Source organism: Microchirus variegatus, assembly GCF_963457635.1.
Source record: "Microchirus variegatus genome assembly, chromosome: 5".
Classification (NCBI taxonomy): Eukaryota; Metazoa; Chordata; class Actinopteri; order Pleuronectiformes; family Soleidae; genus Microchirus; species Microchirus variegatus.
Genome location: NC_139806.1, coordinates 21,563,737 through 21,695,636, shown reverse-complemented (window position 1 = coordinate 21,695,636; position 131,900 = coordinate 21,563,737). Strand labels below are relative to the sequence as shown.

Sequence of the window (131,900 nt, the reverse complement as noted above, 5' to 3'; positions counted from 1 at the left end):
TTCTACTTGTAACAATTCTGCTAATAAAAGCACATTTGTAATTTGGTAGAGCATATGCATTAAACAGTTTAGTCTGTATGGTATATAGTGGTTTCTAATCAAGGGGATTGGGCCTTTCCAGTGAGTAACAAAATTAACCTGTTTACTTTTTATTTTGGCACATTTTTTGATTTTAAAACCATCAGAGAAGATTAAATAACAAATGTCTTTAACTCACAGGCACATGAAATATAAGAAGGCTTAGATCCACTTGTTTAAAAGTCCATTTCATGTTTTCAATGTCATATATTAACTGTGGAAAAAAAACAAAAAAAACAGAGCAATTTCATCAAGTTAAAAATATGAAACAAATATACACACACACATTAAACACAACAACAGAGTCTGCTTGACTTTGATGATCACAGGCAGACCTCACAAAGCCTCAATGGGCTCCATGGCGTGGATTTACAGCCTTTATTTCTCATGATTAGATTTACACCAGTCTAATCTCCATGTGCTCACTGGGGTGCAAGAAACTCATTGTGCTGCAGTATTCCCCTCACTCACTAAATCTGCTGTGTCATGTCCCATAAAGAAGAGCATTCATTTATCAAAAAAGAGCTAATAAAGAAAGGAAATACTTGTATTTACTGCTTTAGTATAAATTGCACAATATAAACTGATATCTGTGACTCTATCTGTGAAGAATTTTGCTTTAATTTCCTTGACAAAGTCGTCTGTACACAAGGCAGCCTCCAAAATCCACCTTTGTCTGTGTTAACTCTGGTAAATCATGGTGGGGATGATCGCTATGGCTACAGGGCGTGCGGCTCCGTGATTCACCATCATGAGAGATGAAACAAAGGATGCTTTTTTTGCTGTCCAGCGCCTGCAGTGTCGAAGTGATGACACCCAGAAACAAGACTGAACTGATGTGTTGCTCTGTCCCTTTAAAGGTTGACTGACTCTAACTAATGTGGACTCTTATTTGATTCTTGTTCAACAGTGCTTTTAATTAGCTCTCCTGCGGTGACGTCGCTCCGACGAAATGTGAGCCTCAGCAGCAAACATGAAAAAACTAACAAACTATAAATTCCAAACTTTGCCAAGAATGGGAACTATTTGGCCCAAACTGTGGCCCTGGCAAAAACTGGGCTACAAACAATAATTGCGGCCTACTGTCTGCATTCTGTTGCTGCAGTTGGGTGACAGATCAGCAATACACAATCCCTACTCTGTGTGTGACAATCCCGGCCTCCTCTGTCTGTCTCTGGCTGAGCAACCTCATAATGGGCCTGGGAGCAGGAATTTTGCAGCCCCCGCCCCTGCCTGCAAGTGAATGTTGATCATGTGAATTTCTATTGCTGGCTTTACTAATGGGGTTCCACTGTTTACTCATACTGTGGCCCGTGTGTTCCTTGTTGTAGCTGTTGTGCTTGTGTATGTCTTAGTTTATTTTTGTAAAATGAATTTTACTAAAAGAGAACAACTTTTACTCGAGCACTGCAGTTAAAAGTATTACTATTCAAGATAGCTCACCATTTTGGTCAGCTTATCGAATAAACCGTCTCTGCTGCAACTTCCTGGCCAAATCACTTTTTTTTAAATTTAGACTAAGGAAGGATATATTCTCTGATACTACACATTGTGGTTTGTTAGTTTTCTCCCACTCTCTTCCTGTAAAGTACACTATATTACTGGTGGTAATAAACATGTGTCTCTTAACATTCCAATCAAGAGTGACCACAGATATGATCATAAAATAAGATGTTATCATAGTAATAATAATCAAGTTTTGCATAATGAGGACTGCTGTTTATAATTACAGAAGTAACTGCCATGTTATTATACATATTCAACACAGGACTTTGCCTTTAGTGTAGTATTTGTATTCTATGACAAGGAAAAACAATCTTGAGGTAGGGAATGAAAATAACATCAGTTGTTTAGTGTGTTGACTACTGAGGATAAAGACGGTGACCAAAACCCTTTACTTATCCTTGTGTGTTGCTAGGCTATAATCCAAGGCACTAATTTCTGCAGGTTAATACTTCCTAGTGAGCAGGCCAGCTCTCTGAGTCTCTGCTCAGTCACATCTCAAGGGCAACATGCCAACATCAAATCACTGCACCCACCCTCACCCACAATGTGAAAAACCTCTGTGAAAAGAGTATTTGTGCATCCAGACATCCTGTGACATGGTCGGAAAACATCACTAAGGCAAACCAGACCTTCTCTGGTGACTGCTTTTTTTTGTTTTTCTGGGGTTTTTTTCCACACCCAGCAGCACCAGTGCAGTGTTTGTGAGGTGTAGTGTCACTGACTCAGCTCTGCTGTCCTGTGTCTTCCTGTAGAATCAGTGAATCTCAGCAGGTCGAGCAACACTGCTGCATCAACACTTCTGCATACAGTGAGGAAGAACACACACACAGGATTATTCCTTATATGTTTTTTTTACTAATAAACATGATATATGTTTATTATATGCAGTCAAGGAAGGTATAACAAAGGGGAAACCCAGTATTGGATGTCTTAACACCTGTCTGTTTGTGTGTGTGTGTGTGTGTGTGTGTGTGTGTGTGTGCGTGCGTGTGTGCGTGCGTGTGTGTTCTTGTATTTGTTGCTTTGTGACAACCAAAAAATATATAAAACATAAGGGTGAGGACATTTTGGGAACGTGAGGACATTCTGTCCTCTCCTTATATCTTTAAAGGGCCTTTTTCAAGGTTAAGACCTGGTTTTAGGGTTATGGTTAGAATTGGGGTTAGGCTAGGTTTAGGATCATACATTTAGTTGTAGGATTAGTGTGTGTGTGTGTGTGTGTGTGTGTGTGTGTGTGTGTGTGTGTGTGTGTGTGTGTGTGTGTGTGTGTGTGTGTGTGTTGTGTGTGTGTGTGTGTGTGTGTGTGTGTGTGTGTGTGTGCAGGTACTTGTGTTTGTTACCACTTTAGGACCTTGTCCTGAACAGTAGTCCTCATGGCGACCCAAACCTCGTCGTAATGATGCAGTTTCTGAGGAACTAGTTTAAGTTTAGTGATGAGATTTGAATTGTGGTTAGGTTAAGTTTAGGGTTAGGGCATTAACTGGTTATGGTTAAGGTCAGGGATATGGATTTGTTTAGGCTCAGCAAATGAATGGAAGTCAATGGAATTTCCAAAAATATTTTTAGACAAAACTGTGTGTGCGTTGCATCTTGCCTGGAACCTGAATGCAAAGCTGCTGACTTGCACATACTTCCATGTACGCCATGATAACCATGAACTGCACACACACAATACACTGCAGTTGACACACATTCATGATGAACCTGCCCACATACTCCAGTGGACATAAAACCATGAGCATGGATGGATGGATGCATGGATCATGACTTGTGACAAAATGACTAATAAAATTGATTGAAAATGCTTCGGAGAACAATGCATGTGATGTGTGTTTCCAGAGCAACAAGAGAAGAAATAAATACATCGATAAAATGATTGGAACGAAAAAGAAGAAGGAATTCTAATAATTGCCTTGGGTCAAAATGTTAATATGAGGACGAAAATCTGCTGACAAGGACAAAGTCATGACAAATGGACCTTGTCCATGAGGCTATATTTACGTGTCAGCGTTTCACCTACATTTGACAAAAATAAGACAGCCCCAACGTCTAAAATCTTGTTATATTTTGCTTGCCAATATATGTTGAGCTTAAATAGTTCTGTGAAATTCAACTTCATGTCTTACTTGTCCATTGTTTTCTATCACAGGAGTCCTGGAGTGATCTTTTAATCACTAGAAATAGCTCAGTCTACCACAAACTGACACTCGTGTGCTGTTGGTCTTTCAGGAAAATATGTGTTCTTTTTTTTCAAAAAAGGAAAAAAAGCCTTTTTTGAAAAGCATTTTTCAGTGTGTTTGTAATTTCTTTGTGGAAATATACCCTATAAACTAATTACATTTTAAATTTGAATGTAACGCTAACGACTGGACCTTTAAACACCTCTGTCGCCTGACTCTTGGCCTGAGCTGTAATAATAACTCAGGGTGTGTTTCTTTAGACCTGATCATGACAAATGTGTTTGTGTTTCCACTTGTGATTGGATCCTCAGCGTGTCAGTCAACTCACACTGAGTCATTTACATAAGGAGGAGACTATAAGTGAGTAACAGTGGAGTGAACGCCCTCCCAGGCGCAGTCTGCTGATGCAGTTTGGAGACAAGCACAAGACTGACCATCTTCTCTGTCTGAATACCTAAAAGCAAGATGTCCTACACAACACCTCGAAGTTCTTCTTATAGGAAGATGTTTGGAGGGGACAAAATCGCGGTCAGGAGTTACTCCGGCCGCCAGTTCTCCGGCCCGACTGTGCGCTCCTCCTCCCGGGTATCCTTCGGTCTCTCCTCCGCACCGACCGTTTACGCAGCGAAAACCCAAAGGCTCAGGAGCAGCGCGGCCATGCCCCGGCTGTCCTCCGACAACCTGGACTTCGCCCTGTCCGACGCCATCAACAGCGAGTTCATGACGAACCGCACCAACGAGAAGGCGCAGATGCAGTCGCTCAACGACCGCTTCGCCAACTACATCGACAAGGTGCGCTTCTTGGAGCAGCAGAACAAGATCCTGCTGGCGGAGCTGGAGCAGCTGCGGGGCAAAGGCGCGTCCCGCGTGGCGGATCTGTACGAGGACGAGATGCGGGAGCTGCGGATGCAGGTGGACCAGCTCACCAACGAGAGGGCCCGCGTGGAAGTTCACCGGGACAACCTAGCAGACGACCTCGACCGGCTGAGAGAGAAGTAGGAGGCGTGACGCTTCATCTCCATCCTCCACTGTGTGATGTTAAAACAACTCCAGACAGTTTCATTTTAGATTTGTCAATCAGAGGAGCTGTGCTCGATCATATTTAAAGTTATTATAATAGACACACATAAAGAAAGTGCGTAAAACCTGCAGCTTTGTGTTTAAATTAGGGCATTAAGGCAATAATAATTTAAATTGCGATACAATATTCATCAATATCAATAATGTTTATGCACCGTGCAAACGCCTTTTGTCTCAGAATTGTGTCCCCCCATAACATCAATTATCAGGTGTCCTGAGCTTGAATTTAATCAGAATTTAATAGTTAATGATTGGACATTTTTATATTCATCATATCGATATCGAGTGATTTGAAACTTTTTTTTATTCGTGATAATATTGTTGACCACATCACAGTTCTATCCCAAGTGTCATGTGAAAAAGAAAATGTGGCAGGGAAGTCAATTTGAGAATCCCAATCATAAATACTTTATTAATCCCCAAATGGGAAAATGGCTATGGTATGAAAATGGGTAAGCCTGCAGATAAAATAAGTCGTGCCAGCGTTTTATGATAAATAATAATAATAAAATGTCTGCTTTTTTCTGTCCTTACAGGTTGCAGGACGAGATATCCCAACGTGAAGACGCCGAGTCAAACATGCAGAGCTTCAGACAGGTATTCTATCACTGTAATAAACCATTTCCCATCAGAAACCTTCACTGTTGTCAGAGTTTAAACCAGTAACTTGTTGGCAGGTGGTGTCCCGAGATTAGATAAATCTTAATTAGAACCAGGTGTTTCACTTTGAGCAGTCACTATCCCTCTTTTCTTGCAACTATTCTTCCTATATCTGTTTACTGCTGTTGAGCTGAAAAAGACAGGAATGTTCACGTCTGATGGCGCAACTGTATTTTGTAGCCATGATACAAAATAACTGTAGCGCAGAAAAGACCCAGGTCGGGTTCAAAAGGCCAAGTTGATACTGTTGAGTTAAACCGGGCCTGTAGAGAAAGGAGATCTTTTTAAGTCTGACTGGTCAGACTGAATGAGCTGGACACCAGCACACAACAATAATGTTGACCCAGTGTGGTTATCAGAGCGAAAAGACAAGCCACCATGTGACCCAGCTGTCTCATTCTGGGAGAGCATCAACAGAATAAATATCTCACTCACTATGCTTCCTTGTTATTGTCCCTTATCACAAAATCAATAATTTATCAGGGCAAATGTTAAAGTGATGTCAAATTGATACACATACGAGTCATGCTTAAAACATGGCTAAAAGTTTAAATGTGCTACACAAAATGTGATAGTTTGTGTGGCTAATAGCTACGTTTAAAGTATCTTCTCACAGTAATCACATGTTTTTCAATGCATGCAGTAAATTATCAAATTATCCTATACATTACAACACCATGACCTTGAATCTCCATATGAATGGCAGGAACGAAGTCCCTGTGGCCCTGCTGCTGCTGCTGCTGCCACCATGGCACACAAACAACAATGCAGGGCCAGTGGGCTCTCACTCACTCAGTCAGGCAGACAGTCACTCCTCCAGCCGCAGGCCCATTTGGGAAAACCCTGCTGAATAGCTCACTTTGTTAGTGGCATTATACAGCAGGGGCAAAGCTGCTTAATTTTCTGATACCTCAGTAACCAGCCTGCCAACACTCTGACAAAACACCGCAGTGTGGGGTTTGCACACTCAGTGTGTAACACAGGAGACTTAGGAATCAAATACCTCAGTATTAGTGATATTTTATAATGTTTTATGCAACATCCAAAATGTTTTGTGTGACTGTTTGTTTTCACCATGGGTGAAGATTTGCCCCATGGTTAATCCAGGACAGTTTATTTTTAGTTAATCTTCATTTAGTCAGACAGACTCACTGAGATCCACAACTGTTCTCAAAGAGAGAATGAGAACACTGATGGGTTTAATAATTGTCATTTGCAAAAAGCACAGTGCTGGAATTAATTAACTAATTATTTTCATAATCAATTAATCCGTAGATTCTCTATTAATCGAAAAAAATAAATATTGATCTACATTTCCCAAATCTCAAAATGATGATATTCTCCAATATCTTGTTTTGCCCCCAAACCAAAATGATTCAGTTTTAATTATATATTTGTAATACAATACAAAGAACTACCACCCGTTGGTGTAGTGGTTAGCGCTCTAGCCTTTGCAGCAAGAAGACCTCCCCGTTCTCCCCGTGTGTGTGTGGGTTTTCTCCAGGTTCTCTGGCTTCCTCCCACAGTTCAAACTTGCAATATGGGGATTAGGTCAATTGGACACTGAACATAGGTGTGAGAGTGAGAGTGAGGGGAGAATGCGTACAGTGAATAATGGGTAATTTATGCGCTTTGGGTGTATATAGAAAAGTCCTATACAATGAATAATAATAATTACATACATGAAAGGTGACTGCAAAACCATGTCACAGTTAAGATTTGTAAATGGGATTAATATTCTCTTGGATTATGCTGTAATCCAACTGTCCTTTCAGTCAAACACAGGACATGGGAACAATTTCACACATTTTTACACAAACTTTTCCAAAGAGATACAGTTTTTAGTTATAAAGTTTGATTTGCTTTTACCATCAGTGATTCAATACATTTAAATAATAAAAAAACTCATGTTAGTACTTAATGAAGTGTTAGGTAGTTTATAATAATCATCTTGATCATACTTTATGAGATTACTGTATGTTTTGCACATATTATTTCCTGAAGGAATGAAGAGGAGTAAAAGCAAATTATTTCTCTTTGAAGTAATTATAATAATACATTTTAATTAGGCAGCTTTCAAAGCTCTCGGGGTACCTCAGTGTAGGGCAGAGTTTTAAGAAATATAAAAGTAAAACAGTAAATATTGCATTAAAAATAATTATAGACAAAAGGGTTGAAGACAGAAGTGAGATGGTGTTGAAGTTGCAGTAAAAATACTGGCAACATTCTTGCGATAAACGCCTCAGTGTTTGTCACAAACATCTCGTCATGTGTCCCCAGTTGCTGTTCATTGTATTCATGCGTTTGTGACCTGGTCACACAACACACTGCTGTGTAAGTGAGTGTCGTGTGTTAGCGTCCATGTTCTTCACAGCATGTGGAAGAGCATTCTTCTTCTTTCCTCTGTGTCAGCAAACACATGAATGCATTATTCATGTCACCTTCAAAAGTCACCGTATTAAAAGTCAGTGTCATTGCACAGGATGTGGACAATGCTGCCCTCGCCAGACTGGACCTGGAGCGGAAAGTGGAGTCACTCCAAGAGGAAATCAACTTCCTTAAAAAGCTGCATGATGAGGTAAGCTTCCTTTTTTGGTGACTGCAGCTTCGTCAGTCGACTGTGGAAACTAACTTCAAATGCCTTCAATCCAAAATATCTGGTATTCCAGAAATGTATACAAAAGGTCAAGTAGTATAGTGTTTGTGCATTGACACTCTATTGTTTCTGTTGCAGGAAATCCTGGAGCTGCAGAACCAGATCCAGCAGCAGCATGTGCAGGTGGACATGGACTTAGCTAAGCCTGACTTGACAGCTGCTCTGAGGGATGTCCGTCTGCAGTATGAGAACCTGGCATCCAAAAACATCCAGGAGTCTGAGGACTGGTACAAATCCAAGGTATCATTTATAGATAAATGACATTAAAGCTGATATAATCAATGTTTTAAGTGGATCACACGACCACTTGTATGTAAAAGCTTTGTTGTGATGAATTATCTCAGCAGTTCCCCTCAGATCTAATGAGTATTTTAGCATTTCACCGTTTGACAAGTGTAGCAAAAGGCAGCAGTTTTAGTGAATGCAACACTTCCTCAAAAAAACGATCTTAAACAAGCTTAAACCCTGCATGTCTATGTTCTGACACCCTTCTTAAATATTTACACACTTCATGCTATCTGCCATATTCACTCTCCATCAGCCACTGACTCATAATTTATTGAACAGTTGGTTTCTCACATATATTTCCCTCTCACCGTCTCTCTGTTTGTCACTGGTATTGACAGTTTACTGACCTCACCGAAGCTTCTGCCAGGAATACCGAGGCTTTGAGAGCGGCCAAGCAAGAGGCCAACGACTACAGGCGCCAACTTCAGACAATTACTTGTGAAGTGGATGCCCTTAAAGGAACTGTAAGTGTGCAACTTAAAACAGACACAAACTGGCCACAAAAAGTTCACAAAGTAAGCAACTTGAGTCTGTAAAATTATATAACAAAAAGCAAAAACATACAGGGAGTTTATTTTCACCTAGCCTAGCACAAATTATGCATCAATGGCAATAGTTCATAGTCATTTAAAGGCCACTTTTGCTGATGATAGATAAAAAAAACAATAGTTTCTCAATGACACAAAAGCACAGAGCACTGCTGGATCCACGAAAAACCCAGCACATACAATTGTGAGCAATGAGGGGTCCACAGATGTCGAGCTCAGAGCTGCATTCAGTGAACATTGTACATTTCATTACATGCACTATACAAACCAAACACCTAGTACTAAAGCTTTATGGACCTTTGTAAATGTCACTTCTGCAGTCAACTGAACAAAATGCTTGCTGCTGCCACCTTGTGGTAATAGATGCTGTAATTAGGTCTTTATAGAGCTATGCTATCGTCTTTCACAGTGGTTCTCAAACAAAGTACCACCTGAGAAAATATTGACCTCTCAAAGTAACAACGTTATCGCCAACGTTAAAATACAGTGGTGTAAATAAGTCGAGCAAAGTCAGCTACAGACTTTTCACAGGATGCAGATTTATTCCCAATACGATCATTTGCTCTCTCAGCATCCTCCTCTTTCTCACATATACTTCACACACTGGTGTAGTGACATTAGATTTAGATGGAGCAAGAGATTAACAATTATTTTCATAATAATTATTATTATTTAATTTATTTGTTAAATTTTTCTATGCACCAGTCAAATTTCCTTAGCTCCATTCTGATCACATACCCTGGTATATACAGTAGAACTGTATTTCAGATTTTCCTCTAACTACCACCAGAGGAAGCTCACGTACCACTGGTGGTACACATACCATAGTTTGAGAATCATGGATCTATAGAATATAATTCAGTTTTTAATCTTTCAAATGGCATAAAATGACAATTCTTTCCGAGCCATCTGCTATTGCAATTCTACTGGCCTTTATCAGTATCCTCTATCACTCAGCATCAAAAACAGCAAGCTTGCTTATTTATCTATTTTATCACTAATTTCCACTTACTGAGTGACATATTGTCACCTCTTATCTGCCAACGCAGAACGAGTCCATGGATCGTCAGATGAGAGAAATGGAGGAGACCTTCTCCCTGGAGACAAACGGTTACCATGACACCATCGGCCGTCTGGAGGAGGACATTCACAACATGAAGGACGAGATGGCCCGTCACCTCCGGGAGTATCAGGACCTCCTGAATGTCAAGATGGCCCTGGACATCGAGATTGCCACCTACAGGAAGCTGCTGGAGGGAGAGGAGAGCAGGTGACGGATGTAGAGATTTTTGAAAAGTTTATATTTCCAGCACCCTGCTGATGGATATGCAAATGAAGATTCTATACGTATGTTAATTTGTGCACTCTAATTTTGCTTAATTTTCAGAATCTCCACTCCTCTGCCTAACTTCTCATCTCTGAACCTGAGAGGTACTTTTATTTTCTGCATGTTGATTTCACTGCATGGATGTTAGTATAACATATTACTGTATGTTACCAATTGATTACTATTTCATCACTATTTTTCTCTCTTAGATGCAATGATTGATTCCAAACCCCATGTTGAAACCACAACAACTAAGAAGGTTCTCATCAAGACCATCGAGACCAGGGATGGTCAGGTAGAGTCCACTTGAAGTGATTTTCAATCATACAGGCAATTTGCTGATTTCCTGTCATTTGAGCTCAAATGCTTGTCTTGTGAACATCACTGTCCTCTACGTCCTTTTCCAGGTGATCAACGAGTCAACCCAGAACCACGATGACATGGAGTGACCGTGTCTTTGTCTCTGCAAAACAACCAACAGAAGCAATACGAAGAAACACACAGTTCCCTGTAGCCACAAGCAAGCCACCAAAACCACAACACAGTAAAAGCAAACAGCTTCAAAAAAAGTGCCTTTATATGTCATGATCCAGTGGGCCTGCTAGTTCACACAGACTGTATTTTTGCTTCCTCCTCTGCTGCAAGTGTTTTGTCACATTTGTTAAGACACAATAATCGAACCAGTACAACATAGAAAGCCTCACTGAGGTCGACAAGAAACCTTCTCTGTTACCAAAGTAGCATATTTGATCCATAGAGCATGCACACACCAGGAAATCTGTATGCTCAATATGTCACAATTGCCTGTATGCAGCAATAAACCAGTACCACTGAAAATCAATGCTGTGCCTGAGTAGTTATAGAACTGTTGCACCATAGAATATTAAAATACATATAAACATATAATATACAAATAATGAAGGAATGCCTGAAATGTGAACATGTCCTAAGATAGTCATAAACAACAAACAATGATGAGGAAAATTGTAGTGAGTAATACATGACATGAGACAGTTGTGTGTCGATTATTTTCCCTGCATTACAAAGTGAGCTCGAAATTATGACAAATGTTTATGCATTTTGTAAAGAACTGAAACATACATAACATACATCACTGTACTGTAAAAGCAGCTTTGAGTGGTCATCGAGACGAGAAACGCATTAAACAAATACAGACGGTTCTTTTACCATAATTCTATTTATCGTTTACATCATATGTGTGAAATGTTTCTTAGTTTAACCAGTGGTAAGACATGTTCAAAACCACAATTTTCCTTGAACTTTCACCCCAAAGGTATATACCATTTGCTAGCACCTACTTCTAGAAGCATTCTTCTCCATCTTATACAAACAAAATGGTACATGGTAAGTTCACTATTATGACGCCATGTTACCTATTTTGCATAGTATGTAGCAGAATGTAAAGTAGGTAAATTCATGTATATTACTGCAATGAGAAACACTCCAAAGAAAAAAAACCAAACATTTATGTGGAACAAAAAATATAATATAATAAGAAATCATTCAAACTGAATAAGTTTGGTTTCTTTACTAGGTTTGAGAAACACTGAACAACATTTTGCTGACATTTCATCATTCATTCATCAAGAAAATGATCAACAGATTATAATTGTTATTTGCAGCCCTAATTTTAAGTCACTTGAGGGTCATTGATGGTCAATGAAAAGTGTTATTCCAGTTGAGTTTGCACAGGTCCAATGTGAAGGAGACCCACTGGGAATCAGGGTGTTGCATTTTGAAGCGTTTCTACATGATATAAGTGCAAATTATGCATTTTCTGTCCAGAGATTTGCTGAACTGTGATTTAGAGTGATTTTTGACTGACTAATCCAGTCCAATCCAATCCAATTTATTTATAAAGCATATACTTTAAGTGCTTTAAAAATATAAAGCACAAACAGAAGCACAACACACAACCAAATGACAGACAAACTCATACTGAGTCAAATGAGTTAGAGTCTGGAGAGATGTTGATGATGAGCGTAACAGGGTCAGTTACTACAGCATATTTTGTAACGAACTGCAATTTATTACACACCTGATATTTTCCTTTTCATGTTATAATTACACAAAATTTATGTAGTTTTTATCTTTATATTTTACCCTGAGACGGGGGGTTTAGTTGTCATGTGGAACCTTTGTGATTTTCTGTCCCCCACGTTCACTTTAGGGGGGCCCACCTGATATTTGAGAACGGTGTGTCTGGCCCTTACCGCTCTGCTCCCCTTCTGCTGTGGGAGAGGTACGTAATACGCTTGTGTGATTTCCGTGTTGTCATTATGCACATATGCTAAATTTCAGTACATGTTTATTTTATAGAGGGCACATTTCCCTCTGTTTCACATGCCGATGGGAGTTTCTTTTATTTGCCTTGTGTCAGAAATAAACGGAGACTACCTCCTAAAGATATTCATCGTATGGCGAATTCTTCACAACGCAGACCGCAAAACTACAGCATGTTTCTGTGTGTAGAATTGGTAAAGAAGACTGTAATGCACTGTTACACTGCGATATGGTCTGTTTTTAATGAAAAACAAACAAACAGTCAGATACTGAAAGATTTGAGTGTTGCTCAGTTAAAGAAACTAGCCTCTCTTTGCGCGGCAGCCATTTTGTTTTGACAGGTGACAAATGCACAGGTGTAGATGATCACATTAATAATCATTAATGTGATCATCTACACCTGTGATTTTTTTTCCTGCTGAAACATGAAAATGGCTGCTGTGAAAAAAAGCCCACTGTGGTTTTAAACTTTTTTATTTTCTTATAACGGTGTTTTATGTTTTACAGACAGACACCTGAGGTAAAACAATCATAAGAACTATGTGGTCGTCGTGTCTCAAAGTACGTTTAAGTGTAATGCTGACCCTGTGTCTTATTTATATTGATGTATTCCTCAGTATTGTGCTCAGAGCTTCACGTTTTCATGATAACATCCACATTTGTGTGTATGAATGAATTGCAAATTTAGCCGCTGTTAGCAGACTCTCATTGAAGAACACAGGAACATTCACCTCCAACAAGCCTGTTTAATTTCACTGCCACCTGTCGGTGACAAGTGAGGTGTTTCCTGTGGCCATGACTCTGAGCATCACTAACAGACAGTGTGAGGGTTCGTGTGAGTCGATGCAGTGCCGTGTTCGGCTTCCTGCTCATTGAAATAATCCGGGATACCTATGTGTTAATTAATGCCGCTTGTTTTTCGCTCGCCTGCCCCGGGAGATCTGTGTGTTTGTCGACAGAGCAACTTTCTCCGTGTGACGTGTCTCTCGGTGGAAGGAAACACACAAAGCGATGATGCGTTTTAAACTTTGTGTTAGAGTCACTTTCACCTCACGCTGTCAGTGAAGTTGACGCTGTGCGAGCTTTGTGATTTACCCGCTGCGAGTTCAGCAAAAAAAAACATGGAGTCAACTTTCAACAGGTTTGGAGTGAAGTGAGAGCTGACCGCTCACTGACTGACCTCATAACCACTTGTTATTTCCTCTTGTTTTTGTTTTCTTTTGTGTGGTGATGGGCTCGGTGACGTCTGCTCTAACAAGGACGAGAAACGCTCTGGTTAAAGTGGGCTCAGAGCCGGAGAACCACCAGGACGCGGAGAGGAGCCAGTCCGCTCCAGAGTCGGACCGAGCCAGGAAGAAAAGCGCTCGTTTCAACGTCTCCATCCAAACTGGCAGACAGAGCTCTCGACAGTCGCTGTCCGAGGTCCTGAACCGACAAGACTCCGACGGAGGCAAACGAACCCCGAAGCAGAAGACGGGTGAAGCTGCACAGAGCGGTGAGTTTGTCTGAGTCACACATGTTCTCATCAAGTTGTATTTAACAATAATCCACGCATAATCAAAATATAACAAGTGTTTCATTTAACTATAACCCAGTAAAATAACTAAACTAATGCAACAGTTTATCCCTAAAATTGTCCCACAATAAAGATCCCCATTATACAATATGGTATTTTTCAGAATAATAGACCAAATATTACAGGCTACTCATCATCAAAGTCACATACATCACATTTGTGCTCTCAAGCCCTAACTACACTGAGTTACCACCATGTGATTGCCTGATTTGATATTTAAGTTAACAAGGAGTTTAACAGGTGTATGTTGTAATGAAATGGCTCGTAAGTGTGTATTGATATATATAATATACATATATATACATACATATATATATATATATATATATATATATATATATAATATATAAGTTAAGACGTACGGTTTTATGGGAAATTAATGCCTATATTTTTAAAAGGCCTAACCTTTATTGAAGACAGTCCAGAATTATATTATAATGAATATAAAATCAAAATGTGTCAGAATGAAAATGATGCTTTTCAGAATATTAAACCAAATATTAAAAGCTATGCCATAAATTCTGTCCGGTAAGAGCAACCATGCCATATACAAAGTTTCTCAAATGAAAGTTTCATCTCTATTACCATGCTCAGTTTCTATTTTTGCCTAACAAGCAGTTGAACAGGTCTACCTAATTACCGCCATTACAAGTGAAGGTCCTGAATGAAAAATAACCTTTTAAAAGCAGATTCCCTCAAAAATACATGTATGCCAAATCAATTATTATGTCGTATGTTCCTTTTCAGAATAATAGGCCAATAGTGTGTGAACATTAGCTATATGATATTTATATTTTCTATATACAATCTGGAAAATTTAATCAACAACACCAAACGTGCAGAACAGGATTTTTGTCTGTATGATGCACTGCAACATTAAAATTACCAACATTAAACACAAGCACATTCTCCAAAACATGTGTGACAACTACAAGATAACAAAAGAAAGCTTTTTGTCAATACAAGTGATTCACAAAGACTTCAGTGATAAATACTTGAGTACTTTTCATTCTTGAACATTTCTGCACCACTTACTGCAACAAATTTAGAGCACTGTCTGCTCATGATTGCCTTGATTGTGCGTGTTTGCACTTGGCGCAAGAGTAATCTGACATTGTCAGAAACAACAGTCAGTTTCTCGTGTACATCCCTCCAGTTAGATTTATCTGCACACAAGAGCAAATGGTCACTTCAGAGGATTTTTACTGTGAATGTGCTGCTGCACATTCAATGAATGAATTCTGTTCTCTTTGAAGACCACGCAGCCTCAGTGCAACATATCTCCACTACCAAAGCATCTCTTTGATGTTGGGGTGTCGCCATCATGCAGACAATCAAACAGCATCAGTTGTGTTCCTCTCTGTGGATCTGCCATTTAGCAGAGAAGTATTTAATTTGTTCTTTTTTTTAAATTAGCACACAAACTTATTTTAGTTTATCACCACAATTGTGTTTGTAGATACAAGTTATCTGTGTACAGTGAGTGAAAATTACCTATTTATTTCATTATAACTATATATTTATTTTTTTTCAAATTCATTTAAATCCCTATTTAATGTTTTCCTCCAGTTGTATGTGTTACTCAGTGTTTCCCTCAACTTCATCCTGTTTATCTTCATCTCTGTGCCACTGCCACGTCTCGTTCCAACTCCCTGCGTCTATGTCCCGGTGGAAATCCTTCTCCCTGGCTGACTCCTAAAATACCAACTGTACTGTGGCGTTTCCATGACCGTGTGATAATGTAGACTCCTGTTGAGTTTCCTCCCTCACTCCCCAGTGATGTTCATGTGTATTAAGCAGTCTGTGCACTCACCCGCTCCCTCATGGGGAACAAAGCTCAGACGCCGATCAGCCATTCCTGTTAGACAGGTCTAGTTGTGTACAAATCAAGTTTGATCAACCAATTTGACATTAGCGGCAGCATCTTTAAAGCATAGCAACACAATTTAGATGAGGGTTTCCCAAACTTTTATTTGGGGGCTCACTTAGTTTATTGAACAGGGACCATGCAGCATTAATCATACAGGAAAATATGCTTTGTACTAGATTATAGCTCTCTGAGCTCATTTCCATCTGCAGACCCTGAGACCTTTGAAGAGTACATATAACAATACAGAACACATGTAGAGGTAACAATAGCAAAAAAGTACATTACATAGTAAAGTAATGTGAACATAGTGAAAAAGTACAGTTAAAATGCAATGTAGTAATACAAATGTGAGCGTGACTATATCCAATTTAACCCCTACCCACCCTACTTTCACCCACGTTCAGTGTGCATATTATAATGTTTTGGGCTATTTTTAATGCCATATTTGTAATGTACCATATCTCTGGACTCACACATGCCGATCACACCAATGTTTGATGGTGGGCAGGTCTGGTTGCTGCCTGCTTGGTGTTGGTGGTAGCAATCAGAAGTTAGCAGAGCCTGTGCCTGTCATGGCTAACTATGTAGCATTAGTTGCAATGATGTGTAATGGTCATGTACGCCATTTTTGGGTGCACCTTTTCTGACAAAAATCATTGGTCAGGGGGGAACAACCTTGTCTTAGAGCTCCATTTGAGCCACAATGTATGAGTTAAATGCTTTTATTAGCTTGTGCCTGTGTTGGTCTATTGGCACAACTTGTTTTGATTTCCTGACACTTGGAAAGTTGACAATAGGGAGGCTCAATATTGACATTTTTACTGCTATCCATCAGTAGTGCTTGGGCCAATGACCTATACTGGTATACATTTTCCCTGCACCCAACTGCAAAGGCCATTTAGTCTCTTCTGTAGTAAAATAAACATATTTTGTCTTCTAATGTCACAGTAGATGTAGATATTATAGAGTTGCTGGTGTTGTTAAAGTGATAGTAATATGATGTTTATCATTTTCACTGTTGGGTAGACTTTTTTCACCAAAAAATCCTCATCAGGGTGGACAACCCTGTCTGATAGCTCTGTTGTGGGCTGTGGAGTGTTCGAGCTAGACACATACATGCGATGTGATTGGCCAGTGCCTGTTCTGGAATATTTGCCTAACATGATACAGGTGGCTGGGAATTTTGTGCTTCCACTCTGAATATTTCTCCACTTCTGCCGTACTCAACGTGATAAAAGTGATGCAGCAGACACAGAATGCAGTTCCCTGTTGTGCTCTCTTCACAGTGAATAAAAAACTCCATCACTTTAAAAAGCTACCATTTCCAAAAGATATGTCCGAACGAAAACCTCCTTCGCAAGGATTGGTTTGTTTGGCAAGTCTTGTCTGCATGAGACGCAAGATGTGTTTGGAATTGTCATAAATACCTGTCTTTATTGTGGTCTATTGAGGAATTTATTGTGCTCATCTTTGGTAAAAAATTACAGTTTCTGTGCTTGTGCAATAATTATTTTTATTTCTTATTTATTTAAAGTTACTTTCTCATTGAGTCATTTTCACTACAAATCACCCAGAAATCTTTGAACTGTAGTGTAGCTTTATAATTTGTTATTAAACTATTAAATGTTTTTATGCCTATCAATATTAAATTGGTAAAGTACCTTTTTTTTCATCACACAGTGGATGAAACAAAAATGTGAAGAGCCTCTGCTGTGCTCGTGTAATAGGTGCTTAATATTGATGGAATATCAGAGTAATGTATCTTCATCTGATGATGCAGCGGTCATTAAAATATGATGAGGCATCAGCTGTCCTATGGGATTGAAATCTATTTGGTAATTGATATTGCAGTTGATTTGATGAGATTGAAAAACATGATCCAGTATAAAGGAAACAAATCATGAAATATGAATGCGTACACATTTTGATCAAACCACAGTCATGTTAAGTGTGTGGGAAAGATATTGTTCAATGAATTGCTTGTAACAATAGATAAATAATTGCAGCAATAGCCTGACAGTAGACAGCAGGAGAAACACACAGCAGTGGAAACAGGAAGTGACAGTACATTTCATTCGATATATTCAAACTTTCTTTATATATATGTTCAGACTTTCATTCATTATATGCCCCATGTATGTATGTGTATATATAAATATATATATATATAAACATACATATAATAATATATAGCTTTATTTGAACCAAGAACTAAAACCAGGCTGTGAGAGAACAAAGAAATACATACACAACAGTCAATTACAAACCCAGTGACTAGTGATTCTCATATGTTATCAAGTAACTGACACTGGACCAAGTTTAAATCGCCACTTCAATTCCTCTTTCTGCAATGTTTGCTCTCAGCAAACACTGGTTCTCTCAGTCTTTTTTTTTAGGAATGAGTAAGTAAAGGTAATCAAGTAACTGTTATTTTCATAACCAACCAACCAACTACATATAAAGGAACGTTCTCTTATTGTACAAGAAATATTCAACATTTCTGCTTGAAACTTTGTTAATGAGGTTTATTGATTATCAAAATACATTGGTGACTGCAGTTTGTAGCTTTGAATTTCGTGGCATCTCTTGCATCTGTGTAACAGTTAAGTGTGAACCATATGGTAACTCGTAGTAAATATTTGAACTCCAATTTTTAACCCAGATGAATTTGGCGGCACCATGTTGATGGTTTGCAATGGAAAATGAACACGCCGCCTGCAACCTGGCTCTTATTGGTCCATACCAGCTGTCAATCACACTGGTCACATTTCATCATCTATTTCCCACAAAATGGGAACAGAATTGACTAAGCGACATTTTGTTTTATTAAATAAACCCCAAATCTATTGAATCTATTGAACATAGAGATCATTAACTTCTATGTAAAACTTCAACTGATGTTATACTGAAAAACAAGTGAGAAGTAGGCTCATTTCCTTATAGACTTCCATGCAAACACCAGGGGGAGCCACTGCAGAAGCCCTTCCTGTGTTGTCTTCATTAGGGAAAGACGTGTGCATTATGGTGTATGATAGTAATTGATCCAACAGGGGATTGCATAATGTACATAATTTTACTAATTTCAAGGAGAAGTGAAAAATAAATTTGCAGTTCCCACACAAATTATTACTTAAGGTTTTTCTTGTGTTTCTCTTTCTCCAGTGTCTCATGATGTGACTCGGTCAGTTTAGCTTCCAAAACAGCATGTGTGACTTCTTTCATGAAAACTATAGTTTGTCAGACTTTGCCTGTTAAAACACTGATCAAATGTGTTGCTTTGCTGGGCGGTGGATTTCTGTTTGGGTGAATAAGATGTTTGGGTGTCCAAAGCAGAGGTTTTTGTTTGTTTGCCCTGCTGACCCAGCTGCTTATCCCTCTTTGATTCAGCACCATGCTGTTGCAAAAATCATTAGCCGAACTTGTGCTTTTTACAGCTTGATACTTTCCATTCATTTCCTTCAGGGTCTTGGTGCAGCAGGATTCAGATGACAGTTCACGTTGCTCTGTTTTGTCAGCTCATTTCCCCCAGGTTTGTAACACAGGTTAACATTACCCTTAAAGGTGCCTCTAATGAGTATTTAGCTGGGGAAAAGGCAAGCTCCCTTGCACCTTCTGTGTCTTAATTACATGAGTGTGTCACTGTGGTGACAGTGGTGTGGGGACTGACAAAGTGTATGTCATTCCACAGTCTAGGGGAGACCTCTAATGAGCTTGTTTTTCTATCTGATTGCATAGTTGTTGTCTTCAATCATGATGTGTTACTACAACGGATTGTGCAACCAATAACTGATGTCATGTTTAGACGAGCTACTCAATACAATGACAATGAAACGGGCAAAATGAGGGCAGCATATGAGTATCTTGTAGTTATTATGTTATAGTGACTTATATTTATAATTCACTTTATTTATGCAAGAACCAACCTGTTATTTAAAAACATCAACTAATTGGAACTACTGTATTTAAAATTATGACTTTCTCAAACATTTTCGGTCAGGATGCCATTCCCAATCTCCCAAAGTAGTCCTCACCTCAGCTTCATTTTCACCACTAATTACTATCTGTCAGTAATGGCCTGTCGTGTTGTTTGATGGTCAGATCAAAGGTTGAACAACCATTCTCTCTTGATGGACACACATCACGAGCAAGCAGGTGTGTTTATGGGTCTGCAATCCACTCTAGTATTTTTCTCTAAAACAGCAAAAGTTGAAAGTTAAAAATACAATTTCTTTGCAAAAGATAAAAGAATGGAAGAGAAATATATACAAATATCCTGTCAGAAATGAATGGGTTCTGTCTTCATTGCATTATTCTGCACAAGAGGGGGTGGAAAAAACTTATGGGAAAAATAAGGTACCTATAAGTACAGGGTGGACACTATAGAAAAAAGTAGCCTAACAAGTTATATCACCATATTATCTTGTCATTCTCAGACCTTTCAGATATATATGCAATTTATGTCTGAAAGGTCTCATCGTTGCCGAGTGATAATGACGTCAAGATTGATTTTCTTCAAGGGTCACAAACATGACCCTTGAAGAAAATGGATCTTGATAAAGATTCAACAGCTGTAGGTCATAGGATACACCTCTCAGAACAGCTGTTATAGCTCCTCAGTGAATTAAAACCAGCATACATAATATATCGTTAGTTTTGCTTGACAGGTGTGAACCTTAACACTTCTCTACCTACACTAGTCAAATCTATTTTAGTTAAAGCAGAACTATGCAGGATTTTTACTAATGAAACAGCTTCAGAGTCATTGTGATGTTTAAAAGGTTTGTTGTGGGGAGTGTGGGGGCTGTGTCTACTCCCCCTACTTTGAATTAGTGGAAAACCATCTGCCAACCCAGAGCACTCAGAATCAGGAGGTCTCACAAAAAACACAAATTGTTTTGCGGCACTACACACGTGCCCCCTAGCCAGGTACCGGCTGAAAAAGAAGCAGTGAAAAACGTTGTCAGAGGAAGCGAGGAAGAGGAAATGATTGTCAGATTTAGCAAGGGACCACACACAAGTAAACATCTGACCAGCTTTTTTTTTGAATGGCGATAATTGAAAAACACAGAATACCAAATGGATGCTGACCAACATGCACATGACCAGGAGAGCGGAAGGGAGGGGGAAGTGTCAGCGTTGATGTTTTTACAGTGAGGATAAAGCGGTAGACCAGGGGTGTCAAATTAGTTTTTTTCCGAGGGCCACATCAGCATAATGGTTACCCTCAAAGGGCCAAATGCAACTGCATCTAACCCTAGCCCGCAACTAACCTAACCCTAGCCCTGACCCTAAACCCTAACCCACAGAATAAATGTAACTAAATGTAACCAAATATAATGTAAACAAAAAGTTATAACAAGTTACAACAATATAACTATTCCGCAACATATTGCTATTATAACTTTCTGTATTTATTACTTATTCAAGTTACAAATATGATGCATTATAGATGTAACCCAGTCCGCGATGGTGTTTCTTGTAAAACTGTTTTAACTAACAGTTTTAAAAGTCTGTATCTGGTCGGGGAAGACCTGCTCACATACCTTCAGCATGCACTGCTTCAAAAACACACCCTCAGAAAAAGACTGAAGCATGGGTGATTTCTTCAGCCACAATAAAGCTAGCTTTCACTGCCACATCGTTTTTGGTTGTGGCTTTTGTGAACACATACTGCTGCGATCACAGTCCCAATCTCAATTTCACTCGTTGCATGATGCATATACAATGATACACTGCGGGGTAGGGTAAGGGTTAGGGTTATCTAGTGGCAGGATGCCGCCACTTTGCAGGGTAGCGCAATTGCCATGCATTGTCCGAAATTTAGTTTATGGTCAGCGCACGTCTTAAAGCAGCATAGACCAATTTTAACACAGATTTCTAAGATCAATTAATCACTCGTGGGCCACATAAAATGACATGGTGGTCCACATCTGGTCCTTGGGCCTTGAGTTTGACAGATGTGCGGTAGACGATGGCTGGATGTTTAGTGTGTCATAGAAATATGTACAACGAAACTGTAGGGGGTGCTCCATGGAGAAAAAAGGAAAAAAAGTGACCACAGGGCCATGATGGCCAACAACGTGCGATTACCAACATCGTAGTTGACCTCCGCTGAAGAAGGCGCAGGAGTGTAGTTTTTGGTTCGTGGCGCTCCGTTGGGACAGGACGCTGGAGCTGCTTAAGCGTGGAGGGGTAGGGCTAGTCCCTTACGGCACTGATCTTGGTGGGGTCAGGAGAAAGCTGGCCTCGTTCCACTATGAAGCCCAGAAAAGGGACGGACAGGGTGTGGAAGGCACACTTCTCGGCCTTCACATATAGCCTGTTTTCAAGAAGGTGTTGGAGGGCCAGGGGGATTGCAGTAGTAGTGAAGCAGGGAAAGTCGAGAGAGGTTGGGAACAAACTCACAAGGAAGATGGAGGAACATTAGGGAAGCTCCTGAGGCAGAGTTGGAGCCGTGGCTCACAGGGAAAGCAGGAGACGTGGCGACTTGAAGCAGAGCAAGCAGCAGGTAAGTATCCGAGGAGTCAGATAATCAATCATATATATATATCGATGTTACCACTGGAAGTGCAAAAACGATCTGACGCTGGTGACTGGGCGGCAGAGTCTTAAGAAGACTCCTGATTGTTAATCAGTCAACCACGCCTCCTGCAGAGAGTGGAGAGAGCGAGCAGCACAGAGACGACACAAGGACAACCAAAATAATTATAGTGGAGGAAGTGAGATCGTGACAAATACTGTTTTTTTAAGAAACATGGTCCTGTGGGTTTAATAAAGGGTTATCTTTATTTTATCTTATCTTATCAGGGGCAACCCAATAGCTTTAAAAAAGACACATACGGGTCATCTACAGTATAGAGTTGCACGATACCCACGGTACACCGCAGTGCCAAATCGTAACGTTTCCTACGATACTAGAAATTCTACACGACGGTAATACCATGGATTACGATATACCGATATACCGGTGCCAGTTTCCGCTACATAGCAACCGTGACTACTCTCTATATACAAGACTTCTACTCATCATGAGAACGTCGGTGATGTTGTGTTGTTTGCAGTGACAATGGAGGACTCAAACAAGCGAAAGTACTCTCCTGGGGTCCGTTTCACAAAGCAGGTTTAGTGAAAACTCTGAGTCTGTTAAACCTGAAATGAGGAAAACTCAGAGTTTTCCGTTTCACAAACTCAAACCAGAGAAAGAGGAGTAACTCTAGCCTGTTTCACAGAGAGAGGTAACTTAAGCTCGGTCGGGACCAGGTTTTTCTCAAAAAACCTTGAGTTTCTCTCTGTCTCCGCCCTCTTTCAGACACACATGATATTTGATTTCCTCATTCATTCAGTGAGTGAGTTTTGGCGTAGTATAGTTCTGCCATCTACATTAGAAGTTATATTAGGTGGCGACTGTTTTCACAACCATGACGTCCTTTTGACAGTGATCCCGTGGCTAAAGGTGCAGCATTACTGTGCAGAGAATTACATATTCGTCGAGAGATGATTATCAGACCGTGCATACTTGTTCTTGCATTTCCAGACACTTCTCTATTTGAGCGGTACCATTTCACGTCACAGTCACTCATTTACATACACAACCTAATCCATCCTTACATTTCCAACATTACCAACGGAAGTCATGCTCTCTCATCCCAGCAGATATTGTGTGTTGCGCTGCAGAGCACTTGAACATGATATAAATGAGAAGTAATTTATGAGTGTGAAAACAGCATTATGTTGGGGATAAAACAACTGTACAGTCAAGCAGCCACTTCATATTTACTTTACAATGTAAAACATGATCAAAATGAGGTACCCCAATGAGATTATGCCGAGGTCTTACCTGTTTGAACAATGTTTTTATGTTTCATCTTAAACTGCTACCAAGTGCGCTTCTCCCCCGCGGGATTACACCTAAATGAAATAAATTAATAAGCTACCACTCAAGCAGTTTCCTCCGTAATATTATTGTGATTGCAAAGGACGAAGGATTTAAACTTCCGCATCAGCAGCAGTGTTCTCCAACGCTGTCTCGCTCTCTTTTGCTGCTGCAGCGGTGTTACACTTCCTTCTAAAAACTTGCTCAAACTCACCGTATGAGCGCATTTATATTTTCAACTCCAGTGGGGTGAAGAACGTCGCCCTCCGCTTCCCCGTTGCCATGGTGACTCATCGAAACGGGGCTCCATTGATGCTGTCTTTTTGATGTGGTGCACTCCCTTAAAGCGGACCTAGACCGGAGGTTCCAATTAACGCTGTTTTTTGGTTTGTATCTGCGTTTACGAAGCCCTGAAGTTTTGAAACAAACTGTTCAGCCATTGATGAGATTGCTGTGTTTTATTGTAATCTTGGGCTCAGCGAGATCTCCCTTCTGGTTACGTAAACAGCAGTTCTCCCGAACAGCAGATCCTCCTGCTCCGGGCACATCCGGTTGCGTACATTGAACCGCAGAAGAAGAATAACGTCCGTTGTGGAGGTGTTTCACAGGCGACAGTGTCTTCTGACTCTGGGTCTGACTCCGGGTCAAAGTCATAAAAGGGACTGCGGCGGGGAGTAGCAGTGCTAATTATGTCACTTCCGGATATTGGCCAATCACAAGACAGTTGGGAAGGCTCTACGCTGGCTGGCCAATCACAGTCTGTCTTCGGGGGTGAGATTTCAGTCTGAAACACCGCGGGTTAGACGACCGTCTGTAAGAAGAGATTTATATCGCCTCGTTTACAGCAACTAGGAGGTTTTTGACCTGAAGTTAATGTATGTAAGTAGACCTTCCTAACTAACATATATGTACAAAAGGACCACTCTATGTGAGCTTTAACTTCAGGTGAAACTACTCCGAGTTGAACAAACTAACTCAAATCGGCTGTTGTGGAACCGGAAACTAGAGTCTCCTATCTCAGAGTAGATCAACTCAGAGTTCAGGGTGAGACTCAGAGTTTGTTGAACCTGCTTTGTGAAACGGACCCCTGAGCAGATAATCACCTCACCAAAACATCTGAAAAGAGGCTTGTAGAAGTGTTTCATGATGAACCATAGATGGCAAACTAACAAACAAACAGCTGAGTCTGTGTGTGATGATGGCACTGACAATTGTTGATAGTTGAATTTGTCTGCATCCATTTTTGTTGATAGGAAGTATTACGTAATGATGCAAAAGAGGCTCAGAGATATAGTAGTTAGTAGTGGGTAGTAACCCTTTAACACCTAACCCTCAAAATGTTAACCATAAAAGGACCACCTAATAACTTATATCTAAGTGCTCTTGAACATTTTTTCCAGAATAACTTTTAATATGTGGCAGTTGTTTACAATTTACTGCATGTTTAAATAGTGTTTTAAGAATTTAAAATGAACATTTGTTAAAACAAAAAGAAAAAGTTTTATTGAGATTTTTGTGTTCAATTAGAAATTTGAACAGAATAACACATTATTTAAAATGACATTTGAGTCTTTGTCTCAATGGCCAAAAACCGGCAAAAAAAATGTAAACTAAGTACATCGCCTCACCTTGGCATGGCACGCTCCGATCATGGAGGAAGTACTGAACAAATATTTTTCAGAAACTGATTCTAATGATTCAGTTACTGAAAACGACTGCTTTACAAGTCACTAGTCGCTTGTTTGTGTGTGTCGTGTGTAAAACAAAGTCACTGCAGTTTGCATCGATGACGCCCATGTTGAGTAGGTACTATTTTGTAGTGGAAAACTAACCTAAGTAGAGTAGAGGCGAGCTGGGACCATAAGAGAAAAAAAAGGGGCTATCTGGCAAAGCAAGTTGTCAAACGTTGTGGCGGACATAAAGAAATATTGAAAATGCCGCCCATTATCAATCTCCCTCGGCAACACCAAGTAATATTCCCCATTAATGAGATCACTTTCATTCAGCCTTACATTCTACCGCTGTGAAATCCACTTCCATTTCTGTCTATTTTGGATCAAGGTAAAAAGAATTAACCTCTCCAATGGTCACTATGTTTGTTGATGTCTGTAACGATGTGTGTTTAAGGGTCCCACTATTTCACAACAGAGTGGGACAGTCAGCCTATCACAGCAAACTAGGCTTCAGTGGGAGGAGGGTTTTTAAAGCAACAGGAGTTTAAAGCAGAGGGCAGAGTTGCAGTGAGAGTATTTGTATTATTGTATAATAAGTATTTGCAGCATCCATCCATCCATTATCTACCACTTTATCCTCCACCAGAGGGTTGCGGGAGTTGCTGTGCCCATCTCAGCTGACATAGGGCGACAGGCGGGGTACACCCTGGACAGTTCACCAGTCCATCGCAGGGTATTTGCAGCAGTATTTGCAAAATTATACTTTTCTAAACATCAGAGCATGTTAAACTTTTAAGTAGTAAACCCCTTAGTGCTCACGTTGCACAAATATGTGCTGCAGGTGCACCCATGGTAATTTGCCTTGGAAATAATACAACTCCTTATATGGACATCCTGGGGGTGTGCGTATTTAGAGTTTAATAAGCAATAATTCTACAGAAGTCACAAAATAGAGCGCTTTTCTTTTCTTTTTGTTCTTAAAAACAAGTAAACTTTGAACTGTGGCATATTTCACAAATTCAATCCCATTTTTAAACATTTTAGTACTTTTGCTCAGTTATATAGTTGGTGAATGTGAAATATTTTTTTCATCAGATTGTCTATAGGTTATGCTGCAAAAAAAGGATTTAAGATACTTTAAATTGTACATTCTTTACACCCTCTGTATATACTGTACCTTTTAACATAGTAATGAAAAAAAAACAGCCAAAATGTTCTGTGTTCTAAGGCTTAAAAGTAATAACCCCATTATGAGTAGTTTTAGAAAAGTTGTCGATTCAAACAGTGAATGGATGTGCCCTCCTTGTTCAGCTTGAATAATTGCACATTTATGAGGAAATATGTAACATTTTAGGGTGAGAACTCTGTAACACTTATTCTGTGTAACATTTTCAGGTATCTTTCCCTTTGCGTCCATGTGTATTTTAGCTGCCTCAGCATGCATTTTAATTTTTTTAATTTTAGACACTTTAAAGTTCAAAAAGTTGCATAATCTACAGTACATTTACTGTCACATACATTAGCACAGCAAAGTCTGCATTTCCACAATATACAGATTTACACATCTCCTCTTAAAACATAAATACAAAAATAAAAGCAGAAGCAAACTCTTTGAGTCAATCATATTATATAATCTCCTTTCCAACTTGGACCAGGAAACAGACACTAAAATAGACGCTTCACAGGAAATACTTCAATACTCCTGCCTTTAATGACTTGCACATAATTGCACATAATTACGATCAGACTCACCATTGAGAGGATGAATTTTATATCGGTGATGGCAACATGGTAATACAATAGTATCACCAATCATTTTGGTAAAGCTGTGGCCTTAACAGGGATATCCACAGTTAAATGTCACAAACAATGGCTTAATACACTCATTGTGACTGTGTTGATCCTTTAAACTCGTGGTTACCTGGTGACCGCTGTCAAAGGTTAAGATCGTTGCCATATTCCCATGTACAGTACACTGTGCTGCCAGGAACATAAAAGCTACCCAGGAACAGACAGGCACTCGATGTGGCTCAGTGAGGGTGTTGCAAAATCTCGAGCCTCACAAATTGCTACAAATAGTATGAAATGGAGGCTGTGGAGAGCAGGGTGACAGCAGAGGGAGACCATAAAGAGCTCTTACTGGAGCTTGCTAACAAAACGAGATGGAGTGTAGTTATCTAACAAGGGCTGGAACTGCACTGATTGACTCAAACCGGCTCTGCTACCATTGGACAGATGTGATTGTGATCAGTTCGGTCTGCCTCAAGCACCTCAACCTCTGCATAACTCAGAGAACATGCATTCATTTCTGTATATAATATAAGACTGCATATGTCCTGATTTGAATAGATTAGGCATTATTTAATAAATCATGGTCACTCAGATTTACATGCAGGTGTAGGATGAAGTTGTTATCACTGTAGCATTTATTAACTGTTAATGATGTGATGAATGACATATTAGTTAGAAATATGTCAGCTTTTGATCAAGTTGGTATAAAAAAGCAAGAACTTTACATTTTCTTTTGATCTGTGCATGTGCTATTATAATACTGAATTTGAAAAAGTGTGAGAACAAACCAGGAACCCTCATAAAGAGCACTCATAGACACTAATCATGAGGGAAAATGAAACAGAGAAGAAAAAAAAATTCCATAGCTAAATGTCAGGTGGTGCTAATAAGGGGAGCTTTTTATCCTTTGTTGATATGGTGTTTGCGTGTACATGTACGTGTGTGTGTGTGTGTGTGCACTGCGAGAAAGAAAGTGAATTTGAATAAACATAAAAGGAAGGATTTTCCCTGGGAAACATTCAAAGTACCAAAGAAGGCAGTGTCCTTGTCCCAGTGTCTACTAAATACATACATATACAGTATATATGTATATATGTGCATTGTGTGTGTGCGTGTGTTTGTGTGTAAAACTGCCAAATGGCTTTATCTCTAAATGCCTGAACCGTTAACTTGCAGAATTAAAAGCAGATGGATTGATTTAATCACACATAATCACTCTCACCTCCTCGGTTTTCTATCTGCTTAGTGCTTATGCACCATCACGTGATTTTAGAGTCCATCTCTGTCTCTGTGTGTGTGTGTGTGTGTGTGTGTGTATGAACAAAAGTAGAATATGCCATTGTCTCACCATGTCTGTGCTTTCTGTACTTTGGCTATACATTTTTTGACTGAAGGAGTCACGATCATTTGAAGACCTCGAGAGATGTCTCCTCTCAAACACCACCACCACTATCAACACCATCACCACCTCCCACCACACACATACACATACACACGCACTCTACCTCTTGGGGAAAAGAGATGAGGAGAGAGAGCGAGAGAGAGAGTAGGGTGGGAGGGGTGGAGGGAGTTGGAGTGAAGAAAAACAAATCAAGAGCCATAAGCTCCTTGAAATTAGCTTGTTGAGGTGAGAGAAGCGAGAGAGAGCAAGAGAAACAATATCTACAACAGAGACAAGGGGGCAGAGGAGGACTTGAGGGAAATTCTCCAGCTTGGTGCCTGTAACCAGAAGTAGCGAGTCTTTAACAGTTCTCTCTCAGCACTAACTGGAGTCACAGGACTACGTTCTCTTCTCTTTTTTCCCTCCCCCTTCCCTCCCTTCGCGAGGAGAGTTACACACACATTCAAAACTGAAGCAAGACGTTGCAACTGATAAGAGGCAAAGTATAACGAGTGCGGGGGTGACGGCACGGTGCCAGAGATATGGAAGCAAACTCAAAGAAGCATCGGTTTAGAAAGGGTCGGAGTGCCACCTTCAGCATCGATGGCTTCAACATCACCATAGGTAAGGATGGGAAGGGAAGGCACAGCACGAGGAGCGGTGAAGTGTGTTTGCATGTGAGCTGGATGCATTAAAGTGATGTGTGTGTGTGTGTGAGAGAGAGAGAGAGCGTGAGGCTAAAACACATCACATCTCAGCCGCTGCACAAGTCGACACATTAGTCCGTTCTGCTGAAGTTGATGCTTGGCTCTGTCATGCAACTACACCATGGAAACAAGGGGGGTTCATACTTAAGCTGTGTGCACCTGACGTCATCCTGGGTTTCATGCTATTGTCTTGACAACCAGTGTCGATGAACTTATGTGCTCCTTGCCTTGTTGTTGTTTTTTTCCCTGTGTAGCTCTTGTGACAACTCATTGTAGTGAGTGTTACAACACTGTGGAAAATAGAGGGATGTGAAGATGCTCTGTGCTTGAGACGTTAGTGAAACTGTCTCTTCATAACTGGCAGTAGTTTACTTGAACTTGTTTGACAGCTTTGTTGTGTATGCAGACCAAAGTGACCAAGTTGTGATAATAAACAAAATGTGCCGTCAGTCCACAGCCTCTAATTGACCGTTTTACTGTATAAAACAGAAACAGGTCTTAAATCTGTTTCCACAAAAGCTCAGAAAACAGCTAAACTAATACTGTAACTGTAAATTCAACACTACAACACTTAAAGAAGTGAGCGGTTATGATACTTTTTTTCCAGACTGTCTGTGTTTTCACAGCAGTTTTTTTTTTTTTTAGCACAGCTGACAATTAACACCTGCTAATGTGTCACTGGGTCTGGGTCAGGTGCTCATCACATTTATAACTTGTTATAATTCATAGATGTAAAAGTAAAAGTACAATCATCTTATGCTGCACTCATATGTCTGTGTTAAAAGTGCACTGTTGACTAGTGTCTAATGATCAGTATTTTGTAAAAGGTCACTCCCACTGAGAGTGATCATGTGCCATGCATCTCACCTCACCTTTACAGAGTGGCTGAGCATATATACTGCTCCCCGTTTTTTGGCTCCACAGCCCACAATTTTCCTGTTTTGGTTCACCGTTCTGGCCGACCTTTCTTCTCTCATGTAGTAGGCAGCTGTTTTCAGCATACAAGCCCTGATACACCCACGCCACAGCACCAAACTGCTGTGAGCACATGATGATGATGATGATGATGATAGTGTGAATATAGCGGAGCATTTAGTAACTAAAGAGACAGACATTTTCCTCCTCAAGAGCTGCAGGAGACTGATTATAATGTCATATTTTAAATAAAGTATCCTGTAATTATGTGGTTAGGAAATTTAAAGAGATTTTAATCACTTGTTCTGTCAAATTTGGCACATTTCTCCTAATAGTATGGACTTAGTTGTGGTTTACTGAGGTTAAACTGTGAGCCATGAGCTCAGAGCCATAATCTTTAGATAAATGATGCCGGTACAGGTTTTTTCCTAATATAGCCATTTCCAAACTTGAAATCCGATCCAGTCTACTTTTGTCAAAGGGAATCTCTGTGACAATATATAACAGATTCATGATAACAAGTGATGTGCAAAATCGCTTAATACGAATCTACATTTATCGAACATCACTTAAGGTCTTATTTCCTATTTTTATTTTAAATAAAAATAAGCTATTTTAAATATGAAATAATAGAAACATGGAATACAGAACATCTATTTAGTTGAATGCATTTTCAGATTAAAAAAAAAGGTTTATCAAGTGTCTGAGAACAAAAATGTGTAATGTGTAATAAACAATTATCAGCTGATGCCAATTATGAAGAAAAAGCAGACAAATGTCATCCAGATGAATTGGTCTACCTCACCTTTGTATCAGGCACCCATAATTCCTAGTTGAGGGCAAATACAGAAAACACTTTAACTCACCTGGATGATGTGGATATAATAAGGTTTATAGGGCACACAGACACAAACACAGGTGTGTGGCTTAATAAAAAAAAAAAAAAAAAGATTTATGGAACAGAAAACAGACTTGTATTTTCCGCTTGTATAAACACATCCAGTTACCTCTAAAAAACCCTGCCTCTGTCACATGTGGCCCATATCACTGCCATTGTAGTATCCACAAGTATGGCAGTTGTCATGGTAACTGGCGAGTGTCACAATCAATCGCTCGCTAGGCCAAGGTTTCAGTCCACACAGTGTTAAACCAATCAGCTCCTCTGAAGCGTGCCTGCTAAGCTGTGCTACTTCATTGCCTGACTGGACACCTTGTGTTTACTCGTCTGTTTAACAGGAAGCCTCAACTCTCAGCCTCTGCTGAGATTCCAGCTGAGATGTTTGGTCTTGTGTAATCCTTGCTAGCTTTGTTATGTTGATTTCCAAACTCCAACAGCGAAGCCAACGTGTTCTGGTTTTTTTTTCCATCACATTTTTCACCCTTGTATTGGCTTTGTCTTTTGTCCAATCTTAAATGTTTTTTAGTTTTGATCTTTCAGCAGACAGTCTGACTCTTTGTCAGTTTTTCTTTTGTATCGTCATGAAAGAGTTTTTTTTTTTTTTTTTTTTTGAATCTACCAGTTTTGAACAAAGCATTGCTCTGTTGAAAACAAAACTTATAATCACTGACAAATTATTTTGTTTCTTATAGTTTGTTCTTCTCTCACTGTAAAGATTCTACATGCTGGACGTGTGATTCTTGGTCTTTTGCTCTCCAGCATATCTTTTAAAAATAATATATTCAGGGTAAAAAATACACTGTATTATACATTTCCTCTGAAATGTTCTTCATCCTCTAATGGGTAATGAAAAACAATAGTATAATAAAATGAGGATGGCAGGTTATTATGTGCAAAGGTACAGCAGAGTGCATCTAAAACAAGCACATAATTAGTGATAATGACTCGCAGTGCCATTAATGATATTCGTCAGAACATTTGATTTAGATTTGATTTGTGGAGCTAATTAAGTTTAAAAAAGAAGTGACATAAGTTGTTGACGAGGTTTTAATGATCAGTGTTGGGTGTAACGAATTACAAAGTAACGGAATACAGTAACGTTATTACTTTTTTTTGGTAATGAAGTACAAAATTAACGCATTACACTAAAAATATTGGTAACTACACTACTTTACTTGACTACAGTAACATGCTTTTCTGCGTTACCTATGCCGTGTTTGCCTGTGTGTAAAGGCAATCCGTTTTGATCCGTTAAAGTGATGTGTGTGCATGCGTGTTGCTTGTGTATGTGCTTGCCTGGGCACTGTTGTCATGGAGATTGATTTGAGTGACATAGCTGCTGGTGCGAAGGAGGGAAATGGCCAGCAGGGCGTCCGGGCGTGATCATAAGAAATTAGACACCCTACTTTTAGGCAGGATGTCCTAAAGACGCCCTATTTTTTGCTCCCGTTTCCCCCGGTAACCACCAAAACTATGTTGTGATGAGGCATGCAACAACTCCGGCCAGCAGGCGCCTGTCTATACCCGCTTAGAGTCTGTCCAAGATCAGTTTGGAACACCAATAAAACGATTCCAACAATATGTGAGTACACGATGGAGCAGTATCTATTAAATGCTAGAAAGTCTCATTGCGCAAAAGTGAAACTTGGCTGCAGCGCAGCGCAGATTATGAACCCGCGACAGAACTCTCTTCTCTCTCTTTGAGCAGACTAAAGAGATCAGCTCATCTGATGCATCTGTTATTCCCTTAATTACAGCGCTAAAGCGTCTTCTACACAAAGATTGAGACCACAGAGTGAAAACAATGAAAAGTGCGCTCTTGAGAATCTGTCAACACGTTTTACTAAGATCTACTCGGATCCCCTGAATTTTCATTTGTAACTACCCCAACACTGTTAATGATATAAAAGCATCAAATCTCAGTGCTCTGTGATTAATAAGCAATGTGAGCTCAGGCTGTGGCTGCAACAGTCATACAATGTGAATTTAAAATTCACTTACAATTAAAATTTAAGTAAAATGCAATTAAAGATGCATAAAATCCAGAGAAGTTACTTTATTATGGCAACTCACAGTGTCTGTTCTGAGTTTACAGCATTTAATTGTGAGAAAACCTGTTAAAATTACAGGATTTTAATTCAGGAGATGTACAGCCATAATTGTCAAGCTATGGTACATTTTGTTGTTTGCAATTTTTACTTAATGGTGGTTTGCTGAACCAGGCTTTGAAGCTGGTTGAAAGCACGTTATTGTATCTTTAGTGATTTTATAGGAATTGGTGTACACTTCAACCTCACTTCTCTAAAATTATTCACGAAGATTCTGTCACCTTACAATGAAACACACAACTTTAAGTAACTATCACTGATATCACTGGTTTGAACACATTTATGTCACAACAATTTATAGAAAAATAGAAACCCCGTATTGTGTCAGAAATCTGTATTTATTGTTTTCATTTATATATATTTTAATTCTCTTGAGTCTCAGTTCAACAGTTAACTTCCCTCCAGGCAACAGAGTTGGAACACATTTTCACTATTACTGATGGTTTAATTTGCTCCACATGCAAGATTGCTGTTCTGAGGCCAAATCAAACATTATTTCATTACTTTTATCACAGAAAGATAAGCCCGTGTTTTCAGGCCATGGGAGAAATCCAGTCACACACACATGAGTGAGTGGATGAATGTGGATCATGAGGTCTTTTTTATCACACAAGTGCCAAATGTCCGCTAACAGATCATGATAGCGTCATTATGAGGAGGAGTAAGGTCGGCCCACATCCACAGCACAATCCAGTACAACAAGCCAACATTTATAAATGTAACTGCACACTCAAATTATAATGACAATGATTGTAGTGTTATGTGACATTTACCTAAAGGTCACTGCAACGTGCTCTGATGCTGTTATTAAAAGTTCATTAATTAACATAAATAAAAAACAACAACAAATAACAGAACTGAGAAACACAAATAGAAAACTGCAAATAGTTACAGAAGAGGAAGTTGGGGAGGTAGTGAGTGTACATGATATGAAAGGAATATTGAAAAGCGTTTCATCTCACAGATCAACAGGCCGTAGTGAAAGGATGGGCACTCAGGGGACGCCAAAGGTCACATGATCTGTCAGATACGGCCATGAAAATCCACAGGTTGAGGAACTAAGCCTAAGTGAGCCTATGTATATCATAGATTTAGTGCAACTGTGGGCCAGGTCAGGGTTTACCGCGAGGGCATTAAACAAGTTCTATAAGTTGACCAGGACACCTTCAATCAGAAGTGATCAGTGATCAGAATGTGATGTCACAGTTGAAAATATGAACGACAAATTGTACGGATCCTCTAGAAAGGAACTCTTTCAATTGTTTTGCCTCTGTATGACTGAAAAAATATTTTTAACTTCCTGTTGTATTTCCTTGAATTCGGACTCTCACTTCCTGTTAATATATATATATATATATATATATATATATATATATATATATATATATATATCACTCTTTCTTTGACATTTCTCTCTTGTACTGAACCTGCTTTGAATCACGTAGACAGACTGTTGTACTGAAAACTAACTTGAGCGAAGTCCTGTCTCTGAGTCGTCACCTCTGCGAGTCATTACCTGGCTCAGTTAAGACTCAGTAAACATGCAAACCTCGGTTTTAACATTATGTGAGCTCATACATTATGTTTTTTCTGTCCACTGTCATGTCACGAATTGAAGCTTTTGAATCGTAGACAGTTGTCTGCTCTGTAATTGTCCTGGACATAAATGGATTTACTTTCTTTTCATGGTCACCTTCAGTCCCTGTGAGAGGGATTTGACTACTTTCAGTCGATTAACCTGAACCCTGAAGTAATTCACTGAATCATGACTAAAACGAAGGAGTGTCATAATTTGTAATCTTTATTTGGCTTGTTTCATTAGCTCAAAACAGACGATAAACATGAAGTTATGTTAGAGAGATTCAAATAGTTGCTTCAAACTGCTACTGAGCCGTAGTGTTTATGTCCAAAAAGACATCAGCAATATCATCAAACTGAATGGACAAATAAGGCATATATTGGGGACTGAGCCAGAGCCTTTATTTAAAACAAAACAAACAAACAAGCAACTGATAATAATGTAGGGCTGCAACGATTAGTCGACGTAATTGATTACACCCCAGAGCCGCTGTATCATCACGTACCGCAGAGAAGTGAGTTCACAATTCAGGTATTTAACTGTGATAAATGTCGTGTTATTAAAGCACACGTGTGTGTCCACTGTATGTAGGTTAAACACAAGTCGAAAATAGGTGCTAACGAAGATAATGGTGATTAGCCGACTAATCGAAAAAATAATCGATAGATTAGTCGACAACAAAAATAATGGTTAGTTGCAGCCCTATAATAATGTTTAAAATGTAAAAACTCACTATCGACTATTGGTTTTAAATTCACAAGGCAAATTGAGATAAAATGTGTGACACAAACAACCACAAAGGCTCAAAGAAATTATGTCAGTGTCAATGCAGAGGCAAAGAACAACCTCAAACCTAGTCATATTTAATCCATAATCAGAAGTCATCTGTGACGATCTACTAAGGAGATCGGTCTAATTCAAGGGTGGACCCCGAAAGCAGAGGAGACGGTAAAATAATATTTATTAAAGACAACTAAGGGTCAACAAATACAAATTCACAAATCAAGAAATGAATCAGGAAAAGATGGAGTGATGGCGGATGCAGCTGTGCCGGGGTTTGGCGTGGGCTTGGAGTGAGAGTCAATGTTCAGACAAAGTTCCGTCACAGCACAAACTCACGAGGAGATGAAACCCTAACCCTAACCCTGTGATGTCAATTGAGGGCAGCGGTCTATCCAAAGGGAAGCCGTGGAGACGAAAGACGTGGTTTACCAAGATCTTGCCGGTCTCAGTGGCGGAGGGAAGTTTGGTGAGGGGAATGTAATGACCGCTTTTAAGAACCAGTTGACCATGGTAAGGACAGTGGTGTTATTCCGGGATGGAGGAAGGCCGATGACGAAGGCCGCTGCAAGGTGTGACCAGGGACGACGAGGAATGGAGAGAGGATTCAGCAGGCCAGCAGGCGGCCGGTTAGAGGATTTTCCACGGGCACAGACAGGGCAGGCGTACACAAAAGTGGTTGTGTCTTGGGACATAGAGGGCCACCAGAACCATTGCTTCAGGAACTGGAGGGTGCAAACTTTTCCAGGACGACAGGCGAGTTTGGAGGCGTGTGCCTACTGCAGAACATCGAAACGTGCCGAGCTGGGGACAAGGAGAGGTTGGGGGGGTTGTTCCCTGAGTTGGGTTCCGAAGAAGTTGGATCAGGTGAGAACTGGTGTGAGAGTGTGTCGGGCTTTACGTTCCGGGAACCAGGGCGGAAAGTGAGGGTGAAATGGAAGCGACCCAGGAACAGTGCCCACCGAGCTTGTCGAGAGTTCAAGCGCTTGGCGTTACGGAGGTAAGCAAGGTTCTTATGATCAGTCCATACAATGAAGGGTTGGGAGGCCCCCTCCAAATAGTGTCTCCACTCTGGAAGAGCCAGGATGACAGCCAGCAGCTCTCGGTTCCCCACATTGCGGTTTTTGATCCAAGAAACCCTAACCCTAACCCCTTGGGACAAATCTCCCCCCCAGGTGTCGGAGGCGTCCACCTCCACGACGAACTGGAGACTGGGATCGGGGTGTGACAGGATGGCAGCGGTGGTGAACGGTCCCTTTAAACGGTTGAAGGAGGAATATGCCGCATCGGACCAGGTGAAGTGTTGTTGAAGTGAGGCGAGTCGGGTGAGAGGTTCAGCCACTTTTCTGTAGTTCCTGATAAAACAACGGTAGAAGTTGGCAAACCCCAGATAGTGTTGCAGTTATTTGCGGGTAGAAGGGGTTGACCAATCCCTGACTGCGCTGATCTTCGTAGGATCAAGAGACTGCTTGCCTTGCTCCACTATGAAGCCCAGGATGGGAACAGACTGGGCATCGAAGGTACATTTCTCTGCTTTTGCATAGAGTTTGTTCTCTAGGAGTCTTTGCAGAACTAGACAGACATGCGGGACATGTTCCTCTTCAGTCCCGGAAAAGATCAAAATATTGTCTAGATAGACGAAGAGGAACTTGTCCAGAATGTTGCACAGAACGTCATTCACCAAGTTTTGGAAAACGGTCGGGGCATTGGTAAGGCCAAAGGGCATCACAAGGTACTCGAAATGTCCCATTGGTGTGTTGAAGGCCGTCTTCCCCTCATCGCCCTCCCTGATGCGAACCAGATGGTAGGCGTCTCGAAGGTTGAGCTTGGTGAAGATACGTGCTTTGCAGAGGGGGTTAAAGGCTGCATCTAGGAGATGCAGGGCGTACTTATTACGAACAGTAATGTCATTCAGGCCCCGATAATCCGCCACCCGCTTAATCACAGTGGTGTCAATACTCTGGACAGAATGATCTAATACTTTCCGGAGATCGGCAGTAAAAGATTTATATGTAATGGAAGCGGCCGCTGAGTTACAAAGCGTGGCTGTCGCCCATTGAGCAATAAGTTCACGATGAATGCTATCTTAGCGCTGTCCGAAGGATTAAATGAGTGGTTGTAAATCGAAAACTAAAAAAACATTGAAACAAAAAAAACATCTGCGGATCTCACCTGAAAAATGTTCTGGTATGAGAATGAATGGTTCGCGAGGTAGTGAGGCTGGTGTAGAAGCCGCAGTTGTCGCGTTTTAACCATCTTTGTAACTGAATTAGCTGTAGTTGACAGCGATGCCAACTGATGGACTACAGCGGCGACATTAGTAGATAATTCACGGACATAATTCACCAGCGTCCTCAGGGAAAGTAGGTCAGCCACGCCTCCTGCAGAGAGCGAGAGGAGAGAGCAGCACAGCAGCAGCAGAAACCAGATATGGAGGACGAAACCTGACATATCAATAAATAAATAAATACGGGAAGTGTGGTTGCTAATGAACTACGATCATTAGCGAACGATTTAGAGAACCACGCAACAACCAACGATTATGTTCAGTTTCGAATCGAATAATGAATGACTTGGCTCAGCTCACCGCCGATCTGCCAGTGGCCTCCCCAGGGACGGCACTACACCGGGGCTAAGGGGTGCTATAGCCCCGTCAAAAATCTGTGTAGCCCAGTTAAGCCCCTCAAGCATTGTATTTTATATTTTATAAAATATATAATATATCAATCTATATATTTTTTAAGTTAAAAAACATTTAAAAAGTTCACAAGTAGCCATTCTGTTCCAATCCAATCCCCCCGTGCGTGTTTGTGCTGCGCCTGTACCCCATTGTGTGTGTGTGTGTGTGTGTGTGGGGGACAATGTCGGGGGGGGGGGGGTTAAAGAAGTGAGGTTAAAGAAGCTGTACACACAAGCTGTAAAGGTGATCCTGCTGTCCAGGCTCCTTGCGCTCTCACATGATGGTGCGAGCATTGTGGAGGACGAGTCACGGCCCGTTTTTGTGAATGAAATAGGTGAGGGCTGGTCGGTAAGGTGATTATCGAGCTATGGCTGCTGTCTGTGGTGCTCAAAGGCTGGTTTGTAGGATGAGTGTGTGACCAGTCACCTGTAACGTCAGCGTGTGTGTGTGCGGTGCGAACGAGCTTGCGCTAATGTTTACGACGGGGGTGGACACAACAATAAGCCGTCTACACAAATGAAGACGGCATCTCACCCAGTCAAGATCCTGCAATCTGGTGGACACTGCAAGCGCAGGTTCAAAAACCTGAGCCGTCTGGCGACACACTCTCCGCTGGCACAGGTGTGGAGAGAAAAAATCCTGGCGCCGTGCCTGGGCCTCCCGGTCGAGGCCATTGCACTGACTGCAGCTTATTTGCAACGTTACAGGTAGCACGACTCGGGATGGGAATCGTTTGCTTTTGTCTTGTTCTCCGATTTGACCAATCATGCTGTCTGACTGAGGTTAGGACCTCCTACCTCATTAACATATGGACACAGAAATAAATAAATAAATAAATATAGGTGAACAGAAATATAGAAATAAATAAATGTAGGTGAATATTAATAAATAAATAAATGTAGGTGAACAGAAATGTAGAAATAAATATAATGCATTTATTTATGCATTTCTATATTTATTTATTTCTGTATTTATTTATGCATTTATTGATGTATTTATTTGTTTATTTGTGCATTTATTTATTTATACATTTATTTATGCATTTATTTATTCCTGTATTTATTTATTTATTGATATGTCAGGTATCCATAACCAAAACGATAATACTAACTAGAAATCAAAAGTGCTTAAGGTGCAGGTGAGATCGTGACATCATCTTGTCTTACAGTCTCAACATCTGAGTGGACATCTAGTGGCTACAAAGGAAAATGCATAATTAAGATTGAAGTAATAAAGGAGTGTGACATTGTATACGTGAAGTGTAATATTTAACAGACTTACTATCAAATTAAAGTCTCAGAATTGTATTATGACTATGGCGTCTGGAGTGGAACAGAAACGGTGCTCACACAGTGCAGTAGCATCAGTAAACAGGTTGAGCATTTGTGTTTTTCTCAGAGAACAGCAGTGGATGATGATCTTCAGAGCTTTAAATGTTACACAAGATGCTCATTTAGCAATCCCTCTCCACTCATCACCTCACTATTTTCATGTCTGTGTTATTTTGCCGTTCAACTGAATCTCCCTCTCCTCTCAGGTTTGTCAACGGTGAGTTGTTTTTCCCCATGGCAACGTTGTTTAGTGATCAACACACTGTGTGCTGTGGTAAGTGGGCAGAGATGCCAGCAGGGCACGACACTGAAGTGACGGCAGCAATTATTCTACTTTCACAGCCACTTAAATCTCACTCAAGGGCCATTTTATATTAATGGAACAGTAAATGACATTTGTGTCTCTGCACAAGGTTCGCCACCTCTAGAAATGAGAAGGCATAAAAACAGTGTGGGGACAATAGATGTGATTATCCATGTGAATGTGTGACCTGACTTGAATAAGTTCAGAAGCACAGTGAGACCTGGAAGAACATGGAAAATAAAAAAAACAATCAAAAGGATGTTCGAGTTTCACTGATGGTCTATATTATTTACACTAATTCAGTCATTTCTTGATTCTCTTCTATTTTTTTTTCTTCCTGCAGTGGCAAATGAAGATGGAGAGAGCTCTACCAGACCTCAGGCCAGTTTTTCACGTAAGTTTTAACGGCCATTAAGTCATTCTTCACTATCAGCCACCTTTCTCAAATCCATCCATTTCAAATCATTTCACCTTTCTGATCTGAATATGGAGTCACTTGTATAGTCACTTGTATGGTGAGACGTTCTCACAACTTACAAGTAAAAGAGGTCACAATTAGGTTAAATAATTTATCATAATTTCAGTATTTTGTAGGTGGTGCTCTCTGCTGCAAAAGAAGGACACATTCATGTACATAATACCTTAAATAATGATGTGATAATGGTGAATTAACCCTCCTCTGAAGCAAGGTTTATTAGTACAGTGATGGCACTGCACTCATCTACTGTTTTACCTCTAAATACAAACTAGCATTGACATCTAATATCCACATGGGGGCAGCATTATAAAGTCACTTAATTCTGTTCTCCCTTCAAGTGAGATGCTCTTAAACTTAAAGTAGAATTTAAAGGAAGTGAATTTAAAATAGAATGTTGTCGTCTTTATTCTGGACACTGTACAACATGCCTAAAACCTAAATGCCCTTTTTTTTCTCTCCTTTTCATTTACAGGCTCTAAATCCCAGAGTGCCTTGTGGAATGCCATCACTGCCGGGATGGGGATCAAAGGCAAAGAGCAGAAGCCGCCCCTGAACGACCCGCGGAGTCCTGAGGAGATTCTGGCCGACGAGCTTCCTGCAACCGATGAACCAGAAGCCACAGAGAAAACAGCCATCAGGTTTGCCATTACTAAAACCACAGAGAAACAGTCGCAGTCTATCGTTCTGTTAATTATCACGGAGGGAACCCAGTGTCAGACAGCTGTCAGTAGGACGATTGACAGCTCATGTCCAGCTCATTATCTTGTACAGGTGCAATTTGCATATTGTCGATATCCCTCCTCAGCAATTAACAGGGAAGAAACAAAGCAACATGTACATTAAGGCCTTATTCTGCACACTATAGCGGTCTCTAATTATTGTGAAGGTGTTTTCAAGATTAGAAGCTCGGCTTACTTTCTATGAAGAGAATAATCATCTGTCTCAAATTTAGTATGACACACACACACACACACACACACACACACACACAAATGCACATACACATACAATGCTAATTGCTATGTACAGCTGCTGACCTCAAGGGATATGGACATGATTGATTCCACCTTGATAACAGGGACCGCAAACCACCATTAACATAATTTGTTGTCACTTTTGGAATATTGAACGTCTTTTAACGCCCGATTCCAATTAACCTTGACGGCTCTGGGGACCGGCACAAATGCCGCAGGTGGTAAGAAGGGATCGTTTGTCAGAGGATACTAAAAATGCACCTAGTGCTCCATAACAACCTCTTGATTGTATGCATAATAGGCCAGGAGTTATGGTAAGCTTTAAGGTTTAAGCAAGCATGTATACATGCTTCTTCTCTGGTGTTTTTTATCTCAAATTACAGTAGCTACACTTGTTCTTATCCAGAATCCCCGTATGAACACAGGTGCTGTTCTCAACAATAGGGTGATGAGTAATTTTCCACTCAACTGGACACAATGTGTTCCTTAGTTTAAAAGCCACAGCTTAGGTTTTAATAATAAAAACATAGCTGCTGCTGAGGGCAGCTAAAAGCCTGTCCTCCGTATAGGAAACAGCTAATTTGTTCACAGAAACACGGACTTATTTCACTGGCTTTTGTCAAGACATAACTTCAGCTTTTAATCAGTGTGGGCGAACAAATGCCAAGCAAGATTTAGCATGAATGCACGCTGCTAAGTCTTTGGCGGAGGCAGAGAGAATTTGCATGTGTCTTCTGCCCTGCTAGGAAATGATTCATTTCAGTTAAACCAGCAGTTTAAATTAAAGCTCCAGTGTGCAACTTCTGTCAGCAAAACACTGCTAGTGTCAATGAACACCACTCAGATTTACCCCACACCTCAGCCGAACCTGCAGTATTTCAGGTTCTAGGTCCATATTTTAAGAGTTCTCTTTCAACATTCATTTTGCTGTCTCACTTCCTCGCTCATGTTTCAGAGAACCAGGGTTAATTCCCTAACCTAAAATCAGCTGCTGTCTCTGCTGTTATTCATCCGCCTTCCCTCCATCAGTCATGATGTAAAAGGCACATATTCTGTGTCGCCAGAGACGAAAACAAAACACTGCTGAGACACAAAGAGTTGTGTGACACTAGGTTTAATCAGTATTGTATGAGCTCGATCAGCCATTTGTTCATTTTAAAAAGTCACACACGACAGCTTTAAAGAAAAATATAAAAAAACAGTTATTGGTTAAAGTAATTTGGCTGGTAAAATACTGAATGTGGGGATTTACAGGCATATGTGGCCTCTAGAGAACAGCAGCTTACTCACACCGAACAGACAGATAGCCTCTTCCTTGTGTCTTTGTCTGGGAAATCCCACTTAAGGTCAGGCGAAGTCTCCGGCCAGGCCAGCGGTGGTTAATGGAGGGAGAGTCCAGAGGGAGTTGTATGGATCTACAACTGAATGACAAATGGCACAGGGCGATTAAATGACTGCAGACCTCAGAGTAATCCATAAAATTATGTAACCACCGTGTCACCTCCAAGGCCAGAGCTGGCCGTTATCCTCCAGGTGATAATAATTAGATTTTATTGGAGGATGGAGACTGATCACAGGATGTGTAACTGCCTGGATGCGTGTGAGTGAGTTAAAGGACAGGAGGTAAGACATGTCAATACCTGGGGTTGAATGAAGGTAAAAATCAGGTCGAGGTGATGAAGATGAGGTTTTGGATGTGTTTTTTAGAGCTGGTTGCATCTTAGTTTCCTCTCAGTCCCTGTCGTTTACAAATCTGGTTGACTTTGACTTTATTCAGTTGAGCTGAATGGCTTCCTAATACCTCAGACACACAGCAACTGTTGACATTGTTTTTGGATCACAGCTGCTGCTAAAATACCAAGTGCATGCCATTACATGGATGATAATAAATATTAGCTAACAAATAACTATTGGCATTTAAAAACATGCTGACTCACTTGTGTGCTTAGTCTAAGCATGTTGGATTGCCACTATGCCACATGGATTTTACATTCAAAAGGTTAAATTAACCATTTTATTCATGGTATTGACTGTTGTAGTAACACAGTTTTTCGTTATTCAGCATTAAGATGAATGGGGCTGATAAATGCGATAACATGAAGCCTTCACAGAGGAAAAAAAAACAACAATTCAGCGAAGAGCTTTTTGCCTGGTACATCTGGACACATTGTCACTGCAGTGTGTCCAGATGGCGGGCTGTTCTGACTCTTTTCTTTTGAGCCATGGCCATCATGACACCCTCTCTGCTGCTGCTGCATTAGATGACTCATCTTCTTCTCTACAGCAGTGCCCATTTTGTTTTAACTTGCTGTCAAAAAAGCAGGCCGGAAATTGCCCTCCAACCTCCTTCAGGAGAAAAGGTTGAACCTCACGTGATTATCTGTGACATATGCTGATCTTAAAAAATAAGAGCAGCCAGTATATGATGCCCATTTATTCATTTATTTTGGCTGATATTGTCTGTTTTACTGTCCATCTCATAAAATATAACAAATAATACACACAATTGCTCCAGCTCCCCCTGCTACCCTTATGTGGAGGATGAACTGGTAGAAAACTGATGGATAAATGCATGAAACAGGTAATGAAAAACTAAACTTAATCAAATGTTTACATGAAATAATTAACTTTTAGTGAGTTGTCCATCTCCCACTTTATCCTCATGTGGAGGATAAAGTGGTAGAACATGGATGAATTGACTTATAAGCACTAGAAATTTTATGAGAACAAAAAGGCATGAACTTGCTATATACATATCAGCCAGCTAAGGAAAAATCATGGGCTGATAAAATCTTTTTGTCCGACTGATAAATCACATAATCGCTCTTCATCCAGTCCACTGACAGTTGTTAACTTAGAAAAACTTCTTGTCTCTCGTGACTCTGGGCTGCAGCAGCACAGCTTGTTCACATTAGTTTGGTGGCCGTTTGGTCCTGTGACTGTGGATCTTCAGCCACCTTCATGCTCATCTAACATGTGCTATGCCCTTGCTGAGGTCAGAGTGACTGCAGGTCTTTGTTCAGATTAGCTTTAGCTTCAGAGCGCCAAGATTGTTTGCCTGGAGCACAGGTGGCACAATGTATGTATCTATGTACAAATGTGATTGGCTTCGCAGCACAACACACATTTCCTGTTTGAGAATATTTATGTTCATGAATATAGAATTTTTAAGAATTTGTGAAAGTTGTTTTACAAAGGTGCATCATAACATTTACACTAATAGACATGTAAAAAACATAATAATCACACATTGAGACAGCTCAGCACCACTTTTTTTGTGTCAGTGAGTATCACGGCAGAATTTTTACTAATACAATTTTGCTTTTACCTCTTTTACATAAATTATCTGTTAATATTACATTTGTTCTGATGCATTCACTACCTAACTATAGCCATCTGTAAAGCATTATGCTCCAGCTGTGTGGAAGACACACAGCTGCTCACATTCTTGTCAGGACTGTGGTGGTAGACCTCTGTCCTTAAAGTACTCTGCTTGTGTTTGGTTGGAGAATTTACACCAAATGTAGGATTTAGGAATTTTAGGTTTTTCCTTTTCCAATACTGATCCAGTGATTTTGGCAGTTACCGGACCAACATGATGCTGAGTCTCTCATCTCTAATCACACACAGTAATAACTCCTCTGTGATCAGCAGTGTGATTTATTCACTGGTTAATTGACTGCAATGTGCCGCTGTGAACTGTGCAGCTGATTAAGGTGGCTGTCTCCTCTGTGGCGGCCCACAGTTTTACAGGGGTGACCCTACCTTTGGCTGTAGCCTCTGGTTCACAGACCTCCCACTGCCATCCCAGGGGCAGCAACAACCTCTATCACTGGCTTCACTAGCTGTGTGACTGGAAGCACATGGGCAAATGTTTGAGCAAATGTTTTTATTCATCAAAATGACTGTAGTGCCACCTCCAAAACTGCTGTCTGCGACGCCATGACACATAGTTATGAATTAGGCTGTTCTACGCTATGGTACAGAATATATCTACAAATGGACATCATAGACATTATAACTGGAACATAACACATTATTATTGATACATGCGTTGTAAAAACATTGTATGGGGTTTAATCAAACTTTTTATATAACCCCATAACTTATAAAAAATTCAAATGCTATGATAAAAATTTTACTTTATTACTTTATTTGTATACCTTGTGCGCCTACAACCTTTCAGTTATAATAAAAAGAAAATTGGGTTTTTACAGCCTTGTTTCAATCAAATAATGATATATTATCATTATTATTTTTATTATTATTGACATGTGTGACTAAGTGATTATAAAAATATTTAAGGGCTTAAAGGGGAAGTAAGTAGTTTATAGTGACATCTAGAGGAGAGGCTGAAATTTACAACAAAGACCTGCTGCTCTGCTCACCCCCTCCCTTCCCTGAGCGCTACGGTATCCGCAGCTGGTCAAATGTCGTCCTCGTCGTCTTTTCCGTGTCAGCAGATGAGGTTCGTGAGGTGAGGGAGAGGGCGAGCTACCGTGGCCGTAGCAGACGAAGCGGAGAGAGTGGAGGCGGGACTTCAGCTACAAGTAAAGAGACGCTTGATTTGTTCTCTCGCGTTTGTCCTTACAGGCTCCGGCAGAAACATGGCGTCTCGCTGCTAACAGTGGCTATGCGACCGCGGCCCGCGACCATGTTATTTTAAATGACTTTTTGAAACACTACGAAAATGAAACAAAGAATATTATACAGCGACTAGACAATGCAGGAGCACATAATATGTATACAAACGTGGATTTTGGGTAATATAAACCCATAAATACTACATATTGTCCCTTTAACAAAGATAAAACTAACATTTGCAATGACTGTGATTAGATTAGTATTTTCTGCGCTGTCATTCATAAATGGGCTAAATGTGTCATTTCCACCCACCCTTAACCTCACACTCCTAATCTCACTCTACCAGCATGTTCACTTTAACCATTTTAACACACTGAATCACCAATGGCTTCAGCTTGAGGTGAACAGTAAACTCTGCACACGTCAGGGTGTGCGTGCGTGTGTGTGTGTGTGTGTGTGTGTGTGTGTGTGTGTGTGTGTGTGTGTGTGTGTGTGTGTGTGTGTGTGTGTGTGTGTGTGTGTGCGCGTGCGTGCGTGTGTGTGCCTGAGTGTGTGCGTGTGTGATGCAGTTGCAGCATCATGTTGTTGCAGTGTTATTTTGATCTCTGTGAGTTACTGTGAGTGTGCTGCTTTCTGTGCCTTGACCCTGCAGTGAACCCAAACACAGGAAATAACCATCGTCGACTGTGAAATATTTTTTGCCGTGTCAGTAAAGAATCACGCCAGCCTACAGCCTACACCGGTGTGTAAATTATATAACTTTCAAACAGGCTGCACAAACAGAGTCTGCTATATAGCATAGACCTCCTTTGGCCCTCTAGTATTAGGGTTGTAAAATAAACACTCGAGTCTCGAGCTATTTACACCTATAAGCTCTTTGTGTGGATTATCCAGTCTACACCATAGACCTGCCAAACTCAGACAAGCTACTGTGCTTAAAGTGTGACTGATGGATAGTAGAAGTGGGACACTGCAGCAGCTAGTAAGCCAGGGTAACTTAAAAAAGATCTAAAGGTTGGAGTGAGTGTTTGTCAGGTGACCAGGAGCATGGCTCCACTGGGATACTAACATTGACTTGTGTCAGCTGAGGCACTGAAGCGGTAATAAAGCGGTTGTAAAGAGCATTTGCCATGCACGTTATTTGGCTGTAGTGTCTTAACCAAAAAAGACCAAGACACCATAGCTGTCCTTAAAGGCAATTATTTGGCATTGAATCGATTTGAGCTAAAAGCTTACGATTGGAAGCTGTATTTCTGGCCTGACAGTGGTGCTAAATGAAATGACATGCAATCATTCTGATTGTCAAGGACAGCTGTGTGCTTTTTAAGCATGGTTGTGGTATTGATACATTGTCAATACTGATCTCTGTAGACTCGCCTGGGAGCCGTATAACTGATAACATGTTTGCAGGCAAGGACGGATTTAAAAACAGATTCAAGTCGCTGAATAAAACAAAGGCCTTTCTGAATGGAGTTTGCATGTTGAGTGTAGGTGAGAATATGTGTCGCTGTGATGGACTGGCGAATGGTCCAGGTAGTACCCCACATATTGTCCTATGTCAGCTGAGATTGGCACAGCTCCCCCCTGCGATCCTCATGCTGAGGATAAAGCGGTAGAAGATGGATGGATACATTTTACCTGCATGGGTTTTTTTTAAATATTCAGCAAACCTTTATCAGCAGTCCAAAAACATGCTGGTAGCCAAAATAAGGCAGAAAGCTATTATTGTAATTGTACCTCCTGCTCTTACAACATATTTACAACAAAAATCCATTCAAAAGCCATCATCAGATTCCATTAAAATAAAGGTTGCATTCTGCAAAAAGTTAAAATCTTAAATCAAATGTCATCCATTTTTTTCCAGCCAGAAAAAGCCAGTCCTGCTGTGCTGAGTCAGTGACTGCACAACACTTAATCGACTTTGCTGTCACATACCTCAGCACACCTTAAGTGCCATAAAATCCTCATTATATTTAAATCTTCGTAATAACTTGTTAAAGTGTATTAGATGAGACTTTGTTTAAGTTCCCCCTGTGCTCCTCCAGCCTGATTACTTCCCTCCTTAGCCTGGTTCAGTCTGGTTCAGCCTGGTTCCAGCTCAGCTGTTGCTTGCATCACAGCTGACCCATAGGATTGTCTTGGGGATGAAGTAATAGGAAATTTCTTATGTTTTTTTGTTTTGTTTTTTTCCCCATCTCCGTCACTCTGAAAATAAATATAGCCTGATGGCCGCATGGCCTCAATTTCTCCCACCCAGCCTTTCATCTCCACTATGTCCAATACAAAAAGAGAAATTAAGTATAGATGGGAATCACATTTTGTGATAGATGATCTCCAACAAAATGTGGTCATTACAGCAAAGGCGATTGTTATTTTGATGCATAGATTTCCTTATCAACCGCCTGGAAATTTAAATGAGATTTGAATTTTTCATGTACCTCCAAATGGCCGGCGCTGTTAATGTCTTGATTTCGATGTGTGAGCTTTGAGCGCGCACGAGCACAGTGACAAGAATACCTCAGCAGAGCACAATTTCCAGTTGCTCTCTCCGTCATAGTCATACGAATAATTCATTTTCACCAGAGTTGAGTCACTGAGCTCTTTTTTTGGGCATCTTTGGTGATATTTTAATAATCAGGGATATGTTTTGATTAGATCAATAGATGCATTTTGTCTCTTGTTCTCATCAATCTTGAAACTGAACCAAGTATTTTAGCTCCAAAAGGTCAATTCCTGAAACACTCTTTTTGCTAAATTAGTTTCTCCCTTTGAATTTATGTGTTTTCATAGATTACTAAAGTGATGTTTTTTTTTTTTTTTGTTTCGACCTCTTTAGACAGGCAATTAATGCTGAATTTTGCAAAGTCTTCCTAAAGGCATGTAGTTTGTAAAATAAAAGATTCCGGCATATTCTGAATATTTCATCCCATTCTCAACATTGTTGCATAGTGCCACTCTCACATTATAGGCAGCCAAATAACCCACACATTTGTGCTTTTTCCTGCAAGGTGTTTCATTCATCAGCTAGTAATGTCATTAAAGTATTCTCTGAGATTCCTTGGGTACAAAGGCTGGAGGCCACGTCTGTCTCCACAAGGCTGCAGTCTCAATCCTGCTATTTCATGTGAATGTGAGATATTATGTGTGTTTTCTCTGTAAGTCTTCAGAATTATACCAGAGCTCGTATTTCTCATAATCCAAAAAAGGAGAGCACATGTGACACAACAGAGGGATACGTAGTAAGTGCCTTTTGTTTTGTCCCTGCCTCAGTGTACAGTATATATGCAATGTCTATGTACAGGACAGAAGCAAAACAGGTGACCTCTTTACATTGTGGCTGAACAGTCAGGGTCGGAGGGCATTCAGTCATCGAATTATAATCATAATTGTTTGTTTTTCATTATATATATACAGTTCCCCAGTGTAAATTGTGTTGATCTTCGCAACAAAGTGCTCAAAAGAAACCAGTGTGTTCACTGTCACCTACATCCTGATAATTGTAGAAAAACGTGTTGATAAGATTTCACACATTTGCAACAAAAAGCCATTTATATTCTTACACTTCTCTGTACAAAATGGTCAACAGAAGTGTGAATATCTGAAACTCACCAAACTAACCTACAGTGCTTTCTCTCCTCCAGTCACAGAAAATAGGTTTGAATGTAGCAGTGCTTGCTTTGCTTTGAAAATAGCAAACTATTTGACTAAGTTTCACAGCAGTTTGGTAACGTGGGGGTCAGTCTTGATCATAGACCGTACACACAGTGGAAGTAGTCTTCTGCTTTGTAGGAGGACTCTAATGTGATGTGTTTGCTGCTCACTTCACACTTGATTTATGTTTCATGAGTGGTTTTAATTTGAATTTTGTTAATTATGCTCCCACTTAGAGGAAAATAGACGATAGATCACAGCATATAATGAATGGACACCAGTGCGATTGACAGCTGGTATTGTACAATAGGTGTCTGGTTGCAGGTGACGCCTGCGGTTTTCCAGTTGCAAAACCTCCTCATGCCACCTGGACTTTAATTAAATTCAATTTTATTTGTATAAAACACATGATCTCAAGGCACTGAACGCAGACAACATTATAGACAACAGAGAAACCAAACAATTTGCACAATGAGAAAACACTAGACATCAGTGGAGAGAATAAACTGGACAAAATCTTTGACCAAACCAGACTCAAAAATGTGCAGCATGTGCCTTGACCGATTGGGGTGAAAGGGAAAATGGGGGACAGAGGAGAGGTGGGGGACAGGAAGGACAAGAGGAAGGTGAGGTAGAGACAGAGGAGAGAGACCAGGAGCAGAAAAACAACAATTGTATCAAGTTTTACATTTAGACAAGACAGTTCTGAATCAGTGATGACATGTTTATAGAATTACAATGTCATTTATCCAAGAATACTTGTGAATGACTTGTGAACATCTCTGGTCACAGAAGAGCAGCTGGTGTCCAGATAAGTGCAGGCACTCAAACATCAGAAAACCACTCAAGGGGACAGATCATAAGAAAGTCATGTGATTGAGTCAAACTAAATAGAGAAGTGACCTTTGATTGAGGGGAGACATTTCCTACAGTATGCACATATTACACCATCAGAGTATAATCTGAAAGCACAGTTAATCACTCAGTTTATATACACTATTGCTTCATACTCTGTATTTCTTTCTCTTTTGAGCAGTGCATCTTAAAATGACCTTCCTGATCCCTGCCATGTTTTCGACTGAACCTTCCTCCCCAGTGTTCAGTGACACTCATGCACATGTATGACAGGGTGCATCGGGTCCCCGGGGCGTAAACCTGTGAACAGCAAACAGCGAAATGTGAAGTTACTGTAGCGTATTCCCCTCGAGTTGACCCATCAGCTCTGCCTGTAGCTAGAGTGTTGCCTGGCGGCCAGCAAACAGTGACACACTGAAGAGTGGATTGAGGAATCAGATAGAGAAAGAAAGTAAAAGGCAAAGACAGAAAAGTAGAAAGAGACAAAGATGAGTGTGCTTTTGAAGAGAACATCAGCAGGCTTCATGGCACTCAGGGAAACATTTCTCCTCCCTCCTTACGAGGGACCCATCTCAGCAGATGAAAGCAGGAGCCTCTTTGAGGTGGTGCCCTGGCATTATCCCTGCATCCTGCATCAAGTAATTGAAAGACCTGAGCGTATAGTAGGGCGCTTGCAGAAAGTGGGGGCACTTCAGTGAGCTGTGGGCCAGCAAAGAAGGAGAGTAAGGAGAGAAAACAAGAGGCTCACAAAGGTTCATATGTTTGTACAGAATATTTATGTGCAACATATCATTAAGGGCTGTGTGTTGGCTAGAATCTGAGGACATATACTGTATGTCATCTATTGGGCTTAACGTTATCTTTTTTGTATCAATATTCTTTTCCTCTTGATGCTGATTTTAACCCTTAGAACACAGAGTATTTTGGCTGTTTTTTTCAATTACTGTTTAAACATACAGAGGCTATAAGAATGTGCAATGTATAGTGTGTTTCTTATATTTTCACCAACTATATAAACACACCTGAGCAAAGAGTACTTAAAATGTTTAAAATCAGATTGAATTTGTGAAATTAGCAATAATTGCTACATTATGACTAAAAATGTGACATAAAATGAATCATAAGTTTGATTCAACAACACATAAGAAGAAAAAACACGCATTGACCTGTAAACACACCCCCAGGATGTCCATATAAGGATTTTTGTATTATTCCCACGGCAAATTACCATGGGTGCGTCTGCGGCACAGATCTGTGCAGCATGAGCACTAAGGGTTAATACCGCCAACATCTTACAATTGTTATCATTTGTTGTAGTAAAGACAAGTTTTTTGAAGAATAAATTGACCAGAATATCATCAATTACCTGCTGCTCTTGTATGTAGTTACTGACGGAGCTTTCAGTGAATAAGCGATATATAAAACATAATATATGGAGGAGCTGGTGAGTTGTGATGGCTTATATGACTGCAGGCGTCATAAAACTGTCTTAATTGTAAAATTGCTAACTGCCAAGGTATCTGACCAAATGAAGCAAAGAGGTCATGTTTTTCAGATGGAGGATGACGCCATGTTTGTTATTTTTTTCTTTTTTGAAGCTGCTTTGTGTTTTATAATAACGTGGACAGAATTACACTGATTCTCTCAGGCTTGTATTTGGGGATTGACAGTTGTGAATACGCTCTATGGATCAGAGTAATCTCTAACAAATCAGTGTCAATGCACTGTCTGCTCACAAGTTAATCCTTCCTGGAAGGAGACTTAATATGTTGAACAGGAATCATATTACCAATGTTTTTGAAATGAATATATCACAGAGAGGAATTTGATCTAAATGTTGATCTTTGAACCTTTGGGGGTTTATTTGGTGACATTATAGTCTTTTCATCACTGATGAAATAAACAGATGTGTTTTTGTGTCTTTAAATTATGAGTGGGTAAAAAAAAAGAACGAAAGTGGAAGAACAAGCTTTGTCATTTTCTCTAGAGAGAGAGTTTCTATTCAAAACCTTTTCTTAATGCAGACACATTCTTCCAGTAAACGCAGGGAACTCACACCTTCATCTCTTCAACCTAAAGGTCTCGTCCCCCCTCTTCCTCTCCATCCCCACTCCTTTTCCACTCTCGCTCCCTCTGGTTTTTCCAGTGGATGAAACAGAACATGGTTTCTCATTATCAGCCAGACTCCGCCCTCTCTTTGACTGCTGGTGTTTTCTTCTCCCTCCCTCTTTTGTGGAGAGCTCGGCAGTGTGCGTTAATCCCGGATTGCGCTGCCCTGCCGTCTGCATCCCGTTGTTGCTGGGAGAGCATGGCACGGCTCCAGGACCCCTGTGCTCACACAGGAGAGAGGTGAGCGAGTGAGAGGGAGGAGAAGAGAGAGGGAGAGCAGAAAGAGGTACAGTTTCACCACTGTCACAGCTACTTGTGCACTGCCCTGCACTATTATTGAGTTCCAGTCACACTCTCTCTCTCACATATAAACAAGAGGGAAAAGAGGGGGGGAAGGAAGGATGGTGACTAGTTTGTCGCAGCTCTGGGTGCAAATGTGATTGAAGAAAGAGGAAACCTTGGTCACATCCTGGGATCCAGCACTTCGCAAAACCTTGCTCTGCTTTTTTTACCCTCTTCTTCACCACACACTTAAGGGGATTAAACTTTTTTTTAAATATTTTGTTGGCACATCCGGAACTCTGAGAGTATCTGACATGGAGTCTCCCACCAAAGAGATTGAGGAATTTGAAAGCACGGCCCTGAAGTATCTCCAGCCAGAACAGATTGAAAAGATTTGGCTCCGACTCCGGGGACTGTGAGTATTTTTTTTACTCTTTTCAACAAGTATTTTGTGTCCTTACATGTGTGATCTACTTTATATTGCTCTGAATTTATTTAAAAAAAAAAAAAATGTAAACATGTAAAATCCAACAGGAGGGACACATAAAAGAGCCTGGCTTTGTTCACCTGATTTTGTTTTGATTTGTGTGGCAGTTGCTGTATGTATGTCTATGTGTGTAGGATGTGTGTGTGTGTGTGTGTGATCTGGTGTTTCTCAGAGCAAATGTAGCAGCTCTGAACTACTTCCTTTGGAAGAAATACACATTAGTATGAAGCAGTGAGCGTGGAGCTCTTCAAACACGCAGCCTTGATACAGGAAACATTTTTATTTCATCACAATTCAAGAGTTTTGCTGCAGAATTTTTTTATCGTTGTATCTGTTGTGCGATAAACACCTGTTGTCAATATAAGACTTTGACGCAGGGAGATTCTCTATTTGTTTTTGCGTTCCCCTTTTTTCTCTTTTCTTTTTTTTCCTGCTTTGCATCTGTCAATCACTTATATTTATTTTTAAATAATACAAAATAAACGCCCTTGAGCAGAAAATTTCTCATTCCCCCTTGTTTCCTATAAGGAGATCTCCTGATGCTACAATACAAACACCAGCCTCTCGACCTTTCACCCCAGATAGAAAGCCCTGTGTAGTTTACAGTGTGTGCAGGTGGAAGTGGGAATTCTCTCATCATTCGTACTCAGCAGGAGGAGACAGCAGTGGAGTTGTGTGTGTGGAAAAAGACACATCTCTCTCATGTTTCTACTGGAGGTCTGAAACGAAAACAGTTTGCCTCCGCACCGCAGTTGAGAGCCGAGTGAATGAACCAAGCGTTATTTGACGGCGACTTCTCACCTTCACCCCCTCATCTGTCAAATGTATTTTTTTGTTGTCATTTTCATGTCACTGAGTTTCTGCAGTTCCCTGATGAGTCATTGTTTTCATGTCCAAAGTCAACATGTGGTTCCCTCCACCATCATCGTCTTCATTCGGTCACATCATAAATTCTCCCCATCGTGACCATCTGTCTTTTTGGATATTTCATGGCTCAGAGTGAGTCAGATAAAGGCTTGGGACTTTCTTTTTCTATTCTTTTTTTTTTCTCATTTCATTATGGCTACGCTGCAGCCTGCTGGATACTCTGAGGGCTCCTGTTGCGTGTCAGAGATCACATTAGCCTTTAATCTTACAAAGAGCCTCTGTCTGAGGAGAGATAGAGAGCTACAACTGACAGGCAGCCCCCACAGATGGTGACGCGTCACACAGTGGATGTTGTGCGTTTAAGGGATCGACAGTATGCTGTGTGTGTGTGTGTGTGTGTGTGATGAGAAAGGCTGTGTATGTGCTGGTGTGGATGATATAGATTGGATGTGTGTTTGCAGCAGCCTGGTGACATTTACTGTATGTGCTGCCAGCTTATCCTCAGAGATTTGTTTGGCAGCTGTATGATGTGTGTGTGTGTGTGTGTGTGTGTGTGTGTGTGTAGGGCTATCACAGCACTCTCTCCGGCACAGCGTGCTCCAGAGTACACCAATCATCCACAGACAGGCAGGCCGAGCATTTGCTTTGGACAGTTGTCCCTTTAGCTCAGCCTTCAGTGATGCAGTTGAAAACACCCTGACATCCACTGATCAAGGAATGAACAGCATGTTGCGTTTTATTACTTCCCTTTGATGAATAGCCCCTTTATATTTTTGCATCGGTGAATGGATTCCAATGGATTCCCATTAATAAATTAGATCACTGCGACAGACCCGACCTCTCCGTCACCCACTGATTAATGGAAATCAATAAATTATTTAATCACTTGATCAACAGTTCATCACAGTGAGCTCCCTTAAGGGCAACATAGACTCAAACCCAAGGAGGATCAAGGTGGCCGTCTGACCGCTTTATAACACCATCTGATTTGTGAGGCACTGAAAGGAGACCCAGAAGCTTCTCAAGTACCGTCCTTCTGGACACACTGGGACTCCCACTCCTTCGTCTTCCAAATAACTTTAATCATTTCAAAATTAACTTCTGGGTAACTGTGACAGCAATTCTTTTTGTCGTTTTATGAAGCTGATTAATCTGTAATGTAATCAGCAGATAAATCAGTTAAGAAGCTGCAGCAAATTGGATTCCCCTAACAAATGACAACAGGAGGATGCAGAAAAAAAATTATTGGGTGGTTAAAACGGATTTTAGTTTAGTTTGGGAACCACTAACCTTTAGAGTTTGGGATGGGTCAGTGAGCACAGTAAAGACATTTAATTGGTCCACTGGTCCACATCATTATACATCAAAGTGTCGATCACATTTATTTACTCATTAATCCAGAACAATGTACTACATATGTTAAATATAGTGATAGTGAAGTATATAATATCGTCTTTTACTATTTACAACCCCAGAAAAACAAGTACCTCTTACCTTTCAGACACAGTCAAATGTAAATGCTGATAGTGTTTCTCTCGACCACTCAAAACACTTAACACTGAAGGTCATAAGCACCCCCACACACTTACACACTGATATTACACAATCTCGGGAAACTTGGGGGTTCAGCATCCTGCCCAAGGACACACTGACAACAGGAGGAGGGGGGTAAAAAAAGCAACAACAAGCACACAGCCAATGGAAGACCCCCTTTTTTTCTCTTGTGCTGCAGTTACCACAATGTGGTTCACCTGAACTCACATTTTGCTAAATAAATTCTCTGTGACCTTTTTATAATTACAATAATTCCTGGAGTTCCGTGACTCCTTTCAACCCACATCCTCATTATGCCGAGGACATTGCATTAAAGCCTCCTAATTAGAAGAAGCTCTGCGTAGTTGACAGACACACACGGGACGTAAAAGAAAGCTCAGCAAGGCGGGGAGGGGGCAAAAGGCGGAGAAAGGAGGAGGTGAGGAAACAAGGATATATCAATGTTGTTTCTCTCTGACCTTCTATTAACAATTTTGTTATCCTTATTCTTACCCATATGATTTCCTTCCATCTATTATTTTGTCAGATTACATTCTTTTATTTCTAACCCTCCAGCACCAGGACGTCCGTCCGACTGAGATACTTGATGCCTTTTTAAACGCAGCACAGGCCCCTAATGATTAATTCAATCTTTTTTTCACTAATCTTGAGGGAGCGTTTAACATTTCTTTACAGAGAAACTTCCTGAGCTTGCAGTTTTCCGTGGAGCTCTGTGAAAGATTATACTGAAAGCGAGTGAGAAACAAATCAAGCTAAGTGCTGTGAACTGTGCCTGACTGGAATTTAAAACTGCGCCTGTCGTCCAAAGCAGCGGATCTGACCTTCCCTACGCTCTGCTGTTACAAGTGTGTTAAGTGTGTGTGTGCATTTAGCTTTAAGAGCCATGTTGTCAGCTCTTCATGGATGTGTAGGTGTGTTGCACTGTACTGAAGGTGTGTTTTACTATTGCACAAACTGGGATCCTACACAGTGACATTAAAGTAGGTGGGATGTCAGTTGGTTTTGTGTGTATGTGTCTTTTTTTTTTGCTTTTGCATATAATTACGCCTCTTTTAAATCCCTAATTTGCATAATTGACTGTAAGCATTTGCAGTGTTTTTTTTGACTGCTTGGAAATCCAAGAAAACTAACAATCAAAACTTTTACTCTTATTTACATATTTATTATTTCTGTTGTTGGCAGTATGTTGAACCTGATCTCTGTGGGCCACAATGGCTCTATGTTAACTGCATCATAGTCATCCATCATGTGAAGGCAGTGAAGAAATAAGGTTTTTAACTTTAAAGATATCCATGTATTATTAATAATAATCATAGTATTAGTTTTTTGACAGTAAATACCATGATTATTACCTCAAATGGCTTCATGTAATTGAACTCACTTATACAATATGGACTCTCCCCTTATTGAAAGGACATTCACTTTTCAATAGACTATTATTTTTCCCCATACGAGCACATATTTTCCACTAATATTTTGTGACCCTGTTTTATTCTCGTTTTTTTTCTTTTGGTTTGAAATGAATCAGACAATAATGTTCACCAAGTGATAATACACTGGTGGAGAATGAGGCAGCTGATGGAGTGACAGAAATATTAAGTTGTTCAAATTTAACGAGTGTGCTGCTACATGTATTCCACTATGAATTGCTATAAATACATTTATATTTAGTGTTTGTGAAGACTGTACACTCTTTATGACATATTTATATGTAAATGAAAAAGGTGAATGCATCAAATGCACCCAAAATGCCAAAATGTTTGTGCACATGCTTCTTGTACAAGGTCCAGAGTCTTTGATGTGTGATGTTTCAAGTTTAACATGTTAACTGGAAATATAAATCCAATAAAACTGAAGATCAAAGAGAAATGCTTAAGTCGGTGCTTCACAATTCTCGTGTTTGTTTTCTCTGGCAGGCGCAAGTACAAGAAGACGTCCCAGAGGTAAGACTTCTGCAGGGACACTGGACCTCCACATTCTCCACTCCTTCATATTCATCCCAATAGTCTCCTCCTCCTCTCTTTATTCTCCTTCTGCTCAACCTCCCTTGAAACACTGAATCTCATGGACCTTCGCCTACCATTTCTTCATTATTCAAAGTCCCTTGTCTAGCAAAGGACAAAAACTCTTAGGAAACTCTGTTATAAATATTATGCAATTTGAATAAAAGTGGTTTGTGTCGAATACGATTATCATTGTTACTGTCGACTTCCATTTGTTGGGGGCCATGTCTCGTCCAGAGTTTATAACACACCTTGCCATCCTGTGCATTGACATATGCTCTCTATTTCTGTGGTAATAGTGGCGCAGATGCTTGGTAAACTGCCGCCTTCACAGAACTTGAAAGCTTATAGATGAATTACACCAGTGCTGTTCATGTTATCTTTGTCATTATAAAACTGTCATTAGTTTATTTCTGTTGGAGATGCTCAGGGGAAATCAGGCTCTCCATTAACCAAGACTTAAATGTGTTTATTTACAAGGATGAAAACAGGAATCAATTAATGTCACTGCATGAATGGATAATGTCGAGTAAAGTCTCATTTGTTAAATATGATCATTTATTGATCTTTAATGGTCTACTTCATTATTCATCACAGGCTCCCTGTGATGATTCTTCCTGTTACAAAGGGAAGGTTTTATGGCCATTGGACCAAACAGACTGGGATATACAATCTGTATCCATGCAAGTTCTTTAATGGTTATGGTCAAGATGTGTTTCCTGAATTTTCACCTGACTTCATTATTTCTTAATGAAAATGACCTTAAAATTAGCTATAAACTAATACACCAAACAAACAAATGTAAAAGAAATCTCAATTGGATTTCTATCGTCTTCAACACTTCATGCTTTTCCACACATTAGTTGTAAAATGTATAATATTTGAATGATGGCTACAAAGAACATAAGTCAGACTGTAATTAGAATGTAGCACATTTCTCCATCTAATTAAATATGACATATTTTAAACAAAAAATGTTCTTGGGTGCTGAGAGAATCAGGAGCACATAATCACCTTTGTACTTTTAAAAAACTTCCTTTACATAGAATCTACTTGTTCACAGTTAAAGCTATAATTTCAAGAGCCACAAAACTAATTAGTGTATTTTCTACAGTGTCTATTTCAGGCGCACAGGTTTTAATGCTTACACCTCATGGACACTATTCATATGGTGATATATCTGTACAGCATGTGTCAAAAACCACTCTCATTACATGGATGACTAACAGACGAGCGCTCTGTTTGTGAACCTGCTGTGGTCTCCATTCATTTCTCATTTATTAACAGATGATTTGGCTAATGGTTTAAGGTGTATTTAAATTTCCACCTGGTCCTGAACATGTATGTGACACTCTCTCCACTCTTCGGTGAGCTCATCGAAGCTGAGGGCGAAATCCCAAAACCAGCAAGTCATTGCTGTCCAACTGTATGCACAACCAAAACACATTAGCTGCTGCAGCAAATGCAAATCTTTAGAGATGGCTCAAGAATAATATATCATGCTCTCATCAACGTCATTGACAAAAAAGATTCTAAAAGAAAAAAATATATACTGTAGTTGTTTATTAATGTTGCTCAATCCACTTTAAATTAAGTTAAATCCAAGTAGCAGGGATGAAATTAGCTGTGTCCATATTCATGCAAATAAGGAAACGTGTTGGACAACATTGTGGCTTGTGGAATAATAATAATTAATAAATAATAATTGTATAACACTTGTTACCAGGATGCATTTGTTCTTTTCATGCGATTATTTATTCTCCCGACTATGTTTTTATTATTATTTTCAAAAAAACAGGGCCTCGAAACAATTTAAGACAGATTATTTCCTTCAGACAATGCATCAATGCATCGCTTCTCTTTGCAACAGCTAAATCAACAACTGGTTGTGTTTCTATCTAGAGAATACAAGGCATGGCACAAATTGCTTTGACTTGCAGGAAAGCGTAACAACCTCACAAATGAATCTCCAAACGAGAATGTGTTTCTGAAGTGCTACTGTTATAATGCTGTTTCATGGCATTTTTCCTGCGAACTGTGGGATTGCTGCACAGTTTGAGTAACTGAATGAAATGCTCCTCATTGGCACAGTGTGAAATGAGCTAGCTGCTGGAAACTCTCTCTCAGTCACCGTCTCTCTGTCGCTCTTGCTCGCTCTCTCTGCTGGGTGGAGGAGTTCCTGTGTGGAGGAGCCAGGTGATTGACAGCTCCATATGTGTCTGTGCAATTACGGTCTGGCTAATTGGCAGAGAGGAACACTGGGACATTGTCATTACTGACACACCAGGACAACCCCTCACACACACAGATGGAGGGAGAGATAGCCCTCTTCATAGAGGGAGGCTTAGGGGAAGAGGAGTGTTTGTGTTCGTGTGAGTGTATAGAAAGAGAGTTAAAGGAGATGAAAGTAGGTCTGAAAAGAAATCAGTTGCATTGTGTTGTTCTGTGCCTGTGTGTTTGTGTAGGTTTGGTGGTGGTCGTAGGGAAGAGATTTCCCTGTTGCTACTTTGATTACAGTTTTTTTTTTTTTGCTCACACGATTTATGATTGTCTCTTTCAAGGATTGACAGTTTTAAGCCCCGCCCCCTTAGTTACTGTTGCTATGCCTGTCAGCCTTTTATTCTTAGGGAGCATACACAGTGATAAAAGCAGCAGATTTAACTCTCAAAAATATGAGTAATTTTTTCAAAGTGATGAGTTTAGTCATGATGGAACCTCTGGTAAACAACATTTTACTGGTTTAGACATCTTCAGGAGTTTACCTGTTGGCAACTGGACATGCTCATAAACAACTTTCCTACAGCTGACTCCTGAGGATGACTATGACTTGGATGGATGACTGAGAACCTTCACAGACATGTTGCCTAATTAATGTTAGCTCTGAGTTGGGTGAAGTCCCAGACTTGCAACTTGTCAACCATCTTGGTAGCACCTTAGGGCAACTATATATAAGACCAGACTTATATTAAATGAGTGAAAAAAAGAGCCATTACTCACTCAGAAAAAGTATACATGTGGAATCAACATTGTAATCTGCTTAAAAAGCTAACTAATATTAGTATACACCATTATAAGAATTACAACTTGTATTCTTCTGATGTACATGTGCACGGTTTTGCTAAACCAACCTCTTTTATGTTTCATTCAAAAGACTTGACGTGACACATTCAACTCCGGCCTCTTTGGTTGCTCATGGTTTGGCTTTCACCCCCACAGCACTTGAACAAATGGTGGTAGTAGCACTGGCCAAAACATGGTCTGAGGGAAAATATTACTGTCCATGAAATGTTGTAATGTAATTTTTTCACCTTTAAAGTGCTAAGTCTTTTCTTGGGTAAACCCAGCCATTTCTGGCAGCGATTGGCAGTGATAACCATAGCTCCTGGAAAACTACAAGCATGTTTGTTGACACATTTTCCATCAGGAAATGGATCATTGGTCTGACTGGTTGTAGGTCTATCCAATTGCGTACAGATGCATTTTGATCCGTGTTCGTTTGGTCAAGCCTCTGGAAATGGAAGGTGACGACACCCTTTCCAGACCACATTGGGTAAGAGTCTGGCATCACTGGTTTGTGGCTTTTATACAGATGGACATTTTACTCAGTGTAACAATTGCTGATACTTTTGTAGATAATGGCAGTAAATTATTTGTCTTCGATAGTTGTCCTTACTAACACAGAGAGGAGGAAGAACTAGCTAATGCTGCCTGGTTGCAGAGCTCTAGAAACTGGTGGTGTTAAAAAAAAAAAAAAAAAAAAAAATACGCTTTTGGTCACATTTGGTAGTTAAGATTACATTGTAGTCTATGCTGTCAGGCCATACCTGCTACACCAATTATGTCTGTTTGATTCATTTAAGTGCACATTTATGAAAGTATTGGTTAAAAAATACACAACTTTACCTTTAATACTGTACCTGAAGACGATCTGTGTCGACTCATTGAAACATCCTGTTTGCTTCATAGTGAGGTTATTTAAACAAGTTGAGGGTGAGTAGAAACCATTGTCCAGTAACCATTTCACAGTAGTTATGGTCATTGTTCAGTGAGTGATCGATTTATAGATTCAGGTGTTACATCTTTGACAAACTGCTTATTGTTGACTCAACTGTGCTAAATAGCAGTTTTACTCTGTTCAATAGTAGAGAAAGACAGAACAGAACAAAGACTTCCTTTTGTTATGGTTACAAAAAAGGCACAGATTTCCCAAGTCTGACCAGTTATAGCAATTATTAACCAACAAAGTGACAACTGCTGTGAATGTAGCTTTTGTATCTTTGTATTTCTATTTCTAGGGCCTGAAAACAGCACAGTAAGAAACAGACCTTTACTTAAGCTTGTAAATGTGTTGCAGTGGTCACACCTTGTAGCCCAGCCTTTAGGGTTGTTTTGCCATCTGATCCAGGCATTAGTCCAATCCAGCCTTAAATGGCCTTAAGTCAGCCCAGTTGCCCAGTTGGAGTGTGAGTGTGTATGAGTGGGTGTGTGTTTATGTGAGATTTTGTGTCTCTGTTCACTCTCCCAGAGCTGCTGTGTTTGTTCACATTGCAGCCCTGGAAGCAGTGCATGGATACATGTTTTCAGAGGCTGATCAGTGACTCAGGCTGCCCAGTCAACATTCTACAGCACTGCTCTCCAGTTCTTCTTCAGACATTCAGTGTCTTTGTGTCTATGCAACAAATACTTAGATCTATGAGCAGTGGTAAATCTTTGTTAAAGCAAATCTCAAGAAGTACAGAACACAGGATAAATCCAATGTTTCAGTCCAGGTCATATTCTTTTTAAATCTGCTTACTGAATCCAGGTCTACACAATCATTATGCTGTACTGAATTCACATTTTTCATTTTGAAGGTATTGAATATTTTTCTTACTCGTCTTCTTGCTCATGCTCTCCATCACTTTAATAATAACTTGGCATTTGATGATGCACATGCCAAGTCGAAGTTAAGATTCTTTTTCTGCCATTGAAAGCATCTGCAAAACACTTGCAACTAATGAAAAGAAAAAAATAATTCTTAGTATTTTAGAGAACACTACATACCGCTGGGGGGAACAAGGTCATGTCCTGTGTACTTTTAGGTTTGTGTACAGTACATGGTACTTCTTGTATTTTTGAATAGAGAGATACAACATGAATAGTTATGTTTTGGAGTGACATTGAGTGAGTAAATAGTTCATTTGTTGGGAGGCCTTGGACTAATGAACTCAATAATATAAACCCTAGCTATTTACCTACAAGCTACAGAACAGACTTTATAACAGGTTTATATAACCCAAAATCCACCTTTTTATACATATTATGTGCTCCTGCATTGTCTAGTTGCTGTATAATAGTTTTTGTTTCATTTTCGTAGTGTTTCAAAAAGTCATGTAAAATAACATGGTCGCGGGACGCGGTTGCATAACCACTGTTAGCAGCGAGACGCCATGTTTCTACCGGAGTCTGTAAGGACAAACGCGAGAGAACAAATCAAGCGTCTCTTTACTTGTAGCGGAAGTCCCGCCTCCACTCTCTCCGCCTCGTCTGCTACGGCCGCGGTAGCTCGCCCTCTCCCTCGCCTCACGAACCTCATCTGCTGACACGGAGAAAGACAACGAGGACAACATTTGACCGGCTGAGGATACCGTAGCGCTCAGGGAAGGGAGGGGGTGAGCAGAGCAGCAGGTCTTTGTTGTAAATTTCAGCCTCTCCTCTAGATGGCACTATAAACTACTTACTTCACCTTTAAGACATTGGAAAATCTCTTTCTAAACTTTGTTTTTGCTACTTCAACTTATTACAAATAAATATAAGCCTATTTCTGTGGCTACTCTACCCACTTTGTACATCTGTGCAAACATGGGTGTCAGCCTGAATATAACCCTTATGGGGCTAAACATCAACATGCTGGTTGAATAATTTCAGCTGGTTAGCTTACACTTACAAACCAGCTAATGGTGCATGGTTAATACAACTGTTACTATACGTCTGCATCTCCCTCTTTTTGTCCCTCACCTCTCCTCTGATCCCCCTTTCATCTCAACCGTCCGAGGCAGATATTGACATGTTGACAGTTTTTGCTCTCCGCTGATGCCGAGCGCTTGCTCATTGTGTGACATGTTGAGCTTCTCTTCTCTTGTAAGGTCTCTGCTTTGTTATGTAAAGTGCCTTGAGATAATGTATATGGTGATTTGCTGCAATACAAATACAATTTGGTTGATTTGATTTTCATGAATCCAGATGTCTTTGCTGCATTGAGGCTTTTTGGCCCAGGCAGCTCAGAGTCACTTAGTAAAAGTTTGTCAATGTGACATAATGGATAATGCGCGTGTGGCTGTTTGCCAGCTGAAGCTCAGTAGAGATAATGCATCGGGAAAGTGACTCATAAAATCAAAGTAAATGTCTTCAGACAAAGAAAATCCACCTTATGAACACTGTAGAGATGCTGCGGATTGACCTCCAGTCAGAGTGATTTTAATGATTAGATATTTGTGTTAACAAATGCTTGAATGGACTTAACTTATTAAGTGGCCAGTTATGGCAGCTGCAGAAAGCTTTATTTTCATGAAGTCCATTTTCACAATCTCTTCAATCATTTCTACCCATGTACATTCTTTGGATGTTCTAAAGAAGACTCCATACAGAAGACTGTACATTCTTGTGTGATAGTGGTTTAATCACTTAAGCACTAAAATTATATCTGGTCTTGTGAAGACCAGATATAATTTTATGACTAAATTAATGCAGAAAACCAAATATTTTCAAAGGGCTGACATACTTTAACTTGCCATTGCAAAGATCTGGGCCATGTTGTTGTAGCAGGACAGTCATTTAAATAAAAAAAATACTACAGAAGGAACAGTGAATGAAGAAGATCAGCATACTGACAGAGGGTTAGAAGAGCAAGAGCAGCAGAGAGGAGGACATATAACATCAGGAGAGTCACAGGGGAAAATTGAACTCTTTGGTTAATGTCTATAATCAGGGAGCAAATCTTCCAGGCATTGGTTGCCTTACAAGAACAACCAATTAGATGCCATTACCCGAACCTCTCTCTCTCTCTCTGTGTGTGTGTGTTTGTCGCCTCATTGGACAATTTATTGTAGCTTATTTGTTATATGAGCAAATATAATCTCTAAAAGTAAAGACACATTAAAAAAACTAAAAGTCATAGGTGCAACATTGACAAACTTAGTTTGAGTTGAAGAGAAAAAACTAGGACAGATGCTAAAGCATAAAATTTATATCCTGTCGAACATTTGGCATTTTGCACTGATTTGACACTACCTTATTGCTTCCATCAATGACGAGCACAACTTCTGTGCATAAGATATGAATTAATGGGCTTTTCCATTCAAAGAGTGACGTTTTTCCAGAATGGAATAAGAAAGTCAGATCACACAAGCTTAAAAAATGACACAGTAAACCCCATCAGTCCATATGAATCGACCCAAAGGTTTTCTTCATCTCTTAAATGGGGTTCCATTGCTCTTTGTTGTAATTTGGTCTTATTGATTCGCCACTTTTCTCTCGGCCGTCCATTCATCAGATATATTAACTTTAGAGGAATGATTTGTAAATTAAAAATGTGCATAGAAATGTCGATGTGCGTAACAAAAGAAGTTGTAGCAGATAAAAGAAATCCTTGTCTTCAATGTAACAGTATCAAGTTTTAAGTTTGTGAGAAGATAGCTTAGCTAAAGAATCAAGGCTCAGACTCAGAGCAGCTGAGAGAATCACCTCACCTGCAGGATAGGTGAGGTGTAGTCATGGATGATGTTTGTGTTTGGTTCCTTGTGTGTATAATTGAAAAAATAACCCACAGGTGCTGATCACTGAGAACAGAGGGTTTTGGCCTTCAGGTCGTCTTCAACATCGCAAACATGACATTGGCACTGATTTATAATGTAGGTCACTCCTGTTGGACATGTGTGCTGGCAACCACAACAATCAACTTCCACTCGCTAGGAGGGAGCAAACAACCAGTGGGTAAATTGGCATTTTAACAGGCATGAAAACAGAATATTGCCAATACATACTAGACAAATACCATTCAATACCTTTTATCTATACATGTACATCTATATCTATACATCAAAAGACAACCAATGTCCATCATACAAACATCTTAGGTCAGTGGTTCTCAAAGTGCGGCCTGGGGGCCAATGGCGGCCCGCAGAAACATTTCTGGCGGCCCGCAATGAATTACAGTTGATAGTTTTAATCCAGGAGCTACTAAGCTTGTTAAATGTGTATTGGACATTAATGGATACAGACCAATACGTGTAAACTGTAGAACTGCAATCTGGTCATCTGGTTTCTTTCTGTTTTTTTTCCCCTTTCATTTTCCTTTGGCGGCCCTCAGTCCAATGTTGGGTTCCTAAATTGGCCCTCAGGTATCAAAACTTTGAGAACCCCTGTCTTAGGTCATAGATTTAGCCCATTGTTTGGTTCCTTGTGTGTACCACCTTGTATTCAAATAACTTGTACAGGATGTGATGTCTTTAAAAAACTGCTGAGCCAATGGAGATTAATTTATTGATTTTATATAATGACGTGACGCCTAAATATACTGTCCAACTGCATTTTTTCTGCAAGTTATATCACCAACAGTTTTGCAGAGGACCCACAGAAGCAGTTAGCAGGTTTGTAACTCTCTCATCTTTTAAAAAAAACTGCTTTTAAAATGGCTGGTACATAGTTTCCAAATCTGGATGTCATGTGGTATGACCTCAAAAAAATGATAAATATTGATTTATTTGAACAAATTCATAATTTGATCATAAATGTCATTGTGACCTATTGCGAGAAAAAAGCTGGTTTTGTTTAGGTGTCCAACGCTATGCCTGTAAATTTTGATTGAATATGAAAATATCATGTGGTGCGACCAACTATCATGTGGTGCGACCATTGCAGCTAGCTTTCAATGAGTTCTATACTTATTTAAAGGAAGTTTTTGTGTTTTAATATCTTTTTGATGGTTTATATATAATAATGGTAGTAAATTGTTATTATTTAAAAGATAGAATTGCACTTTTTCTTATTTTTTTTTCATGAATTGCAGAAACAATGCTTTATGTTAAATCCTTATTGGTAATATTGAAAAAAAAAAAAGAAAAAGTATTTGGAGCATGTCATTTTGCCAATATGTCCTAATTTCTAAAGTTTTTTTTTGTTTTGTTTTTTTAAATCTATTTCATCAGATACCGCTCTCAAGCAAAGAGAAGACTTTCAGCAGGGAGAAAGCAAGCAGTTGTCAAGTGTTTGGAGCAGTTTGTCATCAGTCAGACATCAAAGTCGGACATCAAAGCACAGTTTTGATGACAATGACTCTGTTATAGAAGTTTGTATAACATTGTTATTAGTGCTGTCAAACGATATTATTATTATTATTAAATATTTAATTGCGATTAATCGCATTAATGTCCTAGTTAACTCGCGATTAATCGCAATTAATCTCACATTTTTATCTATTCTAAATGTTCCTTGATTTCTTTTTGTACCATTATTTTTCCTAATTTTAATACTCTTATCAACATAGAAAAGTGGATTGGCTTGCTTTGTGTAAATGTTATTTGCATATTTTGGCATATACTGTAGCGTAGGGCTGAACAATTAATTGAAATTTATCTAAATTGCAATACAAGTTACTGCAATTTTCAAGACACAATATTTATAATATAATATTTGTTCAAGCCAAAATAGAATTTTAGATTTGTTATACAAACCGATAAAGCATACAGGTTCTGATGATCGTACAAGTGCATCAAAACAAGGTGATACAAACTTCATAACAGATAGTACCATGATGACATCATATGTGCTTTGATGTCTGACTGATGACAAACTGTTATCCTGCTGAAAAGTTCTACAGTATGAACAACAGTTTGATGTCTTCAAGTTTGATGTGTCTGAATTCGTCTTGTTCCTTACTGATTAGTGAAATGTTTACATAAATATACATGAATGTATCGTTCAAAAGAATTTCAATGAAAGTTAATGTGTTGTGAATGAAATTTGAAATTAAATAAAATGTTTTCAAAATTTAAATGAATAAAATCTGTTTGGTCTGCTTGTCTATTATATTCCATGCAAATGATTGTCTCTTATTCTATTGATTTTTAAGAGATTTAAGCTGGTTTCATCATTTGGTGCAACCAACCATCATGTGATGCGACCATAAATTGCAATATCTGTAGCAAAATAAAAAAAGCGATGCCTTCTTTCTGTGGCAGAAACTTAATCACTGATTGGGTAAGCTGAAGTTAGTGGCATTTTGTCTACATTTGCATAATTTTTATGCATTTTACAGGAAAATAAGCGTGCAAACTACATACAAAACTGTGAACGTGACTGTCAGAATGAGGATTATATCAGTATGTATGACAATTCAACAGAAATCCAAATAATTAGTTTCTAGACACATCATATTACTAAGAACTTGTGAAAAAAGGTTAAATATGTTGATTAAATTAATAAAATTTTAAGATTATTGACGGTCGCACCACATGACATTTTGGATGGTAATGACCAATTCATTTACGTAAAAAAACACCAAAATGTCCTAATTCCTGATTTCAACATGTATGCGTGTACACATGACATTGTAAAGCTTTGACCAATTGCAATAGAAATGAATAATTATCATATTTTTTTAATTTACCTATCAAAACACCTTATATGTCATTGACCCATGTCCAGTATATGTACTGTATATTTATGTTGTCATTTTAGTAATACAGACATCTGATTGCCTTTAGAGGATATAAGTTGAAGGACTCATTGTGGTGTGGTGGTTAGCATCATTGCCTCACAACAAGAAGGTCACTTCTCAGGTTAATCTAATCTATATTCTGTGTTGTTTTTTCAAGTTATTGTGGTGTGTGCATGGGTTCTGAGTGTCCTACCCCCAGTCCAAAGGTATTTAGATTGGGTTTCGGTTAACTGATTAATAACATTGGTAGTTTGTAATGTACAATAGATTAGATTTTCGTGAAGTCATAACATGCTTCCTTCATTACTCTTCAGATCAACACAACGTCACAGAAAACCATGATGTCATGTGTGATGTTGGCCATATAAAAAGCTAGGGACCTGTGCATGATGTACCCCACCTCTGACCCAATGTCAGCTGTCTCAGGCTCATCTCATGACGCTCAAAGGATAAGTGGTAGATAGTGAATGATGACTAAAATGTCAGCATTCTTTGGAAAGACTCAAATGAACAAGGTGCCCTCTGGCTAACATGTTGCCATTGCCAAGCCAAGCATGTCATGTCAACCCCCATCTGAGGTCACTATTTCTTCACCTCATCTCGTCCTTTCTCTTACCTGATGATTAAAGGGGTAATTGCTCGGCTCAAACACTCCCTCCCCCATTTTCCCCCAGATTAGTTGCTCCTTTCTCTTGTGAGGTAATTGCCTCAATTAGCTCGATTCACACCATGTTATGCCGTTTTATAAACTGTGCAGGTGTGGATAGACCCCCCCCCCCTTCAGTCTGTGCAACCGGTACACATTCATGCAAGAAATGCAAAATGCACAGTATGATGTGAATATGAAGCAGACTGAAGACTGAATGTGAAGCTGTTTGAAATGGATTTTTCCATTCAGGCCGAACAACAACTTAAAATGGCTGAACACAATGAGGCAAATCACTTTCAGATTGATTTATGTTTTCTTTCTCTACCTTAAAGTGACATACATGTTACTGTATGCAGAGGTGCTGAAGTTCCATGCTGCAGCAAAAGAGCTTCTACACTGAACCCCGCCCCCCACCCACCCCCCATCCTGCCTTAGAATTACATTATTGAGCTAAGTGTATTGCTATTCAAAAGATTGATTTCAAAGTGAATTGATAGGCTTTTATCGTAAGTTAAAGGCTACAGCAGAGATGGGGCGGGCCCAGCTCATCAGGCTTCCCCGTCCTGCTGCCTACACCAGATAATATTGCAGATTTATGGTGCAGATTGTCTCCTTAATCTGTTGGTTTGTATCCATCCTTCCTCCAACAACTCCAATCTCCATACCACCTCTACCATGGTCTCTGGTGGCTATTTCTCCAGACACTTTCATCTCAGGTAGATGGAAAAACAGCAGCAATCTGACTCTTTTCTTTTCTTTTTTTTTTTTTTTTTTTTTAGAAAGAGAGAAACTATTTGATCACACTGTATGAGAATGCGAAAAATCCTCAAGTGTTTTGTGTGCTGAATGGGTGTACTTAGTGTTGGTGGGATGCCTGGCAGCTCTCGCTCTCTCCCTCTTCCTCTCTATCTCTCTCTATCTCCCCATGTGTGTGCATGTTTGTGTGTGTTTTTCTTTCCATTCAGCTATTTATCACCTCACCTCATTTATCTCCAGCTAACCCAGTCATTTCAGCTCTAGTGGGAGTCAGGGACCTCACATACACTGTATTCAGACCCACTCTGTGGCCCACAGCCTCTGTCATAACCACTGTGAAAGGCCGCGTCTGAAAAATGGGCTTTTCTTGCTGAAGCAGATGGATAAAACCGAAATTAATGCATGAGTTGAAACCAGGCAAACATTTATGTTGTGAACTTTACAGAAATGTACGCTATAGAAAAAAAAGAAAACCCAGAGCTCAGTATTTACCTATTTTCCAAAAGTAGAAGTTGGAATAAGTTAAATAAAGGCCTCAGGTCTCAGAGTCTCATCTGAACAAGGGAAAAATGTTTTGGGCTAAAAATCACAAGTTTCTCAAACTATGTGAACGTGTTGTTTGCAAACGTCCGTCGTGCCTGCTGTTTGGACATGTGTGCACATATGTGTGATAGAGCATGAATTGTGTCTTTATAAATGTGTGAGTGTGTGAATAAACCTAGCAGTATTTGCTTTGATGTTGGTCTGGTTGGAATGCTTGGAATCACAGCAGTGACGCAGTCAGGTCTCTGTTTTCTGTCTCCATTTACTCTAATGCAATTTTTGGACATGTTGGACTAAACATCCTTTCCACACATTAGCTGTGAGTACAGAAGGTCACTGTAGCAGCCACATTGATGTAGACTGCATGGTATTTCATCACTACGTCATTAATATTCTATTCTCTGTTGGTCACATTAAATATTAAGTCTAACCCTAACCCAACACAGCAAGGTGAGAACGTTACAGAAACATTTATGTTTAAGAATGCAGCAGGCTTTTAACTGCTTTCATTTTCTTTTTTAATAAATATAAAATATCAAATTGAATATTCAACTCGAAGGACACTGCAGTTATTTGACAAAAACAGCTTGAAATTATGCAGTGCTACAGGAATTCAAAAATCTTTTTTCTTTAGATGAGAAAAATGTTGAATGCGACAAAATGTGACTTTTTTCATGATTTCATTTTTTCAAGATGCAGAACATATGAGTCATATCGTAATCACAATATCTGTCAAAAAATAATCACACCTTTTTTGCAAATCATCATGCAGCAGCTCCGATGCAAAAATATGAATAATGCATGTGCATATCAAGATTTTGTATTTAATGCGACCTTTAACCATGCCACAAATGAAAAATTGTATAGTAGAAGGACCGTTTATCTAGTTTTTGAATAGCATTAAAACAATCTACTCAAACACTTAGTACTTAACCTTACTTAATAAAACACCTGGTTTTCAAATCAAAATAATAGCTGTAAGGTTGATATTAGTAACTGTAAACTGATTAAACTCTGCTGTTTAAAAACAGATCATCAATTTCTTCAGAACAAATGACGACATGTTGAAGGTTAATTCCTGAGCCCGATCTCAATTCTCACTTGATTTTTCTCCAACTTGCAGCCTCATCTCACTCCCTTCATTGACTCTAATCCATTCATTTAACATGTCATATTTCATAATCATAGTAAATATGTAATTCAATGTATTAACACATGTATTTTTGAACATTAATTATCTGGTTGTACCTCTTAGGAGTAATTAGGATTAGCTAGTAGAACAGTTGAATTCATGGACGTAACATTTTACTTAATGTAAAGCTTTTTATCTTCATAAAAGTGCCTTTCAGGGGATGTAAATGACTTTACTTCCTGTGGAGAGTGACAGCAGTTCCACTTCAGTACAGCACTACAGCCTCCCATTGAAGGCTCGACTTTCTGTTTCCCTGTTCAAGAACTAAATATGAGACCTTTAAATGTATAGCATCAAAGACATGGAGATGTAGGAGAGTGTCACTCATCTCCATTATGTTGTCTTTTCCTGCAGAACATAATGAAACCTAATTTAGCCATTTAATGATCATTTTGGTTTGAAGGCAAGGCTCCGGGTGATTTTTTTCTTCAGAATTTTACAAAAATGCATCTTCTACTACAATATATTCGATATCGATGATAATCCATCCATCCATCCATTTTCTATCGCTTTATCTTCCACATGAGGGTCACGGGGGGAGATGTGCCAATCTCAGGTGACATAGTGTGATGGGGGGTTCAACTTGAACAGTTCAGCAGTCCATCACAGGGCCACATAGACACAAACAACCATTCACTCACACCTACAGTCAATTTAGAGTATTTACCTAATCCGCATATTGCATGTTTTTGTGGGCTGTGGGAGGAAGCCAGAGAACTTGGAGAAAACCCACGCACGCAGGGAGAACATGCAAACTCCATGCAGAAAGGCCCTTGTTCCAACTAGACCATTTGCTGTTACTAATTCTGTGTACTTAAATTGTGATAATAGGAATGTTAACAAAAAAAAAACATTGTAATGTAATGGTTTGTGTGTGTGAATTATTGAACATTATTTATGACTTAATTTGTACTCTCCTTCCTTATGAGAAGCTGAAAAGTAAATGTCACTGACTCTCTCAAGAGTCTATAGGGTGGACTGCTTCTGTCTGAGACACCAGGGTTAGAGCAAAACAGCATGTACTGTATTGTATTCTCAGTGTTCCCAGTGTGGTGAATTTATAGCTGTGCACATAATAATGCCAAACACTCATCTCTTTTTTTGTAAGTACTGTGAGAGAGCTCAGCATGCCCATTGAAAGTTTGTATGATTAACCAGATTTACAGTAATGGGTGCGGGTGCTTGCAGGCTCTCTCTCTGTCTCTCTCTCTCTCTCTCTCTCTTGTAAAGTGGCTCATTGCCCAATAAAGTGCACTCTGGTGTCCTTGTTTGTCCAGGGGTTGAAGGACACACCAGTGATGACCTCACTCACTACCACATTTTTGAGCTTTTATTGATTTATCCGTGTACTTGTGTGTTTATGTTTGTATGCGAAAAGGACAACACTGCCACTGTGTTCCCTCCATGTCTTCCTTTGTCTGACATATCTGTTCCCTCTAATGTCGAGGTAATTCAGCTTTAGAGGATAGGACACACTCTGTGTAGGATAAAGCTTTGCTTCCTGTTTTTTCCACACCTACTCTCATTGTTACAGTAACACAGCTGTCTGGATTACTGCTCTAATAATCTGAAATGACAAGACTCCCAGAACATTATGCGCTATCTGTTATTTTGTTCTGGCTCAGAGTCAAAGACAGAAAGCACATTTTGTGTGTCTGTGAGTGTGTGTGTTAGACCATCTACATTCACCTCTGCCATTTTTCTGCTTCGGGGATGTCGCTACCTTTGCAGTAATCATAGTTTAAGGTTATGTCTGTTTTGTTGTGCTTATCTGTCGATGACCTTAACGTCTGTATTCCTCTGGGTTTATATGTTTTTCTACATGCCCATTTAAAGTGGCAACATGTAAGATTAGTCATGCATTAATTGTGTCTGTGGAGGTTCTCAGTCATCCAGGTCATCGTCTTTTTCTCTAGTTAGCTGTAGGTGACTGGACTTTCTCTCATCCAAGAGACTTTTTCTGTTCTGATTAACTGGTGGGAAAAAAACAAGTATTTAACCTCTGAGGCTGATAGAGTTGTTAAGTTGAATAATACAGGTTGTTGATAAACCGATTGTGTTGCCTAATGTTATTCTGCAGCTAACGTATTCATGACTGTTGTCAGTTGTCAAAGATCAGAATGAAGAGATGCAGAACATTAATTAATAACAGCAAACAACATGACTCTGCTACAAAACGACTCCCTCCTCCAGCACAGAGAGAAATGTTTTCGCAACACAATAAGGCTCTCATCAGATAAAATGAAGCTCGGTCCTTCAAAGCACCAAGACAGTCAATAATGCCCGCTGCACAGACACAAATGTTATCAGCAACCAATCAGTGACCTTGATGTCGGTCGTCTGACACATAAACAAGCTTGTGACACCAGTATTTGAAACTGACCTTTACTTTGAAATCAATAGATTTCACTTTTAATTCCCAGCTCAACATGCTCCAACACAATTCATTCATACTATACTGAAATTACAGTAAAACTAAATGAAGCTCAAACATTGGCTTCAATTACTAGTAAACAGAAAATATACATTTCGGCTTGCGAGCAAACCTTAGTCCCATTCATATATTTATAATCATCTCCTGAAGTCTCTTGAGTTGAAAGAGGATAAAAAACCGGATGGAAAAAATAGGTTTCAGTGATGTGGTAACTAAGAGACAGCAGTAGTGTGTAAGAATTCAAACTAAATGGTTGAAGGAGAAAATAATGTGAATTTAGGCTTGGTCTCAGGGATAAAGGAGAAAGACTGCCATGAAAGAGGTGAAAAACACTCAGAGGCTTTCATGAGCAGCTTGTGAGGGAATGACATCAACAATAGCCTCCCTTTCCAAAAGAAAGACCTTGACCACAGTTATAACCAACACATCTCAAATAGTGGGAGGGGGACAATTAAGACGATCCTCCATCACACAGAAAACCTTTATCATACAAAAATGTGTTCAGTTTCTTTGAGATGATGGAAACATGTGGCCCTGATGAGTGAGTTCTTGTTAGTCCATCCTGCCTTTGTGATTCTTTTCCCTTTTTAAAAGATCCTTCTTTATTCATCTCCCATCTTTGGCCTTGATTACTGCTGCAGCTCATTCATGCACTCATTCATCCTTTTTTGATTTCATCAACCAGGAGTAATTGTTATTTTTTATCATAATATTAGCAACGTTTCAGAGAAGTAAAATCCACAATCATTATATTATATTGCTTTTATGTTCCCTTCTTTAGGGAACACTGTATTTCATGCGGTCACCAATCCGCCCTGAGTTATCACCACCATTATCTTTGGCCAAAAAAGGGAATAAATCTGGTGTTAGGTTCTCTCTGTTTTTGTATGCTGCTTATTAAGTACATGAGAGATTGTTGAATATGAATAGATATTTCTGTTATATAAAACAAATGGTATACATTTTGTTGGTCAGAGTCAAAGTTGTAGTCTCCGTCAGGTCGAGGGTACCATTGAGCAGGGTACCCAAATGTCACTACTCATTGTTACTTAGGACACTCTAAATTGACCCCAGCCACATCCAGTGTACTCCTCGTGCCGTCCCAAAGCCCGGATGACTGACAGTAAGACAAGTGGTACGACGTTGAAGATGCAAAGAGCAGAGGTAGAGAAAGTGGATGAGTTTAAATACCTGAGGTCAACCATCCAAAGCAATGGACAGTGCACAAGACAGGTGAAGTGCATGACTGCCGGCAGGTTGGAGACGAGTGTCAGGGCCGATGTGTGATAGAAGGATAGCAGCAAAAGTGAAAGGGAAGATCTACAAGATGGTAGTGAGACCTGCTATGGTGTATGGTTTGGATACAGTGACATGATCTGTAAGACTGGAGGCGGAGCTAGAGTTGGAAGAGCTGAGGATGCTGAGAGTTTAATTGGTATTGACCAGAATGGACAGGAATATAATGAGCATATTCCAGGGACAGCTCAGTTTGTTTGGAAATAAAGTAAGAGAGTCAAGGTTAGATGGTTGGGTCATGATATGAGGAGGGATAGTGATTATATTGGAGTTGACGGTCAGGAGGAAAAGAGGAAGACCATACGAAAGGTTCATGGATGATGTGAAGGAGGACATGAGGACAGTAGGTGTAACAGAAGAGGACACAAGGGACAGGAAAAGACGGGGGCAGATGATCTGTTGTGGTGATCCCTAAAAGGAGAAGCTGAAAGAAGAAGATACAGAGTCTTAAAATAACCTTTAATTATGAAACAAGGGTTTTCTAGGTCATCACTGCTATTCTTAGGTCATTAATAAGTTTTAAGTGTTGCAGAATGGGAGTATGATGTATCTGTATCTGCAGAGCTGTTTCGATGCCATTAATTAGCTGTGAAATATTCTGTGTGACTCATCAGACATGGGAATTTAATGACCTTGGAAAATGTGGTTTTACCTCATTAGATGGTTGTAGATATGAATTACTGTCAATCCCCAGCCTTGTTATAGACCAGAGATGCAGTGAACAACACTGAATGGGCAGATGAAAAGGGTGGAATGGATGACAAAATACTTTTCTGACTTTAATCATCATTCTTATTTTGTGGTATGTTAATAATACAATGAGCAGCTCAAGATCAAACCTTTGATTATTTCAGCCTGTTTTGGGGTCAAGACACACACATACATTTAACTCGTTATGTGATTCAGACAGAATCCAAAGAGGATCTTTTTTTAATCATTTGTAAGATTTAGCCTCCATTTTCAAAATCACACTGAAATTAGTTGGCTGTCTCGTTCTTATTGGAAAATGCATATCTCAGGGTGTTCATTTTCATACATATCTGGTTAATCATTGTGTGGAAGAGATTGATTTCTTAATAATAGAGATAGTGTTTGGTATCTTGTGATGAGAAAATCTGTTTAACATTTTAGCACATTTCATTTTAGCTACCTTGATTGGAAACCTTAGCAAGCCTATAGCAACTGGTTAGTTATAGCTCTGTAATATTCTGTTGCACTCAAAAATACATGACATACTGAAAGCCTAAAATACTTAATACCCTGCGGCAGTGCCTGTTGACAACACCATCACTAAATCACCTCACACATATTTGATCTGACAGCAAAGGCTTTTACTCTGTGCCCATATATAATTTTTTATAGACCTGTGGTGCCAATGGAATGCATATTTTAATCTCAGCGATTACATAACTCATGCAACACAGCACGTTAAGGATTATTTTCCAGCAGTGACCCATGTAATAGCTTAGAGCATGTTTGACAGGACAGCCAGAGATGCAGATTTGGTCACCGTAGAGAAATCTGTGAGATGATTTGTATGAGATTAAGGATGCAGATGTTGTTTGTTTTAGTTCTATGGTGTTTGGTTTAATTCCTGACTTTTATACCTTTTTGAAATCACCCAGGACAGTAAATGTGTAGGGAATTATTTCAGTGACCTTGATACCGACGTAATATGAGTTGGTTTTGAGTGTGTAGCTGACACATATGTTACAAGGACAAGACAATATCAGACTGTTGATGTATGAGAGGCAAATGTTCATATATTATATATGTATAAATATGGGTTTTACTGAGGTCAATTATTGCAGATGGCTTGTTACGTCTCAGGCCACTGGACTTCATTTACAAACTAGAATTTATGAAATTGCAAACAGTTATCTGTCTTGCATGCATTTTAACAGACCCGAGTAGGTTGTGCTGTGGTGTGTTAAGTGTTTGATAAAGCTGCTTCACTCTGCCCTATTTGCATATCAAGTATAACAAAGAAAAACACAGCCACTTTATCTGAGTGCTCACAGTATTTCCATCTATTTATTCAAATATGAGCTGTGTGTTGCTTTACTGCAGTGACTCAAGTATATACTGCATATAGTTCAATAACGATAATGCGAAAAGATCAAGTATTTCAATGGGTAAAATGGGCTGAGTGGGCTATAATGTTTAAAATATATCACACCTGAATTAAACCAAGGGATTTTGACAAACAAAAATATGAGCTCCCTCAGCTAGGTAGGAGCCAAAATCACTTTTTGGCAACATAAATACTGCATATTACTATTTGCACTAGCCCTTTACAGGTATTTCAATGTGTGAAATGGGTTGAGACGACTATAATGTGTACAATAAATCCCCCCCAAATTAAACTAGGTGATTCTGAAGCAAATATTTCCCCTCAGCTACAAGGTAGTATCCCAGATCACTTTTTGGCAACTGGAATACTGCATGTTACTATTTGCACTGGCCCTTTACAAGTATTTCAACTGTTAAAATGGGCTGAGTGGGATATAATGTTTAAAATAGGCCACACCCGATTTAAACCAAGTGATTTTGACACAAAATTTTGCCTGCAGCAGCCCAAATTACCTTTTGTAACTGCAATACTGTATGTTAGTATTTGCATGAGCCCTTGACAGTTATTTCAATTGGTGAAAATAATTTGAATTACAGTAGTTTCTAAGCACTGTAAATAGTCAGAATTATTTGCACATTATGATGGTTTAATCCAGAGAAAAGCAGCTGTAATCTGTCTGTGGCTGCATTCTATGATGTAAAACAGTATTTTCGTTTCATTTATTTTTTCAGTTCCATAAACACACTTTACTTTTTCCATAATGTCTTCAACCATTCTCCCTGCTGTCATTTCAAGCCTAAAACAAAAGTCACACAAGAGTCCGGCCATTAGTGAGCCCATTAAATCCCTAATTACGTGATCCTGCACTGATGTCTTCGTTCCACTAAGCTCCAGTTTTCACCATTCGTGCATTTCTTTCTCTTTGACCTCCTCCCTCTCACTTGCTCTTTCTTTTTCCTCCTTTGCTAATTAATGATGTGAGACATGGAGAGATGGTAATAATTGGCCATGTCTACATTTTAATATGTTGTGCCATCATTCTCTGTGATTGTATTTGTGCATATTAAAAAAAAAGGTGCATGTTTGACCTTGTAAAGTGTATTAAAATACAGTACAGATTTAAAGTGTCACCTGACTAAATTCAATTGTGAGAGAAATATCTTATCTTTGGCCAAATCTCTCTTTTATTAAATAGGGATATTATTCATTAAAGTTGAAGGATTACATAAATCACACTTAGTTTATCACTAAATGCCTGTTAACTCTCACCGAAGGGGGCGCATTGATGCAGAAACTATGTTCTATTCAAAGTTATGTCCAAGAGAAAGCTACTGTATTCAGTGACGTGCAGTCAGTGTAGGCAGGGAAGGCAGTGCCTACCCTAGGCTGTCAGGGAACATTTGAGGTTGAGTTCCTGTAAGGTTTGATTATTTTTTTTTATTTGTATTTTTTAATTTCAGATAACCTTACCGTTTTGAATGTGTCCGCATATGGTGATTTTCATAGTCTAATAAAAGCGACTCAACAGCATTGTTTTCTGGTCAGGCAGCGGCTGCAAAAGCCATTTGCCATTGTGTTCTATTACAGAGCAAAGTCACAGACCTCCTCTGCCTCTCTGTCTCATCGGAGTGAATGGGACTGTTTGCGCAGTCAGTTTCCCATAATATGGGAAACTGACTGCGCAAACAGTCAGTTTAACTGTGCCGTTAATGTACGTCAAAAAGCACATCGCTACGCTGCCTATTGACGTTACTGTACTATGTTTGTGCTGCATTTACGTTCACATTGCTTTCGTGAATTGTCAACATGCCGTCACACCCTCTCTCTTTTTTACGTCCAGCAATTTAGCAGGAGGTGTAATGATAGCTCTACAAGAGAGGCTTAAACATTATTTAAGGCTGGCATTTGATGAAAAACAGAAGCTTTTATTAGAGGGAGACCCACGCCTGAGCTACTGGACCTTCTCCAAAGGAAGGGACAGAAAATTATACATACTTTTCAAAAGGAGTGGTAAAAGAAAAAGGACAGAGCAACTGTAAACTCTGTAGACTCTGTAAACTGAAGGCCAAGTCAGGAGACTTTTATAACTCTGTCATCAACAACTTTGTGAAGAAGGAACGGCGCATGGACTTCAACTTCAAATGAAATAAGCAAGTTTTAACACGCACGCACGCACACCATTTAAGTTTCTGTTATAGTACAGTACTACAATCTTATTCTATATTCTCAGATTGCATGGTGCACTGTCTGCAACCAATGAAATACTAATTTAGAGTGTGAAAGTCCTCTTCCGACTGCCTGCCTACCCTACCCTAGAGCTCACCGCATGTCAGTGACTGTATTGTGTTCATTCTTTCAGTCAGAGCCTGAATATAAAATACAGATAGAGATGGAGCAGATCATCTGAGAGACAGTTTGTGTTGTTTGTGTTCTAATGAAATATAGTGGTCAGCAGACAGGTGACTGTATGTACCAGCACTGGCAAGCTGCTCGTCAGAATCTGCATAAGTGCATCAGTGGCTTTGTTAACATGGTACAACAAATAATTGGAATACAATTATGTCATGTTCAGTACAGCCCATTAAAAAAAACTAATTTATTTCTGAACGAGAGGGCCTGCTATATGCCGACTGTCATAGCTACTCACTCCAGAGACTTCTTGACTGATCTCCAAAGCCTTGGTAATAGGGATGAGCCAATACAATTCAATCGGTATTGGTCCGATATTGGTCAAAATCACTGGGTAGGATATTGGACAGATGAAATTGTAAAATCTGATACAATCCATAGATAGATAGATAGATAGATAGATAGATAGATAGATAGATAGATAGATAGATAGATAGATAGATAGATAGATAGATAGATAGATAGATAGATAGATAGATAGATAGATAGATAGATATGAGTGGTAGGTAGGTAGGTAGGTAGGTAGGTAGGTAGGTAGGTAGGTAGGTAGGTAGGTAGGTAGGTAGGTAGGTAGGTAGGTAGGTAGGTAGGTAGGTAGACATATGGCTAGGTAGGTAAGTAGGTAGGTAGATATACAGATAGGTAGGTAGGTAGGTAGGTAGGAAGATATGTAGGTAGGTAGGTAGGTAGGTAGACATGTGGGTAGGTAGGTAAGTAGGTAGGTAGGTAGGTAGGTAGGTAGGTAGGTAGGTAGGTAGGTAGGTAGGTAGGTAGATATGCAGGTAGGTAGATATGCAGGTAGGTAGATATGCAGGTAGGTAGGAAGATATGTAGGCAGGTAGGTAGGTAGACATGTGGGTAGGTAGGTAAGTAGGTAGGTATGTAGGTTGGTAGGTAGGTAGGTAGGTAGATATGCAGGTAGGTAGGTAGGAAGACATGTAGGTAGGTAGGTAGGTAGGTAGGTAGGTAGGTAGGTAGGTAGGTAGGTAGGTAGGTAGGTAGGTAGGTAGGTAGGTAGGTAAGTAGGTAGGTTGGTAGGTAGGGTGACATGTAGGTAAGTAGGTAGGTAGGATGACATGTAGGTAAGTAGGTATGGTAGGTAGGTAGGTAGGTAGGTAGGTAGGTAGGTAGGTAGGTAGACATGTAGGTAGACATGTAGGTAGGATGACATGTAGGTAAGTAGGTAGGTAGGTAGGTAGGTAGGTAGGTAGGTAGGTAGGTAGGTAGATATGCAGGTAGGTAGGTAGGTAGGTAGGAAGACATGTAGGTAGGTAGGTAAGTAGGTAGGTAGGTAGGTAGGTAGGTAGGTAGGATGACATGTAGGTAAGTAGGTATGGTAGGTAGGTAGGTAGTTAAAAATCTAAATAAAAACCAGCAACAACATTTTAGCTGAGTCATGTAATTGGCTGTTTATTTCTTCTTTATGTTACCCAGTTGGATAATTGTCTTTTTTGAAATAGGTTAAAATGATTAGCACAAATATATATATATATATGTATATATATATATATATGTATATATATATATATATATATATATATATAGTTTAAAACTGTATAGGACTGATATTGGTATCAGTAGATACTCAAATTTGTGATATGGAAAACTTGTAATGTGCCATCCCTACTTGGTAACCGAAAACTCCCCAACACTAATTGGTTACCTTTTAATGTTCTCTTTTTTATATAATATTTTAATTCAGTCATTGTATTTTAACCCTTTTCTTTTATTTTCTTTCTTTGACTTGCATTTGGCCATTTTCCAATGTGTATTTGCACATAAGCACTTAAGCACTTTCTGTGAAGCACTTTGGTTGCGGCTTAGCCGCTTGTAAATGTGCGTTATGAATAAATTTGACTTGACTTGACTAATTTGCTAAATAAACATCTTTCACATTGCATATTATTTTCTTTGAGACACTGTGTATACTAGTATAGTATATACTATATATTAACAAGCATTTCACTAAATGTAATTTTAAAACTGAAATCCAGAAGTGACACAATCATTTCTACTATTGCAGTAGTGAACTCAAACACAGTTATTTGTCACAGAGGATATTTTTGAAAAGTTTTGTGTGTTCCCTCACTTCTGCCAGTTGGATTCCACTCTGATTGATTAGTCAGCCCTCTGAGTTTCCTTCTGGCCGCAGGCCATTCATTTATTTGCTCCAGAGGGTGTTCCCAATCCCTTGCTGTAGCTGTGTAACTCCATCACATGAGGATTAGATCATGCCTTTAAACTTCAGATTAGAACGCCCACACTCATGCACAAGGTACACAGGTGTACAGACAGCCTGTTGTCGCTGTGACGCAACTGTCATCATGCTGTCATTCTGACTTCTGTTAAGCTGCTGTCTTTGTTTTTTGCCTACAGAACAAATGACTTATCTGCACTCACTATTTGCCAACTTGGATTACACCAAATGTATTTTGGATTAATTTTTGCTAAACAAATACATACATATCTTAAAAAAGCACACATTCATATTAAGTTTATTAGTCTCTATTTAGCAGTGAGAATAAAGCAGAATATCAGCTTCCATATTTTGAGATGCAGTTTCAGTCGCACGTTCCATCCCATTTTTTAACTTCTCTCACTTCATGTAAATTTAATTTAAACGCAAGCCTTTCCTGTGATTGGCCTCTTTGATTGCTGACTTCACTGGTGCAACATTTTGCACCTGCCTGATTTGTGCATGACTGATGACGACAACTAACAGAGTCGGCCTCAGGGGCTGCTGCACTCATACAGTAGCATCGTTGCAGTCCGTTGTCCTGCCTCAATTGTGTGAGGCTTTCGTTTATAATTAATATTTAATGAACAGTGAAGGGCCCTTAAATTACTTATTTTGTCCACTTAACAAGCATGAAGGATTTATTTTATGTTTAGTTACATTAGGCCCATTGGTACTGTTTCTGTAGTTTGGTTTGTAGATATAGTATTACGAGAGCTTTTTGTTTCAAATTATTTATTAAACATCACTCTCCTGCCAGGTATCTCACCTGTAGTTTAATAATGTATTGCCTTCCTCTTAAAATAAACAGTTATTCAACATTTGTCATCTAGTTTTATGTTGCTTCCCTTTCCTCTTGCTAGCTGTGTCATTACAGTGGTGATATTATTGTATTATTGTAATTATTTGTAATTTTTAGATCTGTTTTACCTACAAAATGAAGAAGTCCAAGGGACAGTCGTGCCACATCTACTGTTAAAGGTGTCGGTAATGTACATGATTAATTGGTCAGTGTCATGTATTGTTGATTGCAATCCAATCCAAATGTATTTGCGAAGCACTTTAAAACAATCACAGTGCTGTACTGTACATAATAATCAATACAAGACACAATTAAAAAATAGATTTAATAGCTCATAGAAGGCAATAAAATACCTAGAAAAACAAATAAAATAGATTAAAAGACATAAAACAACAGCACGATAAAAACTAATAATATAAAATAAATATGATTGTTCTCCATAGTGCAATGACAGATATGTCTGAAGTCTTAACAATTTGGATCATGGAAATTATATTTTTACTTGTCATACACAGTACCATTAATCCAGATACTCTCATAGCTAATATATGTGAAGAATTAACAGAGGTAAAAATAATCCCTTTTTTTTTTCTAAAAGATGACTCTCTGTTCAGAGGTCTATTTCATCAGATCAAAGGTGGATTTACATCACCTGAATTGGAGATGGGATGACCTTCTTTACCTTTAACAATCTGCTGTTCTAAAAAAAAAAATTCTAGACAAATGCCCTGGCCCAAAGTTCAATGAGTCACAACTGCATGCAAAGCTGTCAAAAACGTTTGCCTTTTATGGAGCTGACAACTAAAGACAGCTGTACTGAATATGAAAGGTTGAGGTCAAGGGATAAAGTCTGTAATACTGACACACTGTCTCTGTTTTATGTCATGCTTTTTTTCTGTTAACAAATGAGTCATTTTAATTTGAGTAGTAGTCTTAAAAATGTATGTATGTAATATGCATAAAAACAATCCAACTTCCTGCACTACAATCAACCGGATAGTTTTTTAGTGCGTGCATTATGTGGTTCAATGTGTAATGATGTGTGTTTCTCCTACCTCAAACCAGTGTGGCCACTTTTTATGACCTTTAACATGGCATTTTGGCCCAAAAAAAGAATTCTCATTGGATATTCTGTCTTATTTGAACCTATTCTCTGTGAACTTTAGAGATGCTAGTGCGTGAAACTCCCTAGATCAGCAGTTACTGGAAAAACAAAAGCAAAATGTCACTTTCAAAGTCAGATGCTGATTTGAACTTTTTTACATATCTAAATGCAGATGCTGCCATGTGATTGGCTGAACAAATACATGAAGAAACATTTGTACAGGTGTGCCTAATGAAATGGTGCAACAGCACTTTCAGGTTTGTGCTTGTAGAATGTTAATATAAAGGGCTGGTTTGGTGCCATTTCTAAAATTTAGTTACCTAACAAGTATTGTACAGTAAACACAGTATCTGGCCTAATCGTAATGGATTTTAATGGTATTTTTAAGTGTCTTTGTTGTATTAAAATGGAAATCAATGGATGTTTTTTTTGTGCTCATAACGATATTGATGGTGCATTTGTGGATTTGATTGGCAGACGCTGACATGAGTGGGCTACATTCAGCCAACCACTGATCCTTTTTAAGGTTTCTTCTGTCCTCTGCCATTCTTGTCACACCTGTCATTCGCAAACTCCCACGTGAAAGGCTTTGTTTAGAACAGATATCGGAACTTTTGACGGTGTTACCAATGTTGGCTCGTGGAGAGACCGCTCACTTGCACTGAAGTGGTGTTTGCGATTTCAACGAAAACCATCTACAGCAATAATGAACCTGCTGTAGCTGTTCCCAAAGCTGAATGGCTACCAACTCTCAGCGTGGGTGTCACATTAACATGTGTATTTACATACACTTTCAACACAAAAATGGTAGAACAGCTTGGTTTCTCTCCAACAGAGACATTTATGAATCTCATGTTTGACAATGCATGCAATTCTTGTAAACTCCACCACAAAAGTTAAATTCCAAATGTGAAGGATGGATTTGGGTGAAATTTTTTTTGGCATGTAGACTTTGGTGGTGAAAAGCTATATCAAGGATTAAGGAGGACCAAAGAGCTTTATTTTGTTCAACATGTAAGAAACACAAGGGATGAGATATGGTACCCTGGTCTTGGTCTCCTATACTTATACTTAAATAATATAATAAAAATGAATAAAAGGCAGGGCCACACGGTTGGTGTAGTGGTTAGCACTCTTGCCTTTGCAGCAAGAAGACCCCAGTTGGAACAAGGGCCTCTCTGCATGGAGTTTGGATGTTCTCCCCGTGTGTGCGTGGGTTTTCTCCAGGTTCTCCGGCTTCCTCCCACAGTCCAAAAACATGCAGATTTGGGGATTAGGTGAATTGATCATTCTAAATTGACCGTAGGTGTGAGAGTGAGAGTGAGAGTGGATGGTTGTTTGTCTCTATATGTGGCGATGGACTGGCGAACTGTCTAGGGCAGGGGTTCTCAAAGTTTTGATACCTGAGGGCCAATTTAGGAACCCAACATTGGACTGAGGGCCGCCAAAGGAAAATGAAAGGGAAAAAAACAGAAAGAAACCAGATGACCAGATTGCAGTTCTACAGTTTACACTTATTGGTCTGTATCCATTATAACCAATACACATTTAACAAGCTTAGTAGCTCCTGGATTAAAACTATCAACTGTAATTCATTGCGGGCCGCCAGAAATGTTTCTGCGGGCCGCCATTGGCCCCCGGGCCGCACTTTGAGAACCACTGGTCTAGGGTGTACCCTGCCTATCGCTCTGTATCAGCTGAGATACACACTAAGGAATCAAAGTACAAGACTGTACCTTTTGGTGTCGCTCCAGTTGTACCCTATCAGGGTACAATCGCTGTACCTTTCTCAGTGTGTACAGGTACATTTTTGTCACTATGAAAAATGTTTCTTTAGATGTACATACAAGCAGGTACAAATTGTAAAGGTTCAGTGCGTGTAACCTGATAGGGTACAACTGGAGAGACAAAGCATTTGTACCTTTTTAGGTACAGTCTCGTACTTTGATTTCTTGCACAGCACCCCCCGCAACCCTCTGGTGGAGGATAAAGTGGTAGATAATGGATGGATGGCTGAATGGATACTAAAAGGCAACCTAAAAACAAGATATTAGATATTAGTTTATATTCCCCTTGGGTAAATTTGTGTACACAGTTTCTGTACATTTGCATGCCTCACTTTGCAAATGTCACAGCAGAAAAACATGTTACATATAACATTACATATATGGCTTTGTTTTGTTTAAAGGCACCATATGTAATAAAGTGGCCAAAAACGGTTACTACACTCGTGTTTCCTGCTGTGGGGCTCCAGCACAGGGGGTGGGCAGTGGTGGTTGCTCTCCCCCCTGCTCTGGGGCTCAAGGATGGCGGGGCGGCGGCGGTCCATCCAGCCAAACAGTCCACAAATCCGAGAGCAGGGAGCTCCAAAACCGGGGGAACAGTTCAAAACATTACTCGATAGTTCAAAATGTAAGAAATGTCCATCCCCTTTGAGCTATGGTGCTAACTTAGTTAGCTTTTGAATTTCATTTGTGATAGTAGGACTGCTTCCTGTATTGTTATCTAAATTTGGTTTGCTTTGAAAAACTGATAAGACACTTGATATTCTGTTTCATGTTACTCTATTTGTCTACTTGGTTTTAATTGATTTAACACCATTTAATTATATCAAGTGTTCTGGACACTTAGATCTTGTTTGCCATCAGTAATCATTGTACATTTTTTGCATTCTGCAATACATTTGACAGTGTGTGAAACATCTACTGCAAGCTGATGGTACAAACCAGTGGTGGCTGGTGATAAAGAACTTTGGGGGGCATATTTTAAGGAAAAAAGCACTCCGCGAATCAAAAGAAAAAACAGCTGACGTGATCGATTAGAGACCAGACATGACTTCTCTGTTCGGAGCTGAGAGAGAGAGAGTTGACTCTAGCTGTGACAGCACGATGTTTCAAACTAGTTTGACGTTCACAAAAGTTTATAGAGACATGATTGAATCAGTCCTCACGTCTCACCTGCTGTGGAGAAGCTGTGTCCTCACTGACGGCGGCAGATCTTCAGCTGCATACGAAAGCGTCATGTCTCAGTAGTGATCAGAGTAACATGTTTATATCAGGTTATCTGGGCCAGTCCACTCAACTGTGTGTCTTTGGGCAGCTAAATTGTGCTCCCAAGAGTTTTCCTATCTTTTGCATTGCAAGGGCGTGTCTGCAGACAATCTGGGTTCATTCTCACCATAGCGAGAATCTATGGTAAAAACATGTAGTCGCGGAGTGTATAATGTGTTACTATTTATTAAAATGTTCCTTGTTTTTATAAATTACTTTAGATGATTCCTATCTTCTTCTTCTTCATGTGAGACTGGTCGGGCGCTGCCCTAGCGCCCGCTATGGAGAGGCCACCACTGGTGCAAACAGTATACGTAGCTGTTCTGTAGTGATGTGTCAATGTTTTGCCCAAAATTCTTCATGGTTTTCACAAAGACAATGACATTAGTATATGCATCACAATTGATTATTTTTTAAAGAATTATAAAAACGACTCTGCATGTGTACTACTCTCCAAAATGAGATCCTTAGATTTGGGCAGGCTCAGGTTTCTATCCACTGTTTTGCAAGTCAAATTGAAACCTGCCTCAACATGAATTAAACTTTTTTGTTTAATTCCACCGACCTAAAAACAATTAATTGTGATTGAGTTGGTTAATCCCTTCATCCATCTATTTTGTGCTGCTCATCTGGGGCCAGGTGATGTTAATGATTAATTGATCAGTCATATTAGAACTGACGTGATGAGTAAACCACATAGGGACACTAATCTGCCATGATTGTGATAAATAAGTGAATCTTTCATTTCGCAAATAAGACCATTGATTTTGCCTCAATTGTCAGTTTGAGGGATTTATTTGATGCACAGAAAGCCAATGGATTTCATGTAGAGAACTGGAAAATGTAACATAATAGAGAACAGCCTTGAGCTAAACATGAGTTGTAACTTCTGATGATGACTTCATCTTGGGATGAAACCATACCTCATGCCTCGCTGCTGTCTGTCTTGTCAGAATGTAGATGTCCCCTGACTCATATGTTTTATTGACGCCTGCTGCAGTCACAAATCACGATGGAGACCGCAGAACATGTGGCAGCACGGCTTAACTGAGTCATTGTGTTTCTACAGGCCTAGTTCTGCTTATCAGCCGAAAAACCTGTGTGTGTATATTCCCTGAAAGCATGCTAATCTCTCCGGGTGATTACATTGACCCCAGGACATTGATTGCACATCATCCAGGCTAAAATGTCATTGGAACACAGGCGGTGACCAATTTTTGCATCCTGGCAGTGCTCTCATTTCCTCTCTGCTCAACCAGCCCCATTTCCCCTCCTCTTCTTTCTGCCGTGTGGAAAATAGCCTCTGACTGTTGCTGCAGCTTCTCAAAGCAGAGCTGTTTTTGTGATTAGATAAGTCAGACTTGGATACATTTTATTTATTTATTTATTTTCATATTTTGTCTGATGGCTCTGCAGAGAGTTTTCCCCATTTTTCCCTGTGTGACAAAGCAATTTTCCGAGGATGGGGGACAGCTGTAGCTACGTTCACTTTTTTTCTGTTTAAATTTTCAGTTTTTTCATGTTCACTTCGGGTGATGTCACAACAGTTTTTGAGAGGTTGGGTATGATACACTGCAGGGCAGCTCTACTCTGGCACCAGACCATTTTAGTTCTTCCATTTCTTCTCTCTGAGCAGGTCAGTCGAGGCCAAACAACTGGGTGCAATAAGAATAGAGAAGGAAAATGCGTTCAGTATGAATTCCAACTCTAATCTCCTCCCTGTGCTCTCTGCTAACCCCTATGAGGGAAAAACAAATAAATCTTTCAGCTTCAGATATAGAGGAAGACAGCTGGAGGGTCAAGTTTTTTTTTTTTTTCCATGCTCCATCACCAACACGCTTAACCCGGCACTGGGTTATTCTATGACTAAAGATCTGTGAATCAAAATAATATGTAAACCAATAATTAATGACACCATGACAGAGCATGGAATCATAGGAAATAGCGTCAGAATGTACAGAAAATGTTTTTTTATTGTGTTTATGTGTTTTTATACAAACACATAAACACAATACAATTGACCACATTGACATCCGTAATATTAATGGCCAATTTGCATTGATATAAGAAACCACAAGTGGGAGGAATCAAACTCAGACACACATCAACAGTGCAGACAAAAGCTAAAACGTGAAACTGGCCTACTGGTTGATTTTATTAGCATTTTATTACCCACATGGCATAGGCTTACTACATAATGAGGTGTTTACGTAGACACTCGTGCCCGTGACAAGTCCTTTCCACCTTCTTTTGGTTCTGAATGGTGTTCGTTGTGCTGAAAACACCTGAGGTTTGCCACAGACTTGTCTGAACACTGAATGCTCTAAAAACCTAATTGTGAACAGGATATAACACACATATTTCTGCAATTCTATTCTCACAAGATTAGTAACTGGGGTCATTTTTCCAGACCTTTTATACCCAAGGTAATAGTCACTGTTACTGGTTACTGACAGAGCACATTCAGACAGGACAGAAATCGCTGAGAAGCTCCGGTAATAATTACTTTACTCCACCTCGCCATGTAAAACTAGTATTCGTCTGAATAGGGCTATATTCAGTAGTGCATTTATGGTGGTCACGAAGGTAACTGGGAGTCACGTAACTATTACTGTGTAATACACTGCAAATGTCTGCAATATTATGCTCTATGTTAGAACCCTTTGAACTCAGACAAGATACTGCACTATTGCACGTGACGTCACCTCGTATCAAGGAACTACACCATCTGTCTGAACAGGTGCTGTGTCCCTTTAAGAGCAGCAGAATTTGACAAGCAGATATGCTGCGACAATGTATCGTGTCACTTCCTCTTCGACTGGCATTGTGCTCTGTCTTCTAGCACTGCTCTCTACCACAACTTGACTGATCTTGCTTTTAACCACCGTGACTATCAATCTGCTGGAAATACACTCGTTTTCTTGAATTCATCACAGTCATCACCACCGTTTAGCGACACTCTCATTAATGCTGGGGTTTATTTTCCTTTCACGATGTTCACCATGTCAGATTATCAATCACAGTGGCACGGATTCTCGCCGTGTCTTGTTCGGGGGACTGGCAGCACTACAAGAATGACCCCAACCAATCATTATTTGTGGGCTATCGGGGACAGATGCCATATCTATGTTCTTCAATGTTACATAATAAAACTAACATGAAATATATGCTTCAATATGAGTTCTCGTCTGTGGAATTGTTTATTTGGAGTCAGATCCATTTTATGAACATTACAAATTCTTTGCTTCAGGCTAACATTCCTCTTTGCTCTGGATGTCTTGCAATGATAGCTGTCAACTAAATACAAGAAGTTATTTGTGGGTGTGAACACACTGAAAGTGACCAACCATAAGAGGGCCGGTGCCCTCCCTGGGCTCCACTCCCAAACTGTCAATGATCTGGTCAACTCCAGCGAGCAGATTTTAACTTTACGAGCAGACTTCACTTAAAACAGAGCATGTAAAACTGAGGTATGTCTCGCCATAATTCACTGTTACATATATATATTCACAATAATATAGTGGTATAAAGCCACATTATTTACATTACATTATTATTATTGCTGTAACGGTATTAGTTGTCACAATGTGAGAAATAAAGAGGCTTTGGTTTGGTTTGTATATTGACATTTAAAGATATGATCTTTAACATTTCTGCATTCAAATATCAAAAATTACCAGGACCGATGTTTTACTTTTTTGAGTAGCATACTTTCATGTTGGGCTGTGAAAGGAATATTATTACCTATTCATTATAGTGCATTATTCCTTTCACAGCCCAACATGAAAGTATGCTACTCAAAAAAGTAAAACATCAGTCCTGGTAATTTTTGATATTTGAATGCAGAAATGTTAAAGATCATATCTTTAAATGTCAATATACAAACCAAACCAAACCAAAGCCTCTTTATTTCTCACATTGTGACAACTAATACCGTTACAGCAAATGATAGCAGTGTGTTATTCCTGGACCTGGGGACCCACTGCCCTGCATGTTTCTGCAACGTTTCTCTGCTCCAGCATACCTGATTCAAATGAATGGTTCGTTATCAGGCTTTTGCAGTGCTTAATGTTGAGCTGGCAATTTGGTTCAGGTGTGTTGGAGAAGGAAAACATCTAAAACATGCATGGCCCAGGGTCCAACATTGGGAAACAGTGCTTTACAGCATTTAAAACCATTATATTAGAGTTGTTCAGGTGAAGCTGGCTGACCCAAGCTGTCTGTGAAATATTGTGACACTGCAAATACTGAAGACTCCAGGTTTTTATTACTTTTGTCTAAATTCACAATTGTGTGTCAGGTGCTTCTCAACAAATGATTATTGCTGTTTTTGCCATAGAATAATAGAAATAAATGTGCAGATTATTCATAATTTCTGTTTAAATTGGCTTGCTTTGATACAAAAATAAAACAACCTAATTTACTCAGTAAAATATTTTGTTTAAAGACAGTGGCTATGGTATTTACATTATATATTATGGTCTGTGTTTGTTTGTTTTGTTTTGTGTTTAAAGCAATCATTTTCTTGTCACAGTAGCTGCAGCGTGTATGAGCCGTAAATCATGAACAGAACACGAAACATGAGCCAGAACACGAGCCAATATCTTCAATATATTTATCAGTACCGTCAGCTTATGTACTCTATATTATGCATTAACAATTTTCTTAGAGTGCACGGTAGCTGAGCAGCAATTCTTTCACTGCAGTATTTTCTGTATATAATCAATAACATATGTCGTTTGTGTGTATTTTTTACACTCACTGGTACAAGAATTTATATTTATTTATGTTAATGCTGCTGTGTAAAACCAACGGAAAAAAGCTCTTTGCCTCTTCCATCTGGTTTAGTTGTGAGTAATGCTCCTGCTCTCTGTTTTCTAGCAGTATATGAAATCAGATGTATTTTGGTTCCTGAAAAAAGTCACCATGGTCTCACAGAATGTGTTGCATTTGCATAGACATTTAAAAACTATAGAAGTAATTGATTAAGATTGAAAATGATGACCTAATTCAATAGGGGAGGTATCACTTCTATTAGGATTCACAAGCTCCCGATTTGATTAGATGTTCCGATTGATTCAATATCACTTTACAGTGATGTTTCCCTACTTATTCTGGCATGTTATGAAATACATTTTTACAGAACTAATGCTGCAAATTGTACAAATATGGATCTCTCTAACCTGGTGCATCACCATAAATATTAAATTGACTAAACTTGATACATTAATGCACTTTTTATTTAAAGCGGACCTAGACGGAATTTCCAATTAACTATGTTGTGTGTATCTGCGTCATTACCTTGTTTACGAAGCCCTGAAGGTTCAAAACAAACAGTTCAGCCATTGCTGAGAACGCTGTGTTTTATTGTAAACTCGGGCTCAGCGAGATCTCTGAAAAAACCTGGTCCAGTTACGTAAACAGCGGTTCTCCTGAACAGCAGATCCTCCTGCTCCAGGCACTAGTCCGGGCACATCCGGTTCCGTACATTGAACCGCAGAAGAAGAATAGCGTCCGTTGTGGAGTTGTTTCACGAGGGACAGTGTCTTCTGACTCTGAGTCAAAATCATAAAAGGGACTGCAGCGGGGAGTCGTGAAGAAGCTATTTTCAAACATTGTTAAAACAATGTTTTGATAATGAGTAGCAGTGCATCCACCGCTCCAGAGGGGGGAGCTGTGCTTCTTAGAGTGGGTGTGCTCAATATGTCACTTCCAGGTATTGGCCAATCACAAGACAGTTGGGAAGACTCTACGCTGGCTGGCCAATCACAACACACTCTGTCTGTGTTTTCATTCTGGATGTGAGATTTACGTCTGAAATATCACGGCTCAGGACAGCGTCAGAAAAGAGGATTTCTATCGGCTCGTTTATAGCAACTAGGAGGTTTTTGACCATAAAAACAAGTTAATGTATGTAACTAACATATAATGTATGTGCAACAGGACCACTCTATGTGAGCTTTAATAAGATCACACAGTGGATGTCTACAGTACAGTTGTCAGTGATAATTCAAAGTTTAAACATGTTTAAGTTCAAAATATTCAGCTCAGAAACACATCAGACAGTTTGATAATAATTACAATTACAAAGATGCTCAGCAGAGAGCCCTGTGAGTGCAGCTTGCCCTGTTATGACATTTCGTAGTTACAATTGAGAACACAAACAAACAAAATTCTCATCTTGAGAGAAAAGGCGTGTGGAAGTTTTACTCCAAAAAGATACTGTCTTCTTGGTACTATCATTTATTATTTCTATTACCACACCAAAACTCCTGTAACAGCTCTGGTGCTGTGTCAGTTTCAGTGATAGGCTTGTGAGATTTGTGCAAAGAGAATACAGGAAGAGGCAGAAATTAAAAGACCAATCTGAGCCTCAGGATTTTATGAATGGATTCATTCATTCTTTCAAATGAAGATTGATATGAATCGGAAAATCAATCCAATGTATTTGGCTGGAGAAACGCTGAGAGGATAGATCCTCATGTGATATATTTTCAACACTGGTTTTCGGTGTGAGCTCAAACTGTGTTACACTGTGTTTGGAGTCCAGGCTGAGGAGTTGATAATGAAAGGAAAGGAGAAAATTACTTCAGTGCCTCACTGCCATAGCAAGTGTTCAGCCACGGCAAATTACGTGGCTGTTGCTGCTTTATCTCCAGCTTAAACTGAATTTCTCTGTTGGCTCTGTGCCCAGGAGTTACTCTGGGTCTGACCCACACCATTAACACAGTGTGTTGCCTCCCATGCTAATGACAGCAGGTGAAATGAGCCACATTTGTTTTTGGTTGTCAGAAACACAGATTTATATGACATACTCTTATCCTCAAACTCACAGTTATTTCCTTTTGTTATTCAGATCAGATCAGATCAAATGCTCAGATCAAATGCTTCCAAAATGTACAGCATTGGAAAAGTTGAGTTTGGAAAATACAAAAAAAAGATCCTTCTCTTTCCACACACACAGAACTGTCATCCTTAATCTCACTACATTCATTCCAATATAAAGCCCTCCTGGATGCTCCTCATCTTGTAAATTATCTTTTGTCTGAAAAAAAAAAATTGATTGGGCACTGATTTCGGTCTATTGTAGCTTTTCTACAGAAAATTAGCTTCAGCTTCATTCAGTGAGGGCTGTCAAATAAGTGCAGCATAGCAGGACGACTGCACCGCAAGACGTAGCATCAAAGCAAATGACCAACAGAAGAAGGAAAAAAAAATCAACATTGTATGGTGAATTATAGTCTGACATGTAGCTTTGTGGAAGGAGGTAGAACACAGCTGTTCTTAATAACCATTATTAGTGCCAACCAAATCACATGCACAGTGATTCTAAAGTCTCAGCTTTGAATTCATCCATTCACTTCCTTTTAACTCTTAAAATAGCCAAGCTGTGTGTGTGTGGGGGGGGGGGGGCATCAGCACGTGAAGCAGCTGGTGTCGTAGTTGAAGAGACATGTTCTGCTTATTTTTACAAGGATATAAAAAAAAAGTCAGTCAGAGTGAAATTTGTCAACAAGTGTCAGACTACACCTTCATGGTCCCCAGGAAATGAAATCCTACTGAGCCCTGTGATTCCTTGACTTTCCCTCCAGTAAAAATTACAATGTTGTCTTCACATATTGAAAACCCTTAGGATAAACCTCAATAACTGTAATGAGTGTTGATGTCGTGATTTTGCCTAACACCACTTGTAGGTCAAAGTTTTCACTTTTTCATTCTGGAAACATCTCAGTGTGTACTTGATGGATTGGCTGTATCATTTGGAGAGACATGCATGGTTCCCAGAGGCAGAATCTCACTGACTTTGAATATGCCCTGATCTTTTCTCACCACAAGGTTGTGTTTTTTATTGCAAACATCTTGACAACCATTAGATAAATAGCCTTGAAAATCATTCTTATGAAGGATGGATTGTAAAAATGTTTCCTTCTGTAAAATAAATGTTTGTTCCCATGGTTTTGAGCGGCTCTACTCAGTGGTTTACAGCCTCACTGATTTACTGCAAACTACTTCTAGATTTGTTAATCATCTCACCAAACTTTCCTGTATGAATGATGTATGGAAATTCTGGCTGTCGGGCTGCACAAAAATGTCTATACTGCTTTCAGCATTTCCAGTCTAATATTATTGCACAGCAAAGGTTAGTATTGGAGCCTTGCAGCCAGTTAGAGAAAAATTAGATTTTTCATTTATTCTTTGGGGGCGTTTCTTTCATCATTTGAAATTGAATAAGTTCCATGCACTACAGACCATTTTGTGATCTGGTAATAGCATTTTTCCTCAATCATCTTTACCGAAACATTTAGGATCCCTGTTGTCATAGAACTGCAGCCACTGTCAAGGAAAGTAATCAATGAAAGCATCTGAAACCTTCTACTCTCCCACCTTTCTGCTTAATAATTCAACAACAAGCATCGTCTCTGTGGACATTCACTGTGAAAGGGAGCACATGACCTCTAGCACAGCAGCAGGTGGTATACTGTGAGAGGTCACAGTGTGCACAAATTGATGTAAAGTAGCTTTTCCATTTGCTGCTATTTTGGGTGGTCCTTCACTATGGGTTAAGGTTTTTTTTAGAAAACACAAGACAAAGAGTGTTGTACACTAGTAATATACTTAATTTCCCCTGTTTAGTGTAACTAAATAAATATACACCAGAATTTATACTTAGAATAGAATAGAATAGAATGCCTTTATTGTCATTATACAAGTTGTACAACGAGATTTACTTGACTTCACCTTGAAAGTGCATACAGCTAAAAACAAAGAACAACAACAACAACAACAACAACCAGAGTATGGGTCAAAAGGACATTAAAAAAAAGTGACCCTAGTTAACGTGAGGTGGGTTTTCAGTTGCAGCGTACTACATTAAAAGGATAAACAGCCATCAAATTCTTATTTCACAGTATGAAATAGCAGGTCTATAGCAGGGTTTAAATATAAATAGTGCATTTCTATGAGAGTATAATACTTCAGTTAAATCTATACTGCACAATGGATAAATTATTTTTTGGAAAATGCTGTAAAGGGATTGTTAATAATGCTTAATCTGCACCGCCCTGCCTTCAGCAATGACTCTTGGAGTCAAGAGTTACCCAGCCGAACAAAACAAAGATGTCAAATGATGTGGCAAAAGCTATCAAAGCAATGTTTTAAAAATGTAATACAACACACACGTAAATGAGTCTCGGCCAAGTCTCCAGGCATCAAAGGTCTGAACAGATGCGTCAAACACCAGATGTTTTGACTTGTCATAGCAGGATAAGCACAGGTACAACTACTAACCCTAATGATGGCTTCAATCCAATTAAGTGTCCCATTAGTGATGCAGCATGCAGCATAATACCCGAGATCAGCAGATGACACATGCAGCCATTACTAATGTTATTAATTACAGCTGTGGCTGACAGGTCAGACTGTTTCTGATGAGAGAGGCTGAGGGGGTAGTAGCACGCCCACGTCAATCACTCCCATTTAAGCTTAAATGGACGAGAAGGAAAACATACTGCATTTCAAGTAACCTCTTTTTCAAGGTTACTTGTAAGGACAACACTGATCAAACAGAATTATGAAAATTTAGCTGGTTAACTGTGATGTGCAGACATTTTGTAAGACCTTTTAAAACCATAAGGACAACAAGACAAGAGCAATAGTGACAAATTAAGTACTCTCAAGATGGTGCAACACTTATCTGCAAAAAACTTGTACAATTATAGAGCAACAGCTGCCACATAAGTAACAGCCATGCTGATTATAACCATTCTGAAAATGTTAACATAGAGCAGAAGTACGACATCAATAAGATATCTATCCATCCATTAATCTTCTACTGCTTTATCTTCCACATGAAGGCCATTTTCAATTTGTAATTTCAAAACCAGTGGAGAGACAACCCTAACCCGAACCCCAACCCTAACCCTATTGTCTAGTTTCCATGACTTCCGAGAACATTACATTGACTCACACAACCTTAAACGAACTCTAAACTCATCCTAACCATACAACATGTCTTCATCTTAAAATGTAATAATTGACATTATGGGGACTTGCCTTTTATCCCCATAATGAGACTGTAATCAGATTTAGGTCCCCACAACCTGAGTAAAACCTGGAAAATGCATGCAAAAACAATCAGCAGCAGAAATCCAGACCAGATTAATTGAATATGAGTTGCAATTATTTGATAATGTCAACATGGCAGGGGAGTAATTCCATTTGTTAAATGAGTGTTGAATCTCTGTTTTAGATTAAGATGTCTGGTGAAGCAGTTGGAGAGAGGAGAGGCCTCACTCGCTGACCTCAAGAAAAACCTCGAGTATGCGGCGTCGGTGCTGGAATCCGTCTATGTCGAGGAGACAAGGTAATGAAATAATATATGTCTGCAGTGGAACTAGTATAAACAAGGTTCAATCACTGTGAACAACAGTGCAGAACAAATGAAGGCCAGACTTTGGAAAATTGATGACTACACACCACATTAGTGTGGCAAAAGACGTGCCATTTGACATCTTCCTCCACTCATTTTCTCATTTTTGTTTTTATTTGTCAGCCACACATCATTCGTGTGGTTTCAATATTGTTGCTGATCAGTTTATGTCTATAATTGAAGTCAGAAACCCAGAATCTGAGATATGAACAGGCTTATGGATTTAAGCCTCTTGTCATCTCCATCCAGACAGATTAGGGCCAGTGATGGCATGATCACTCAGGACGGTGAACTATCTGGTGCAGAATCCATGTAGCACCACGATTATGAATGTGATGTGAATCCAGAGGGAGGAGACCAACAGGTTTTGCTCTTGATCCCCTGTACATGTAAAAAAAAACAGCGTAGCTGTGGAGAATTATGTCACGTAATAGATTTGAATGTTTTAGCACAGTGTTCCAAGAGGCCTGAGGTGTTACATAAAAGATGATATTATTTGACGGACAGCGCTGGGATTTGGGTTTGATCCCCCGTGAAAGCAGACCTGCAGTAAATAATAAACATTTTACTACTAGTCTCTTTCCTTCCCGTTTCTTTTTCCTATTTGCCTCTCTCTTGTTAATCTTCCCCTCTTCCCTCGTTTTCAGACGTTTGCTTGACACAGAGGATGAGCTCAGTGACATCCAGTCCGAATCGGTGCCTTCAGAGGTACGGGACTGGCTGGCCTCCACCTTCACGCGCCAGATGGGCCTGATGCTGCGACGCACTGAAGAAAAACCTCGCTTCCGCAGCATCGTCCATGCTGTTCAGGCTGGTATATTTGTTGAGAGGTAAAAATGACACACAAGCATTCAGTAGGAATCCATATATATTGTCACCTTTATCTCTCCTCACCTGAAGTTCCTGATCTTTTATTGACCAACCCGAAGGAATGTAATCTTGTGCAGCCTAAAGCAAATCCATCAACAGCTTTTGTTTGGCCTCGTTTACAGAGTTTACACTGCTGTTGTAGGTGCATTTGCTACAAGCACACGTGACCTCACTGTCATTTCATATTTTGAATAGATATGATTTTATATTGACAGGACACAAACATTGTTTACATTATCATCCATCGCAAAATCAAGTATACAACAAAAGAAAAACCACAAATAAAATACCCAGTAAGCTCCATCGTTGGCTGCTGCGTGTATTAAATCTAAAGCTCTATCACTTAGTTTGAAAAATGCTTTTTTTATTATTATTATTTTTTTTTTTTTATCTGCATCGTCTGGAGTCAGTGGCTCACTCACCTGAGTTGAGCATATATCATCAGGCAGGACTTTGGTAAGCCTGGCTAAGCACAATCATTCACAGAGTAGCATCAGCCTCTGGAAGACTGTGCTTTATCACACACTAACATGCACATTTGACATCACTAAGCTTCAAACATGTAAGCTGTAATCAGGGGCAGAGCTCCACTCTCACAGAGAGGGCTAAGGATTCTCTCGACCTAGATCTTTTTAAAGATTTTTTTAAAAATTCACAACTGAAAATCATAAAGTGAAATACATGTTCTGTGTGGTGGTGTACCTTCACCTACTCTTCGCATACACCGCCCATTTAATTCGCAGTCCACTATACAGACAACAGCACTTCCCTTGAGATGATGAGCCACACAGGTTCAATTCATTGATGCAAGTGTTCTGCATTGAGGCTAATGAAGTGATCTGCTTTCATCCTCTGCATTACAGCAATCTTTGGTTGCCTGTTTATGCCTTCAAGATGGTCTGTGATGCAAATGTTTTGTAAAATTCACAGACTTAAATGTACTAATAAATCCTATTTGAACACAAATTGTCACTTGTTGAGCTAAGCAAGACTTTATCTCACATACAGTGATGCCATTTTATACACAATATTACTATAAATATAAAATAAGCAAAGCAGGGCACAAATCTTTAAGGCTGAAGTACATGTACAGTCGGACACTACAAATAGTGACAGATAGAAAAGTATGCTTTAAGTGGGGTTGAACCATTCATTTTATGTTAGATTGATTTCTTCAGAAATTAAATGTGTTCATAAAATATTACGACTGTTTAATTCATTCTTCTTGTTTATGCAGGATGGACTTTAAATTTCCGTCTCACTTTGAAAGTTTTAATGTACTGTATATAGAGTATAAAGTAAACTGTGCATAGTATATGTAAAGTGTTTCTTCACTTTCTCTGCAGACGCTGTGCAATTAATGGACAGCAGCCATTTTGACAGGTCACAGTCGGAAAATCACAGGTGTAAATAATCAAATTAATGATGGCTGAGGTCCATCCAGCTTCCTGAGTTTTATGATGCATGCTGGTTAACTGTCACTCTGTCCTGACTCATGTGCACTGAACAGAGCCATCATTAAAGTGACTGGTAACACCTGTGCTTCACATGCAAAAAAACACGTCACAGTGACTGCTGTGCAAACGGTCCATTTGTATAGTCCACAATACAGAGCACGACATCCACACTGACATGTTTAGCCACACATCTACGGTTGTGGTCCAGCCAACTTAGCTCAGTACGCTCCCTCAGTGTGGGCTCACTCTCCTCTGCTGCAGTTGCTCCACTCATGGCAATAATCTTTCTTAATTTAGTTTTTACAGAGGTATTTCTTTTACATTTGCAATGAAGACAAAAATTGAGAAACTAACTGGATACGAATGAGTAAAGCAGTGTGAGAAAGAATGTGCGCTTCACCTCTTCAGTTTAAAATGAACACAGCAATAGTGATTTTAAATTACACAACTTGTTTTGCATCTGTGATGAAATCCCTCATTTTGATCACCCTTTAAACCTTTAGCAAAAATAAACTTTCCTTAACCTTAGAACACAGAGAATGTAGGCTGCTTTTTTTCTTTATTATGTTAAAACATATTATGTGCAATATAGAGTCTTATATCCTTCTTTTCAGTACAACCTATAGGCAACTTTGTAAAAAAATACGTCACAGTTCAAAGTTTGCTTGGCTCGAACAAAAATAAAATAATAACGGTAAAAACTGTGAAATTTAAAATGAATCACAACTCTGACTCAACAACAAGTATGAAGACCAACATTTAAAACAATTTTTTTTTAAATCCTGAAGATGTGACTTATAAAAGCACATCCCCAGGACTTGTGTATTATTCCCACTGAAAATGTACCAAGGGTGCACCTGTGGCACAGATCTGTGCCGTGTAAGCACTAAGGGTTAACTTTACCTCTTTTATTCTCAGTTTCAAACTGTGATGTGACCGTTAAGATGGAGCCTTAGTGGGGAACCTTCCCAGCTGTGGTTTGGGGCTGGCACAGTAACCTTCAGTGTTTACACTCAGCGGCACGCATCATTTGATGTTTTTATCTCTTTCAAACAGGATGTACCGACGCACCTCCAATATGGTGGGACTCAGCTACCCCCCCTCTGTCATATCTGTGCTTAAGGTATTGACATGCGCACACATGACAGATATCAAATAACAGATCTGCACAAGGGCATCATTTTCACAAGGCTCAGGGATGTAGATTTTAGGCTCATTACAGAAACAAATGTTTATGTTTATCTGAGTTTCCTCCAGTAATTACCACATAGGGCTCTTACCTCAGGCTGATAAGCAGGATGCAGTGAAATTTGTTGGCACTGTTTGTACCTGAAATAAATATCTGAATTGTACCTAAAGGAGTATACAGACACATGTACACAACGTACAGCAAACTTTGTTTTCAAGAATCTTTAATTTTTCATCCTAATCTTCCAAAATACATTTGAGCATCACTCCAAAAGAAGTAAATCACAGTATTCTTTGTGGTAAAGAAAAATATACAACATTATGTGCCAGCAAGTACAACATAACGTCTCCGAAAGAAAATTAAAATCATCCTATGTTTGGTTACTGGAGCAAAAAACATGAAAACTTGACTACATTTTATATGGAATGCAGAACAGCACGAGGAGATTGTGTCTGTCACATCATTGTTGTTTAATCTGGTGAGAGAAATTAATGCATTATTTTTTTTCTTTCTGACACAGAATGTTGACAAGTGGTCGTTTGATGTGTTCGCTCTAAACGAGGCCAGCGGGGAACATGCACTTAAATTCATATTCTACGAATTACTCACAAGATACGACCTCATCAGCCGCTTCAAGGTAAATAAGTCACGTAACATACTATAACCACTGGTATAGGCCTACTTTTGTTTTGTGACATATAATGTCAAATGTATACATGTATATATATATATATATATATATATATATACATACACATTAGTATCATGTCTGATTTAGTGGACGTGAGCGAACTCACCTCTCCCTCTTCTTCTTAAGAGATAGATTATGTTGTTGCATTTCAGCAATTACCCTATCACATGAGTGGAGGTTGAACATACTCAATCATGTCAAATACTGTTGAAGCTCATTTTCTCCAGCATCTTATAGCTGAGGACTCTACAATTGAAGGGCCAACTTCTGAGAGTAAATGACATGGGCAGTGATGCCGACACAAACACTTAATCGTAGTAGCTGAAATGATTCACAAACCATGATTTTATGACATCTCACTGAGCCACAGAAGGGGGCTGTGAATGCACAGAAACTGCATATGCTCATCATTTAAATGGTCAGGTCACTTGTGGAACTTTGTTACAGTTTGCAGTGTTTCTAATGTGTGGATTTGTCTGCCATTAGATTCCGATCTCTGCCGTGGTGTCATTCGTTGAGGCCCTGGAAGTTGGTTACAGCAAACATAAAAACCCCTACCACAACCTGATGCATGCTGCTGATGTCACACAGACTGTACATTTTTTGCTTCTTAAGACTGGCATGGTGGTGAGTACATATTAATACATATGTTACCATCATGTAAACTACAGAAAACAACTTTAATCATGACACGTTAGTTAAAAATTAGTCTTCTCCACGTATGCTCTCTCAGCCGATGTGTGTAAGCCTAACTGTGGTGTTGCATGACATGCAGTTACTAGCTATGACATTTTTCTAAATATTTTTCATCCATGAACCATTCTTTCATTGAAAAATAAAAACAAGACCAAGTCCATGAAAACCAACCCTAGATTGAGAACAGTGATCCAGATTTATGAGACCTTTTTCAAGTGGTTTATTATTTGTCTCCTTATTAATTTGTTTTTGTGTTTAATTTAGTGCCTTATGTTTTACTCCACCCCACTGGAGTGACATAAGACAAATTGTTTTTTGAGTCTGCATTTATTTATAAAAAAACAAAATACGTAAAAAATGCTGAGTTCACAGTCCCCAACCAGCTGCCCACCCTGGTTCCCACTGTTTTTATTTAATCACCTTAATATGGTGGCTGCAACAGCTGTCAACATGGTGTATTTCTCTGGGCAGTGCCTTACGGAGTAAACCACATTACAGCCAGAAACATGGACTCCTGAGAGTACGGCAGAATAGCATCTATCATTTTGGAGGCGCTCTCGACTCCATTAAATCAACAGGTCATTCATAAAGAAGGCCCACAAGGAAAATATGCTGAGGGATGGATTGTGCATTTGTACCCATCAACCCGTTGTTAATGAGTCCACAAACTCCCACTGTTGATTAGTCATCAAATATCGACTGGCTTACTGAACTAAATCCCCACTCTGTGTGCGTGAGTGCACTCAGATCTCTGAGGAAAATGCCCACTCTCAGGTGAGCTGATGCTGCACACAACAGGTTAAACATGATCACCTATTCATTTACACGTTCTTTGACTGTTGTTAATTTTGACAGTTTTTGTGTTCTCTGCACTGTGAAACTGTTCAGCAAATTGCTATACAACAATACTATTGATAATTATTATAAGTGTAGTGGTGATAGTAATAGTAATTAATATAATAACAATCTTTCAAAATGATTGTTATCATTATTATTAAAAAGATCCCCACCTCCCATGTCAGCTTGTGAATCTACAACACAATAGCTTAGCTTAGCAAAATAAAAATTCAACATATTGTAGGTCGTAGCCATGCTATTTATTAATTATCCTTCAAAATAATTAATGTAGGCAAAATAACAAAAACAACCTGCTGTGGTTTTACAGGACTAAAATGTTGGTTAAAGCTAGGCTAGTTGGTTTGATTATTTGTGCTAAGCTAGGCTAGTTTGCTGCTGTTGTTATTTACACAAATGGTTTAACAAAGAGATATTAAGGAATTATGTGACTGTAAGTATGTAATTTTACTTTATAAATTGAATTTATTTAAATAAAACATTTTGTGAACTTAATTAAAGAACAATGTTACAGAGACACTGCTAACAACAGATGTTTTATTCATTTATTGGTCAAAAATATGAAACATATATCGTCAATTGCATCTCTCATAAAAATGATTTATTCATTAATCTAAAAAAAACTTTGAAGCATGGGTGATTTCTCCAGCCACAATAAAGCTAGCTTTAACTTTTTAGGTTATGAAATTCTGCTGCGATCACAGTTTGCCTTTTAATTCTTTGACAATTTGTTGTTTTCCTTGAAGGCTAACTTTGCCAATCTTGGCTCCTTGTTTGGTGTCAAAATGCCGACATAGGTCGTACTCTTTGACGACTCATAACACAAAACACATACCGTTTTTTCTCCTTGAAGCACAAACATGTATTCCCATCTTTCTTGAAACTTCCTTCCATCTGCATCAATCTTTCTCTTCATGGACATTTTGGGATCATTTCAGATATTTCAATCTCAGTTTCATTCATGGCATGATGATCGCATACAGTGATACACTGCAATCTAGTGGCGAGATACTGTCACTTCTCGATTGTGTTACACGGAAATGTAGTTTATGGTCAACGCACGCCTTAAAGCAGCATAGACCTCGCGGGCCACATAAAATGATGTGGCGGGCCACATCTGGCCCCCGGGCCTTGAGTTTGACACATGTGCCTTAGAGGATTATAACTTGAAGCCTGTTGTGATTTGTAGTGTCACCCTCTGACAGGTGGCCCTGACAGACACTAACAGTCTGCAAGGGAAAGAAGAGTGACGAGTGTTAAAGCGACTGTTTCAATATGTGAAGCTTGTCTTTGCTTAAGTTTCCTTTTTGCTGTTCTGCCCTTTCCACCTCCATTTCCTCAAAATTGGTTTCACTCCATCCCCAATGGTAATGTATTCCTCATGCCAAATACTTCCCTCTGGATCCTTTATATCACTTTTTTTTTTTTTCCTCCCCATCTTTGTGACATGATGTACCATTCACTGCAATCATCCTTCTTTCCATTCACTGGCTTCTCATTTCTCTTCTGTAATTTCTGTTCATTTTTTGCTCATATTCATTACTTCCCCTCCCTTCTTTCCCGTCAATGTCTCTGCCTTTTCCATCTCATTGCCTCCCCTCCTCAACACCCTTCCTTCTTCCACATTCTCCTCTTGATATCCTCCTCCTTATCTTCACCTTCCTCCCCCCGCTTCCTCCCCTCGCCTCCTCCCCTCCGCCTTTGGCTCTAGCATTGGTTGACTGAGCTGGAGATCTTTGCCATGATCTTTGCGGCGGCAGTGCACGACTACGAGCACACGGGGACCACAAACAACTTCCACATTCAGACAAGGTAATGGATCATAAAATCAAAAATGCATGGCACTGACTCACCCGATCAATGTTTTCATTTGCAGCATGGGGGCTTAGTATTCACTCTGATTCCCTGCGGTGCAGTAATAATGCTGGAGCAGGACAAAAATCAAAATTAGCTCTCAAGTTTATAATGTCCATTTATGCACACCCTGTGAATAAATGATCTTGCTTTGTTTTTATGTGTTTCTTTCCTTTCACCTATTCAAAATGAAAAACAAAATGAACAAAAAACAAACAAAAAAAACTAGTTGCCATGAAAATTCCTAACCAGGATAACAAACACAATAGTTTACATCCTTTAAGGCTGTATATAAAACTGGACATCGTCTTCCATTTGCAAAATGAACACGTTAAGCCTTTTGTGATATGACCATCACCTTGACGTTTTTTGACCAGGCATCCGGTGGACGATAATAGCTGCATGCAGATGTAACCTAAAGTATCCTTGCATTCATCCATCACTTGCTATTTGATTTAGCATGAATGAGGCCACCTCTACCTTGTGTGTGTGGTTTTTCCTTCTGATCAGACGCAGTTTTCAGCAAAATATCTCTTTCAAAGTCTGGATGCTGACAACTGCATGGGCTGAAGGAGATAGAATGTCTTTGTTGCCAAATCATATTCTAGAGAACAATTCCAGCACATTACACACAATATATCATACACACTACAGTACAAGCAGCCTCTAATGTTGATGATGTGAAAAAGAAATCATTAAAAATCTTTGAATAAAGAAAAAACATTCACTTTTTTATCCATGGTCCTAATAAAAAAAGAATCATCCAGTAACTCATAAGTAAATGACAAATTTTAACAATTTATAAAAAGAAGTCGCTTAGAAGTAAAGTGTTTCCCCCAATATAAAGCAATGACTTTACTCTCTCTTTGACTGACAGGTCAGACACAGCTATCCTGTATAACGACCGCTCAGTGTTGGAGAGTCACCATGTCAGCGCAGCCTACCGCCTACTGCAGGACGATGACGAGATGAACATCCTCTACAACCTGTCCAAGGATGACTGGAGGTCAGAGAGACAGAAACCTCAGTGCACAGCTCACAGATGAAAGAGCTGAGTGACAGGAAAAGGATGTCAAATTCAGAGTTGTAGTCGAGAACAGGCAGAGGCTTATACAATCAATCAGAACCTACATGTCACCTATTCAAAGTCCAACGTGCACCTCTCTGACAAGAAATAACTGTTCCTTCAAGGTCTGACAGTTTTGCACTGAATGGAAGTGTTATGTGTAGTAATACATTTAAGGAGACAGTTTCAAAGCTGGGATTTGTCAAACTGATTTTATAAATAGCTCTCAAAAGCTGTGTTACCTGCTTTCATTTACTTTAGCGACTTCAAAAATGACTTGGCTTTTATCACCCATTTGACAGTTTGTTATACAGCACATGGCTCATGTTTTTTTTTGTAACTCTTTCTTTCTTCTCTCCTTTTATCTTGGTGCAGGGAGCTGCGAGCTCTAGTGGTGGAGATGGTGCTGGCTACAGATATGTCCTGTCATTTCCAGCAGGTTAAAGCCATGAAGAACTTCCTTCAACAACCTGAGGGGTCAGTAAGCTTTTACCCTCACTGCATTTTACCCACGCCGTCCTCACCACAGCAATTTAAACCTCCATTAACCCCACAATTAGCTGCAGTTTATTAACCTCCCACTGTTTACAACCCAATTAACCCTGCCCCGAAGAGACGCACAATAAATATTTATGTTCTGGATTGACAAATCTAAAATGTGGTCAAGCAAAGGAGACTCAAGGAGAATCAAAAATGGGGAGTCGGTTTCCCACTTCCAACCTACAGGCTTCCTTCTACATTGCTTTTATTTGCTTCAATTGGCTCTATTATCAGCTCAGGGAATAAACAGCAGGCCGAAGTAAATGCACATACAATGTAATCAAGTCTGCAAATATAATGTGCTTCTCCGAGCTGCAACAATTAGTTTACTTAGTCATTACAAACAATTACCTTTTATGTAGTAGATAAAGAATGTTTTGAGATCTGAATATCACAGCACTGCTGTTTGGAAGCGTAAAGACTGTGATCCCTGTATTACATGTGCATTACATTTTGAAGTCCAGAATTCACTCAGGCTCAATTTTGAGGCTGTTCAAATACCTGAGTCTGTCCAGGAAATAAGGGTCAGATGTCTGAGCAAATACTGTCATGGTGGTAGAGGATCGCTTTAATGGTTTGTTTGTGATCCAACACTCAATAGTAAATGCAAAGCAAGAAGCTCCCTTCTCTGGCATCACATCTCCAGGCTTAGATTTGTATATTAGCAAGACTGTGGAACATTTGAGGGAATTTAAAATATTTCTGTTTGTTATTATCAATGAATGTCATGAATGTCTTCATTTTTAGCTCAAAACTAATCAAATGAATAGCCACTTTCATTTTGGCCAAACGATTATACTGTATGTTTCAATGAATGTGGTAAACAGGATCATCTTTATAGCCCAATCTGAAATCCACCTGTTATACCTCCAAGGCTCAGCAGTTCACTTTGGGACTCACTAATATAAACCAATCTCACATCAGAGGGTGAGACCCCCCCCCCCTCCCCACTTTGAGAGGACATGTCATGGAAAAACACAAGTGGCTAATATGTTTTACTGAGCATATTTATGTAAAAAGCTAAATCCTGCTTCAGCACCACTGCTGTTAATGAATAATGACCTGCAGGTCCACTGTTGTATGCACGCACACACGCTCCGTCTCTATCACACACACACACCCACACACACGTTATTGAGAGATTGCAGTCTGCCGGAAGCGCTAATGCTGAAGACTCTATAATGTGAAGTAATTTAAACCAGTCTGCTCCAGGCCTGCTTAGAGTGCACTTTAAGATTCAATCTGCCACAAATGCAATAAGAGGAAATTTGAGCCTCTCACCTCTGTTTAACCTTGCGCTGCGTGTTTTCATTTGTGTGTCTGTTTTCCATATTGCTCCGACGATGTCCACTCATGCATCGGTCCATTACGCGCGATATTTTGATATGGTTATTGTATGGTAGCTCCGACGCCGCTGGTGTCTGATGAGGTGAGATGATGCATCTTCACACTGTTTCAGAGCGAAAAACTGATTAGAGGCAGTGTTAGGAAACACCTTTTTTTAAACATGGAGATGTGTTTCTGTTTGTAATCCACACACATGCCATCAGGTCTACAAAATAGGGGATGTCTGAAAAAAATGTATATTATAACTCATGGACTCATACCTTGGACTATATTGAAAGTGAAGTTTCCCATGTTTTATTGTTCTCTTCTTGCACTAACAGTCAATTTTTGTGGACAGATTGCTGAAGACACATTTACAGCTGTGCCACATTTTTTTTCATTCTTTTCATTTTCTACTGACCAGACCATCAGGGACTCTCTGTACCTGGAGTATTTCTGGTATCTGTGTTCTTCCACTTGGTATTTTACAGTGGCAGTGCTGCAGATGTGTCTGTCTTTATTTGTGTTGTTATTTTTGCCAGAAGAACATTGACTAATCAGACGCTGATGAACAGACCAACGATTGCTCATTGCTGAGTGATGCATTCAGTTTACTTAGAGATCAATTTGTCGGATATTCTTTCACATTCATTTCGTGAAACATTGAAAGGCAGGAGGATGAAACCTTTCACAAAATAACACATTAACGGTACTCTTTAATGGACTTTTAGATTTTGTATCTGCTCTTATTTTTTTTAGCATTGACAAGCCCAAAGCCCTGTCCCTGCTGCTTCACACAGCCGACATCAGCCATCCGGCCAAAAACTGGGACATCCACCATCGCTGGACCACCTCACTACTCGAGGAGTTCTTCAGACAAGTGAGTGGATACACCAACATTAAAACAACATAACATGCTACCCATATATAGACAATAATATCATGTCCATCCTTATATCAATGCTGGTAGACTTAACATTATAAACACCTTAATAATACAGTGCACAGTTTTTTAAATTCACATTCTTAGTACAATATCATGACATAAGAAAAATAATTGAATTATTGTCAGGTTGTTGTTTTTTTTTTTTTTGTTTGTTTTTTGATTTATGATAATATGTTTTTTTATATAGTCTCAGGGTTAATATATTTTTATATTGTACTATTGTATTGGTTATTATTTATTATCTTATCTTTACTGTCTTGCTGCTGTAACGCTGTAAATTTCCCCACTGCGGGACCAATAAAGGACTCTCTTATCTTATCTTATGTCCAACTGAAAATTGTACTAAACTTCTCAAATGATTCGGTGTTCAGAGTCAAATTGCAAGATATGTATGTTCAGTTGGGGCCATATGGTGGATTAGCGGTTAGCATTGTTGCCTTGCAGCAAGACGACTCGGTCAGAACAAGGGTGTTTTCATTTTCTGTGTGCGTGGGTTTTCTCTGGATACTCTGGTTTCTTCCCCCGCCAAAAAACATGCAGAGGTTCTGGTGAGTGTGAGAGTGAATGGTTGTTTGTCTCTATGTGTTGGCCATGCAATGGACTGGCGACCTCAAGAGGAGGATAAATCAGTAGACGATGGATGGTCGGTTGGATTCAAACTGGCCTAGGACAACATTCCCTCTTGCAGGTTTTGACCCAGACAAAAAGGACACCAACAACAGCAAGACAAACATGGTGAATTCAGGCTCATCTTTTAAAGTTAAAGTGGTACAAAGAGTTGGAGCATGTTGACAGCTATCCATCAGAATAAAGTTGTTTTGGTCTGTGATGTAGTAAGTAAACCGGAAAAGACTTAAAGAGCCCATATTATACCCTATTACCCCAAGTTAAACTCGTTCCTGATGCCCTAATGAACATGTCTGTGTCATGCTTTAGTCAAAATATCATAAGGATGAAGCTCTTTCATACTCACATGCTGACACGGGGCATCTATTGTAGCAGAGTCAGACACTTCATTCAGTAAATCAATTCTCAGCTAGTGCTTGTATACTGGGACACTGAAAGTGAGTTTTCCTCAATAAAAGTACAAAACCATGTGAAGTGGTTGTTAGCTATCCCTGCTAGAGATGTATTTGGTTAGTTTTTACTTACTTCTGTAGATGTAAGTTGTTCTCCTTTCTGTGATTAAGTGAGATTTCAAGACATTTAGTCATGATAAACAAGAGGCTTTATCTTAAAAGATATACTCGTAGAACAGTTTCAGAAAGAAACAGGAGACATGCTGTGGAAAAAGAGTTGACAGATGAAACAGACAAATACATGATGGCACCAGTCTATCTAACTGTTCTAGTAAAGCAGGCCATTAAGCGAGCATTGCCTGAAGCACGCCAGTCGAGTGAAACATCTGAACACAACGCAGACATCATTTATGTTGTTTATAAATCTCACTGCAAGGTCCATTTAGTTGCTGTCATTTCAAATGTCCATTTTGTTTTTGTTGTCTGAACACGCACTTTAAGACCCGACTATACAGCCTCAAAAGTTGAGATTAACAGTTGAATCTTGACCTCTGATGTACGTCTGCTGGAGCCGAAGAGTCTGGTTAGGACATTTTTTCTTCTTGAGATGACAATTAGACCAAACACTGTTAATTAATGTCTTTTCCCTCAGCTTTGCTTCCAGCTGCTCCTTTCAGTGCTGTTGAAAAGGATTGTTAAGTTTCGTTTGCATAGATGCAGAGTAACAAACAAATTACTGATTATATTAGTGAATGATTGTCCTTATATGATGATTTGGCATAATTCTACTCTCATACCAGTAAACACCAGTAAAATATGCAGTCTGAATGAATAATCTAATATAATTGCAGACCCTCTGCTCTTGTCATTTTCAAAAAATCATGCCATGATGAGTGCCATGGAAGATTAAATTGTAGAACATTAGCTCTTAAATAAAACAATGGATTTGACTATAAATAATATTGTGTGAGAGTAAATGACAATAAGAAGGACAGACGTTTAACTGGCTTTCATCTCTTCTATTATTAATCCACATTGTCCTCATTATCAGCGCTATTGTTATTGTGGCTGCTTTCAGGAGGCCTTTGTCTCTCGAGATGTGAATTGCCAATAAAGAGCTTCTCCGAGGAATATTGCCTCCCGACTCCAAATCTCATCTGTTTGTGACAAACCAGAAGGGAAAATGAAACACATTTGTGGCCCAAAAACCACTTGAGGCAGGAGCCAGACAAATCCAAAGCCTGTTCCGAGAAGTGTGAGCATATGGTGTGTGGCGACGGAAAGCCATTGTGTGCATGTGTGTTCATGAGCAATCGTGCTGAATATGTGTGTATGCCTGAAGGCTAGGTAACATTTTCTCTAGAAACCTAAGACTGAGAATGATCTTGACTTCTCATTTCTAGGGGGACAAAGAAGCAGAGCTCGGGCTGCCGTTCTCACCGCTCTGTGACAGAAAATCAACACTGGTGGCGCAGTCTCAAATCGGTTAGTGGCTACTTCCTTCTCCCATTTCTACAGAACCTGTGTGCACTTAAAAAAAAAGACTGAAAATTGCTATTTGACAAAATATTTCCTGCATTTCCATACATGCATGTACATCTTTGTAGCAAATACCTTTTAACAAAATGGTTATTGTGCTTTCTAAATTAATAGATGCTTCCAAACTGTAAACCAAAGACAAGATGTTTTCTTTGAAAAGTGAAGCCTAGGAAGTAGGACAGAAGTAGCAATTAGCCACAAGGGGGAGACTCCGCTGGTTGAAAAAATAATGCAATTGGAATGGAAGTCCATGTAAAATGAGCCTTCTTCTGACTTGATTTATAACAACGGTGAACAGTTTTATGAAGATTGAATGGTCTTAATCACTAGATTCAGTTCTTCTCCAATGTAACATAATGTTCAATTGTATAATTTATCCCGTTCTCATTTCAGTTCATTTTAATTTCAATAGAACAGCTGTGAGCTCAAAAGCTGTCATAGCACCGGTCAAATTGCAAATCTCAAAGATTCTCAATGGTAATTTGTTTTGCGACTGGAAGACTGCGTCCATTTTTAAATTCAGTCTTTGGCCAAAACTGCATATTTAAAAGTAAAAGAAAAGAAAAACATCCCACTCTCACCACCCACATCCACACAACACCCTTGACAGCAAGAGGAAGTAATTTAGTCCTGTCCTGACAGTGTTAACATCTGCAGACTTGATTTCATAAGATTTTATAATAAGTTTAGGAAAATGCAAATTCTTTTTTTTCCCCCCACTCTGCATAAAAGCCTTCTCTGAGGAATATAAATATGTATGTGATGCCTCTGTGTTCTGAATGTGCTAATGTCATTGTCATCAGGTTTCATAGACTTCATCGTGGTTCCCACCTTCACTGTGCTGACAGACATGATGGAGCGGATCGTCACACCGCTCATCGACGAGGCTCACCATTCTGGTTTTGCTGGCTTTCGACGCTCAAGGTGAGCTACAGCACTTCCTTTTTGCGCTCAGAGATTATTTACCAATAAAAGAAAGTTACATTGCAGAAGTGATTAGATGGAAGTGAGTGACTTTATGTAAATGGACGTACATTTTAATTAGTCAGTGTGCAGGTCTGGTTAATCGGGGATGGAAAATGTACTGTTTCCACCCTTCACCTCTCATACTTCTGAGGAAGTACACGCTCAGTGACGTGATTAAAGCTCAACAGCTCCTCCGCAATAACAGCATATCTAATGAAAGTGCTGAAAACAGCAGATGAGTCTTCCATGAGTAATCCGTTTCTGTGCGTGTAAATGTCTCCACCTTTCATCAGGCATAGCCACACACCTTGAAATTGATATTTTAGAGACGCTACTCAGACTTGCCTCACTGAGTGTGGGCGTCAGTGCTGGATAGGCATGCACAGTAGCCTCTCAAGATACAAAATCAAGTGATGTTTGTCTCCACTAGCTTATTAATTGGCGCGATACTTAAAGTAGACGTTTGAGAGCACTTAAATAAGACAGTTGCTCTTGCATTGTTGATATTTAAACTAAGATGATAAGAAAATAAAGCAAGTGTCCAGGGAGTCTGAGGCTGCATCTCCTGTTGTACCTGCACGTCAATATAAGCCTCCCATTCTCAGCAGTAGTCATTAGCATCACTCAGAGAGTCTCTGGTCGAAGCTAACCGTGTGGAAACCTAAGATAGTGATGTTGCTCCTTGTCTACCAACACACTTGGCTGCTTACAGGTTTCCTTGGATAGTTTTCCTTTATCACATTTGTAGCTGATTTTAAACAACTGTATCGGATAACAATCCGTCCTCGGGTGTATTTACACCTGTACTGACAAGTGGTCAGACGCTATCTGATTGCAATCGATCACAGAAAATGCCAGATGTAAAGGAGGCCAACGCCTGCTCACTCTGTTTATCCACCCGTCTCTCCTTTCTCTTATCTCAATCAAAGTCTGTAGGCTTGTGTATTCTTTGCCCAGGCCTATGATGTGACTCTAGGGCCACCGTTTTTAATATCTCAAAAATTATTGGTTGAGTTGCAGTGAAAATCGTGACATTTACGGCTTTGGTACACTTTGCTTTAATTACTTTGGTAATCACATGAAGTTCCCTAAAGTGCCACCAAGCGGTTAATATTTGTGGTTTAAATGTCTTGACAACTGGAGTAATTGCCATGAAAGACATTTATGTCCCTCACATCATAAGATGGAGTAACCCTATTAAATTTAATAACGCTCGAGGACTCATAAGTATGCTCCCATACTCACATCTTTCAAAGCCCCCTTCATAGTTTGAGGATAAACTATTATAAATGTTATTAGGAACACAGGCTAGCACTGTTGCCTCACAGCAAGAAGGTTGCTAGTTTGAATCCCAGGTCAGTTGAGAAGCTTTCTGTGTGGAGTTTTTCCACATGTACAGGTGGATACTCCAGTTTCTCCAGTTTGACTGGCGAACTGTCCGAGGTGAACCCTGCCTTTTACCCTATGTCAACTGGGATTGGTTCCAGCTCCCCTGCAAACCCTGACGTGTAGAGTAGGATAAAGTCAATGAATGAATGAATATTATATATCCAGTCAATTATGTTCAATCTATAGAAAACATTAGAGTAGAATTCCTAAATTTCTGGACAGCTGTGGACCCCTCCTCCCGACTATGTTATAACATTGGTGCGATGTTGAACGTGAACAAGAATGATTGCCTATGTCTTAATGTTTTGCTTACATAAATCATGCCACGTGATAGTCATATGTACTTCCTGTTTGCAATTACGCCCAAACAGCTATCAATGCTGTGATACTCAAGAAAACTTGATTGTTCGAGCTTTAAGGAGCAGCATCTTCTGATTTTGAAGTGGATTGATGGGTATTTATTTACATCAGACACTGGAGATAATGATAAGTCACACTGAATGTCAAAATTTGTATATTATGCCTGTAGTGGATGAGCTATGACTCCAAGGGGGAGTATGAGTTTTGATACAGATTGCGGCAATCAGGCACTAATGGTTTTTAAGTGCCTTAATTGCCTCGGATTCCTCAGAGAGTGAGAGTCACTCTGACTCTAATTATGTCTCGGTGTTGAAAACCCCGAAACAACAAACCACATTATTTAACTGTTTTCTGAGGTCGAGTCCCAGAGACAAGTTCACTCATCCCTTCATTTAGTTTCGTGGCAAGCTGACAGTCTGAGCTACACTTCACATTAGCGACATGGTAATGATAAACTACAAAGCAAATCTCTGCATCTTCATGTTATTGCACATCTGTGCACTTGTACGTTGTAAGTTGATTATGTTGCATTTATTATTTAATTCCTTATTTTTGTACAGTAGTAGATTATGTTCTTTCTTTTTTGTAAAGAACAATGCCTATACTGGGACACAAGGTGGAGTAGTGCTAGAACTGTTATCTCACTGCAAGAATGTCTAGGTTCACAGCCAAAGGGCCTTTTGTGTGTTTTCTGAGTTTGCATGTGCTCCCCAAGTGTGCACGTTTATTTTTTGTCGTTCTCCAGTTTCCTCCCACAGTCAAACACATGCAGAGGTTAATTGGACACACTATATGTGTGAATGTGAGAGTGACTGAATCTCTGTGTGTTTTCCCTTTGATGGACTGGTGACCAACTTTTGCTCTGTGTCAGCTGGGATTGGCTCACACTACCCATGACCCTCAATGTGGAGGATAAAGTGGTAGATAATGAAATGAGCATAACTATTTTAGCTTAGTCATATTTGGGCTGTTTATTTCTCCTTTTTGGGAGAACAATATTTGTCACACTCTTGCACAAAATGTTGTTAACAGCTTCATAACCCAGAAATGGTCTAAAATGATATAGTTTTAGTTTGCGATATCAGTACAAGGGGTATCGTCCCATCCCTATAAAAAAAAGTATGGTGTGTTAGCAACATTCATTGGTGGAGTTATTTGCTGCAGCTGAATATCCCTCATCTCACAAATTCCTTTCCAAGTGTGATGGAGAACCTCCATAGTCATCAATTATTAAAAGTCAAAAGATGTTTCATTCATGTTTGTTATTTTAAGTTACCTCAGAACAGCATTTTATATTCATATAATATGTATGTATATATATATGTGTGTGTGTATATATATATATATTATGAATATAAAATGCTTTTCTGAGGTAATTAAAAATAACAATTAATTTAATCAGGAGATTGTTCACAAGTCACACAGTGAAATTATTATGTTTTTTAATATCTCCCAAATGAAAAGAATTTAAAATCATGAATGTATGAATGAATTTTGAATTTCCTATACTTCATTTGTATATTACTAGCTATTACTATATTATTAGCCTTTAGCTCCACACTGTGTTTAGCCCATGGATGTGTGTAATAATCCATGGTTTAGCATCACTGAGCTGTTATAGCATGCCTACAATACGCACTCTTGTAATTGAACTCCCTTCTTCTCTTGGCTCTGATGTTTATATTTGCAGTCTGAACAGTATTAGCTCAGACGAAGCTAAGAGGCACAGTGTGAAGAGCTCCGACAGCAGCTCATCAGGCCAGAGCTCTCTGCTGAGTGTGGACATGAAGAACTTTAAGGCCCTGTGGAACGACGAGGTCTACCTGAACAGAGAAAGGTGGAAAACTCAGGCTGCTAAAGGTACTATTTACACAGTGTATGGCTTGTAAACGATGTGGGGGGGGGGACATCAAAGTAGTGGTGGTAAAACAAAAGATTGGCTCATAAAGCTGTAATGCTATAAGCTTACTCAGGAAGAGACATTGGCTGACCTTATTGTAGGATTTTACAGTATACACTGAACATTTTACTGGTATATAAAATAAAAATCCACTGATACTGATAAATGCTGCCGTGCTTAACTTTGGATGAGGTGTGTTTTTGACGTGATTCATGAACAGAAATTATGAAACATTATCTGTAACCTGTCTTCTTCATTTGACAACAGCCTATGTCAAGCAAAACTATCAGATCTGACCAAAGGAGTATTTTTGTTTATTCAGCATTAGTGCTGTGGCATGTGTTTATTTTGTCAAACTGCTGAAAGACCAGGTTTCTTGAGCAGTAGAACTCAACTCTACTCTACTCTATCCTCTGACCAGCACAATGCTGCTGTTGCCTACAACACATTACTTCCTGTGTGCAGTGCAGGAATTACCGCTACACGACTCAAGGTCTAAGCCAGTGTTTTCCAAACGTTCTACATGGGGAACAACTTTTTAAAGGCAGTAAATTCAAGCTTTATTTGAAACATCTAATAACATTTTAAATTAGTAAATGAGTTATTTCCACAATATGTTTGGTAAATGATTTAAAACTTCATTTAGTGCATGTTATTTTAAACATTTACACATAAATTGTAAATAAAAGGTAAGAACAATTCTGAAATTTTGTTTGGGGACCAAAAAAAATCTCCTCTGAACTATCTGTGGGTCCCAACCCAGTGTTTGGGAACCACTGATGTAAATACTGCTATGCTGAGGAACACAGAGAGTCGTTTGGAGCTGATAGACTTAGTCTGATATTAATGTAAACGTTATGCAGTGTAAACATGTTTAGTTATTTCATTAAATCAAGTTGACACCACTTTCTGCTAAGACACGTCTTATAAGTGCTTAAACAACCTGCCCTTTCACTGTGTGTGACCTCAGAGGCCGAGGAAAGAGCCAAAAAGGAAGCGGAAGAGCAAGTCGAGCAGGATGACACGATGGAGCCCCCGGAGGTCCACACAGAATCCCAACAGCCTGAACCAAAAGAAGACAAACTGGAGGGGGAATCTCTGGAGTCAGCAGAGGTCAGCAGACCACCAGATGGTAGCACAGAGGAAACAGAGGAGGGAGAACAGCCCGGGAGCACAACACACAACAATCCTCCTCTGCAGAACGGTATATGTTCCTATTTGAGCGTGTCACCACACAGCAGGACATGTTTCATACTGTTTCATTACTGTTTTAGTTTCTATATTTATTTCATTAAAACTCATACATAATTCAGAGATGTCACAACAAGCATAAGTAATGTCATCACCACGGGAGAGGAGTGTTTACAAAACATTTGGTTGGTCTGAGACAAGAATCATTACTATAATAATAATAATGATGATGATGGCCATTATCATTGCTATCATTGAAATAATGGTTATTTCTATCAGTAAATATTCTGGAGATTAATTTTTCCTATTAATTACTGAATCATTGTGTCTGGTCTTATTCCTTCATATAACCTTAATTGAAAAGTGAAGGTGTTTATATATATATATATATATATATATATATATATATATATATATATATATATACATATATATATATATATGTATATATATATATTCAGTCCAAATGTCAATTTACCTTCATGTTTTACACAGGGAAGCTTCAACTCCTTAGATTGAAAAAGCAAATTATAGTTTAAAAGTGAACAAAGTAGGTGTGATTGTGTTTTTTAATTATTATTATTATTATTGTTATTATTTTAATAGCCAAGTCGACGTTCCATCCAGATTTCTCTATTCTACTTTTTTTTTTTTACATTTGAAACCCTAACCCCAATTAATTTTATTCATTTTTGGGACAATTCATTTCTTGATTGACACTAGAATCATAACAGAATGCTGCCCAATATGTCCTATTTTTCAAAATGAACATAACTAATTTCTGTACCTGTCATTTCATGAATAGAATAGAAATAGAATGAATAGAAATATACTTTGTTACTTTTCTCCCAGTGGATTATTTGGATTTTTTTTTGTCCTTTGGTAGAAATGAACATACCTTTCCGTGGGTTTGACTGACTGAGTGCTGATTGAGTGGAGTTTAAGAAGTTTTTAAAAGCCTATGAAACGCAGAGAGGATTATTCTAGGATTATTCCATTAGCGTGCATGTTTACTAACATAAGCTTTACCCGCGTTAGTCTGACAAAATAACCCGACTCTGTTGACTTGTCAGGTGAGTTGTCTGAGGGGGCTGAATCTCCAGAGGATGAAGAAAACAAGAGCAAAAGTGTGGAGGGTGAGTTGATTTCTGCTGTTGACAGCTCAGGTATCAAACCAATGTTTCCATGTTCTCTCCCTATATTTATATCACAGAAATAAACAGTATTCTCTATTCTATTCTGTAAAAACATCTTTCTCTGTGATACCAGCTTGTTTATGTCTCTCTATTTACATTCAATCTTCCCTGAATATTAATAATTTTCCCCACACAGCAGAGGTAGTGATGGAGTAGAGGAGATGTGGATTATCGCCACAACACCGGACATGTTTATAAAATTGGATTGGGAGAAGCTCACTCAGAGCCACGTCAGAGTGGAAGGCCATCACTTGGACTGTGTCGCCCTCTACAGGACACCAAGGAACTCACACCATCACTTCCATTTTTTTTTTGTCATTGAGATCAACCGTTTTTACTTCCTGCATTTATACTCCAGTGCTCTTGTGTACAGAGTTAATAGCTGGACCCATGTGCATTATTCCTCTGGCCCTGCTTAGTGATCAATATGAGACGTAGGATTTAATGACCTTAGATGATAGAAGGGATTGAGAGGAGCCTTTGAGAGACTGATATAATCCTTGTTGTTGTTTGTTTGTCAATCATTTGCTTAACACACCCAGATATGTAGCCATTGTACACGTCTCACTTTATTTTTCCCTCATTCCTAAATTAATTTGTCAGATTTTAGCATCACAAAGAAAAGTTTATTTATACTAACTAATCTATTTTAGTCCTTTAAAATGAATATAAAAGTGCTTCTTTGGTGGGGAATGCGGTCTTGTTTACTTTCTCAGTGCTTTCCCTTCATTATGTGTGATTTTTAATGCATTTCTGTTCCTCGCAGCCAAGTTTATATTGTCCTTTTATTATTTGTGTCACCTCCACTGTAAATAGTTAAAAAGTTTGTAAATCCATGGATCAGAGAAGGAGAAGAAATGCTACGATTCCACAATCCAAATATTATTTTTTTTTATATTGTGTAAGATATATATGATAAAAAAATAGTGGAAATTGTCCAAAAATAGATAATTAGAATGCAATTCTTGCATATATCAGACATATCACACTCTTAAATGCATTGAAGGTTTTCTTAATCTATACAATCTTTTTTGTTTACCTGTAACACTTGTTTTGCATTTGTCCCATAATGAATCATGCACTCGATGTGTCTAATATGCTCACACGTATGTCATTTCTTTGTCAAAAAGACTTCTTCTTGATGCCTTCTTATGTGTGTTGAAGTTGTAGCAGAACGTCAGCACTGTCGCTGCATTAGAGATAAAATCGGATATACTGTACTTACGTATGTACGTTGTTTTATTTCCGCAGTACAGTTACGTTAGAGCAGGTTTTCGCAGTCTGCTGTCGTTGTGATGTTTAATTGATGTGTTTACAGTGTGCTTGTACACCTATTAGCCAGCTGAATCCATCACGCTTATGTAATGCATCCAAGTCCAAAGTGTATCTGCTTCTTGGTTGTTTGCCAGGTTTTTAAGGCTTGTAATGTTGTGTATAGAAGATGCAAATATTGCCTACTGTGCATATGTAACATATTGACCCCTGCAATGCTAGTTTGGCTTTTACTGTATACTTACTATGTGTAGGAGGAAGACAGAAAAACAAGGATTATGGCAGTATTTGCATAATTATTATAGGTATGCTTTCTCTGAAAATGGTTCACTTTTATTTTGTTGAAATTCCCCTAAATTTATCATGCCAAGATCTTGTTCTTGGCATAATTATTTTAAACACACATAGCAGTAGTAATACTTCTACCCATTCTAATATGTATACTATAAATATATGGGGTTCAAAATTGGTGATCACCTAAATCTGTATGTAAAGTTGTAGGATGTATGATACATTTTTTTTACCTCTTTGTTTTTAACACACATTCCCCATTTTTTATATTCTCAACAGGAACACTAGTATCATGCTGGGACTTAGCAGTTTGTCGTACAATGCTACTTTCTACCTAAAACAAAATGCAGCCAGTGGTTAGCAAGCCAGCTGACTGAATGTGTGCCTCAACATTTCCTTTCCATTCCACACCTTTCACCTGTAGGGAAAGATGATGTCATTTGAATCTGTGCTGATCCAGGTACAGTTACAAATCTTTCATGGTTTCACACTAAAGGAGTCTTGTGGAAAGACCTGATTTTAGACGCTGTAAAGTCAGCGGTTTGTTGTCGCAAAGGTATAGTATTTCTAATGGTATATTTTTGCTCTCTTTTTCATTTATAAAAGGTCAGTTTTTAGCTGTTTGTCGTGCTCTATAGTGTATGTTTTCCCCTTTTACTGGACTGTTTTCTCCTTTTTTTTGACTCGGAGGAATCCTTTTTTTAATATATTTTTGTCTCTCCTCTGTGTGTCTGTTCACTGTGTTTTAATCCACCAGCTCAGAAAAGTAGTTCCAAATTCAAAACATGTAATGGTCAAAGTCAATTAAATTAATTCGAAGGAGAAAAACTAAACCTATTGCATCCTCACAAACGCCTGCCTGACACTAAGTAAGGCAGCATTTTCTGCACCAAGGGACCAACACGTGTACAGTCTTGTAGTTTGCTCTTTCACTTGCTACTGTGATAGCCAACTGTATGAATATTTATCATTTATACAGCTCATAATCAGAAACATAGCTGTATTTATGACATGTAAAGACTTGGTTTTAAACGTGATGTTTTGTAACAGTTTCTCTGGAACAGATTGTTGTTGGTTTGTTGCTTTTTTTCCCCCCTTGTTTAGTCTGAAGTACTCTGTATTGACTGATCTGAAACTGTTCTACTCACTGAGGTTAGATGGATGTAAAGAGTGTGTGTGTGTGTGTGTGTGTGTGTGTGTGTGTGTGTGTGTGTGTGTGTGTGTGTGTGTGTGTGTGAGCGAGAGATAGGTAGAAAGTAAGAGAAAGAAAGAATAGGAGTAACTGCTGAAAAAATACACTATGTGCATTTCTGATCTCCTCACTGTGACCTGCTATGTTGATGAGAATATGATAAGATGAGTGTTTGTGTGTCTGTGTGTGCGCACATGTGTGTGTGTGTGAGAGAGATTGTGATTTGGACTGCTGGCTAAACAATTCTCACCACAATTCTCAAAACAATTTGAAAAAAAAAAAAAAATACATATCATGAACATTTCTGCTCCACTTAAAACATTAATTTGTCACATTTAGTGAAATTTCAAACTGTATAAAAATAAAACAAAAACAAAAAAGTACAACACTGGAGTGGACAAACAGAAGTAACAGTCGTAAACCACTGTAGGTTTATCCTCCTCTCCATCCTCGATGATGTAGAGTGTGAAGTGTGAAAGGGTGTTTGTGTATGCGTATATGAGCATATATGACTGTGTGTGTGTATGTGTGCGTGCGTGTGTGTGTGTGAGCATGCGTGTGTGAGAGAGTGTGTGTGTCACTGTCCCATGCCGGCCAGGCGGCCATGTGTGCCACCATGCTCTGTGACTGCACAGTTGTATCAATAAATCTGGACTCAAAGGGCTCAGATCATGTTTGACTGTCTTCATTTCTATAACACCACAATTTATATATATATATATATATATATATAGGGTATATATACACATTTATACATATACATGGGAAAATATTTGTGGTCTATGAAATGCAATGAAAAAATAGCTCACGCTACTTTCTGTGTTGGTTGGTTAATCTATAATAATATAATTTTTTTGACAGACACATCTACTCCTTTTCCCTAAGGCAGAAATCCACATGTTTTTTTTTTTACCTTCTAAACACACAGTATCTCAGATTACATTGAGGAATGGGTTGCATTTTACTGTAAAAGCCACAAAGTAGCACATTATGAATTCATGTTGAGCATCATGGGAGGGTATGATAACAATAATCAATAAAGAAAAGCAAAATTCTCATTTGGAATCTTCAACCAGTAAATGTAGGAATTTGTTGGTCAGAATATTTTTTTATATTTATTTATAAAATACTTATATATATTTTTTTCATAGACATGTGTAAGAAAGTTAATCTATATTAATATGTGTTGGAGCTCTGCATCAGTTTTATTGTGTTGTGTGTCTCTCTATTGTATGTGTCTCTTTGTGTCCTTTTTTTCTATTGTGTTTGTATGTTTTTTGGTTCCTTTTTGTCATTTTGCAGCTTTTTCTAGCTAATAAACCCAATGCTAGTGGCACAGGTTCCATTCAGGCCTTCAGCTTGTTTCATTTTTGCCCACAGCGGAGGAGCAGGAGTTGTTCATTTTAATTACAACCAGTGAACGTCATCCTGCAGTGATTAAACTGCTATAAACATGACACACAGGCAGTTATCCACTAGATGTCTCTGTTAGACTTCAAATAGACCAGAGCTCCAGCAGCATCACTGCTCTCATCTCTGCTCTCAAATACATCCATGGAGCTGATGTCACATGTCACTGTCCCAACATAGACCAGGGTATAGCTCTTTATCCACCGTAGAAAGCACCTCTGTAAACAGTGGGCACAGAACACATTTGTAACGTACATATCATGCATATTCATGAGCAGGTTGATGGAGCTTGTGGAGGAATGTGTATGAGTTCTCTACACTGCGCCGAGTGCTGGAGCAGAAGGCAAATGTTAATTCAATTACACGGCAGCTGTTCCTTGGTGCCAATGGCCACTGTGTTTTCACTAGAACAGAAATCTTGTATTAGGTCCCTCGCCATAAAAGACCGTTGCCAGGCATGAGAATGGGGACTGCCTGTAACCAACAGCCATTGACAGTATTTTAAAGAGCGTTTAATGCTTATTTTTGGCTCGAGTGAGGAGTTTGATGTGGCAACAAAGTAAGATTTGTGTGTGTGTTTGGAGGTGTGTGTGTGTGTGTTTGTTCTGGCTCAGTGTTGATTTACAGAACTTTTAGTTTTGGTCATTATTAAAATTGAAAAAAAAAAAAAAAAAAAAGTGCAAACGAGTTTAACTCTGCTAACTCTGGGGGAGAGTGGCTGTTTATATGTTTGTCCTGCAGTGCTTCCATCATTGTGGTTTTACAGATACATTAACTCTTACTTTGTTTGTCTCCTTCAGGGTTCGTGCTTACCAGTTATGAAAACATGGGGTTTTTGGGCATAAGAAAGACAACATGTGCAAATGCAATTTGTCCATGCATAATGTATGTGAATGAGTATGTGTCGCTATTTGTGCTGCGCCCCCACCTCCTGTCTCATTGGCTTGGGCTGGGCTCCAGTATCAGGAGGAGGTGGCTGTGATTTCATCCATGACTCTGTCCTCAGCCGCAAATCACAAACACCATTCTGTTTTTGTTTTTACAGATTATCAAAACTCTCTTGGCTTAAAACAGGACAAGAAAGTGACACAAGATATAAATACAAATACATTATATTTTACTGTTTCAATGTGCCAAAAACATAATAATCTGTTGTTTTTTATTGCAATAGTTTCCTCAATTTTGTTTTGAGGTTTGTTGCTTACTTTGTTGCTGTTTTGTGATTAGCTGCAATTGTGTGATTTGAAAATGATGATTTACCATTAATGTCTTAATCAGTTTATTTCAATATATTTTTGTTGTCTGTTTTTTTGCTCTTTTTTTTTTAATTTCTTGTGTTTTTGATTCATTTTATTTGCAGGTGTATTTTACACTTAAACTCCACCATTACCTTGATTTTGAGACTATTCTCTGAAAATTGATGACTTGGTCACTGCCAGGACCTTCAACAAAGGAAAACAACCACACCTGGTGAAGTTCAGAGGTCATGGCAGAGATACTCAAAGCTTATTTTCATCAGATGTTTGTGGTCATTGTTTGTTCTCTAAATTATGTCATAATAGTCAAATATGTTGTTTACAATATCAACTTATGTCAACGTATCATCATATAAAGAAAAAAAAATTTCATATTTCATGTTGTGGAATAACAGTCACAGTTTCAATATATCAAGCTAGTCAACAATTACATGTATTGTTCAATGAAATGATGAATGGTTTCAGCTGTAAAGTAAGGTTGAAAATAAAGTTTGACTCTGGTTCAGACACTGTGACATGTCAGTGGAACCAGCCTTCTGGGAATCCGGCATCCAACTTAACAACAAGTGACAGCATGTTCTGCCACTTAACTACACACGGGCCCATCATGCAGCATGTAAAGTAGACATTACACATCAAGCTGCTTAATAAAAATGAAAGCCCATCTACTCATTGGAAAGAGCACAGAGCCCTATTTAGAGTGACTGATTGAGAGCCCAGAATCAAAGGCCCCTGTGGCACAAGCTGCTGGTTTGTTTGGGAATTGGCCCAGCTCTTAAAGAGCCAAGCTTCCCTCATCTTGACTCCAGGCTGACCCCCAAACAGGAGGAAGCAATTTCTGCTGGCAGTCAAGTGCTTCCCTTTCTGGAAGCCTGTAAGGTGACAAGTTGAGGCTGCCAAGCGTAACCACCTCGGGTAGGCACAAGGAGCAGAGCAGACCCCCATCATGGCTGCAGCATCGTGACACTCAGCAGATGATACAAGTCGAGAGGAGGCTTCTCGTATGTCCAGACAGGGAAGTGAAAATCCCTCTTTATAATCTAGAATTATAGACACTGTCTGTGTCTATAATTTGTGTTCAGAAAAAGTGTTGTGATTATTATGAATAATAATAATATAATTATCTCCAATGTTTGCTTTTATGTGAAATAATGAACATCATTACATTTTGAATAAAAAAATGTTTTAAAACAAGTGGAAATAAGTGATAAGACAAGATAAGAAGATCGTAAATGTTTTTACTGGACTCTGTAGTATTTTTTCTATAATTTTGTCCATCCTCTGTGTATTTGTTCACTGTGTTTTAATCCACCAGCTCAGAAAAATTGTTCTAAATTAAAAATGTACTGTTAAATCCAATAAAACTGATGTATTCATTGAAATGTACCCGTTCGTGTAGAAAGTATGTATTTTTGTTGTGCAGTATTATACTTTTTTTTATCTTCCACCACTGACAAATCAGATAGGATTAACGTCATGAAACCATCAAATCGATCATGGACAGACCTTTTTTTTTTTTTTCCACATCAGACATGTTAATGTGTCACAGGAGAAGCACAGGTGACACCGATGTCTTTAATGAAGGCTCAGGTGCATCAAGTGTCCCAGTGCGACATGAAAGTGAACCAGCAGGTTCAATAACAGGAGCCAGGAACAAGCTGGAGTCCTTTCTTAATCTTATTGATTACACAGCTGTGATTTTCCTGCTGTGTAACAAACGACCGCATCTGCAGTGAAGGTGTTCCTGTTCGCTCCTTCATGTTATGTCCACTGGTTCTACATGTTCGTGTGATGCATTGTTCTGCTTTTGCCACTCATTTGTTGAAACATGTTTCAGTTACAATCATTTGAAATATTTTCCCATTGACTCAGAACAGGTTTTTAGCCCCTTTTAGCCCATGTATATTATTAAAAGAAGAAGAATATGAAATATGAAACATACTGGAACCTACTTTCATTAGTAGTATGTCATTTGACTATTAGACACAGATACTATTGCTTCAGTAACATGAATGAGCTCATTCTTACAAAGTCTTACTTTATAGCATCTAAATACTTAACACTCCAAAATATCTTAAAGCTCAATTCATCAGTGCTCATTTCGGGGTCGTACCTATGTTCCCCGGGTCCTATGTTCCCAGTTTTTCCCAAAAAGGTCCACTTTGTATATGACAGGACCCTTTTTTTGAAAAAGTGTAGGGTTAGGGTTAGAGAAAGGGTCCTATGTTCCCCGGTCACATACAAAGCGGGGAACATAGGACCCGGGGAACATAGATACGGTCCCGCTCATTTCCTTCAATGTGCTTACTCTATTTTGAGGTGCCATTCACCAATTTTCACTTGAAAACAACCTCAAACCAATTAAACACGTACAACAACATCCTGCTTGTTCTTGCTAAAACTGGTTAAACACACAGATGGCAAAGTGTCAGGAGATATTGTCAATGCTAACAGTGGTGTTTAATAGAGTGAAGAGAGGGGTGCAGTCAAGCAACTTGAGGTAAATATACTTATAAATAAAGTTCTATTCATCTTTTGCGTCACTTCAATAAAAAAAAGTAAATATATATATATATATATATACATATATATATATATTTTTAAAGCTATGCTTTTCACTGAAGACTGATGTGGTGTATTCTTTTGGCTAACTCTGTAGCTGACTTTTTGGCTAACTTCCTGTCTGTAGTATTTTACTGAGAGTAGCTTTTTAGGATGAAAACAGCAGCTTTTCTTTGCATGTATGTTTTAGTATTCACTGAGATTTAGTCCAGTGTTGAAGCCAGAAACAGTGGAAACAATATAAATTCACTAAAACCATATTTGAGACTACACTACAGGGATGTTGACCAATCTGTCACAGCAACTAGACGGAAACATCTGTCTGTCTGCATCTTTATCTTCTTGACAATCTCTCAGCTGGCGATCGTCGTTGATGAGTCTTTCTTGGGAAACCAATCAAATGTTGCTTTTTCAAGTGTTATTTGATGTGAGGAAGGTGGAACTACACTACAGTAGCAGGTCAGTGTAACAGTGTGCTCAAAGTTACAGGTAACATGCAAATTCTCAGAATAGGCATTAGTACTTCCACCAATGAGGTTATGTGTTCATCGGCTTGGGTTTATCCTTTAGCAACCTCCTGTCTTAAAGCGGACCTAGACCGGAATTTCCAATTAACGCTGTTTTTTAGTGTGTATCTGCGTCATTACCTTGTTTACGAAGCCCTGAAGTTTCGAAACAAACAGTTCAGCCATTGCTGAGAACGCTGTGTTTTATTGTAATCTCGGGCTCAGCGAGATCTCTGAAAAAACCCGGTCCGGTTACATAAACAGCAGTTCTCCGGAAAACAGCAGGTCCTCATGGTCCAGGCACTAGTCCGGGCACATCCGGTTGCGTACACTGAACCGCTGAAGAAGAATAACATCCGTTGTGGAGGTGTTTCATGAGCGACAGTGTCTTCTGACTCTGGGTCTGACTCCAGGTCAAAGTCATAAAAGGGACTGCGGCGGGGAGTCGTGAAGAAGCTATTTTTAAACACTGTTAAAACAATGTTTTGATAATGAGTAGCAGTGCATCCACCGTTCCAGAGGGGGGAGCTGCGCTTCTGAGAGCTGGTGTGCTGAATATGTCACTTCCGGGTATTGGCCAATCACAAGACAGTTGAGAAGGCTCTACGCTGGCTTGCCAATCACAACACAGTCTGTCTTCTGGGGGTGAGATTTATGTCTGAAATATCGTGGCTGAGCACAGCGTCAGAAAAGAGGATTTCTATCGGCTAGTTTACAGCAACTAGGAGGTTTATGACCATAAAAACAAGTTAATGTATGTAAGTAGACCTCACAAAAAACAATGAAGTTTTCAAGAAATAACAGTGAGGTGATCAAATGAGTCCCCTCACAGGGTCATAGCTTGTTTGTGAAAGCATGCAGAATTAATAAAGACACCATTAAACCTTAAATGACATATGTTTATTCTCACTGTGGTTATATAAAGCCATGGGTTTGCACTGTGGCTAGTGAACCTTCATCTTTAGCACTAACATAAACAAAAGCAAAAACACATTTCTAACAGAATTTGTGTGCACACCACAAAACTCTTTAGCTGTAAATGAGTGGCAGTGTCAGACACACGAGGCAACAGGGAGTTGAGGACAAGTTGATGAGGGGAGAGGGAGAAAGGAATCACATCAACACCAAGAGTGTCGATTAGGTGAGAAAATGACTTCACTGTCAGCCGTCTCAGCTTCATGTTTGAAAAAAGAGGAAATCTTAGCTGCTATGAAAAATGTAATAAAAGTTGTCCACTTGCCTTATTGTGTTCTCTGTTATCTGTGTATTCACAGCACATAAACATTTACATATACTGTATATAGCTGCTGTAGGTTGTCAGTCACCACTTTGTCTGATTTGCACCTCGGTAAACAGTGTTCATCATACGTTTTAAACAATACTTACATAAAACCAAACACGTGACTCATACTTAAAATATGTATCTGACAAGTTTTTATTTATCTCATCACTTTATCGTTGCATTCTGCCCACAACAGATTGTCACAGCCACTTTGAACAGTGTGCGAACAGCTTGTGCTTTGAAACAGCGAATGAGGCGCCTGCAGCAACGTTTCACGTCTGCATCCCATGTCTGTCTGAAACCAATCTTTACATTATACATTTTCAAAAACATATCCATTATTCATACTTCCATATTTTAATACTATTAGCATTTCTTTGCCACCCACCTAAATACCTGTGTGTGTCTTATCAAAGCAGCAGTGACAGCCGCAGTCACTTTGTTTGTGTGAGCTGGTGAGTTGGGATTAAGAAAGCACTGCAGTGGTGAACCATCTCACGCTATTAAATCCAAATCCGTGAGGTGATGTACGTTTTTAAACCCAGACAGAAATGGGAGAAACTCTCCGCTTTCTCACCGGTGTATTTGTGTCGACAGAGTCACAACAAAGGCAGCCACACACACACACACACACAAACACACACTGAACCACAAACAGTGGTGCTCCACCTGTGTGGGTGGGAGGTGTGGCCACTCAGCAGCTGAGTGGGGCAGCATATGGAGATTCTAATTGGGTAGAACAGCACAGCTGGAGGACACTAGTCCAGGACCTGGCCTCTGGTAATCAGCCCCACAATCCTCAGCTCTCGTCTCCTCATCATGGGAGCCTTCTGTGGTGGGTGATGGTTGTAAATGTGCAGTAAGGAAACAGAAACTTTTAGGGTTTACCAATTTATTTGTTTCCTTTTTAAAGTGAGGTTTCATCAAAAAAACATAACTTGGAATGATGATAACATGGATTTTAGCAAAAGGTGTTTGATTATAATATAATATTTTGGAAATATGAATCTTCCAATCATTTTATTTTATATTTTTGATCCAAATAACAGAATTATTGCCGTAGTTATAGGCGAACATATATTTTTGAAGTGTTAGCTATTGTTTTCCCATCTTGAGGGTTTGGTTGAGGATGACTAACAAGAGAATGATGTGTAAGATTCTGATTATGGGCCTTTAGGATATATAATCCATGTTTAACTCTGGATATGATGTTGTTTTTGTTTGTTTGTGTTTTTTAAATCTTCTGTTTAATTAGTTTTCCTTTGTTTCTGTTCAAAATATGCACATATCCTTGTGTGTGTATATACTGTATGTGATTGGTATACATGAATGAAAACAATGGGGAACAGGCAATGGTAGTAAAATCTACATAAAAACTGAATACAATTCTGTAATATATACTGCAAGTTTAACGCATCATGAGTATTTTTTTATAAACTCTTACTGAAGTTTTCAATGTTAAAATGCAACTTTTATTCTATTACAAAACAAAGTAGCAGAACACAAATGTATTTGTATTAATAATAGTTATTTACAGTTCAAACTCTCTTCAAATTTTACACTAAGAGACTTCACCTACAGGGTTTACACAGGGGTCCAGTGACTAGCATTGTTGCCTCACAGCAAAACGGTCACCAGTTCCAATCTTGTTTTCCCTGTGTGCATGTGGGTTTTCTCCAGTTGGGATTGGCTCCAACCCTGTGCATCACTCACGTAAGGAAACCCAGACTCAACACTGATCGTTCATGTGGAGGATAATGAGACTTAAACTATTATCCTTTAAACAAACTGAACTTAAAACAAAAAAAAAGACTCACAACATGAGGTGTTAATAAAGAGCAACATTTCCGGGATTTGGGAATGTTTAATTGTCTACAAAACACAAGACCCAACATAAACAACAGCTTTATTGTGTGGTGTGAGAAAGTGATTCTGAAAGAGTATTCACCACGGTATTAGCTATCAACACACACTCAAACTTGCACTTGTTTTTAGGACAACTCAAAAACTTCATCATTAAGCATTTGGGTTTTGGGTGCAGATATTTATACATACACGTGAGTGTAAAGCAATGCAAAATAAACAGTGAGAGTTGTTGAAAAACTGAAAATGAACTGTTGAGACCTGATTATAGAGTCAGTGAGAGATGGGGGGGGGGGGGGGGGCCACACACATGCGTTGCCCTTGTGTCTTTGAGTTTATTTTTGGCGTTCAGCTCTCCTACTTCACACGGTTTAACTAAATAAATTAGTGTAAAGAAGTCACTCCAAACACATGTAGTGAATTAGCTTTTGTGGAGAATCCTAAATCACTGGCATATCATCACATATCTCCTTGACCACTTCAACTTAACACTCATCATCATCCAGACACAGACTCCCTTTTAATGCTGACATCCATTGAGAAACATTTGCAACTCAGCATGCGTTCAGCGGCGGATTCATTTGCAGCTCTACACCAACGCTTCGTGTCTATAAAAGCTGATAATGTGATAATTAAAGGAGCTGACAGGCAAGAAGTCAGCGAGATGCCTGATTTACCAGCCACCGCTATTTGTTATCCTACTCAGATTACAGCGCCTCCACCCATGTATGTATGGGACATAAAGTATCAGTGGAAATAATTAATTAGGTAAGGAATGTTGTGAAAGCACGAAAGTCGAGGGGTCTCAGTGGAGGACGCTGTGATGCTATCGTCCCCGGTAACATCACAGGATCTGATTCGAAACTGAACACAAGTGTTTCCAGCAGACAAAAGATCACTGCCATCTCTCTCCCTATCACTCTCTCGCCTTCCTCTCTCAACCACACTATGATTTATTACCTGGAAAGACAAGAGAACTAATTAGTGGAGTAATTAATTAATATAAATTTGCATATTTGCATTTGCAATTAGTGCAGTCAACTGATTAGTCTGAGATGGGGAGTTTGACTTATCAGATGTGTGTGTGTGTGTGTGTGTGTGTGTGTGTGTGTGTGTGTGTGTGTGTGTGTGTGTGTGTGTGTGTGTGTGTGTGTGTGTGTGTGTGCGCGTGTGTGTGTGTGTCTGTGTCCTGGACCAGAACGATCAGTCGACCAGCTGAGGCATTTTGAAGAAGGGGAGGGGGCTGCGATTAAGGAACTGTATTTTTTTTTTCCCCCTTCCTTTATTTTGGGCTGTCTACATGTACAGTAAATGTATGTGTTTGTCCACATGATCACCACCCACACAACCAGTGCTCACACATTACATTAAGCTTGAAGTGAGCTTCAAACTCACACCCAAGTGTAATCACCACACCGAGGCTGTGCAGCCGGCCACATGCCGCTGATCGATGTCTTGTAATGTCCAATACAGAGAGAATGATAAGTTGCTTTAATTGATTCTCCTTGCAACAAGGTCATTCACAGGCACAAGCTCGTGTGTGTGTGTGTGTGCTTGTGTGTGTGTGTGCACTCGTGTCTGAGTTCCACATAACTGAGGAGGGCATAT

At 39.3% G+C, this 131,900-nt stretch overlaps 2 protein-coding genes across 2 annotated transcripts; both read left to right on the top strand.

Annotated features, from left to right (window-relative positions):
* The first annotated feature begins 4,194 nt into the window (after window positions 1-4,194).
* On the top strand, window positions 4,195-11,091 carry LOC310927164 (vimentin-like). Its single transcript, XM_083889449.1, has 9 exons — window positions 4,195-4,759; window positions 5,381-5,441; window positions 7,987-8,082; window positions 8,239-8,400; window positions 8,787-8,912; window positions 10,046-10,266; window positions 10,384-10,427; window positions 10,533-10,618; window positions 10,731-11,091. Exons 1-9 carry the CDS (start codon window positions 4,230-4,232, stop codon window positions 10,770-10,772), a joined length of 1,368 nt encoding a protein of 455 aa, XP_083745575.1. The 5' UTR covers window positions 4,195-4,229; the 3' UTR covers window positions 10,773-11,091.
* A 2,766-nt stretch (window positions 11,092-13,857) lies between these two features.
* pde1cb (phosphodiesterase 1C, calmodulin-dependent b) lies at window positions 13,858-119,096 on the top strand (the record flags this gene model as incomplete). The annotated part of the gene is made up of 19 exons (XM_083889615.1): window positions 13,858-14,122; window positions 40,437-40,487; window positions 41,044-41,209; window positions 57,851-57,877; window positions 97,429-97,542; window positions 98,256-98,438; window positions 100,992-101,058; window positions 101,645-101,761; window positions 102,302-102,442; window positions 105,078-105,178; window positions 106,098-106,226; window positions 106,662-106,763; window positions 108,912-109,032; window positions 111,521-111,602; window positions 112,460-112,580; window positions 116,062-116,231; window positions 117,242-117,475; window positions 118,536-118,598; window positions 119,032-119,096. 19 exons carry the CDS (start codon window positions 13,858-13,860, stop codon window positions 119,094-119,096), a joined length of 2,319 nt encoding a protein of 772 aa, XP_083745741.1.
* Between the last annotated feature and the right edge of the window lie 12,804 nt (window positions 119,097-131,900).

What these genes read in the sequence shown, in the direction of transcription:
- LOC310927164 (XM_083889449.1), top strand. Translation starts at nt 4,230, where the DNA reads ATGTCCTACACAACACCTCGAAGTTCTTCTTATAGGAAGATGTTTGGA. An exon ending in CTCGACCGGCTGAGAGAGAA is followed by an intron (nt 4,760 to 5,380) that starts GTAGGAGGCGTG and finishes CTGTCCTTACAG; the next exon opens with GTTGCAGGACGAGATATCCC. An exon ending in CTGGAGGGAGAGGAGAGCAG is followed by an intron (nt 10,267 to 10,383) that starts GTGACGGATGTA and finishes CTTAATTTTCAG; the next exon opens with AATCTCCACTCCTCTGCCTA.